Source organism: Borostomias antarcticus (genome assembly GCF_949987555.1).
Source record: "Borostomias antarcticus genome assembly, contig: scaffold_86, whole genome shotgun sequence".
In the NCBI taxonomy this organism is placed as follows: domain Eukaryota; kingdom Metazoa; phylum Chordata; class Actinopteri; order Stomiiformes; family Stomiidae; genus Borostomias; species Borostomias antarcticus.
This window is the reverse complement of record NW_028176652.1, coordinates 473,635-617,813: the sequence shown is the minus strand read 5'-3', so window position 1 is coordinate 617,813 and position 144,179 is coordinate 473,635.

Sequence of the window (144,179 nt, the reverse complement as noted above, 5' to 3'; positions counted from 1 at the left end):
CTTCACTGGTGAAGGCAGGTGGATAGCCCAGTGCGGCCTATACTGTCCATGACCAGCTCTGACCCAAGGGGGCGGAGTCTCACCACCATGCCACTACCACGCCACGGACCTTACAACACAGCCTCTGAGGTGGCAAGAGACACATGGTCTTCACTGGTGAAGACAGGTCGGCACGGCCTACACTGGCCATTACCGGCTCTGACCCGAGGGGGCGGAGTCTCTTCACCACACCACTGAACATGCCACGGACAACACAACTCAGACCGGGTTAGAGACACATGGTCTTCACGGGTGGGTGCATGGAGATTGCCAAGAGGTCACTGTACTGTCCCCGACATGTTGTGACCCAAGGAGGGGGAGTCTCGCCACCACGCCACTATCTACACCACAGACCCCACAACTCGGCCCCTGAGTGAACTAGAGACACACGGCCTTCACTAAGGAGATTACCCGGAGGTCAATGCACTGCCCCTGACCAACGGTGACCAAGGCGGCGGAGTCTTTCCACCACGCCACTATCCACGCCATGGACCACAGAACTCAGCCCATGTGAGCTAGAGACACACGGCCTTCACCATCTGGTGCATAGAGATTGCCCAGAGATCACTGTACTGTCACCGACAGGCTTCCAAGCTCTTAAGCTATTCATTCCATCATTTATTCCATCTTTCAGCTTTGACAGTATTACTCTATTGCTCATCTTTCAAGTTCAAGGCTCAGTTCAAGGCTTAAACTACTCAGGTTGAAAAGTTTAAAAGTATTTAAGTTCTTAGCTTCTTTAGGTTATGCAGTTCCAATTCTGCCAGTTTCACATTTCAGCTAAGCTTCCAGGTTTTCCAGACTACAAGCTTTTTAGCAATATATTCCATCATTTATTCCATGTTCCAGCTTTGACAGTATTACAGTTTATCTTCCAGCTTTTTTAGCAATGTATTTAAGCTTTTAGCTTATTTAGGCAATGCAATTCAGCCTCCAATTCTGCCAGTTTCACATTTCAGCTTCCAGGTTTTTCAGCTTCCAATCTTTTAAGCAATACATTCCATCATTACAGTGTAACAGTTTATCTTCCAGCTTTTGTAGCAATGTATTTAAGTTCTTAGCTTCTTTATGTAATGCACTTCAGCTTCCAATTCTGCCAGTTTCACAGTTCAGCTAAGCTTCAAGGTTTTTCAGCTTCCAGGCTTTTCAGCTTCCAGGATTTTCAACCATTCAGGTGTGATGCATTTGACATTTCAGATTTCTCACATTCAAGCATTTTCAGCAATGCTTGTGCTATTCCATTCAGCTGCTCAGCATTCACACGCATTTTCTGCAGGAAATGCAATTTTCTAGTATTAGAATTGATACCTCTCTTTTTTTCTTCCGTACATACTTTGGCTCTCCTCAACTCCCTCATACTTTGAGCTACAGAAACCATTCACATATCATAATGTTTGTATTTTTATGGACACGATGGGACTTCTTTCAGATTTTTTATATATTTTATACTTTTTAAAATATTCAGCTTTTTCAATATTTTTTTTACAATGGAAGTCTATGGCTGGACCTTGAAATTCTCTTCAGCTTTGAAACCTATCTCCTCCTTCATTTTTTGTGCTAGAAACCTCCTTCGAAGTTTAAAATATTCAGGACCTTTAGCTGAGTAAACGATCTATTCAGATTTTTTAAATTCTTAATAGTTTTTATGTAATTTAAGTTTGTTTTGGACCCTTTTTAACATTGAAGTGGATGTGTGGAATGTTCAGTTTCTAGAGTGTAGCAGCTCATATTTTGAAAACATCTACACGTTTTGTAAACTGCTGTCGCTCCTACAGTTTTAACAGCTCATACACATATTCTACATTAAAACGTTCACACAACTGTGCTGATTCGTACAATCTAAGTCTCTAAGCCGTGTGACTTATAGTTTTCGCTCTATGACGTTTCGTTCGGCAACTGCGCTCTTCATTGAAACGTATTGGCCCACACTCTGACTTTTGAGCTGCTCATTTTGCATTTTTACACTTTTTCTAACTCGTCGCCATGCCTACAGTTTTTAACCTACACGGACAATTATACATAGAAATGTTCAGCAAGTTCTCAGGATTCCCACGGTGTCAATAGCTAAGCTGCAGCCTTTATACTTTTTGAGAGAGAGCTGTCTGAAGCCGGCATGCCTTTCCATTGAAGTGAATGAGAGGAAGCTCAGTGTCAGTTAAGATTTGAATTTGGGGACACGCGCAGGCTCTCTGTACAGGCACCCTTTTATGACTACTGTGGTAGCATTCATATTCCTTCCTTCCATCCTTCCTTCCTTCCTTCCTTCCTTCCTTCCTTCCATCCTTCCTTCCTTTCTTCCATCCATCCATCCATCCATCCTTCCTTCCTTCCTTCCTTCCTTATATTCAAAGAAATATTTAGAATGACAATCTTTTTCAGGCTGCAAACTCATATTAATGTATTTTCTCCTCTTTCAGCTATTGAACTCAATAAAACTATGAGTTATGATGAGTGGTCTAATCTATTTTTGAGTGTAGTACTAGCAGTACTTATAACAAACACCTACTGCTTTTCACTGCTACTGCTTCTAACCTCAACTTAAATACAACACCACCATGCCACTATCCACGCCACCGTCCTCACATCTCAGACCCTGAGTTGGCTAAAGATGCAGTTTTCACGGTTGGGTGCATGTGGGTGGCCCGGGGAGCAGTACACTGTCCTCGACCGGCTCTGACCCTAGGGGGCGGAGTTTCGCCACCACGCCTCTATCCACGCCACAGACACCACAACTAAGACCCTGAGTGAGCTACAGACACACGGTCTTCACTGGTGGGTGCATGGAGATGGCCCGGATGTCAGGGCACTGCCCCCGACCTACTCTGACTGGAGGGGGCGGAGTCTCACCATCATGCCACTATCCACGCCACGGACCACACAACACAGCCTCTGAGGTGGCTAGAGACACACGGTCTTCACTGGTGAAGGCAGGTGGGTAACCCGGTGCGGCCTACACTGTCCACGACCGGCTCTGACCCGAGGGGTCGGAGTCTCGTCACCACGCCACTGAACATGCTATGGACACCATAACTCAATCCTTGAGTGGGCCGGAGACACACGGTCTTCATTGGTGAAGGCAGGTGGGTAGCCCGGTGTGACCTACACTGTTCACTACTGGCTCTGACCCAAGGGGGCGGAGTCTCGCCACCACGCCTCAGACCCCACAACTAAGCCCCTGAGTGAGCTAGAGACACACGGTCTTCACCAGTGGATGCAAGGACACTGCCCAGAGGTCATTGCACTGCCCCCGACCAGCTCTGACCCAAGGGGGCGGAGTCTTTTCACCACGCCACTATCCACGCCATGGACCACAGAACTCAGCCCATATGGTCTAGAGACACACGCTCTTCACCGTCTGGTACATAGAGATTGCCCAGAGATCACTGTACTGTCCCCGACAGGCTTCCAAGCTTTTAAGCCATACATTCCATCATTCATTCCATCTTTCAGCTTTGACAGTATTACTCTATTGCTCATCTTTCAAGCTAAAGATTCAGTTCAAGGTTTAAACTACTCAGGTTGAAAAGTTTAAAAGTATTTAAGTTCTTAGCTTCTTTAGGTAATGCAGTTCCAATTCTGCCAGTTTCACATTTCAGCTAAGCTTCCAGGTGTTCCAGCTTCCAAGCTTTTTTAGCAATACATTCCATCATTTATTTATTCCATATTTATCCATCAGCTTCCAATTCTGCCAGTTTCACAGTTCAGCTAAGCTTCAGGGTTTTTCAGCTTCCAGGCTTTTCAGCTTCCAGGATTTTCAACCATTCAGGTGTGATGCATTTGACATTTCAGATTTTTTCACATTCATGCATTTTCAGCAATGCTTTTGCTATTCCGTTTAGCTGCTCAGCATTCACACGCATTTTCTGCAGGAAATGCAATTTTCTAGTATTAGAATTGACACCTCTCTTTTTTCCTTCCGTACATACTTTGGCTCTCCTTAACTCCCTCATACTTTGAGCTACAGAAACCATTCAAATATCAAAATGTTTGTCTTTTTATGGACACGATGGGACTTCTTTCCGATTTTCAATATCTTTCATACTTTTTAAAATATTCAGCTTTTTCAATATTTTTTTTACAATGGAAGTCTATGGGCGGACCTTGAAATCCTCTTCAGCTTTGAAACCTATCTCCTCCTTCATTTTTTGTGCTAGAAACCTCCTTCGAAGTTTAAAATGTTCAGGACCTTTAGCTGAGTAAACGATCTATTCAGATTTTTAAAATTCCTTATAGTTTTTATGTAATTTAAGTTTCATTTTGACCTTTTTTAACATTGAAGTGGATGTGTGGAATGTTCAGTTTATAGAGTGTGGCAGCCTGTTTTTTGAAAACATCTACACCTTTTGTAAACTGCTGTCGCTCCTACAGTTTTAACAGCTCATACACATTTTGTACATGAAAATGTTCACACAACTGTGCTGATTCGTACAATGTAAGTATCTAAGCCGTGTGACTCATAGTTTTCGCTGTATGACGATTTGTTCGGCAACTGCGCTCTCCATTGAAACGTATGGGCCCACACTGTAACTTTTGAGCTGCTAATTTTGCATGTTTACCCTTTTTCTAACTCGTCGCCATGCCTACAGTTTTTAAGCTACACGGACATATCATAGCCTTAAATATTCAACATTTTCTCAGGATTCCTACGGTGTCAATATCTAGGCTGTGACCTTTATACTTTTTATGAGAGAGCTGTCTGAAGCCGGCATGCCTTTCCATTGAAGTGAATGAGAGGATGCTCACAGTGTCAGTTGGGATTTGAATTTGGGGACATGCACGCTCTCTGTACTGGCACCCTTTAATGACTACTGTAGTAGCATTCATATTCCTTCATTCCATCCTTCCTTCCTTCCTTCCCTTCCTCCCTCCTTCCTTCCTTCCTTCCCTCCTTCTCTCCTTCCTTCATTCCTTCCGTCCTTCCTACCTTCCTTATATTCAAATAAACATTCAGAATGACACTCTTTTTCAGGCTGTAAACTCATATTAATACCTTTTCTACTCTTTTAGCTATTGCACTAAATAAAACTATGAGTTATGATGAGTGGTTAAATCAATTTTCAGTGTAGTACTATAGTAGCTGCACTTATAACAAACACACTGCTTCTCACTGCAACTGCTTCTCACTTCAACTTCCATACAAAACCTCCACAGCTACTGCTCAGCCACGGAGGGGGCTATAGACACGGTCTCCAATGACGGGTGCATGGGGATGGCCTGGCGGTCACTGACCTGCTCCTGACTGGCTCTGACCCAAGGGGATGGAGTCCCACCATCACGCCATTATCCACGCCACGGTCCCCACATCTCAGCCCCTGAGTTGGCTAAAGACACAGTTTTCACAGTTGCATGTATGTGGGTGGCCTGGAGAATGTGGGTGGCCCAGAGAGCAGTACACTGTCCTTGACCGGCTCTGACCCCAGGGGGCGGAGTCTCACCATCACGCCACTATCCACGCCACGGACCTCACAACACTGCCTCTGAGGTGGCTAGAGACACACGGTCTTCACTGGCGAATGCAGGTGGGTAGACCGGTGCGGCCTACACTGTCCACAACCGGCTCTGACCCGAGGGGGCGGAGTCTCGTCACCACGCCACTGAACATGCTATGGACACCATAACTCAATCCTTGAGGAGACACACGGTCTTCATTGGTGAAGGCAGGTGGGTAGCCCGGTGTGACCTACACTGTTCACTACTGGCTCTGACCCAAGGGGGCGGAGTCTTGCCACCACGCCTCAGACCCCACAACTAAGCCCCTGAGTGAGCTAGAGACACACGGTCTTCACCAGTGGATGCAAGGACACTGCCCAGAGGTCATTGCACTGCCCCCGACCAGCTCTGACCCAAGGGGGCGGAGTCTTTTCACCACGCCACTATCCACGCCATGGACCACAGAACTCAGCCCATATGGTCTAGAGACACACGCTCTTCACCGTCTGGTACATAGAGATTGCCCAGTGGTCACTGTACTGTCCCGACAGGCTTCCAAGCTTTTAAGCCATACATTCCATCATTCATTCCATCTTTCAGCTTTGACAGTATTACTCTATTGCTCATCTTTCAAGCTAAAGGCTCAGTTCAAGGCTTAAACTACTCAGGTTGAAAAGTTTAAAAGTATTTAAGTTCTTAGCTTCATTAGGTAATGCAGTTCCAATTCTGCCAGTTTCACATTTCAGCTAAGCTTACAGGTTTTCCAGCCTACAAGCTTTTTTATCAATACATTCCATCATTTATTCCATGTTTCAGCTTTGACAGTATTACAGTTTATCTTCCAGCTTTTGTAGCAATGTATTTAAGCTTTTAGCTTATTTAGGCAATGCAGTTCAGATTCCAACTCTCCCAGTTTCATATTTCAGCTAAGCTTCCAGGTTCTTCAGCTTCCAATCTTTTTAGCTATACATTCCATCATTACAGTGTATCTTCCAGCTTTTGTAGCAATGTATTTAAGTTCTTAGCTGCTTTATGTAATGCACTTCAGCTTCCAATTCTGCCAGTTTCACAGTTCAAATGAGCTTCAAGGTTTTTCAGCTTCCAGGCTTTTTAGCTTTCAGGATTTTCAGCCGTTCAGGTGTGATGCATTTGACATTTCAGATTTTTCATATTCATGCATTTTCAGCAATGCTTTTGCTATTCCGTTCAGCTGCTCAGCATTCACACGCATTTTCTGCAGGAAATGCAATTTTCTAGTTATTATTATTATTCTCCCCGCTTTTTTGAACCTTAACTAGTTCTTCATACTTTGTCCTAGAAACTTCATTCAAACTTTAAAATGTTCATGACGTTCAGCTCTTAAACGGATCCATTCAGATTTTTGATATTTTTTATAGTTTTTAAGAAATTTAACTTTTAAAACATTTTTTTGTCCTATTGAAACTGCTTGAAATGCTTTTGGAATGTTCAGAAATTTTATGTTTTTAGAGTGGTGGCAGCAGTTGCTTTGAAAATATTCACACATTTTGTAAACTGCTGGCACTCCTACAGTTTTGAAAGCTCACACACATATTATACATCAAAATGTTCACACAACTGTGCTGATTCGTACAATGTAAGTATCTAAGCCGTATGACTTATAGTTTTCGCTGTATGACGATTTGTTCGGCAACTGCGCTCCTCATTGAAACGTATGGCAACACACTCTAGCTTTTGAGCTGCTAATTTTGCATTTTTACTCTTTTTCTAACTTGTCGCAATGCCTACAGTTTTTAAGCTACACGGACATATAATAGCCTAAAATGTTCAGCATTTTCTCAGGATTCATACGGTGTCAAAATCTAGGCTGTGACCTTTATACTTTTTGAGAGAGAGCTGTCTGAAGCCAACATGCCTTTCCATTGAAGTGAATGAGAGGATGCTCAGTGTCAGTTGGGATTTGAATTTGGGGACACGTGCATGCTCTCTGTACAGGCACCCTTTATTGACTACTGTGGTAGCATTCATATTCATTCCTTCCTTCCTTCCTTCCTTCTTTCCTTCCTTCCATCCTTCCATCCTTCCATCCATTCCTTCTTGCTTTCTTTCCTTCCTTCCTTCCTTCCTTCCATCCTTCCTTCCCTTCCTTCTTTCTTTCTTTCCTTCCTTCCTTCCTTCCTTCCTTCCCTTCCTTCTTTCTTTCCTTCCTTCCATCCTTCCATCCTTCCTTCCTTCCTTCCTTCCTTCCATCCTTCCCTTCCTTCCATCCTTCCTTCTTTCCTTCCTTCCATCCTTCCTTCCATCCTTCCTTCCTTCCATCCTTCCCTTCCTTCCATCATTCCTTCCTTCTTTCTTTCCTTCCTTCCTTCCATCCTTCCTTCCTTCCTTCCATCCATCCATCCATCCATCCATCCATCCATCCTTCCTTCCTTCCCTTCCTTCCATCCTTCTTTCTTTCCTTCCTTCCATCCTTCCTTCCTCCTTTCTTTCCTTCCTTCCTCCTTTCTTTCCTTCCTTCCATCCATCCTTCCATCCATCCTTCCTTCCTTCCCTTACTTCCATCTTTCCTTCTTTCTTTCTTTCCTTCCTTCCTTCCTTCCTTCCTTCCTTCCTTTCTTTCCTTCCTTCCATCCTTCCTTCCATCCTTCCTTCCTTCCTTCCCTTCCTTCCTTCTTTCTTTCCTTCCTTCCTTCCTTCCATCCTTCCTTCCCTTCCTTCTTTCCTTCCTTCCTTCCTTCCTTCCATCCTTCCTTCCATCCTTCCCTTCCTTCTTTCCTTCCTTCCTTCCATCCTTTCTTCCATCCTTCCTTCCATCCTTCCCTTCCATCCTTCCTTCCTTCCTTCCATCCTTCCATCCTTCCATCCTTCCTTCCATCCATCCTTCCCTTCCTTCCATCCTTCTTTCTTTCCTTCCTTCTATCCTTCCTTCCTCCTTTCTTTCCTTCCTCCTTTCTTTCCTTCCTTCCATCCATCCTTCCATCCATCCATCCTTCCTTCCTTCCTTCCTTCCTTCCTTCCTTCCCTTCCTTCTTTCTTTCTTCCTTTCCTTCGATCCTTCATTCCTTTCCTTTCCTTCCTTCCATCCTTCCTTCCCTTACTTCCATCCTTCCTTCTTTCTTTCTTTCCTTCCTTCCTTCCTTCCTTCCTTCCTTCCTTCCTTCCTTCCTTCCATCCTTCCTTCCTTCCTTCCTTTCCTTCCTTCCTTCCTTCCTTCCTTCCTTCCTTCCTTCCTTCCTTCCATCCTTACTTCCTTCCCTTCCTTCCTTCCTTCCTTCTTTCTTTCTTTCTTTCTTTCCTTCCTTCCATCCTTCCATCCTTCCTTCCTTCCTTTCCTTCCTTCCTTCCATCTCTCCTTCCTTCCATCCTTCCTTTCCTTCCTTCCTTCCTTCCTTCCTTCTTTCCATCCTTCCATCCTTCCTTCCTTCCATCCTTCCTTCCATTCCTTCCTTTCTTCTTGCTTTCTTTCTTTCTTTACTTGCTTTCCTTCCTTCCATCCTTCCCTTCCTTCTTTCTTTCTTTCCTTTCTTTCCTTCCTTCCATCCTTCCATCCTTCCTTCCTTCCTTTCCTTCCTTCCTTCCTTCCATCTTTCCTTCCTTCCATCCTTCCTTTCCTTCCTTCCTTCCTTCCTTCCTTCTTTCCATCCTTCCATCCTTCCTTCCTTCCATCCTTCCTTCCATTCCTTCCTTTCTTCTTGCTTTCTTTCTTTCTTTACTTGCTTTCCTTCCTTCCATCCTTCCCTTCCTTCTTTCTTTCTTTCCTTCCTTCCTTCCCTTCCTTCCTTCCTTCCTTCCTTCCTTCCATCGTTCCTTCCTTCCATCCCTTCCTTCCATCCTTCTTTCCTTCCATCCTTCCTTCCATCCTTCCTTGCTTCTTTCTTTCCTTCCTTCCATCCTTCCTTCCATCCATCCTTCCCTTCCTTCCATCCTTCTTTCTTTCCTTCCTTCCTTCCATCCTTCCTCCCTCCTTTCTTTCCTTCCTTCCTCCTTTCTTTCCTCCCTCCTTTCCTTTCCTTTCCCAGTTGACTGAAATTGCAAACTTTGAACAGGCATAGCTCATGCCCCGTTCAACGTAGAGTCATGACACTTTGCACACATATGTCTCTTCTCACGATGAACAAATTTGCCTCAAGAACCTATAATTTCCGGTTATGTAAATTATCTGCTATTTTGCATTTTTTGGAAAACGCTTAAAATCTATCTCCTCCTAGAAAGTTTCACCGATTCACATCACGCTCGGTAAACAGAATCTAGGGAGCAATATCTAAAGTTCCATCTTGGCACATTTTGGAAAAGTTGAATGAAACAGAAACTATGAGCCAATGAAGATTGCAGAGGGCGTGTCTTTGCATGGCTTTTCACGTAAAGGGGTATATTTTCTAAAGGGTTGTACAGAACACCACACATATTTTCAAGGATGTCCGCACATATAAACCGAGGCTAGCCCTGCATTATGGGCTCGATCAAACCCAATGGGGGCGCTAGAGAGCTCATTTCCCATTTAGGCCTAACCGCCAGGTCGATTTTTCTGAAACTTTGTACACTCGTACCAGAGCATATGTTGAGGTATCATGTGAAATAGGAAGCAGATTGGCAACAGGGTGGCGCTATAACAAGCCAAAATGCTTAAAAGTGGCTAAAACGGAATCGATTGCTGTGGCGCCCCCTGTGGCCAAATGGGTTTTGTAATGGTTGTATGGGTAGGTCATCTCATGTTCTACAACTTACTCATTGGACTCTTAATTACCAGATTTAAATTTGATGTCGATATAAGCATTTTAGTGAAAAGCCAGCCATCACTCTCTCAAAGACATATGACAGGCATATCTCATGCCCCGTTTGACATAGTCATGCGACTTTGCCGACATATGTGGGTCCTCACGATGAACAAATTTGCCTCAAGAACCTATAACATCCGGTTATGGAAATTATCCGCTATTTTGCAAATTTTGAAAAATGCTTAAGATCTATCTCCTCCTAGAAAGTTTGACTGATTCACATGACGCTCGGTACACAGAATGTCGGGAGCAATATCTAAAGTTCCATCTCGAGACATTTTGGAAAAGTTGAAAAAAAAAGAAATTATGAGCCAATGAAGTTTGCAGAGGATGTGGCTTTTTACATAAAGTGGTATAATTTCTGAAGGGTTGTACAGAACACCACAAATTATTGCAAGCATGTCCTCACATATACCCTGGGGCTATCCATGCATTATTTGCCCGATCAACTCAAATGGGGGCGCTAGAGAGCTAATTTCTTGTTAAGGCCTAACTGCTTCGCCGATTTTTCTGAAAATTGGTCGAGTGGTGTCAGAGTACATCCTTAGGTAATTTAAGAAATATGAAGGAAATTGGCCACAGGGTGGCTCTATAAAAAGCCAAAATGCTTAAAAGTGGCTACGCAATCGATTGCTGTAGCACCCCCCATGGCCGGATGGGGTTCATATTGCTTGTATGGGTAGGTGATGGTATGCTCTACAATTTAGTAATTTGACACAAAATCATCAGATTAAGTTTTGATGTCGATATAAGCACTTTTGTGAAAAGCCAGTCATCACGCTTTCAAAGGCAGATGACAGGTATACTGTATCTCATGCCTCGTTTGACCTAGAGCCATGAAACTTTGGCCACATATGTCACTCCTCTGAATGAACAGATGTCCCTCAAGAACCTATAACACGCAGTTATGGAAATTATCCGCTATTTTGCATTTTTGAAAAAACGCTTAAAATCTATCTCCTCCTAGAAACTTTCACAAATTCACATCATGCTGGGTAGACAGAATCTAGGGACTAATATCTAAATTTCCATCTCAGCAAAAGTTGGAAAAGTTGAATTTAACAGCAACTATGAGCTAATGAAGATTGCCAAGTGCGTGACTTTTCACATAAATGCGTATCACTTCGGAAGAGTTGTACAGAACACCAGGAAATTTAAAAGGCATCTCCACACATAGAACCAGAGGTGAACCCTGTTTATTGGCCTGATCAACCCAAATGGGGGCGCTAGGGAGCTAATTTCCTGTTAAGGCTTACCCGCCAAGACGATTTTTCAGAAACTTGGTACAGTGGTACCAGAGCACGCCTAATGTCCACTGTAGAAGGATGAAGCAAATTGGCCACAGGGTAGTGCTATAACAAGCCTAAATGCTTAAAAGTGGCTAAAACACAACCAATTGCTGTGGCACCACCCAAGGCAAAATGGGGTTCATCTTTCTTGTATGAATAGATCATGCGATGCTCTACACCCTACCCATTGGACAGGAAATCACCAAATTCAGTTTTTCTGTTGATATAAGCATTTTTGTGCCAACACTCCCATTGTATTTTCAATTTTCATGGACATTTTCAATAACCACATTTCAAATGTGGCTATGGTGTGTTTTGGTGTTGCCTATTAGGTGTTGCCACAGGATGTTAATATGCTTATCATCCAAACCATGGGTAAGTTGCTGTCAGCAACCCTTTTGTGTTGCCTCTGGGTATGAAATGCGCTATACAAATAAAGCTTTGATTGATTGATTGAGCAATTTTTTAAAGACCACAGTTTGTGGTTATTCATTGCATGGAGGAGATGGAGAGGGCTGGCTGAGACGGCTAGTGAATGTTAGGATGGTTGAGGAGGGAGGGCCAGTTGACCAAAGAGTAAAGAGTGCAGTGATGTTTTAAATGATGCATTTGTGGCAAACTGGATGGGAGAGTGATAAAGTATCAAGATTGGAAAGTGTACTTTTGCATGCAGACCTGCCTTTCGTGTCACTGTAATAGTAAATCAAAATGATTGAATTTGTGGTTGTTTATAAACTGTACTTGGCATAATCTTCTCATGAAACATTGTTCAGACCCATCTATGGTGTTGTCCTGTATTCTGCAGACTTACAGTACCTGTGTGCATCTAGCTGATGTTGGGCATCTCTCTTTATGGTTCTGGTGGTGAAGAGTTAAATAAGTCATGCAAATCATTTGTTTCATCTTCAAAGATACACATTTTATTATGGTAATTTGCATAGTAATATAGACATCCAACAGTTGTGTGTGATTTAAAAATAAATAAATTAATGTACAATTTAAATAAACACAATAATCATAACCGTTATGAGGGCCAAAAGAAAATGCGGTTTGGAAAAGCAAACACATTCAATTTAAAAGACACTGCTCGTTTGATATGTTTATTCACCTATTGACATTTGTTTCTTTACCAGCATGAATCTTAGTCATGAACTGGTTTAAATAAACAATCTGACCTTTACTGCTGTTCTTAGTGTTTTACACTGTAATCTCACCCAAGGCATAATCTCTTCCACTCCACGTTCTACAATTTACAACATGTACTGTGTATATGTGTCTGTCACCACCCAGGCATTGTGTGAGAATGCTGTTGTCTCTTTGTCTCAGAGAGTGCATATGTGTGATATCCTTTCCTAAATAGCATGGGGAGAGGTCTGCCAAGACCTTCTCAATCATGGCAGTCTTGAAGGCAGAATTGTCTTACTTGTCTGAAAATGTCCTTCAGTTTGTCAAGAATGGGGAGGATTTGCGTTTCAATGAAACTCTTGTCGGAAAACACACATACCACACTACAATCATTGTGTCCATAGAGTCCTGACACATCTTAATGTCATCATGTGACACTCCAGTCTGAGAAGAGAATCAGAAGTACAACATGCACACATGCTTTGTTTCAGAATCAGGCAAATTCAATTTTCATGAAATTATGACTTATTTTACATCAATTTATACCTCTGTCCATTGAAGTCTTCAGTCATTGGTCTATGAAACCTGCATGGATTGCAGGGTATTGTTTGATGAAATGTTCGACCATTAGGAAGAGGCTGTTCAATCTTCTTCAGACAGCTAAGAGCCTAACGTCATCATGTGACACTCCAGTCTGAGAAGAGAATCAGAAGTACAACATGCATGCATGCTTTGACTCAGAATCAGGCTAATTAAAATTTCATTATGACTTATTTTACATAAATGTATACCTTTCTCTGTCCATTGAAGTCTTCAGTCGTCCATTGAAGCTGCCTGGATTGCAGGGTATTGTTTGAGGAAATGCTTCATCTTCTTCATACATCCAAGATCAGGCTATGTTCTGGAAGCCCTTTAAGAAAACAAACAAAAAACATTGCAAAGAAACTTTTGATTGATTTCGATGACTCCAGTACATCATAGTAGTAATAATATGGAAGTATTGTGGTGGATAATTATAATAATAATATAAAATATGATAATAAAAATAGGAACATTACAAACATTGCATGAATGTTTTTAAGTGAATTACCCAGAACTGTTTCTTTTTCAGGACAGGCATGGCAAGGCTTGCTTTCTCCCACCCCAGCAGTACAGTCCTCTCTGCCATCCTAGTACTGCTGTCAAAAGGTGCAGAGTCCACAGGAGGTGTCACAGTTCTTCTTGGTTGTTGGGATAGGGGGGGGCTGCTCTCAGATTACTTTGTTGCCTCAGGGCCAGGTGTTCCCCCTGTTAAACCCCTAGCAGGTGTAGTGGTGGACATTGTCCACTGGTCTTTTGCAGCATCAGGGCCAGGTGTTCCCCCTGTTAAACCCTCAGATGCGGCAGCAGGCTGTCTTTTGCAGTCCTCTCATCTATTGCTGCTATGGGTTGGGGAGTTCAGCCTGCTAGACACGTAGATGTTGCAGATGGTTCTTGCTCTGTCCTCTGGTTGATCGGTATACTGGGCAGTTATTTCTGGGATTTAGTACCCAGCATTAGTATCCATCTGTCTGTGGAGAGTGGTGAAGCCACCAGATCATGTATGGCCCAATGTAGGCATGACTCCCAGTGGCTGAGCTCTGTAAACTATTTCTGTTTGGGTAGCAGTGCAATACATTTCTCACTATTCTTCCATCCCAGAAGTGCTACCAAAGCCTGACACCCCCCACCCCAACACTACCGTACCCTCTCAGCCCTCTCCCACCCCAACACAGCTTTCTGCTCTTAGCCCTCTCCCACTCCAACACTGCTTTCCGCTCTTAGCCCTCTCCCACCCCAACAGTGCCGTACCCTCTCAGCCCTCTCCCACCCCAACACTGCCGTACCCTCTCAGCCCTCTCCCACCCCAACACAGCCGTACCCTCTCAGCCCTCTCCCACCCCAACACTGACGTACCCTCACAGCCCTCTCCCACCCCAACACTGCCGTACCCTCTCAGCCCTCTCCCACCCCAACACTGCCGTACCCTCTCAGCCCTCTCCCACCCCAACACTGCCGTACCCTCTCAGCCCTCTCCCACCCCAACACTGCCGTACCCTCTCAGCCCTCTCCCACCCCAACACTGCCGTACCCTTTCAGCCCTCTCCGACACCAACACTGCCGTACCCTCTCAGCCCTCTCCCACCCCAACACTACCGTACCCTCTCAGGCCTCACCGCAGTAGTGTTCCTCTCCCACCGCAGTAGTGTTCCTCTCCCACCCCAGCAGTGTTCCTCTCCCACCCCGGCAGTGTTCCTCTCCCACCCTGGCAGTGTTCCTCTCCCACCCCGGCAGTGTTCCTCTCCCACCCCAGCAGTGTTCCTCTCCCACCCCAGCAGTGTTCCTCTCCCACCCCAGCAGTCTCTCACACCCCAGCAGTGTTCCTCTCCCACACCAGCAGTGCTGATGTTGCATTCCAGTTGTATCAGAGCTCCAGAATTGGCACCTGGGATGACGTCATATCCCAGTTACATTTCTGATACAACTGGAGTGCAGGATGGGATTAGGTGCTTTCTCACTGGGAATTTCAACCTGGGGTAACTCCAGGTTGAACAGACTTTCATTTCTTACTCAAAACCCAGGGCAAAAATGTATGACTGCAAATCATACATCTAAGATCAGGATATGTTCTGGAAGCCCTTTAAGAAAACAAACAAAAACATTGCAAAGAAACTTTTGATTGATTTCGATGACTCCAGTACATCATAGTAGTAATAATATGGAAGTATTGTGGTGGATAATTAAAATAATTCTATAAAATATGATAAAAAAATAGGAACATTACAAACATTGCATGAATGTTTTTAAGTGAATTACCCAGAACTGTTTCTTTTTCAGGACAGGCATGGCAAGGCTTGCTTTCTCCCACCCCAGCAGTACAGTCCTCTCTGCCATCCTAGTACTGCTGTCAAAAGGTGCAGAGTCCACAGGAGGTGTCACAGTTCTTCTTGGTTGTTGGGATAGGGGGGGGCTGCTCTCAGATTACTTTGTTGCCTCAGGGCCAGGTGTTCCCCCTGTTAAACCCCTAGCAGGTGTAGTGGTGGACATTGTCCACTGGTCTTTTGCAGCATCAGGGCCAGGTGTTCCCCCTGTTAAACCCTCAGATGCGGCAGCAGGCTGTCTTTTGCAGTCCTCTCATCTATTGCTGCTATGGGTTGGGGAGTTCAGCCTGCTAGACACGTAGATGTTGCAGATGGTTCTTGCTCTGTCCTCTGGTTGATCGGTATACTGGGCAGTTATTTCTGGGATTTAGTACCCAGCATTAGTATCCATCTGTCTGTGGAGAGTGGTGAAGCCACCAGATCATGTATGGCCCAATGTAGGCATGACTCCCAGTGGCTGAGCTCTGTAAACTATTTCTGTTTGGGTAGCAGTGCAATACATTTCTCACTATTCTTCCATCCCAGAAGTGCTACCAAAGCCTGACACCCCCCACCCCAACACTGCCGTACCCTCTCAGCCCTCTCCCACCCCAACACTGCCGTACCCTCTCAGACCTCTCCCACCCCAACACTGACGTACCCTCACAGCCCTCTCCCACCCCAACACTGACGTACCCTCTCAGCCCTCTCCCACCCCAACACTGACGTACCCTCACAGCCCTCTCCCACCCCAACACTGCCGTACCCTCTCAGCCCTCTCCCACCCCAACACTGCCATACCCTCTCAGCCCTCTCCCACCCCAACACTGCCGTACCCTCTCAGTCCTCACCGCAGTAGTGTTCCTCTCCCACCCCAGCAGTGTTACTCTCACACCCCAGCAGTGTTCCTCTCCCACACCAGCAGTCTCTCCCACCCCAGCAGTGTTCCTCTCCCACCCCAGCAGTCTCTCACACCTCAGCAGTGTTCCTCTCCCACACCAGCAGTGCTGATGCTGCATTCCAGTTGTATCAGAGCTCCAGAATTGGCACCTGGGATGACGTCATATCCCAGTTACATTTCTGATACAACTGGAGTGCAGGATGGGATTAGGTGCTTTCTCACTGGGAATTTCAACCTGGGGTAACTCCAGGTTGAACAGACTTTCATTTCTTACTCAAAACCCAGGGCAAAAATGTATGACTGCAAAACATACAAAATGAGTAAAATATTGTATAATGGGCAAACACATTTCTAAAACATCGGTGGGAGAGGGGACAAAAGTACCGGGGTGGGAGAGGGCCCTACTGCAGTCCTGGGGTTGGAGAGGGCCCTACTGCAGTCCTGGGGTGGGAGAGGGCCCTACAGCACTGCCGGGGTGGGAGAGGGACCTACTGCAGTTCTGGGGTGGGAGAGGGCCCTACTGCATTGCTGGGGTGGGAGAGGGCCCTACTGCACTGCTGGGGTGGGAGAGGGCCCTACAGCACTGCTGGGGTGGGAGAGGGCCCTACAGCACTGCTGGGGTGGGAGAGGGCCCTACTGCACTGCTGGGGTGGGAGAGGGCCCTACAGCACTGCTGGGGTGGGAGAGGGCCCTACAGCACTGCTGGGGTGGGAGAGGGCCCTACAGCACTGCTGGGGTGGGAGAGGGCCCTACTGCACTGCTGGGGTGGGAGAGGGCCCTACTGCACTGCTGGGGTGGGAGTGTGAACTTGAAGTTTGCCCTGGGTTGACTCAGCCCATTACCAGTGAGAAAGCACCTTTTGTTAGTTTCCCGCAGGGGGCCGTCCAAAATACCCCCCCCCTGCTTCCCCCTCCCCCCTAAATAGTGGACGAACGTTATTGACAGTGATAGAATAATATTTCAATGAAACAAGTGTTAAGCAATATTGCAATGAAAAATATTAAGCAATAATTCTATAAAATGTGTCTATTATACAACAATTATCTGAATATCTTTATAGCAACTCAACTCAAACTATTGAAATACTAATAGCGTCATGGAAACTGTAGTAGGTTGGTAACACATGGACAGTCACATTATCAACATCTTTAATATATACATGATCAATCAAGGTACCTTTCTCTGTTGTTGCATTTTGTACACATTGTAGGTAGTTATGTTGTTGCATCAGATTTGCAATGGTAGATGATGTCAATATATCTTCATTGAAATCTCCCATAATAACTTTACCTCCAGCATATTTATCGAAAGCATGAATTAGTTTCACCAAGTTTTGACGGAAGAGATCTATTGAATATGAATTTGGTCTGTATAAAACAGCAACTGTCAGATTAACCTGTGGAACCTCAAACATCAAACACTCTAAATTACAGATTTCTGGAATCCAGGCATTGATTGTGTGATCAAGGCTACAATACATTCCAACTCCACCTCTTGCTTGTTGTTTTAATTTTGCTAGCACTGGATGGCTATTATCATAACAATTTGATCTTGGATTGTGTTGAAATTTGAAACCTGACAAATGTGGCTCATTGTATGAATCTTCAGATGTTAGCCATGTTTCTGTTAAACAAATGCAATCAGCATTCATAAAGAATGTATGTGCTTGTACATCTTTAAAATGTGCTTTTAGACTCTGGACATTGTGTAAAACCATTGTAAATGAAGTGGTTTTGTTGGGGTTCTGATAGTGCACAATAAACTCTGGCATGCTTTTAATTGCCTCATCAATTTTCTCATTGCAATATATGACTGAATCCTTAAAATCTTCAATAATAAGACCACTGAGTGTTCTCACACGACTTAGTGCCACATATGCTTGCCCTGCTGCAAATATTCTTTTTAATGAAACAACAGCATTGTCAACGGTCAAACCTTGTACTTTGTGAACTGTGCATGCCCATGCTAATTTCAAAGGAAATTGCCGTCTTACTCCACCACTATTTGTCACGTTATCTTCTTGTGGTTCAATAATTGTTTTATTTTCAGATATATTTTTTGGTGTCTTTGACCTCTGATTTTTGCCAACTTTTGGATCATCAAACAAAACATGAACCTCAGAGGGAAATGAACTTTCAGATGAAGACATTATATGGACAACAGTTCCAAATGCACCATTCACAAGACCATCTGAAACATCTATATTCTTCTTTAACATAACCCTTGCACCTTTTCCAATGCTCACAGATTGTGATAAACAAGAGTTAAAGACTTTCTTATGATGACCTGTTTTTTTCTCCATCCTTCCAGTCTTTGGGTTTCTTTCATAATCCTCTGCCTCTATAGTAATGGCATCTGGGCATTTTTCATGCAGCATTTTTATATTGTACCTGTCAACCTCATTATTGGTAGCAAATATGTGAATTGCGTTGGACTGCTCTCCAGTTTCACGTTGTTTTATCAAATTGACATCTATTTCATTTAGGGGTTCATTCTTTTTACGTATTCTTAATTGATTCAGCAATTCAGCAAATCTTTCATTTTTTTGTCTGACAATCTGTGTTAATTTTGCAACCTTGAAGTTATCGTTCCACAAATTCACTCCTTTTGCATCTGCATATAAAGCTGTACCTTTCACAGGTGGTAGCTGATAAAAATCACCGACTGCAAGTATGCTTACTTTTCCAAAGAGTGAATAGTCACCAGTCTGTTTGATTTGTCTCAATCTGCCATGTATGTAAGACAGAAGCCGATGGTCAACCATGGATATTTCATCAATAATTAATATTTGTAGATCACCCAGTTTTGCACGTAGAGCATTTATTTTCTCTTCTCCAAGAGGTACATAAGGTAATGTTACATTAGCACCAATGGAAAAAGTGTTGTGTATTGTTGACGCACCAATATTATATGCAGCGACACCAGTTGGAGCTGTTAAAAGAACTGTGATGTTGTCAGGATTTCCAGAAGTTTGCGACAACAATCTGCTTGATTCATAATGTATCGCTTTCAGCAAGTGTGTCTTCCCTGTTCCTGCACCTCCAGTGATGAAACAATTGAATGGCTCAGGACTTTCCCCACGTATTTTCTGTAAACACCAGTTGCGTATTTCATAAAAGATACTTGATTGCTCCTTATTTAAAGATCTCATTAGCTGTAATGCATCTTCTCTACACAGTAGGGCATTTTGAGCTTCAGTGGTGCAAAGCTTTTGTGCATTTGAGGTCAGGTCAGGGATGTTTCTATCATCATCATTGTCATTGTCATCATGAACTTGTTTTTTCCTTAGGTCAACACATTCTAACCGTTCATTTTCAGATTCAGGACAGAGTTGGGCCCAAGCATCTTCCAAATCACCATTCTGCTCCAAGAGCTCTTGAGCTTCATCAATTTTGGAACTTTCTTTTTCATAAAGGGACCTGTTTGTGTCAACGATGGATTTCACTGTTTGTAAAACATTATCAGCATTTGTCACAGCACCAAGTTTGTAAAAGTCTTCAAATGACTCAAAACCTGAAGGTTTTAATTGATGGTCTTGATAATATGGCAAGAACAGTTGTAACAGTGAATGATGGTATTTTTCAGAATCTTTAGTGGGTGAAAATCTTGGATACCTCACAACTGCACCTTGTGTTCGTGTACGTCTTTTCACATATCCCATATTTTGTTTCAGTTGAAATGTTTCAGATTGTGATGTGGAAACCTCTGATTTTGACAGCACCCTATATTCTGAAACAAATGTAGCTAGGCATACATGTTCAAATTCTTCTGTTTGGGGTCGGTTTTTATATCTGTCTGTTAGACTAATCATCCATAAACCCGAGTCATCATCTGTGTCCTGCAAGGACATGTTCTTGAGTACATTCAAAGGTTTTGACATTCTAACAGTATCCACAACAGGAATAAACTGAACTTTGCGAGAGCATTCCTTCAAGTGCATGTTTGTTACTCTATATACAGCCTCTTGTGCACTAACTTCTCTATTGTGAAGATAAGCAGCACCAATTCTTTGGAATGCTTGTTTAGCATCAAGGTTTCCATTGAGGCTTTCCTTCTGTGTGCGATCAAGTAGCAATCCCATTTGGCGCTCAGCTTTTGAGATGTAAGAGATTATGTACACAACGCATGAATATGCATCTACAACAAATTGAATATCCATATTAGCATTCCAGCCTCGTAACAAATCTTTGTTGTATTGATTTACCCAGGTACTATTTGGCGATCGTTTCAAAACAACACCTGTTTTCTTAGCAACTCTGTTGTATGCTAATTCAAAGATTTCTTGATTAATACCTATCGATTGAAATAAATCATCTGTTGAATCAAATGTAGCCTCAGGATTCGATACTGTTTTTTTCACCATCTCGAGAATTTTTATTGCAGTATCTCTTTTCAAGTCCTCTTGAACTGTCTTCCATGCTAAATGATACATTTCTGGATTAATGCCAGCTGCTTGAAGTCTGTCATCTATTGAATCAAACTTAGCATCTACCGGTAAACTTGATTCTGCTTGGCGTACCATTTCAAGAATGTTATGTGCGTCCTCTATGGTCAAAATAAATTCCTCTTTATCATTGTGTGTATTATGACAGTCGTCTACGCCATACAGCTTCATCTTTAGGTCCTCCATTGAATGACTTTTCTGTTCTAGAGATTTTGCTCGGCTAATGAATGTTTGACAAGAAACTGGCCTAGGAAAATTGAATCGACAAACTGTTTTATTTTTTCTGCATGTCTTTGAGTGTCTGCTGCTGTGCTTTTGAACACTATTCACGATCTCGTGCAGCTCTTCATCATCTGTTGATGGCATCTCACATGTTACATACTGGTCCACAAATTCAACAACATCTGCATCTGTATTTTTATCGATTTGTGGTGCATCTTTGACCCAGAATAGACAATGGCAATGAGGACTTCCCCTCTGTTGAAACTCCACACGGTAGAAATAATCAATTACCTGTCCAATAGGTGCTGCTGCAGATAATATTACTTCTTTTAGAAAGCAATGCCATCGGTGATCAAACATCCTTGCAGCTGTCACTGGGTTCTGTTTAAGTATTCTACTTTTTCCTGCCCAATCAAGTTCTTCAACATCAACCTGTTTTCCTTCTTGGTGTAGTAGGGTGCTAAGCATTTCAGGCCATCTCATATCTGCTGCTGAAAATGAGCAAAACCATGTAGGGATACCCAGCTGTCTTATCATAGCAAACAGGTCTTTTTGTGCACATTGCCAGAATGCTGGACTGCCACGAATCTGTCTTAGATACTTGTACCCTTCATCGAAGTGTAATATTTTCCTTAATGACTCTGGATCTGTTAACATGTCAGCTGTGATGGGCCTGGTATTTTTTCTCTCTACTCCTTTTCTCATAGCTATAGAAACACTAGAAACAACCTGTTGAACTTCGGATATATATTGAGCATAAAATATGAAATCTGTATTCTTTGCAAACCTGCCATCCGCATTTAATAGTCTGTTATTGAGGTATCTTGCAAGTGTAATTTTCTCCTCTCTTTCATCATGAAAAGTAGGACTTCCTTTTGGATACAGAACTGGAAAACATTTAGCCTCATTTGTTTTATCCATTAATAGTCTAACAGGGCTGTTTCCTTCTGCAGGGGCCACACACATTATACTGTCAAAATGCTGGTCTGCTATGTCTTGTGCTAAATCAACCGGTTGAAGGCATGAATCAAGGTAGAGTCCAGGCTGTTGCTCAGTGTATGTAAGATCTTCATCATTGTCTTCCATTTCATCATCATTGTTTGTATTATCCTCATGTGCTTCATCATCATTGTCATCGTCATTTCTGACTGATTGATCATTCTGTTCAGTAACAACCTCATCAATCTCATTGGTTTGAATTAAAGGGTTTGTCCACTCTGTATTGATCTGTATGTCAGCATAGTACGGATTATGACTAATCAAGTATTCCAAAGCATTTCTTACGTGATCTGTATGAACATATTGATAATCATAATGACCTTTATATGTCAGCTTCCTTTTTAGTTTAATTCGTATCATCATGTCATCACACTCATTTCTTGGGAGAACATTGCTGACATCAGCTAAGTTGGCAGGTACACACACAACAGGTCCATGTACACCGTTTTGCGCTCCTTTAGGCAATGCAACCACTTTCATAAATGGAATATGTTGAGCTATCAGGTGTTGTTCCAAAACATTAAGAGATTTCAGTTCTGGTGGTACTTCTTCCAGATGTAGATTGTTTGCAACACTCTCTTGAGGCATTTTGCCTGATAGCACTTTTCGATGGCATGTGTGACAAATCCACAGTTTAGAAAATGATCCCTTTGACATTTCACAATCACGTAAGCACTTCCTATCACAGTCATGCAAATATTTCAATGTAATGCACTTTTCTGCTAATGAAGCAATATCTTTACCCTTGTTCTCATAAAAATATTTCTTACATTCAATAACCTGCTTTCTGAAAAGTTGACGATGACAAACACAGCAAGCAAATCCAGGGCCTACACAGACTTGTTTTTTGAAATATTCAATTGCAAAATCAATGTCATTTTGTTTTAGTTTCTTTTCTGCATATCTGTCCTGGCTGTACTGACGAACGTCTGCTTGGAACTCAGGATCGGTCAAGTATTTCTCCTTGCTGTACTGACGAACGTCTGCTTGGAACTCTGGATCGGTCAAGTATTTCTCCTTGCTGTACTGACGAACGTCTGCTTGGAACTCTGGATTGGTCGAGTATTTCTCCTTGCTGTACTGACGGACGTCTGCTTGGAACTCTGGATCGGTCAAGTATTTCTCCTTACTGTACTGACGGACGTCTGCTTGGAACTCTGGATCGGTCAAGTATTTCTCCTTACTGTACTGACGGACGTCTGCTTGGAACTCTGGATCGGTCAAGTATTTCTCCTTACTGTACTGACGGACGTCTGCTTGGAACTCTGGATCGGTCAAGTATTTCTCCTTACTGTACTGACGGACGTCTGCTTGGAACTCTGGATTGGTCGAGTATTTCTCCTTACTGTACTGACGGACGTCTGCTTGGAACTCTGGATCGGTCGAGTATTTCTCCTTACTGTACTGACGGACGTCTGCTTGGAACTCTGGATTGGTCGAGTATTTCTCCTTACTGTACTGACGGACGTCTGCTTGGAACTCTGGTTTTGTAGCATACTTCACCTTGCTGGATTCACATTTGTCTGCTCGTAGATTTTCATTGGTAGCGTATTTCACCTTGCTGGACTCACATTTGTCTGCTCGTAGATTTTCATTGGTAGCGTATTTCACCTTGCTGGACTCACATTTGTCTGCTCGTAGATTTTCATTGGTAGTGTATTTCATCTTCATGGATGCAACTTTGTTTCCACTATAGACTTTGTTATTGTGATATTTATCCCTCTCCTTCTCAGCTTTAAACCTTTTAGAAATGTCTTTAGTTACACTGTGTGACCTTTTTCTCAATGTCATTGTGCTTAGGCCTATCTGTTTTGCTGTAACTTTACACATTCCTGCACAACAAATTTCATGATCTCTTCCCTTGACACATGTTACAACCTCATAATGGTTTCCATTTGTATTATTCAGATAGATTGCATTACTTGTCAGAGTGAATGTCTGAACATCAGTAGGTATATGATAACTAGGGAAGCCATTCCATCGGTCACCATTAAATGTCATAATGCCTGTTTGGAACAAGTTGGCGGCGGCAAATATTTCAAGTTCTGTAGCCCAGTTTCCTGAATACTGCATTCTTGATGTGGTCAAGTATTGCTCCATTGATGCATAACCTTCTCTCAAATACTGCTGAAATACTGACGGGTTCTGACTGACATGGTGAAATATAGCACGGCGAATTTTCACATGTTTGTTTTCATTACCACAGATTGCAAAAGACAATGCTCTGAAGAAGCAGTTCCCATCACCTTTGATTTGCTTTGTCTCACAAGGATGGCCCATTGGTGCAAACTCTTTACTTGGTTCAGTAACATTGACACATTCATTTGTGATGTTTAATTGAGAGCACAATAGATCCTGATCCACTGATGTGAGGGGTGCAAAAGTCAGTTCTGATCTTACAATATCAGTAAGTATGACATCATCTGTTATTTCACAAATGTCACTGCCATGTCCTGTGTTCATTTCTATAACCATATCAGAATGCTTTTCAAATGTGTTGCATTGATGAGTTGTTGACCACGTATTCGTATGTGAAGTTTCTGTACACTCCTCAGCCTGTGTGCAACTGGTCACGTCATCTCTCTTTCTCTTAACTCTGGTATTTCTGGTGTGCACTCCTTTGTTATTTTTACCATGCAAAGCTGTCTTTCCTGGTAATTCTGCTCTGTTCCGACATGGATAAAGTGTCCCTGTACGGTTTGATCGCGGAACATTAACATCGGCAACACAAGCATCATTGCTGAAGGACGTTTTCATGTCATTACCCGTCATACGGTCACCTCTTAGCACTGCACTATAAAGTGGCCGTTTATCGTTACGGGCACCTGTACTGGTAGATGGTTCAATTGGCATGACACTGTTAGAAGCATTACATGGCAAACATTTACCTTTCAACATGCTACTGCAGGATGGTTGAATTGTGCCGGCAGATCGTTCACGTTGCGCTGTACCATCAATCACTGCAACTTGATTATCTTGATCATGACAAGTCAACATTGCGCCGCCACTTGAATGGAAATGTTTCTCATGCATTTGCCGTTTTCTACCACCGTCTGTAGATACAGTTTTAACAGGTGTTGCATGTCGTCTGCCTCGTAGCACTTCACTGTACAGAGGGTACTCATTTTCCGTATACAAATCATTACATGCATCGTAACTATGTGACTGACTGTTGGATGTACTGGACTTATCAGTTTGACTGTGTTGCTCACCACTTACAAGATTCTCTTGTTCTCGGCCCATGTTCAATACTTTGACTCCAGTAATCTCAAAACACTTCTCCCATTCGGTCTTAGCACTAGCAGTCAGTTGGTACAGGAGTTCTCTAATATGTTTATAAACACTGTACCAATTGGAGTGATGAATGACTACAGCTCTATTACTGTGTGAATCAAACAGCCCTTTGCTATTGCGTGAATGAGGATCAAATACACTGAAATAGTTACCTTGTTTAATAACGACACATGTGGATGTCCTCATAGTTACAAAACAAGCATCGTAGTCAGTCAAGGCTCTCTGAAGGGCTAGGTCTAAAGGCATTTGTATGTCCTGCATTTCAAGAGGAGCTTCTTCATTCATGTCGGTGTTACCAACATAACTTTGACCATAATCGACTGCAAAAATGGTCCCTTTCATTGTGTAGGACTGTGGGAGATCATGAACTAACAGGTACACATTAGAACCACGGACATTACCGGCACTCCTCACCGTGCTGTAGAGCGTATTGCCTTCATTCAATACATCATTGATATTTTCACTAGACCACGTTAGGATACTTTTATTTACATTCATCATAACTGCCACTAAACTGTTTGCAACACATTGCTGGTCTGAATTGATTCCAAATTTCTTATGCCCTTGAGAAAATGAACCAAATACACAAGATGTGCGAGGTACAGTTGGCGTACAATCACTATGATCTGTTGCAGTTGGAATGGCCGGATGACGTATGTCCTGGAGGTCTCTCTCAGGGACTGGAACAGCGATGGACAACTTGTTTTCCATTTCAGAGGCACATACCTGCTGGTTCAACTGACAATCACGATTATTTGTATCACTGCTGTCAGACATGATCACAGGCACAGACAGACATGGAACAGACATGTTCAAAGGCAGGGAGCCACTTTGGTTCAAAGGCTTGGGGCCACTCTCAGAAAGACTCGGATGCTCAGAAAGACTCGGATACTCGGAAAGACTCGGATACTCGGAAGACCCAGGAACACTGCGGACATTGGGTCCACAGTGTGATGTTTCTGAGTTTTTTTTATGAGGACTCGGAAAACCCTCAGCCGAGTCACGTATCTCTACGCGCCTCTTAGTGGCAACCTGGGACTTCTTACTTCGTTTCGGCATCTGGAAAGAAAGAGCAATGTGCATTAGTTATCTCCATCAAGTTCATCCCCTCAGTATCAACAGTATTAGTTTGCCGTCATGACCCCTCTACACTAAAATGCCCTGCCTATTAACATGAAACTCAAAACATTTTTCTTACTAAAACAGCAACCAAAACACTTTACTTTGTCCTCAAACTGGATTTCAATATACCCTAATTGTTTTATTTCTTCAATGTATTATGTATTCATCTTGTTGTATATTCTGTTTGCTTTTGTTCTATCTACAACAAGCTACTGTGCAACTGTTCGGATAAGTGCTAAATAACAAAACATACTTATTGAAAATAATACTACAACAATGCTCCCTTTCCCTGGTATGGTCACACAACCATGATTGTCAATTATGTGAACCCTTTGATCAACCTTTTACCTAGACAATTCAGAGAGGAACATTTGGGGAATTACATTAAACATTGACGAAAAGAGGATGATGAAACTGGCACTCTATCAGGTTCAGGTTCAGGGTTCAGGTAGATTTATTGTCCCAATTGGGAAACTTGATTTGCAGACAGGATAAACATCAACACTTAAGACAGTACAATACAAAAATGTGAATAAAAAAACAATGGACACAAGCGGATCACTGTACAGTGTGTCACAGTTCCATGTGTTTGTTTAGCAGGTTTATTGCATGGGGGATAAGGTTTATTGCACTTAGGTCCCGGTACTCTCTGTCTCTGGCCGGAGGGGAGAGTCTCAAACTCACAGTGAAGGAGATAACCAGTACAGGCTTATATAGACCTGGCTTAACGAAGGACCTGTCGGTCGTAAATGTCCTTCAAAGGGGTCTGTGGTACGCCCATCACCTTTCCAGCCACCTTCACAATGTGGCTAAGAAGATTATTTTTCTCTCTTCTATAAAGCCCTATACAAAACCAGCGGTACATTTGATTTTTACAAAACTATCATTATTGGTGAACACATGAATTTCCAAAGTGTATTCACAAATAATGAAAAAGCCTACATTACATTAAGGAACTCTAACATGGCAGAAATCCTGATTCATGACAGGCTGTGAAAACATTATTAGCTTCACATTGCAGGGACTCAATGCTCTTCAGTCCACAGAAAATGGCCTAAGATGCATTTTCTCAATCACTGATTTTACAAACTGTCAAAGATTTTAGGATTTTTCCCCATAGAATCCTGTGGACACCATTAATTAGTCAAACATGTACAGTGGATTTGTATATTCTAACCTGATATTGATAACCATCACAGTGCTAGGATTCTGTCACTGACCTCTATCCATCTCTCTCTCCAATGCATTTACCCAACCTCTGCTTTAACAAACTGTCAAATATGTTGTGGTCCCCCCCCCAACCCCACCATCCTGGGGACACAAATTAGTTAACTAGAACACAAAGTGTACATAGGAATGGTCTATTCTCACCTGATATAGATACCCATCACCGGATCAGAACAGACACATGGAAGACAGGAAAAAAACAGAAACAATCACAAGATAGGTCATTCTAATGAATGCACTTTACATGTTACATTAAAGCCTGTATACTGACATCACCTCAGCACTCTATACTGATGATTCACACAGCTAGCCATGAACATCTGAAGTACCTGAAGTTAATCACTTCAATCATTTGTATATGTTTCAGATGGGGGGCTTGTATCTAATGAGTGGCACATTTAAAGGCCTCATTGAATGAGCTTACGAGCAACTACAGGTACAACCAACTGTACATGTGGCTTCTAATTACATCATTTGTGTTAGTAGACCCTCCCATGTGTCTCCTCCTGCCTCTCATCCCCGTCCCTCCATGCATCAGCCCAGTGCACAATGACAGCCACCCACTGCACACCACCATAATGAAGCAGAGGAGTCTGTTCAGTGGCAGGCTGCTGTACCGTTGGACAGACTCAGGAGGTCCTTCATCCCCAGAGCCATCAGGCTCTGTAACTCCTCACAAGGGGGACGGACGGAAGTGGAGTACAAGGACTAATGCTCTGCCCCGCCTCCTGCTCTCTATGCTCCCCCTCTCTCTTTCCCTCGTTCTGTGTCCTGCTCTTCCCTTCATTTATTACCGTAACCGTTAAACTTGCATGACTCACCTGTCTGCACAGCTCACCTATTGTCTTCGCTACAGTACATTATATTTATATAGGGTGCATATATAGGGTGCATCTATTGTATAGAGGTCAATTATTCTTATTTTCTTTGTTATATGACTGTACTTTGTTTTATATGCTACTGGGTGCTACATGTCCTTCAGGATTAATAAAGTATCATCTATCTATCTATCTATCTAGTGCAGGGGTGGCCAACACGCGGCTTGCGAGCCGCATGCGGCTCTTTGCCCGTCAATGTGCGGCTCCCCCATCCATTGATTAAAAAAAAAGTTGACTTGCAGCTCTTCCATCCTTTCATTAAAAAAAAATAATTAATTCCATAAGAACGTTTCTCTCTCTCTCCCTCTTTCTAGTTTCGCTGTGCATTTCTTCCCGCCCATTTTAGTTTATTGCAGATTTGTCATAAAATCATATGATTCGTTTCGCTAGGTCGCGAGGAAGTCGCGTGACAACCACTTCAAACCAATCATATAGGTAGCAAATCACCTTGGTAACAAAATAATTGTAAACAAAATAATTTGCTTTGCGTGGGTCATTCTCTTTTACGACAAAAGCTAACGTAGCCTAGGCTACTGTACACAACCAAAGAATGTCTGGAAAGAAATGCGCAGCGAAACAAAATATGAAGACGAACACAGGACATTTTTTACCCGAGTGGGAGAGTCATTTTTTCTTCATAGAACATAATGGTAAGGCATTCAGCCTGATATGCCAGACATCATTGAGACATTTCAAAGCCTCTAATCTCCAGCCCAGTCCAACCTAACCCAGCCTAGCCTAGCCTAACCTAACCCAGCCCAACCCAGCCCAGCCCAGCCTAACCCAGCCCAGCCTAACCCAGTCCAGCCTAACCCAGTCCAGACTAACCCAGCCCAGTCCAGCCTAACCCAGCCCAGCCCAGCCCAGCCTAACCTAGTCCAGTCCAGCCCAGCCTAACCCAGCCCAGCACAACCCAACCCAGTCCAAATATATTATGTCAAAAAATATCTTGTTGTATGTATTAATTTTAAATAAATTAACTTTAAATGTTTAACTTTAAATTGACAATAACGTTTTTCTTCTTATTTTAGACTGGGGTTTTAAGTACTTATGAAGGGTGCAGTGACTGAAAAAAAGGTTGAGAAACGCTGGTATATATGCTGTGGCTCTGGGTGGTACCACAGTAATTTTTGTGGCTCTTAGTCTCTGACTGGTCGGTCACCCCTGATCTAATGCACTTACCCAAACTCAGCTTTAACAAACTGTCAAACATTTTGGGGTTTACCCCCTAAAGTGTATTCACAAATAATGAAAAAGCCTAGCTGATGTCACAACAATGTCAAACTATCCATTAGTGCCCAACTCAGCCTTTCCAAGAAGAGATTGTACCAATAGATTCAACTCTGTTCAATCAGGAAGTAGAACACAGAGGTTTTAAATGTCAATAGGTAGCTACATAGATCTATCTACATTAAGGAACTCTAACATGGCTGAAATCCTGATTCATGACAGGCTGTGAAAACACTATTAGCTTGACACTGCAGGGACTTGATGCTCTTCAGTCCACAGAAAATGGCCTAAGATGCATTTTCTCAATCACTGATTTTCCAAACTGTCAAAGATTTTAGGATTTCTCTAAATGTTTAAAAAAATAAAATTAAAAAAAAGTACAGTGGATTTGTATATTCTCACCTGATATTGATAACCATCACCGGATCAGAAGACACACATGGAAGACAAAAATAGAGTGATTACCATCATTAAATAACAAGGTAGGCAGGCTTAGATATAAACTTAAGACAGGGTTAAATATAAACTTAAGACATGTAGGAAGACAAAAATAACAAAATTGTTTGATCACCTTGGATGGTACCAATTTTAGAACAAAACATTGCTCCTGGACTATATTAGAGCCCTATGAAATCCGTTTTATTTTTTCACCACCTCCCAGTTATAAACGAACGCACCAATACTTCAGGGTTGAAACATATAACCAAGAAAAAAGTACAACACGGCCCAGTAAACTATAGGCTACTCCAGTTAATGAGCTCTAGTGTAATACAACCATGAGCTAGCTAGCTAGCTATCCCAGATCCCACAATGTCCGTTAGCTCTGAAGAGGATTAGCTAACGTCCGAATAGCTGAGATTAACTAGCTAGCTCATCTTTGATGCATCTTTGATGCACACACAGCCTACACGACAAAACCTGGCCACGTGTCTGAAGCATGCGCTTAACTGAACTACTAATGCAACTTTACTAGGTCTAGCTAGCGAGCTAACGTTAGCTCGCGAGCTAACGTTAGCTCGCGAGCTAATGCTAGCTAGCGAGCTAACGTTAGCTCGCGAGCTAATGCTAGCTAGCGACCTAACGTTAGCTCGCGAGCTAATGCTAGCTAGCGAGCTAACGTTAGCTCGCGAGCTAATGCTAGCTAGCGAGCTAACGTTAGCTCGCGAGCTAATGCTAGCTAGCGAGCTAACGTTAGCTCGCGAGCTAATGCTAGCTAGCGAGCTAACGTTAGCTCGCGAGCTAATGCTAGCTAGCGAGCTAGCTAGACCTAGTAAAGTTGCATTAGTTCAGTTAAGCGCATGCTTCAGACACGTGGCTTTAGCTCGCTAGCCAACGTTAGCTCGCTAGCTAACGCAAATACTGTTTGGTAAAATACATTGTTAATGCACAAATTAACTTGTTTATAGACCATTTAACCAAACAGTTAACCAATGATAGCCTACATATAGCTAGGACTCATTTATAGCCCATAGCAGAGAAATCCGGCTGCCGCAGCCGGACACACTCACCTCAGCTGGATAAGTGAATGTCTTGAGGTTTCCCACGATGTATTGCGGACAGGGTTGCCAGATTGGTGAGATGTTTTCCAGCCCAATGAGTGCTCAAAATCCGCCCAATGTGATAAAAAACCGCCCAAATATTATAGTATATAACATATAGCAGTGCATGCTAAGAAAAATGCCTTTCAGTTGAAATACTGAAAATAATAATAACTCGTGGTAAACTGCAACACACGCCTACACATGTCACACACAGCCTACGACAGAGAGAAAGATGTGTAATCCCATCAAATAGTCAAAGAAATGATAATGCAGGCAACAAATTATAATAACACATGAGAAGCATGGCTATATCATGAATACAGTGGCGATTTTAGCATGGCATTTCTGGAGGGGCAGTTTTATATTATGTCACCATCACAAGAACTAAAGGTAGCCAATTAGTCTACGGTAGGTACATCAGAGCAGAGGCTACAACACACAAAGATAACGACACATTAACACACGCAGAGTAGGCTAATTAGACCCATAAGAGAGCGCATGCCCGGTCCAGGGTTCTGAAAGTGACAAGTGTTGAGCTGCCCCAGTAAACCCAGCTTCATGGCACAGTTCAGATGGGACGCAGAGCTTTCATGCTTCGCTGTTCTTTCTGACAGATGTTTAATGTCTTTGAATCCAGACGATGCCCAAACAGAGTCTCCACCAAAAAAGAATACAAGGGAAACCGAACAGCGCACTTTTCGAGGTGCTAGCAGTTAGCCACTTCTTTTTCTCAAACCATTCCTGTTTGAAGGTACGGGTTACCTTATCTCCAGCCTGAAGCAGCACCAATTCTTCTGTTCGTGTGGCCCTAAACGTTTTATTTCCAGTTTCTCTTCAAGTTTCAATGTACTAAACCACACATTCAACAAATAATCTACACTATTCATTGTTGCACCTGAAAACACTTTTAATTTCTACAAAACTTTAGCTAGCAGCATTGGCTAACGTAGATCGACATCGACAATGACCCAGTAGTTCAACTTTGATCAACGTTGTTTTATTATTCCCTGGCTAAACCTGTTGCCAGGTAGATTTCGTAGGGGAAGAGACTTTTCTGCCCCTCCACCCAATAAAATCTGCGTGATATTTTTTCACATTACTCCCGACCACGCTCACATTGTCGCTATAGCAACAGTAGGGGAGAACGCTTCGGTGCCCCTCTGCTGAGTCAGAGCAGTCTGTGACACACTCATACAAAGGGAATTACTGCAAAACAGCACTCTACATAGTGTCAGTCAGGTTTATTATATTTATACATGCTATTTTCACCACTGAATCACTATTTTGTATTAATTATAAATTAGATTTTTCCGAAACACAGTTGTAGGCTAAGATGCATCTTGCACAACAGCGCCACCTGGTGGGGCACTGCCCCACCTGCCCCTAATGTAAAATCACCACTGCATGAATAGAGGACAAGATGACACGCTAGATAACAAGCTTTAGTGGTGACAAGAAACCGCTAGAGAATGTGACAAGTGGACTAGGCTACACAACTTCCAATGGTAGGCCTATATAACCACCTGTATAACCACCCATGAATACCCTGCCTGCTCGCCTACAATAACCGAGTCAGGAGTGTGACACTCAGGCAGGCAAGCAGGCAGAGACACAAGTAATGCATCACTCAATGATGCGACATCCAGAAACACCTGCTGTAAAGTATTAAATAAATCAATCGATTTTCGATTGTCGAAGGCATTCGCTCGCTACAGCCAATCGAATTTGCCGTCCATGCCGCCAAACAGGAAGTGTGGTCATATCTCAGTAACATTTTGATGTATCATTACCACATTAGGCACACTCATTGGGGACGGTCCCATGACCCCCGTCACCAAGTCTATGTCAACACCTCAAAGTCTCTAGCGCCACCAACCTCTCAAAGTTGGAAGTACGTATATTCTGAACCATACGCCCGATTTTCAACACTGCTGTAGAGCTTCGAATGCGGCTATGACGTGTTTCACTTGTTGTCTTTGATGCGCTGGTCGCATGTCCTGCTTGGCCCCGTTATTGCTGCTTGCAGCTATATTTAGGGGCCAAGCCCCGTAGGGGCGAAGACCCTATTGTAATTGGTAGTGTTATTATTATTATTAGGGGCCAAGCCCCGTAGGGGCGAAGACCCTATTGTAATTGGTAGTGTTATTATTATTCTTTTTCCGCCATGGGAGCCTATGCCAGGCCCTATAGCCGATTGGTAACTTTTTACGAAAACTTGGCACGATGGTAGAGGCTTATGGCCCGAAGCCATGGAGCAAGTCTCACATTGATTGGCCAAAAGGGGGCGCTATAGCAGCCGACTGAAGTTCCGAACTTTGAACAGGCATATCTCAGGCCCCGTTTGACCTACAGACATGACACTTTGCACACATATGTCTCTCCTCACGATGAACAAATTTGCCTCAAAGACCCATAACTTCCGGTTATATAGATTTTCCGCCATTTTGAATTTTTTGAAAAACGCTTAAAATCTATCTCCTCCTAGAGACTTTGACCAATCTGCATGATACTGGGTACACACAATCTAAGGACCGATATCTATAATTCCATCTCGGCAAAAGTAGAAAAAGTTACATTTAACAGCAACTATGAGCCAATGAAAATGGCATGGGGCGTGGCTTTTCACATAAAGGGGTATACTTTCTTAAGGGTTGTGCAGAACACCACGCCACTTGGTAGACATCTGTGCAGATATAACCTGAGGCGGCCACTGCATTATTGGCCGAATCAAACCAAATGGGGGCGCTAGAGAGCTCATTTTCAGTTTAGGCCTAACCGCCATGCAGAGCTTTCCGAACCACGGTCCAGTGGTACCAGGGTATGTCTAATGGTCACTCGAGAAAGAAGAGCCTGATTGGCCACAGGGTGGCGCTATAACAAGCCAAAATACATAAAAGGGGCTAAAATGCTAACTTTGAAAGGTCATATCTCATGCCCCGTTGGAGCTAGAGTCATGACGCTTTGGAGGCATATATGTCTCATCAGGTTGAATAAATTTGCCTCAAAGAGCCATAACTTCAGATTATGTTAATTTGCAACAATTTTGCAATTGTAGAAAAACACTTAAAATCTATCTCCTCCTAGAAAGTTTTGTCAATCTACATGAAGCACAGTAGGTAGAATCTAGCAATTAATATCTAAAGTTCCATCTCGGCATAATTTAGAAAACTTGATGAAAAGAGCCACTATGAGCAATTGAATATTGCAGAGGGTGTGGCTTTTCACAAAAAGGCATATTACTTCTGATGGAATAGATGGAACACCACAAAACTTTGTGTTCATATCAACAATGTCAGCCTGAGGCAAAGCCTCCATTACTGGCCAGATCAAACTGAATGGGGGCGCTAGAGAGCTCATTTCCTGTTAAGGCCTAACCGCTTGGATGGTATTTCCTAAAACAGATATAGTAGTACCAGAGCATATCTTGAGGTAACTCAAGAAATATGAAGCAGTTAGGCCAAAGGGTGGCGCTATAACAAGCCAAAATTCTTAAAAGTGGCTTAAACGCAATTGATTGCTGTAGCGCCCCCCGTGGCTAAATGGGGTTCATAATGCTTGTATGGGTAGCGGATGGCATGCTCTACAACTTACTAATTGGGCACAACACTGTCAGATTACATTTTGATGTTTATATAAGCATTGTTGTGCAAAGGGACCCCCATTGCACTTTCATTGTATTTTCATTGCTAGAATTAAACCAATGTGCCGTCTCTTCTTATATGAAGAATGTGCTTGTTTAACTGAAATAATCAAGATCACTACAATTGAATGTATATGGACTCCACGTCAGTTTGACAGTTGTCATTCAGGTCAATTGGATGGAAATGTAGACCTTAAATTACATAGCCTACTTACACCAAATGTATGGGTAGGAGAGGGGCATTCTTCTGAAAACTGTGAGGTTAAGAGAGAAACAAGAATTGTGAGTGTTGTTCACAGATTGCTGAATTGTCAAGCTATCCTTGCAGTGATACTTGATGGTAAAGGTGGGTCTCCCAGGCAGATGGAAGGCCTGGACAATGACCAGGTGGGATGTTGACATGCAGAGAAATAGTCACATGCATAGCTCAAATGTGGCTATGGCAGATGTTAGCCATGTTTCTGTTATACAAATGCAATCAGCGTTCATAAAGAATTGATGTGTGTGTACATCTTTGAAGTCTGCTTTAAGACTGGATATTGTATAGAGCCATTGTAAATTAACTGGCTTTTGTAGGAGTCAGTGTGTGAGAGGCATTTAGTGTAAAATGTGACATAGGTAGAGAGGTGATAGTTGGAGAAGGGTGCAAATGAGATTAAACTAGGGAATGTTATGACAGGTTTGATGGGAAGGTTAGTTGTCCAAAGAGTAACGAGTGCAGTATGTGTATTGTATGTGGCATGGGTGACAAACTGGATGGTAGAGTGGTAAAGAGTATCAAGTTTGGAAAGTGTACTTTTTGCAGTATATAGCTTACACACTTCAACCAGGGAGAGGGTTTTAGCCTTTAATCTAAACACTTCATCCTGGGAGAGGACAGTAGCCCACAGACTACATAGCCTACTTACACCAAGTGTAGGGGGGGCATTCTTCTGGAAACTGTGAGGTGTAGAGAGAAACAAAAGTTGTGAGTGTTCTTCATAGGTAGCTGAATTATCAAGAAATCCCCGCACTGAGACTTGATGGTAAAGGTGGGCCTTCCAGGCAGATGGAAGGCCTGGAGAATGATCATGTGGCATGTAGACATGCAGAGAAAAAGGTTCTAAAACATATGTACCAAAATAGAATGAATGTAATGAGATTCTAAAAAGGACCTGACTCTCACTTGACGCTGTCAGATGAATTGAATGTGAATGCAATTGTATAATGATGATGATGATCATGGTGATGATGATACTGTTGCATGAATTTGACCTGATTCACCTGGTCAGGCGACATAGATGCTCACATGCATAGCTCCAATGTAGCTATGGCGTGTTTTGCTCGTTGGCTTTGATGCGTTCATTGTGCTTGGCCCCGTTATTGCTGCTTGCAGCTATATTTAGGGGCCAAGCCCGAAAGGGCGAAGCCCCTATTGTTATTGGTAGTTTTCCTATTATTATTCTGCAATGGAAGTCTATGGGAAGCCCTATAGCCGATTGGTAACTTTTTACGAAACTTTGCACGATGGTAGAGGCTTATAGCCCGAAGCCATGGAGCAAGTCTCACATCGATTGGCCAAAAGGGGGCGCTATAGCAGCCGACTGAAGTTGCGAACTTTGAACAGGCATATCTCAGGCCCCGTTTGACCTACAGACATGACACTTTGCACACATATGTCTCTCCTCATGATGAACAAATTTGCCTCAAGGACCTATAACTTCCGGTTATATAGATTTTCCGCCATTTTGAATTTTTTGAAAAACGCTAAAAATCTATCTCCTCCTAGAGACTTTGACCAATCTGCATGATACTGGGTACACACAATCTAAGGACCGATATCTATAATTCCATCTCGGCAAAAGTAGAAAAAGTTACATTTAACAGCAACTATGAGCCAATGAAAATGGCATGGGGCGTGGCTTTTCACATAAAGTGGTATACTTTCTTAAGGATTGTGCAGAACACCATGCCACTTGGTAGACATCTGTGCAGATATAACCTGAGGCGGCCACTGTATTATTGGCCGAATCAAACCAAATGGGGGCGCTAGAGAGCTCATTTTCAGTTTAGGCCTAACCGCCATGCAGAGCTTTCCGAACCACAGTACAGTGGTACCAGTGTATGTCTAATTGTCACTGGAGAAAGAAGAGCCTGATTGGCCACAGGGTGGTGCTATAACAAGACAAAATACATAAAAGGGGATAAAATGCAAACTTTGAATGGTCATATGTCATGCCCCGTTGGAGCTAGAGTCAGGACGCTTTGGAGGCATATATGGCTCATCAGGGTAAACAAATTTGCCTCAAGTAGCCATAACTTCGGATTATGTTAATTTGCAACAATCTTGCATTTTTTTAAAAACACTTGAAATCTATCTCCTCCTAGGAAGTTTTGTCAATCTACATGAAGCACAGTATATAGAATCTAACAATGAATATCTAAAGTTCCATCTCGGCATAATTTAGAAAACATAATGAAAATAGCCACTGTGAGCAATTGAATATTGCAGAGGGTGTGGCTTTTCACAAAAAGGCATAATACTTCTGAAGGAATGCATGGAACACCACAAAAACGTTGTGTTCATATCAACAATGTCAGCCAGAGGCAAAGCCTCCAATACTGGGCAGATTAAACTGAATGGGGGCGCTAGAGAGCAAATTTCCTGTTCAGGCCTAACCGCTTGGATGGTATTTCCGAAAACAGATATAGTAGTACCAGACCATATCTTGAGGTAACTGAAGAAATATGAAGCAGTTAGGCCAAAGGGTGGCGCTATAACGAGCCGAAATTCTTAAAAGTGGCTTAAATGCAATTGATTGCTGTAGCGCCCCCCGTGGCTAAATGGGGTTCATAATGCTTGTATGCGTAGCTGATGGCATGCTCTACAACTTACTAATCGGGCACAACACTGTCAAATTACATTTTAAGGTTTATATAAGCATTGTTGTGCAAAGGGACCCCCATTGCACTTTCATTGTATTTTCATTGCTAGAATTAAACCAATGTGTCGTCTCTTCTTATATGAAGAATGTGCTTGTTTAACTGAAATAATCAAGATCACTACAATTGAATGCATATGGACTCCACTTTAGTTTGACAGTAGTCATTCAGGTCAATTGGATGGAAATGTAGACCTTAAATTACATAGCCTACTTACACCAAATGTATGGGTAGGAGAGGGGCATTCTTCTGAAAACTGTGGTTAAGAGAGAAACAAGAATTGTGAGTGTTGATCACAGATTGCTGAATTGTCAAGCTATCCCTGCAGTGATACTTGATGGTAAAGGTGGGTCTTCCAGGCAGATGGAAGGCCTGGAGAATGACCAGGTGGGATGTAGACATGCAGAGAAATAGGTCCTAAAAATATGTCCCAAAATAGAATAAATGTGTTGAGATGCTTAAAAGGACCTGACACTCACTTCACATCATCAGATGAATTAACTGTGAGTGTGGTTGTATGATGATGCTGTTGCATGAATTTAACCTGATGTACCTAGTCAGGCGACAAAGACAGTCACATGCATAGCTCAAATGTGGCTATGGCAGATGTTAGCCATGTTTCTGTTACACAAATGCTATCAGCGTTCGTAAAGAATTGATGTGTGTACATCTTTAAAGTGTGCTTTAAGACTCTGGATATTGTTCAGAGCCATAACTGTGAGTGTGGTTGTATGATGATGCTGTTGCATGAATTTAACCTGATGTACCTAGTCAGGCGACAAAGACAGTCACATGCATAGCTCAAATGTGGCTATGGCAGATGTTAGCCATGTTTCTGTTACACAAATGCTATCAGCGTTCGTAAAGAATTGATGTGTGTACATCTTTAAAGTGTGCTTTAAGACTCTGGATATTGTTTAGAGCCATTATAAATGAACTGGCTTTTGTGGGAGTCTGTGTGAGAGAGGCATTTAGTGTAACGTGACATAGTTAGAGAGGTGATAGTTGGAGAAGGGTGCAAATGAGAATAAACTAGGGAATGTTATGACAGGTTTGATGGGAAGGTTAGTTGTCCAAACAGATAGGAGTGCAGTGTTGTGTATTGTATGTGTCATGTGTGACAAACTGGATGGTAGAGTGGTAAAGAGTGTCACGTTTGGAAAGTGTACCTTTTGCACTCTATAGCTTACACACTTCAACCAGGGAGAGGGTTGTAGCCTTTAGCCTAAACACTTCATCCTTGGAGAGCGCAGTAGCCCACAGACTACATAGCCTACTTACACCAAGTGTAGGGGGGGAATTCTTCTGGAAACTGTGAGGTGTAGAGAGAAACAAAAGTTGTGAGTGTTCTTCATAGATAGCTGAATTATCAAGAAGTCCCCGCATTGAGACTTGATGGTGGAGGTGGGCCTTCCAGGCAGATGGAAGGCCTGGAGAATGATCATGTGGCATGTAGACATGCAGAGAAATAGTTCCTAAAACATATTTACCAAAATAGAATAAATGTAATGAGATTCTAAAAAGGACCTGACTCTCACTTGACGCTGTCAGATGGATTGAATGTGAATGCAGTTGTATAATGATGATGATGATGATGATCATGGTGATGATGATACTGTTGCATGAATTTGACCTGATTCACCTGGTCAGGCGACATAGATGCTCACATGCATAGCTCCAATGTAGCTATGGCGTGTTTTCCTCATTGGCTTTGATGCGTTAGTTGCGCTTGGCCCCGTTATTGCTGCTTGCAGCTATATTTAGGGGCCAAGCCCCGAAGGGGCGAAGACCCTATTGTAATTGGTAGTTTTATTATTATTATTTTTTCTGCCATGGAAGTCTATGGCAGGCCCTATAGCCGATTGGTAACTTTTTACGAAACTTAGCATGATGGTAGAGGCTTAGGGCCTGAAGCCATGGAGCAAGTCGCACATTGATTGGCCAAAAGGGGGTGCTATAGCAGCCGACTGAAGTTGCGAACTTTGAACAGGCATATCTCAGGCCCTGTTTGACCTACAGACATGACACTTTGCACACATATGTCTCACCTCATGATGAACAAATTTGCCTCAAGGACCCATAACTTCCGGTTATATAGATTTTCCGCCATTTTGAATTTTTTGAAAAACGCTTAAAATCTATCTCCTCCTAGAGACTTTGACCAATCTACATGATACCCGGTCCACACAATCTAGGGACCGATATCTAAAATTCCATCTTGGCAAAAGTTGAAAAAGTTAAATTTAACAGCAACTATGAGCCAATCAAAATGGCATGGGGCGTGGTTTTTCACATAAAGGGGTATACTTTCTTAAGGGTTGGGCAGAACACCACGCCACTTGGTAGACATCTGTGCAAATATAACCTGAGGCGGCCACTGCATTATTGGCCCAATCAAACCAAATGGGGGCGCTAGAGAGCTCATTTTCAGTTTAGGCCTAACCGCCATGCAGAGCTTTCCGAACCACGGTACAGTGGTACCAGGGTATGTCTAATGGTCACTGGAGAAAGAAGAGCCTGATTGGCCACAGGGTGGCGCTATAACAAGACAAAATACATAAAAGGGGCTAAAATGCAAATTTGAATGGTCATATGTCATGCCCCCTTGGAGCTAGAGTCATGAAGCTTTGGAAGCATATATGTCTCATCAGCTGTAACAAATTTGCCTCAAGGAGCCATAACTTTAGATTATGTTAATTTGCAACAATTTTGCATTTTTTGAAAAGCACTTGAAATCTATCTCCTCCTAGGAAGTTTTGTCAATCTACATGAAGCACAGTATATAGAATCTAGCAATGAATATCTAAAGTTCCATCTCGGCATAATTTAGAAAACTTGATGAAAATAGCCACTGTGAGCAATTGAATATTGCAGAGGGTGTGGCTTTTCACAAAAAGGCATATAACTTCTGAAGGAATGCATGGAACACCACAAAACGTTGTGTTCATATCAACAATGTCAGCCCGAGGCAAAGCCTCCATTACTGGCCAGAATAAACTGAATGGGGGCGCTAGAGAGCTCATTTCCTGTTTAGGCCTAACCGCTTGGATGGTATTTCCGAAAACAGATATAGTAGTACCAGAGCATATATTGAGGTAACTGAAGAAATATGAAGCAGTTAGGCCAAAGGGTGGTGCTATAACGAGCCAACATTCTTAAAAGTGGCTTAAACGCAATTGATTGCTGTAGCGCCCCCCGTGGGTAGATGGGGTTCATATTGCTTGTTTGGGTAGTTCATGGCATGCTCTACAACTTACTAATTGGGCACAACACTGTCAGACTACATTTTTGATGTCCAAACAGTAACGAGTGCAGTGGTGTGTATTGTATGTGTCATGTGTGACAAACTGGCTGGTAGAGTGGTAAAGAGTGTCACGTTTGGAAAGTGTACCTTTTGCATTCTATAGCTTACACACTTCAACCAGGGAGAGGGTTGTAGCCTTTAGCCTAAACACTTCATCCTTGGAGAGCGCAGTAGCCCACAGACTACATAGCCTACTTACACCAAGTTTAGGGGGGGCATTCTTCTGGAAACTGTGAGGTGTAGAGAGAAACAAAAGTTGTGAGTGTTCTTCATAGGTAGCTGAATAATCAAGAAATCCCCGCACTGAGACTTGATGGTAAAGGTGGGCCTTCCAGGCAGATGGAAGGCCTGGAGAATGATCATGTGGCATGTAGACATGCAGAGAAATAGGTCCTAAAACATATGTACCAAAATCCAATAAATGTAATGATATTCTAAAAAGGACCTGACTCTCACTTGATGCTGTCAGATGAATTGAATGTGAATGCAGTTGTATAATGATGATGATGATCATGGTGATGGTCAGGCGACATAGATGCTCACATGCATAGCTTCAATGTAGCTATGGCGTGTTTTCCTCGTTGGCTTTGATGCGTTAGTTGCGCTTGGCCCCGTTATTGCTGCTTGCAGCTATATTTATTATTATTATTCTTTTTCCGCCATGGGAGCCTATGCCAGGCCCTATAGCCGATTGGTAACTTTTTACGACACTTTGCAAGTTGGTAGAGGCTTATGGCCCGAAGCCATGGAGCAAGTCTCAAATTGATTGGCCAAAAGGGGGCGCTATAGCAGCCGACTGAAGTTGCGAACTTTGAACAGGCATATCTCAGGCCCCGTTTGACCTACAGACATGACACTTTGCACACATATGTCTCTCCTCATGATGAACAAATTTGCCTCAAGGACCCATAACTTCCGGTTATATAGATTTTCCGCCATCTTGAATTTTTTGAAAAACGCTTAAAATCTATCTCCTCCTAGAGACTTTGACCAATCTGCATGAAATCCTTTACACACAATCTAGGGAACGATATCTAAAATTCCATCTTGGCAAAAGTTTAAAAAGTTACATTTAGCAGCAACTATGAGCCAATGAAAATGGCATAGGGCGTGGCTTTTCACATAAAGTGGTATACTTTCTTAAGGGTTGTGCAGAACACCACGCCACTTGGTAGACATCTGTGCAGATATAACCTGAGGCGGCCACTGCATTATTGGCCCAATTAAACCAAATGGGGGCGATAGAGAGCTCATTTTTAGTTTAGGCCTAACCGCCATGCAGAGCTTTCCGAACCACGGTACAGTGGTACCAGGGTATGTCTCATGGTCACTGGAGAAAGAAGAGCCTGATTGGCCACAGGGTGGCGCTATAACAAGACAAAATACATAAAAGGGGATAAAATGCAAACTTTGAATGGTCATATGTCATGCCCCGTTGGAGCTAGAGTCATGAAGCTTTGGAGGCATATATGTCTCATCAGGTTGAACAAATTTGCCTCAAGGAGCCATAACTTCAGATTATGTTAATTTGCAACAATTTTGCATTTTTTGAAAAACACTTCAAATCTATCTTCTCCTAGGAAGTTTTGTCAATCTACATGAAGCACAGTAGATAGAATCTAGCAATGAATATCTAAAGTTCCATCTCGGCATAATTTAGAAAACTTGATGAAAATAGCCACTGTGAGCAATTGAATATTGCAGAGGGTGTGGCTTTTCACAAAAAGACCTATAACTTCTGAAGAAATGCATGGAACACCACAAAACCTTGTGTTCATATTAACAATGTCAGCCCGAGGCAAAGCCTCCATTACTGGCCAGATTAAACTGAATGGGGGCGCTAGAGAGCTCATTTCCTGTTCAGGCCTAACCGCTTGGATGGTATTTCCGAAAACAGATATAGTAGTACCAGAGCATATCTTGAGGTAACTGAAGAAATATGAAGCAGTTAGGCCAAAGTGTGGCGCTATAACCAGCCAAAATTCTTAAAAGTGGCTTAAACGCAATTGATTGCTGTAGCGCCCCCCGTGACTAAATGGGGTTCATAATGCTTGTATGGGTAGCCGATGGCATGCTCTACAAATTACTAATTGGGCACAACACTGTCAGATTACATTTTGATGTTTATATAAGCATTGTTGTGCAAAGGGACCCCCATTGCACTTTCATTGTATTTTCATTGCTAGAATTAAACCAATGTGTCGTCTCTTCTTATATGAAGAATGTGCTTGTTCAACTGAAATAATCAAGATCACTACAATTGAATGCATATGGACTCCACGTTAGTTTGACAGTAGTCATTCAGGTCAATTGGATGGAAATGTAGACCTTAAATTACATAGCCTACTTACACCAAATGTATGGGTAGGAGAGGGGCATTCTTCTGAAAACTGTGAGGTTAAGAAAGAAACAAGAATTGTGAGTGTTGTTCACAGATTGCTGAATTGTCAAGCTATCCTTGCAGTGATACTTGATGGTAAAGGTGGGACTCCCAGGCAGATGTAAGGCCTGGACAATGACCAGGTGGGATGTTGACATGCAGAGAAATAGTCACATGCATAGCTCAAATGTGGCTATGGCAGATGTTAGCCATGTTTCTGTTACACAAATGCAATCAGCGTTCATAAAGAATTGATGTGTGTGTACATCTTTAAAGTCTGCTTTAAGACTGGATATTGTGTAGAGCCATTGTAAATGAACTGGCTTTTGTAGGAGTCAGTGTGTGAGAGGCATTTAGTGTAACATGTGACATAGGTAGAGAGGTGATAGTTGGAGAAGGGTCCAAATGAGATTAAACTAGGGAATGTTATGACAGGTTTGATGGGAAGGTTAGTTGTCCAAAGAGTAACGAGTGCAGTGGTGTGTATTGTATGTGGCATGGGTGACAAACTGGATGGTAGAGTGGTAAAGAGTATCAAGTGTGGATAGTGTACCTTTTGCAGTATATAGCTTACACACTTCAACCAGGGAGAGGGTTTTAGCCTTCAATCTAAACACTTCATCCTGGGAGAGGACAGTAGCCCACAGACTACATAGCCTACTTACACCAAGTGTAGGGGGGGCATTCTTCTGGAAACTGTGAGGTGTAGAGAGAAACAAAAGTTGTGAGTATTCTTCATAGGTAGCTGAATTATCAAGAAATCCCCGCACTGAGACTTGATGGTAAAGGTGGGCCTTCCAGGCAGCTGGAAGGCCTGGAGAACGATCATGTGGCATGTAGACATGCAGAGAAATAGGTTCTAAAACATATGTACCAAAATAGAATGAATGTAATGAGATTCTACAAAGGACCTGACTCTCACTTGACGCTGTCAGATGAATTGAATGTGAATGCAGTTGTATAATGATGATGATGATGATGATGATCATGGTGATGATGATACTGTTGCATGAATTTGACCTGATTCGCCTGGTCAGGCGACATAGATGCTCACATGCATAGCTCCAATGTAGCTATGGCGTGTTTTGCTCGTTGGCTTTGATGCGTTCATTGTGCTTGGCCCCGTTATTGCTGCTTGCAGCTATATTTAGGGGCCAAGCCCCGAAGGGGGCGAAGCCCCTATTGTAATTGATGGTATTATTATTATTTATCTGCCATGGAAGTCTATGGCAGGCCCTATAACCAACTGGTCGCTTTTTACGAAAATCGGCAGAGTCGTAGAGGCTTAGGCCCTGAAGCCATGGAGCAAGTCTCACATGGATTGGCCAAAAGGTGGCGCTATAGCAGCCGACTGAAGTTGCGAACTTTGAACAGGCATATCTCAGGCCCCGTTTGACCTACAGACATGACAATTTGCACACATATGTCTATCCTCATGACGAACAAATTTGCCTCAAGGACCCATGACTTCCGGTTATATAGATTTTCCGCCATTTTGAATTTTTTGAAAAACGCTTAAAATCTATCTCCTCCTAGAGACTTTGACCAATCTGCATGATACTGGGTACACACAATCTAAGGACCGATATCTATAATTCCATCTCGGCAAAAGTTGAAAAAGTTAAATTTAACAGCAACTATGAGCCAATGAAAATGGCATGGGGCGTGGCTTTTCACATAAAGGGGTATACTTTCTTAAGGGTTGTGCAGAACACCACGCCACTTGGTACACATCTGTGCAGATATAACCTGAGGCGGCCACTGCATTATTGGCCGAATCAAACCAAATGGGGGCGCTAGAGAGCTCATTTTCAGTTTAGGCCTAACCGCCATGCAGAGCTTTCCGACCCACGGTACAGTGGTACCAGGGTATGTCTAATGGTCACTTGAGAAAGAAGAGCCTGATTGGCCACAGGGTTGCGCTATAACAAGCCAAAATACATAAAAGGGGCTAAAATGCTAACTTTGAAAGGTCATATCTCATGCCCCGTTGGAGCTAGAGTCATGACACTTTGGAGGCATATATGTCTCATCAGGTTGAACAAATTTGCCTCAAAGAGCCATAACTTCAGATTATGTTAATTTGCAACAATTTTGCAATTTTAGAAAAACACTTCAAATCTATCTCCTCCTAGAAAGTTTTGTCAATCTACATGAAGCACAGTAGGTAGAATCTAGCAATGAATATCTAAAGTTCCATCTCGGCATAATTTAGAAAACTTGATGAAAAGAGCCACTATGAGCAATTGAATATTGCAGAGGGTGTGGCTTTTCACAAAAAGGCATAAAACTTCTGATGGAATAGATGGAACACCACAAAACTTTGTGTTCATATCAACAATGTCAGCCTGAGGCAAAGCCTCCATTACTGGCCAGATCAAACTGAATGGGGGCACTAGAGAGCTCATTTCCTGTTAAGGCCTAACCGCTTGGATGGTATTTCCTAAAACAGATATAGTAGTACCAGAGCATATCTTGAGGTAACTCAAGAAATATGAAGCAGTTAGGCCAAAGGGTGGCGCTATAACAAGCCAAAATTCTTAAAAGTGGCTTAAACGCAATTGATTGCTGTAGCGCCCCCCGTGGCTAAATGGGGTTCATAATGCTTGTATGGGTAGCGGATGGCATGCTCTACAACTTACTAATTGGGCACAACACTGTCAGATTACATTTTGATGTTTATATAAGCATTGTTGTGCAAAGGGACCCCCATTGCACTTTCATTGTATTTTCATTGCTAGAATTAAACCAATGTGCCGTCTCTTCTTATATGAAGAATGTGCTTGTTTAACTGAAATAATCAAGATCACTACAATTGAATGGACTCCACTTTAGTTTGACAGTAGTCATTCAGGTCAATTGGATGGAAAAGTAGACCTTAAATTACATAGCCTACTTACACCAAATGTATGGGTAGGAGAGGGGCATTCTTCTGAAAACTGTGAGGTTAAGAGAGAAACAAGAATTGTGAGTGTTGTTCACAGATTGCTGAATTGTCAAGCTATCCTTGCAGTGATACTTGATGGTAAAGGTGGGTCTCCCAGGCAGATGGAAGGCCTGGACAATGACCAGCTGGGATGTCGACATGCAGAGAAATAGGTCCTAAAAATATGTCCCAAAATAGAAGAAATGTGTTGAGATGCTTAAAAGGACCTGACACTCACTTGACATCATCAGATGAATTAACTGTGATTGTGGTTGTATGATGATGCTGTTGCATGAATTTAACCTGATGCACCTTGTCAGGTGACAACGACAGTCACATGCATAGCTCAAATGTGGCTATGGCAGATGCCAGCCATGTTTCTGTTACACAAATGCTATCAGCGTTCATAAAGAATTGATGTGTGTTTACATCTTTAAAGTGTGCTTTAAGACTCTGGATATTGTGTAGAGCCATTATAAATGAACTGGCTTTTATGGGAGTCTGTGTGAGAGAGGCATTTAGTGTAACATGTGACATAGTTGTATAATGATGATGATGATCATGGTGATGATGATACTGTTGCATGAATTTGACCTGATTCACCTGGTCAGGCGACATAGATGCTCCAAGCCTAGCTCAAATGTGGCTATGGCAGATGTTAGCCATGTTTCTGTTACACAAATGCAATCAGCGTTCATAAAGAATTGATGTGTGTGTACATCTTTAAAGTGTGCTTTAAGACAATGGATATTGTGTAGAGCCATTATAAATGAACTGGCTTTTGTGGGAGTCTGTGTGAGAGAGGCATTTAGTGTAACATGTGACATAGGTAGAGAGGTGATAGTTGGAGAAGGGTGCAAATGAGAATAAACTAGGGAATGTTATGACAGGTTTGATGGGAAGGTTAGTTGTCCAAACAGTAACGAGTGCAGTGGTGTGTATTGTATGTGTCGTGTGTGACAAACTGGATGGTAGAGTGGTAAAGAGTGTCACGTTTGGAAAGTGTACCTTTTGCAGTATATAGCTTACACACTTCAACCAGGGAGAGGGTTGTAGCCTTTAGTCTAAACACTTCATCCTGGGAGAGCGCAGTAGCCCACAGACTACATAGCCTACTTACACCAAGTGTAGGGGGGGCACTCTTCTGGAAACTGTGAGGTGTAGAGAGAAACAAAAGTTGTGAGTGTTCTTCATAAATAGCTGAATTATCAAGAAATCCCCGCACTGAGACTTGATGGTAAAGGTGGGCCTTCCAGGCAGATGGAAGGCCTGGAGAATGATCATGTGGCATGTAGACATGCGGAGAAATAGGCCCTAAAACATATGTACCAAAATAAAATAAATGTAATGAGATTCTAAAAAGGACCTGACTCTCACTTGATGCTGTCAGATGAATTGAATGTGAATGCAGTTGTATAACGATGATGATGATGATGATCATGGTGATGATGATACTGTTGCATGAATTTGACCTGATTCACCTGGTCAGGCGACATAGATGCTCACATGCATAGCTCCAATGTAGCTATGGCGTGTTTTCCTCATTGGCTTTGATGCGTTAGTTGCGCTTGTAAAGCTTGTATTTGAAAAGCTAATCATTTGAAATGACTCTAAAACCTAAACCGACTGGTCGCTTTTTACGAAAATTTGCATAGTAGTAGAGGGTCATGCCAAGATGCCCTGGACCGGAATATACATGGATCGGCCAAAGGGGGGCGCCATAGCAATCGATTGAATTTGAAAACTTTGAACAGGCATATCTCATGCCCCGTTTGACCTACAGTGGTGACACTTCGCACACACATTCCTCTCCTCACAAGGAACAAATGCACCCCGGGGTTGCATTACTTCCGGTTATGTAAATTTTTGGCTATTTAGCATTTTTTGAAAAGCGCTTAAAATCTATCTCCTCCTAGAAAGTTTCACCGATTCAGATGGCACTCGGTACAAAGAATCTAGGGACCAATATCTAAAGTTCCATCTCGGCACATTTTGGAAAAGTTGAATAAAACAGAAACTATGAGCCAATGAACATTGCAGAGGGTGTGGCTTTTCAAATAAAGGGTTATCATTATTGAAGGCTTGTAAAGAATAACACAAAAACGTATAGACATGTCCCTATATACATCCAGAGGTTTGCTTTGCATTATTGGCCCGATCAATTCAAAGGGGGGCGCTAGAGAGCTTATTTCCCGTTAAGGCATGACCACTATGCTGATTTTTCCGAAACCGGGTCCAGTGGCAGCAGAGCACTCCTAATGGCCACTGGAGAAACATGAAGCAAATCGGCCACAGGGTGGCGCTATAACAAGCCAAAATTCTTAACAGTTGCTAAAACGCAATCTATTGCTGTAGCTCCCCCTGTGGTCAGATGGAGTTCATCCTGCTTGTATGGGTAGACCATGTCCTGCTCTACAACTCCCTCATTGGATGCAAAATTGTCAGATTATTTTTGATGTCAATATAAGCATTTTTGTACAACAACACCCCCATTGCGCTTTCATCGTATTTTCATAGATATCAATGGCTAGTGCTAGCTCAATGGTAGCTCAATGTGGCTATGGTTTGTTTCGCTTGTTGGCTTTGATGCTTAATGGCTTGGCCCCGTTCATTGCTGCTTGCAGCTATATTTAGGGGCCAAGCCCGAAAGGGCGAAGCCCCTATTGTAATTGTTAGTGTTATTATTATTATTATTATTCATCTGCCATGGGAGTCTATGGCAGGCCCTATAGCCGATTGGTAACTTTTTACGACACTTTGCAAGATGGTAGAGGCTTATGGCCCGAAGCCATGGAGCAAGTCTCAAATTGATTGGCCAAAAGGGGGCGCTATAGCAGCCGACTGAAGTGGCGAACTTTGAACAGGCATATCTCAGGCCCCGTTTGAGCTACAGACATGACACTTTGCACACATATGTCTCTCCTCATGATGAACAAATTTGCCTCAAGGACCCATAACTTCCGGTTATATAGATTTTCCGCCATCTTGAATTTTTTGAAAAATGCTTAAAATCTATCTCCTCCTAGAGACTTTGACCAATCTGCATGAAATCCTTTACACCCAATCTAGGGACCATTATCTAAAATTCCATCTCAGCAAAAGTTTAAAAAGTTAAATTTAACAGCAACTATGAGCCAATGAAAATGGCATAGGGCGTGGCTTTTCACATAAAGTGGTATACTTTCTTAAGGGTTGTGCAGAACACCACGCCACTTGGTAGACATCTGTGCAGATATAACCTGAGGCGGCCACTGCATTATTGGCCCAATCAAACCAAATGGGGGCGCTAGAGAGCTCATTTTCAGTTTAGGCCTAACCGCCATGCAGAGCTTTCCGAACCATGGTACAGTGGTACCAGGGTATGTCTAATGGTCACTGGAGAAAGAAGAGCCTGATTGGCCACAGGGTGGCGCTATTACAAGCCAAAATACATAAAAGGGGATAAAATGCAAACTTTGAATTGTCATATGTCATGCCCCGTTGGAGCTAGAGTCAGGACGCTTTGGAGGCATATATGTCTCATCAGGGTAAACAAATTTGCCTCAAGGAGCCATAACTTCGGATTATGTTAATTTGCAACAATTTTGCATTTTTTTAAAAACACTTGAAATCTATCTCCTCCTAGGAAGTTTTGTCAATCTACATGAAGCACAGTATATAGAATCTAGCAATGAATATCTAAAGTTCCATCTCGGCATAATTTAGAAAACATAATGAAAATAGCCACTGTGAGCAATTGAATATTGCAGAGGGTGTGGCTTTTCACAAAAAGGCAGATAACTTCTGAAGGAATGCATGGAACACCACAAAACGTTGTGTTCATATCAACAATGTCAACCCAAGGCAAAGCCTCCATTACTGGCAAGATTAAACTGAATGGGGGCGCTAGAGAGCTAATTTCCTGTTCAGGCCTAACCGCTTGGATGTTATTTCCGAAAAAAGATATAGTAGTACCAGAGCATATCTTGAGGTAACTGAAGAAATATGAAGCAGTTAGGCCAAAGGGTGGCGCTATAACGAGCCAAAATTCTTAAAAGTGGTTTAAACGCAATTGATTGCTGTAGCGCCCCCCGTGGCTAAATGGGGTTCATAATGCCTGAATGGGTAGCTGATGGCATGCTCTACAATTTACTAATTGGGCACAACACTGTCAGGTGACATTTTGAGGTTTATATAAGCATTGTTGTGCAAAGGTACCCCCATTGCACTTTCATTGTATTTTCATTGCTAGAATTAAACCAATGTGTCATCTCTTCTTATATGAAGAATGTGCTTGTTTAACTGAAATAATCAAGATCACTACAATTGAATGCATATGGACTCCACTTTAGTTTGACAGTAGTCATTCAGGTCAATTGGATGGAAATGTAGACCTTAAATTACATAGCCTACTTACACCTAATGTATGGGTAGGAGAGGGGCATTCTTCTGAAAACTGTGAGGTTAAGAGAGAAACTAGAATTGTGAGTGTTGTTCACAGATTGCTGAATTGTCAAGCTATCCTTGCAGTGATACTTGATGGTTAAGGTGGGTCTCCCAGGCAGATGGAAGGCCTGGACAATGACCAGGTGGGATGTTGACATGCAGAGAAATAGTCACATGCATAGCTCAAATGTGGCTATGGCAGATGTTAGCCATGTTTCTGTTACACAAATGCAATCAGCGTTCATAAAGAATTGATGTGTGTGTACATCTTTAAAGTCTGCTTTAAGACTGGATATTGTGTAGAGCCATTGTAAATGAACTGGCTTTTGTAGGAGTCAGTGTGTGAGAGGCATTTAGTGTAAAATGTGACATAGGTGATAGTTGGAGAAGGGTGCAAATGAGATTAAACTAGGGAATGTTATGACAGGTTTGATGGGAAGGTTAGTTGTCCAAAGAGTAACGAGTGCAGTGGTGTGTATTGTATGTGGCATGGGTGACAAACTGGATGGTAGAGTGGTAAATAGTATCAAGTTTGGATAGTGTACCTTTTGCAGTATATAGCTTGCACACTTCAACCAGGGAGAGGGTTTTAGCCTTTAATCTAAACACTTCATCCTGGGAGAGGACAGTAGCCCACAGACTACATAGCCTACTTACACCAAGTGTAGGGGGGGGCATTCTTCTGGAAACGGTGAGGTGTAGAGAGAAACAAAAGTTGTGAGTGTTCTTCATAGGTAGCTGAATTATCAAGAAATCCCCGCACTGAGACTTGATGGTAAAGGTGGGCCTTCCAGGCAGATGGAAGGCCTGGAGAATGATCATGTGGCATGTAGACATGCAGAGAAATGGGTTCTAAAACATATGTACCAAAATAGAATGAATGTAATGAGATTCTAAAAAGGACCTGACTCTCACTTGACGCCTTCAGATGAATTGAATGTGAATGCAGTTGTATAATGATGGTGATGATGATCATGGTGATGATGATACTGTTGCATGAATTTGACCTGATTCACCTGGTCAGGCGACAAAGATGCTCACATGCATAGCTCCAATGTAGCTATGGCGTGTTTTGCTCGTTGGCTTTGATGCGTTCATTGTGCTTGGCCCCGTTATTGCTGCTTGCAGCTATATTTAGGGGCCAAGCCCCGAAGGGGGCGAAGCCCCTATTGTAATTGATGGTATTATTATTATTATTATTATTATTATTATTATTATTTATCTGCCATGGAAGTCTATGGCAGGCCCTATAACCGACTGGTCGCTTTTTACGAAACTCGGCAGAGTCATAGAGGCTTAGGCCCCGCAGCAGTGAAGCAAGTCTCACATGGATTGGCCAAAAGGGGGCGCTATAGCAGCCGACTGAAGTTGCGAACTTTGAACAGGCATATCTCAGGCCCCGTTTGACCTACAGACATGACACTTCTCATACATATGTCTCTCCTCATGATGAACAAATTTGCCTCAAGGACCCATAACTTCCGGTTATATAGATTTTCCGCCATTTTGAATTTTTTGAAAAACGCTTAAAATCTATCTCCTCCTAGAGACTTTGACCAATCTGCATGATACTGGGTACACACAGTCTAAGGACCGATATCTATAATTCCATCTCGGCAAAAGTTGAAAAAGTTAAATTTAACAGCAACTATGAGCCAATGAAAATGGCATGGGGCGTGGCTTTTCACATAAAGGGGTATACTTTCTTAAGGGTTGTGCAGAACACCACGCCACTTGGTACACATCTGTGCAGATATAACCTGAGGCGGCCACTGCATTATTGGCCGAATCAAACCAAATGGGGGCGCTAGAGAGCTCATTTTCAGTTTAGGCCTAACCGCCATGCAGAGCTTTCCGAACCACGGTACGGTGGTACCAGGGTATGTCTAATGGTCACTCGAGAAAGAAGAGCCTGATTGGCCACAGGGTGGCGCTATTACAAGCCAAAATACATAAAAGGGGATAAAATGCAAACTTTGAATGGTCATATGTCATGCCCCGTTGGAGCTAGAGTCAGGACGCTTTGGAGGCATATATGTCTCATCAGGGTAAACAAATTTGCCTCAAGGAGTTATAACTTCGGATTATGTTAATTTGCAACAATTTTGCATTTTTTGAAAAACACTTGAAATCTATCTCCTCCTAGGAAGTTTTGTCAATCTACATGAAGCACAGTATATAGAATCTAACAATGAATATCTAAAGTTCCATCTCGGCATAATTTAGAAAACATAATGAAAATAGCCACTGTGAGCAATTGAATATTGCAGAGGGTGTGGCTTTTCACAAAAAGGCATATCACTTCTGAAGGAATGCATGGAACAACACAAAATGTTGTGTTCATATCAACAATGTCAGCCAGAGGCAAAGCCTCCAATACTGGGCAGATTAAACTGAATGGGGGCGCTAGAGAGCAAATTTCCTGTTCAGGCCTAACCGCTTGGATGGTATTTCCGAAAACAGATATAGTAGTACCAGACCATATCTTGAGGTAACTGAAGAAATATGAAGCAGTTAGGCCAAAGGGTGGCGCTATAACGAGCCGAAATTCTTAAAAGTGGCTTAAACGCAATTGATTGCTGTAGCGCCCCCCGTGGCTAAATGGGGTTCATAATGCTTGTATGCGTAGCTGATGGCATGCTCTACAACTTACTAATTGGGCACAACACTGTCAAATTACATTTTGAGGTTTATATAAGCATTGTTGTGCAAAGGGACCCCCATTGCACTTTCATTGTATTTTCATTGCTAGAATTAAACCAATGTGTCGTCTCTTCTTATATGAAGAATGTGCTTGTTTAACTGAAATAATCAAGATCACTACAATTGAATGCATATGGACTCCACTTTAGTTTGACAGTAGTCATTCAGGTCAATTGGATGGAAATGTAGACCTTAAATTACATAGCCTACTTACACCAAATGTATGGGTAGGAGAGGGGCATTCTTCTGAAAACTGTGGTTAAGAGAGAAACAAGAATTGTGAGTGTTGATCACAGATTGCTGAATTGTCAAGCTATCCCTGCAGTGATACTTGATGGTAAAGGTGGGTCTTCCAGGCAGATGGAAGGCCTGGAGAATGACCAGGTGGGATGTAGACATGCAGAGAAATAGGTCCTAAAAATATGTCCCCATATAGAATAAATGTGTTGAGATGCTTAAAAGGACCTGACACTCACTTCACATCATCAGATGAATTAACTGTGAGTGTGGTTGTATGATGATGCTGTTGCATGAATTTAACCTGATGTACCTAGTCAGGCGACAAAGACAGTCACATGCATAGCTCAAATGTGGCTATGGCAGATGTTAGCCATGTTTCTGTTACACAAATGCTATCAGCGTTTGTAAAGAATTGATGTGTGTACATCTTTAAAGTGTGCTTTAAGACTCTGGATATTGTTTAGAGCCATTATAAATGAACTGGCTTTTGTGGGAGTCTGTGTGAGAGAGGCATTTAGTGTAACGTGACATAGTTAGAGAGGTGATAGTTGGAGAAGGGTGTAAATGAGAATAAACTAGGGAATGTTATGAAAGGTTTGATGGGAAGGTTAGTTGTCCAAACAGATAGGAGTGCAGTGTTGTGTATTGTATGTGTCATGTGTGACAAACTGGATGGTAGAGTGGTAAAGAGTGTCACGTTTGGAAAGTGTACCTTTTGCACTCTATAGCTTACACACTTCAACCAGGGAGAGGGTTGTAGCCTTTAGCCTAAACACTTCATCCTTGGAGAGCGCAGTAGCCCACAGACTACATAGCCTACTTACACAAAGTGTAGGGGGGGAATTCTTCTGGAAACTGTGAGGTGTAGAGAGAAACAAAAGTTGTGAGTGTTCTTCACAGATAGCTGAATTATCAAACAAACTACACACTGAGACTTGATGGAAAAGGTGGGTCTTTCAGGCAGATGGAAGGCCTGGAGAATGACCATGTGGCCTGTAGACATGTAGAGAAATAGGTCCTACAAGATATGTCCCAAAATATAATTAATGTAATGCGATGCTTAAAAGGACCTGACATTCGTTTGACGCCTTCAGATGAATTGAATGTGATTGCAGTTGTATGATGATGATGATGATCATGGTGATGATGATCATGGTGATGATGATACTGTTGCATGAATTAGACCTGATTCATCTGGTCAGGCGACATTGATCCTCACATGCATAGCTCCAATGTAGCTATGGTGTGTTTTGCTCATTGGCTTTGATGCGTTAGTTGTGCTTGGCCCCGTTATTGCTGCTTGCAGCTATATTAAAGCTTGTATTTGAAAAGCTAATAATTTGAAATGACTTTAAAACCTAAACCGACTGGTCGCTTTTTACGACAATTTGCATAGTAGTAGAGGGTCATGCCAAGATGGCCTGGACCGGAATATACATGGATCGGCCAAAGGGGGGCGCCATAGCAATCGATTGAATTTGAAAACTTTGAACAGGCATATCTCATGCCCCGTTTGACCTACAGTGGTGACACGTTGCACACATATTCCTCTCCTCACAATGAACAAATGCACCCCGGGTTTGCATTACTTCCGGTTATGTAGATTTTTGGCTATTTAGCATTTTTTGAAAAGCGCTTAAAATCTATCTCCTCCTAGAAAGTTTCACCGATTCAGATGGCACTCAGTACAAAGAATCTAGGGACCAATATCTAAAGTTCCATCTCGGCACATTTTGGAAAAGTTGAATAAAACAGAAACTATGAGCCAATGAACATTGCAGAGGGTGTGGCTTTTCAAATAAAGGGTTATCATTATTTAAGGCTTGTAAAGAATAACACAAAAACGTATAGACATGTCCCTATATACATCCAGAGGTTTGCTTTGCATTATTGGCCCGATCAATTCAAAGGGGGGCGCTAGAGAGCTCATTTCCGGTTAAGGCATGACCACTATGCTGATTTTTCCGAAACCGGGTCCAGTGGCAGCAGAGCACTCCTAATGGCCACTGGAGAAAGATGAAGCAAATCGGCCAGAGGGCGGCGCTATAACAAGCCAAAATTCTTAACAGTTGCTAAAACGCAATCTATTGCTGTAGCGCCCCCTGTGGTCAGATGGAGTTCATCCTGCTTGTATGGGTAGACCATGTCCTGCTCTACAACTCCCTCATTGGATGCGAAATTGTCAGATTAAATTTTGATGTCAATATAAGCATTTTTGTACAACAACACCCCCATTGCGCTTTCATCGTATTTTCATAGATATAATTGAATGCATATGGACTCCACTTTAGTTTGACAGTAGTCATTCAGGTCAATTGGATGGAAATGTAGACCTTCAATAACATAGCCTACTTACACCAAATGTATGGGTAGGAGAGGGGCATTCTTCTGAAAACTGTGAGGTAGAGGTAGAGAAACAAGAATTGTGAGTGTTGTTCACAGATTGCTGAATTGTCAAGCTATCCCTGCAGTGAGACCTGATGGTAAAGGTGGGTCTCCCAGGCAGATGGAAGGCCTGGAGAATGGCCATGTGGGATGTCGACATGCAGAGAAATAGGTCCTAAAAATATGTCCCAAAATAGAAGAAATGTGTTGAGATGCTTAAAAGGACCTGACACTCACTTGATATCATCAGATTAATAAACTGTGAATGTGGTTGTATGATGATGCTGTTGCATGAATTTAACCTGATGTACCTTGTCAGGTGACAAAGACAGTCACATGCATAGCTCAAATGTGGCTATGGCAGATGCCAGCCATGTTTCTGTTACACAAATGCTATCAGCGTTCATAACGAATTGATGTGTGTGTACATCTTTAAAGTGTGCTTTAAGACTCTGGATATTGTGTAGAGCCATTATAAATGAACTGTGACTTTGTGGGAGTCTGTGTGAGAGAGGCATTTAGTGTAACATTTGACATAGTTGTATAATGATGATGATGATCATGGTGATGATGATACTGTTGCATGAATTTGACCTGATTCACCTGGTCAGGCGACATAGATGCTCACATGCATAGCTCCAATGTAGCTATGCCGTGTTTTCCTCGTTGGCTTTGATGCGTTCGTTGCGCTTGGCCCCGTTATTGCTGCTTGCAGCTATATTTAGGGGCCAAGCCCCGAAGGGGCGAAGACCCTATTGTTATTGGTAGTGTTATTATTATTCTTTTTCCGCCATGGGAGCCTATGCCAGGCCCTATAGCCGATTGGTAACTTTTTACGAAACTTTGCAAGATGGTAGAGGCTTATGGCCCAAAGCCATGGAGCAAGTCTCACATTGATTGGCCAAAAGGGGGCGCTATAGCAGCCGACTGAAGTTGCGAACTTTGAACAGGCATATCTCAGGCCCCATTTAACCTACAGACATGACACTTTGCACACATATGTCTCTCCTCATGATGAACAAATTTGCCTCAAGGACCCATAACTTCCGGTTATATAGATTTTCCGCCATTTTGAATTTTTTGAAAAATGCTTAAAATCTATCTTCTCCTAGAGACTTTGACCAATCTGCATGAAATCCGTTACACACAATCTAGGGAACGATATCTAAAATTCCATCTCGGCAAAAGTTTAAAAAGTTAAATTTAACAGCAACTATGAGCCAATGAAAATGGCATGGGGCGTGGCTTTTCACATAAAGTGGTATACTTTCTTAAGGGTTGTGCAGAACACCACGCCACTTGGTAGACATCTGTGCAGATATAACCTGAGGCGGACACTGCATTATTGGCCCAATCAAACCAAATGGGGGCGCTAAAGAGCTCATTTTCAGTTTAGGCCTAACCGCCATGCAGAGCTTTCCGAACCACGGTACAGTGTTACCAGGGTATGTCTAATGGTCACTGGAGAAAGAAGAGCCTGATTGGCCACAGGGTGGCGCTACTACAAGACAAAATACATAAAAGGGGCTAAATTGCAAACTTTGAATGGTCATATGTCATGCCCCGTTGGAGCTAGAGTCATGAAGCTTTGGAGGCATATATGTCTCATCAGCTTGAACAAATTTGCCTCAAGGAGCCATAACTTCAGATTATGTTAATTTGCAACAATTTTGCATTTTTTGAAAAACACTTCAAATCTATCTCCTCCTAGGAAGTTTTGTCAATCTACATGAAGCACAGTATATAGAATCTAGCAATGAATATCTAAAGTTCCATCTCGGCATAATTTAGACAACTTGATGAAAATAGCCACTGTGAGCAATTGAATATTGCAGAGGGTGTGGCTTTTCACAAAAAGGCATATAACGTCTGAAGGAATGCATGGAAAACCACAAAACTTTGTGTTCTTATCAACAATGTCAGCCCGAGGCAAAGCCTCCATTACTGGCCAGATTAAACTGAATGGGGGCGCTAGAGAGCTCATTTCCTGTTTAGGCCTAACCGCTTGGATGGTATTTCCGAAAACAGATATAGTAGTACCAGAGCATATCTTGAGGTAACTGAAGAAATATGAAGCAGTTAGGCCAAAGGGTGGCGCTATAACGAGCCAAAATTATTTAAAGTGGCTTAAACACAATTGATTGCTGTAGCGCCCCCCGTGGCTAAATGGGGTTCATAATGCTTGTATGGGTAGCTGATGGTATGCTCTACAATTTACTAATTGGGCACAACACTGTCAGATTACATTTTGATGTTTATATAAGCATTGTTGTGCAAAGGGACCCCCATTGCACTTTCATTGTATTTTCATTGCTAGAATTAAACCAATGTGTCGTCTCTTCTTATATGAAGAATGTGCTTGTTTAACTGAAATAATCAAGATCACTACAATTGAATGCATATGGACTCCACTTTAGTTTGACAGTTGTCATTCAGGTCAATTGGATGGAAATGTAGACATTAAATTACATAGACTACTTACACCAAATGTATCGGTAGGAGAGGGGCATTCTTCTGAAACAAGAATTGTGAGTGTTGTTCACAGATTGCTGAAATGTCAAGCTATCCCTGCAGTGAGACCTGATGGTAAAGGTGGGTCTCCCAGGCAGATGGAAGGCCTGGAGAATGGCCATGTGGGATGTCGACATGCAGAGAAATAGGTCCTAAAAATATGTCCCAAAATAGAAGAAATGTGTTGAGATGCTTAAAAGGACCTGACACTCACTTGACATCATCAGATGAATTAACTGTGATTGTGGTTGTATGATGATGCTGTTGCATGAATTTAACCTAATGTACCTAGTCAGGTGACAAAGACAGTCACATGCATAGCTCAAATGTGGCTATGGCAGATGCTAGCCATGTTTCTGTCACACAAATGCTATCAGCGTTCATAAAGAATTGCAGGTGTGTACATCTTTAAAGTGTGCTTTAAGACTCTGGATATTGTGTAGAGCCATTATAAATGAACTGGCTTTTGTGGGAGTCTGTGTGAGAGAGGCATTTAGTGTAACATGTGACATAGGTAGAGAGGTGATAGTTGGAGAAGGGTGCAAATGAGAATAAACTAGGGAATGTTATGACAGGTTTGATGGGAAGGTTAGTTGTCCAAACAGTAACGAGTGCAGTGGTGTGTATTGTATGTGTCATGTGTGACAAACTGGATGGTAGAGTGGTTAAGAGTGTCACGTTTGGAAAGTGTACCTTTTGCATTCTATAGCTTACACACTTCAACCAGGGAGAGGGTTGTAGCCTTTTGTCTAAACACTTCATCCTGGGAGAGCGCAGTAGCCCACAGACTACATAGACTACTTACACCAAGTGTAGGGGGGGCATTCTTCTGGAAACTGTGAGGTGTAGAGAGAAACAAAAGTTGTGAGTGTTCTTCATAAATAGCTGAATTATCAAGAAATCCCCGCACTGAGACTTGATAGTAAAGGTGGGCCTTCCAGGCAGATGGAAGGCCTGGAGAATGATCATGTGGCATGTAGACATGCAGAGAAATAGGTCCTAAAACATATGTACCAAAATAGAATAAATGTAATGAGATTCTAAAAAGGACCCGACTCTCACTTGACGCTGTCAGATGAATTGAATGTGAATGCAGTTGTATAATGATGATGATGATGATCATGGTGATGATGATACTGTTGCATGAATTTGACCTGATTCACCTGGTCAGGCGACATAAATGCTCACATGCATAGCTCCAATGTAGCTATGGTGTGTTTTGCTCATTGGCTTTGATGCGTTAGTTGCGCTTGGCCCCGTTATTGCTGCTTGCAGCTATATTTATTAGGGGCCAAGCCCGAAAGGGCGAAGCCCCTATTGTAATTGTTAGTGTTATTATTATTATTATTATTCATCTGCCATGGGAGTCTATGGCAGGCCCTATAGCCGATTGGTAACTTTTTACGACACTTTGCAAGATGGTAGAGGCTTATGGCCCGAAGCCATGGAGCAAGTCTCAAATTGATTGGCCAAAAGGGGGCGCTATAGCAGCCGACTGAAGTTGCGAACTTTGAACAGGCATATCTCAGGCCCCGTTTGACCTACAGACATGACACTTCTCACACATATGTCTCTCCTCATGATGAACAAATTTGCCTCAAGGACCCATAACTTCCGGTTATATAGATTTTCCGCCATTTTGATTTTTTTGAAAAACGCTTAAAATCTATCTCCTCCTAGAGACTTTGACCAATCTGTATGACATTCGGTACACACAATCTAGGGAACAATATCTAAAATTCCATCTCGGCAAAAGTTGAAAAAGTTAAATTTAACAGCAACTATGAGCCAATGAAAATGACATAGGGCGTGGCTTTTCACATAAAGTGGTATACTTTCTTAAGGGTTGTGCAGAACACCATGCCACTTTGTAGACATCTGTGCAGATATAACCTGAGGCGGCCACTGCATTATTGGCCCAATAAAACCAAATGGGGGCGCTAGAGAGCTCATTTTCATTTTAGGCCTAACCGCCATGCAGAGTTTTCCGAAAAACAGTACAGTGGTACCACGGTATGTCTAATGGTGACTGGAGAAAGAAGAGCCTGATTGGCCACATGGTGGTGCTATAATAAGCCAAAATACATAAAAGGGGCTAAAATGCAAACTTTGAACAATCATATCTCATGCACCGTTGGAGCTAGATTCTTGGAAGCTTTGGAGGCATATATGTCTCATCAGGTTGAACAAATTTGCCTCAAGGAGCCATGACTTCAGATTATGTTAATTTGCAACAAATAAGCATTTTTGGAAAAACACTTGAAATCTATCTCTTCCTAGGAAGTTTTGTCAATCTACATAAAGCACAGTTTATAGAATCTAGCAATGAATATCTAAAGTTCCATCTCGGCATAATTTAGAAAACTTGATGAAAGTAGCCACTGTGAGCAATTGAATATTGCAGAGGGTGTGGCTTTTCACAAAAAGGCATGTAACTTCTGAAGGAATGCATGGAACATCACAAAACGTTGTGGTCATATCAACAATGTCAGCCCAAGGCTAAGCCTCCATTACTGGCCAGAATAAACTGAATGGGGGCGCTAGAGAGCTCATTTCCTGTTGAGGCCTAACCGCTTGGATGGTATTTCCGAAAACAGATATAGTAGTACCAGAGCATATATTGAGGTAACTGAAGAAATATGAAGCAGTTAGGCCAAAGGGTAACGCTATAACGAGCCAAAATTCTTAAAAGTGGCTAAAACGCAATTGATTGCTGTAGCGCCCCCCGTGGCTACATGGGGTTCATAATGCTTGTATGGGTAGCTGATGGCATGCTCTACAAATTACTAATTGGGCACAACACTGTCAGATTACATTTTGATGTTTATATAAGCATTGTCGTGCAAAGGGACCCCCATTGCACTTTCATTGTATTTTCATTGCTAGAATTAAACCAATGTGTCGTCTCTTCTTATATGAAGAATGTGCTTGTTTAACTGAAATAATCAAGATCACTACAATTGAATGCATATGGACTCCACGTTAGTTTGACAGTAGTCATTCAGGTCAATTGGATGGAAATGTAGACCTTAAATTACATAGCCTACTTACACCAAATGTATGGGTAGGAGAGGGGCATTCTTCTGAAAACTGTGAGGTTAAGAGAGAAACAAGAATTGTGAGTGTTGTTCACAGATTGTTGAATTGTCAAGCTATCCTTGCAGTGATACTTGATGGTAAAGGTGGGACTCCCAGGCAGATGTAAGGCCTGGACAATGACCAGGTGGGAGGTTGACATGCAGAGAAATAGTCACATGCATAGCTCAAATGTGGCTATGGCAGATGTTAGCCATGTTTCTGTTACACAAATGCAATCAGCGTTCATAAAGAACTGATGTGTGTGTACATCTTTAAAGTCTGCTTTAAGACTGGATATTGTGTAGAGCCATTGTAAATGAACTGGCTTTTGTAGGAGTCAGTGTGTGAGAGGCATTTAGTGTAACATGTGACATAGGTAGAGAGGTGATAGTTGGAGAAGGGTCCAAATGAGATTAAACTAGGGAATGTTATGACAGGTTTGATGGGAAGGTTAGTTGTCCAAAGAGTAACGAGTGCAGTGGTGTGTATTGTATGTGGCATGGGTGACAAACTGGATGGTAGAGTGGTAAAGAGTATCAAGTTTGGATAGTGTACCTTTTGCAGTATATAGCTTACACACTTCAACCAGGGAGAGGGTTTTAGCCTTCAATCTAAACACTTCATCCTGGGAGAGGACAGTAGCCCACAGACTACATAGCCTACTTACACCAAGTGTAGGGGGGCCATTGTTCTGGAAACTGTGAGGTGTAGAGAGAAACAAAAGTTGTGAGTGTTCTTCATAGGTAGCTGAATTATCAAGAAATCCCCGCACTGAGACTTGATGGTAAAGGTGGGCCTTCCAGGCTGATGGAAGGCCTGGAGAACGATCATGTGGCATGTAGACATGCAGAGAAATAGGTTCTAAAACATATGTACCAAAATAGAATGAATGTAATGAGATTCTAAAAATGACCTGACTCTCACTTGACGCTGTCAGATGAATTGAATGTGAATGCAGTTGTATAATGATGATGATGATGATGATGATGATGATCATGGTGATGATGATACTGTTGCATGAATTTCACCTGATTCGCCTGGTCAGGCGACATAGATGCTCACATGCATAGCTCCAATGTAGCTATGGCGTGTTTTGCTCGTTGGCTTTGATGCGTTCATTGTGCTTGGCCCCGTTATTGCTGCTTGCAGCTATATTTATTATTATTATTATTCCGCCATGGGAGTCTATGCAAGGCCCTATAACCGACTGGTCGCTTTTTACGAAAAATAGGCAGAGTCATAGAGGCTTAGGCCCCGCAGCAGTGGAGCAAGTCTCACATTGATTGGCCAAAAGGGGGCGCTATAGCAGCCGACTGAAGTTCCGAACTTTGAACAGGCATATCTCAGGCCCCGTTTGACCTACAGACATGACACTTTGCACACATATGTCTCTCCTCACGATGAACAAATTTGCCTCAAGGACCCATAACTTCCGGTTATATAGATTTTCCGCCATTTTGAATTTTTTGAAAAACGCTTAAAATCTATCTCCTCCTAGAGACTTTGACCAATCTGCATGATACTGGGTACACACAATCTAAGGACCGATATCTATAATTCCATCTCGGCAAAAGTAGAAAAAGTTACATTTAACAGCAACTATGAGCCAATGAAAATGGCATGGGGCGTGGCTTTTCACATAAAGGGGTATACTTTCTTAAGGGTTGTGCAGAACACCACGCCACTTGGTAGACATCTGTGCAGATATAACCTGAGGCGGCCACTGCATTATTGGCCGAATCAAACCAAATGGGGGCGCTAGAGAGCTCATTTTCAGTTAAGGCCTAACCGCCATGCAGAGCTTTCCGAACCACGGTACAGTGGTACCAGGGTATGTCTAATGGTCACTCGAGAAAGAAGAGCCTGATTGGCCACAGGGTGGCGCTATAACAAGCCAAAATACATAAAAGGGGCTAAAATGCTAACTTTGAAAGGTCATATCTCATGCCCCGTTGGAGCTAGAGTCATGACGCTTTGGAGGCATATATGTCTCATCAGGTTGAACAAATTTGCCTCAAAGAGCCATAACTTCAGATTATGTTAATTTGCAACAATTTTGCAATTGTAGAAAAACACTTAAAATCTATCTCCTCCTAGAAAGTTTTGTCAATCTACATGAAGCACAGTAGGTAGAATCTAGCAATGAATATCTAAAGTTCCATCTCGGCATAATTTAGAAAACTTGATGAAAAGAGCCACTATGAGCAATTGAATATTGCAGAGGGTGTGGCTTTTCACAAAAAGGCATATTACTTCTGATGGAATGGATGGAACACCACAAAACTTTGTGTTCATATCAACAATGTCAGCCTGAGGCAAAGCCTCCATTACTGGCCAGATCAAACTGAATGGGGGTGCTAGAGAGCTCATTTCCTGTTAAGGCCTAACCGCTTGGATGGTATTTCCTAAAACAGATATAGTAGTACCAGAGCATATCTTGAGGTAACTCAAGAAATATGAAGCAGTTAGGCCAAAGGGTGGCGCTATAACAAGCCAAAATTCTTAAAAGTGGCTTAAACGCAATTGATTGCTGTAGCGCCCCCCGTGGCTAAATGGGGTTCATAATGCTTGTATGGGTAGCGGATGGCATGCTCTACAACTTACTAATCGGGCACAACACTGTCAGATTACATTTTGATGTTTATATAAGCATTTTTGTGCAAAGGGACCCCCATTGCACTTTCATTGTATTTTCATTGCTAGAATTAAACCAATGTGCCGTCTCTTCTTATATGAAGAATGTGCTTGTTTAACTGAAATAATCAAGATCACTACAATTGAATGTATATGGACTCCACGTTAGTTTGACAGTTGTCATTCAGGTCAATTGGATGGAAATGTAGACCTTAAATTACATAGCCTACTTACACCAAATGTATGGGTAGGAGAGGGGCATTCTTCTGAAAACTGTGAGGTTAAGAGAGAAACAAGAATTGTGAGTGTTGTTCACAGATTGCTGAATTGTCAAGCTATCCTTGCAGTGATACTTGATGGTAAAGGTGGGTCTCCCAGGCAGATGGAAGGCCTGGACAATGACCAGGTGGGATGTTGACATGCAGAGAAATAGTCACATGCATAGCTCAAATGTGGCTATGGCAGATGTTAGCCATGTTTCTGTTACACAAATGCAATCAGCGTTCATAAAGAATTGATGTGTGTGTACATCTTTGAAGTCTGCTTTAAGACTGGATATTGTATAGAGCCATTGTAAATTAACTGGCTTTTGTAGGAGCCAGTGTGTGAGAGGCATTTAGTGTAAAATGTGACATAGGTAGAGAGGTGATAGTTAAAGAAGGGTGCAAATGAGATTAAACTAGGGAATGTTATGACAGGTTTGATGGGAAGGTTAGTTGTCCAAAGAGTAACGAGTGCAGTATGTGTATTGTATGTGGCATGGGTGACAAACTGGATGGTAGAGTGGTAAAGAGTATCAAGTTTGGAAAGTGTACTTTTTGCAGTATATAGCTTACACACTTCAACCAGGGAGAGGGTTTTAGCCTTTAATCTAAACACTTCATCCTGGGAGAGGACAGTAGCCCACAGACTACATAGCCTACTTACACCAAGTGTAGGGGGGGCATTCTTCTGGAAACTGTGAGGTGTAGAGAGAAACAAAAGTTGTGAGTGTTCTTCATAGGTAGCTGAATTATCAAGAAATCCCCGCACTGAGACTTGATGGTAAAGGTTGGCCTTCCAGGCAGATGGAAGGCCTGGAGAATGATCATGTGGCATGTAGACATGCAGAGAAAAAGGTTCTAAAACATATGTACCAAAATAGAATGAATGTAATGAGATTCTAAAAAGGACCTGACTCTCACTTGATGCTGTCAGATGAATTGAATGTGAATGCAATTGTATAATGATGATGATGATCATGGTGATGATGATACTGTTGCATGAATTTGACCTGATTCACCTGGTCAGGCGACATAGATGCTCACATGCATAGCTCCAATGTAGCTATGGCGTGTTTTGCTCGTTGGCTTTGATGCGTTCATTGTGCTTGGCCCCGTTATTGCTGCTTGCAGCTATATTTAGGGGCCAAGCACCGAAGGTGCGAAGCCCTATTGTTATTGTTAGTGTTATTATTATTCATCTGCCATGGAAGTCTATGGCAGGCCCTATAGCCGATTGGTAACTTTTTACGAAACTTTGCATGATGGTAGAGGCTTATAGCCTGAAGCCATGGAGCAAGTCTCACATCGATTGGCCAAAAGGGGGCGCTATAGCAGCCGACTGAAGTTGCGAACTTTGAACAGGCATATATCAGGCCCCGTTTGACCTACAGACATGACAATTTGCACACATATGTCTCTCCTCATGACGAACAAATTTGCCTCAAGGACCCATAACTTCCGGTTATATAGATTTTCCGCCATTTTGAATTTTTTGAAAAACGCTTAAAATCTATCTCCTCCTAGAGACTTTGACCAATCTGCATGACATCCGGTACACACAATCTATGGAACAATATCTAAAATTCCATCTCGGCAAAAGTTGAAAAAGTTAAATATAACAGCAACTATGAGCCAATGAAATTTGCAGAGGGCGTGGCTTTTCACATAAAGGGGTATCATTTCTTAAGGGTTGTGCAGAACACCATGCCACTTTGTAGACATCTCTGCAGATATAACCTGAGGCGGCCACTGCATTATTGGCCCAATAAAACCAAATGGGGGCGCTAGAGAGCTCATTTTCATTTTAGGCCTAACCGCCTTGCAGAGTTTTCCGAAAAACAGTACAGTGGTACCACGGTATGTCTAATGGTGACTGGAGAAAGAAGAGCCTGATTGGCCACATGGTGGTGCTATAACAAGCCAAAATACATAAAAGGGGCTAAAATGCAAACTTTGAACGGTCATATCTCATGCCCCGTTGGAGCTAGATTCTTGGAAGCTTTGGAGGCATATATGTCTCATCAGGTTGAACAAATTTGCCTCAAAGAGCCATGACTTCAGATTATGTTAATTTGCAACAAATAAGCATTTTTGGAAAAACACTTGAAATCTATCTCTTCCTAGGAAGTTTTGTCAATCTACATAAAGCACAGTTTATAGAATCTAGCAATGAATATCTAAAGTTCCATCTCAGCATAATTTAGAAAACTTGATGAAAGTAGCCACTGTGAGTAATTGAATATTGCAGAGGGTGTGGCTTTTCACAAAAAGGCATATAACTTCTGAAGGAATGCATGGAACATCACAAAACGTTGTGGTCATATCAACAATGTCAGCCCAAGGCAAAGCCTCCGTTACTGGCCAGAATAAACTGAATGGGGGCGCTAGAGAGCTCATTTCCTGTTGAGGCCTAACCACTTGGATGGTATTTCCAAAAACAGATATAGTAGTACCAGAGCATATCTTGAGGTAACTGAAGAAATATGAAGCAGTTAGGCCAAAGGGTGGCGCTATAACAAGCCGAAATTCTTAAAAGTGGCTTAAATGCAATTGATTGCTGTAGCGCCCCCCGTGGCTAAATGGGGTTCATAATGCTTGTATGCGTAGCTGATGGCATGCTCTACAACTTACTAATTGGGCACAACACTGTCAGATTACATTTTGATGTTTATATAAGCATTGTTGTGCAAAGGGACCCCCATTGCACTTTCATTGTATTTTCATTGCTAGAATTAAACCAATGTGTCGTCTCTTCTTATATGAAGAATGTGCTTGTTTAACTGAAATATTCAAGATCACTACAATTGAATGCATATGGACTCCACTTTAGTTTGACAGTAGTCATTCAGGTCAATTGGATGGAAATGTAGACCTTAAATTACATAGCCTACTTACACCAAATGTATGGGTTGGAGAGGGGCATTCTTCTGAAAACTGTGAGGTTAAGAGAGAAACAAGAATTGTGAGTGTTGTTCACAGATTGCTGAATTGTCAAGCTGTCCTTGCAGTGATACTTGATGGTAAAGGTGGGTCTCCCAGGCAGATGGAAGGCCTGGACAATGACCAGGTGGGATGTTGACATGCAGATAAATAGTCACATGCATAGCTCAAATGTGGCTATGGCAGATGTTAGCCATGTTTCTGTTACACAAATGCAATCAGCGTTCATAAAGAATTGATGTGTGTGTACATCTTTAAAGTCTGCTTTAAGACTGGATATTGTGTAGAGCCATTGTAAATGAACTGGCTTTTGTAGGAGTCAGTGTGTGAGAAACATTTAGTGTTAAATGTGACATAGGTAAGAGGTAATAGTTGGAGAAGGGTGCAAATGAGATTAAACTAGGGAATGTTATGACAGGTTTGATGGGAAGGTTAGTTGTCCAAAGAGTAACGAGTGCAGTGGTGTGTATTGTATGTGGCATGGGTGACAAACTGGATGGTAGAGTGGTAAAGAGTATCAAGTTTGGATAGTGTACCTTTTGCAGTATATAGCTTCACACTTCAACCAGGGAGAGGGTTTTAGCCTTTAATCTAAACACTTCATCCTGGGAGAGGACAGTAGCCCACAGACTACATAGCCTACTTACACCAAGTGTAGGGGGGGCATTCTTCTGGAAACTGTGAGGTGTAGAGAGAAACAAAAGTTGTGAGTGTTCTTCATAGGTAGCTGAATTATCAAGAAATCCCCGCACTGAGACTTGATGGTAAAGGTGGGCCTTCCAGGCAGATGGAAGGCCTGGAGAACGATCATGTGGCATGTAGACATGCAGAGAAATAGGTTCTAAAACATATGTACCAAAATAGAATGAATGTAATGACATTCTAAAAATGACCTGACTCTCACTTGACGCTGTCAGATGAATTAAATGTGAATGCAGTTGTATAATGATGATGATGATGATCATGGTGATCATGGTGATGATGATACTGTTGCATGAATTTGACCTGATTCTCCTGTCAGGCGACATAGATGCTCACATGCATAGCTCCAATGTAGCTATGGCGTGTTTTCCTCGTTGGCTTTGATGCGTTCATTGTGCTTGGCCCCGTTATTGCTGCTTGCAGCTATATTTAGGGGCCAAGCCCCGTAGGGGCGAAGACCCTATTGTAATTGGTAGTGTTATTATTATTATTATTATTATTATTCTTTTTCCGCCATGGGAGCCTATGCCAGGCCCTATAGCCGATTGGTAACTTTTTACGACACTTTGCAAGATGGTAGAGGCTTATGGCCCGAAGCCATGGAGCAAGTCTCAAATTGATTGGCCAAAAGGGGGCGCTATAGCAGCCGACTGAAGTTGCGAACTTTGAACAGGCATATCTCAGGCCCCGTTTGACCGACAGACATGACACTTTGCACACATATGTCTCTCCTCATGATGAACAAATTTGCCTCAAGGACCCATAACTTCCGGTTATATAGATTTTCCGCCATCTTGAATTTTTTGAAAAACGCTTAAAATCTATCTCCTCCTAGAGACTTTGACCAATCTGCATGATACTGGGTACACACAATCTAAGGACCGATATCTATAATTCCATCTCGGCAAAAGTAGAAAAAGTTACATTTAACAGCAACTATGAGCCAATGAAAATGGCATGGGGCGTGGCTTTTCACATAAAGGGGTATACTTTCTTAAGAGTTGTGCAGAACACCACGCCACTTGGTAGACATCTGTGCAGATATAACCTGAGGCGGCCACTGCATTATTGGCCGAATCAAACCAAATGGGGGCGCTAGAGAGCTCATTTTCAGTTTAGGCCTAACCGCCATGCAGAGCTTTCCGAACCACGGTACAGTGGTACCAGGGTATGTCTAATGGTCACTCGAGAAAGAAGAGCCTGATTGGCCACAGGGTGGCGCTATAACAAGCCAAAATACATAAAAGGGGCTAAAATGCTAACTTTGAAAGGTCATATCTCATGCCCCGTTGGAGCTAGAGTCATGACGCTTTGGAGGCATATATGTCTCATCAGGTTGAACAAATTTGCCTCAAAGAGCCATAACTTCAGATTATGTTAATTTGCAACAATTTTGCAATTTTAGAAAAACACTTAAAATCTATCTCCTCCTAGAAAGTTTTGTCAATCTACATGAAGCACAGTAGGTAGAATCTAGCAATGAATATCTAAAGTTCCATCTCAGCATAATTTAGAAAACTTGATGAAAAGAGCCACTATGAGCAATTGAATATTGCAGAGGGTGTGGCTTTTCACAAAAAGGCATATCACTTCTGATGGAATAGATGGAACACCACAAAACTTTGTGTTCATATCAACAATGTCAGCCTGAGGCAAAGCCTCCATTACTGGCAAGATCAAACTGAATGGGGGCGCTAGAGAGCTCATTTCCTGTTAAGGCCTAACCGCTTGGATGGTATTTCCTAAAACAGATATAGTAGTACCAGAGCATATCTTGAGGTAACTCAAGAAATATGAAGCAGTTAGGCAAAAGGGTGGCGCTATAACAAGCAAAAATTCTTAAAAGTGGCTTAAACGCAATTGATTGCTGTAGCGCCCCCCGTGGCTAAATGGGGTTCATAATGCTTGTATGGGTAGCGGATGGCATGCTCTACAACTTACTAATTGGGCACAACACTGTCAGATTACATTTTGATGTTTATATAAGCATTGTTGTGCAAAGGGACCCCCATTGCACTTTCATTGTATTTTTATTGCTAGAATTAAACCAATGTGCCGTCTCTTCTTATATGAAGAATGTGCTTGTTTAACTGAAATAATCAAGATCACTACAATTGAATGTATATGGACTCCACGTTAGTTTGACAGTTGTCATTCAGGTCAATTGGATGGAAATGTAGACCTTAAATTACATAGCCTACTTACACCAAATGTATGGGTAGGAGAGGGGCATTCTTCTGAAAACTGTGAGGTTAAGAGAGAAACAAGAATTGTGAGTGTTGTTCACAGATTGCTGAATTGTCAAGCTATCCTTGCAGTGATACTTGATGGTAAAGGTGGGTCTCCCAGGCAGATGGAAGGCCTGGACAATGACCAGGTGGGATGTTGACATGCAGAGAAATAGTCACATGCATAGCTCAAATGTGGCTATGGCAGATGTTAGCCATGTTTCTGTTACACAAATGCAATCTGCGTTCATAAAGAATTGATGTGTGTGTACATCTTTGAAGTCTGCTTTAAGACTGGATATTGTATAGAGCCATTGTAAATTAACTGGCTTTTGTAGGAGTCAGTGTGTGAGAGGCATTTAGTGTAAAATGTGACATAGGTAGAGAGGTGATAGTTGGAGAAGGGTGCAAATGAGAATAAACTAGGGAATGTTATGACAGGTTTGATGGGAAGGTTAGTTGTCCAAAGAGTAACGAGTGCAGTATGTGTATTGTATGTGGAATGGGTGACAAACTGGATGGTAGAGTGGTAAAGAGTATCAAGTTTGGAAAGTGTACTTTTTGCAGTATATAGCTTACACACTTCAACCAGGGAGAGGGTTTTAGCCTTTAATCTAAACACTTCATCCTGGGAGAGGACAGTAGCCCACAGACTACATAGCCTACTTACACCAAGTGTAGGGGGGGCATTCTTCTGGAAACTGTGAGGTGTAGAGAGAAACAAAAGTTGTGAGTGTTCTTCATAGGTAGCTGAATTATCAAGAAATCCCCGCACTGAGACTTGATGGTAAAGGTGGGCCTTCCAGGCAGATGGAAGGCCTGGAGAATGATCATGTGGCATGTAGACATGCAGAGAAAAAGGTTCTAAAACATATGTACCAAAATAGAATGAATGTAATGAGATTCTAAAAAGGACCTGACTCTCACTTGACGCTGTCAGATGAATTGAATGTGAATGCAATTGTATAATGATGATGATGATCATGGTGATGATGATACTGTTGCATGAATTTGACCTGATTCACCTGGTCAGGCGACATAGATGCTCACATGCATAGCTCCAATGTAGCTATGGCGTGTTTTGCTCGTTGGCTTTGATGCGTTCATTGTGCTTGGCCCCGTTATTGCTGCTTGCAGCTATATTTATTATTATTATTCTTCCGCCATGGGAGTCAATGGCAGCCTATAGAACGGAGTGGTAACTTTTTACCAAAATTTGCATGATGGTAGAGGATGATGTGCTGAGTCCATGGAGCACGACCCAGATCGATTAGCCAATAGGGGGCGCTATAGCAGCCGACTGAAGTTGCGAAATTTGAACAGGCATATCTCAGGCCCCGTTTGACCTACAGACATGACACTTTGCACACATATGTCTCTCCTCATGATGAACAAATTTGCCTCAAGGACCCATAACTTCCGGTTATATAGATTTTCCGCCATCTTGAATTTTTTGAAAAACGCTTAAAATCTATCTCCTCCTAGAAAGTTTCACCGATTCACATCACGCTCGGTAGACAGAATCTAGGGAGCAATATCTAAAGTTCCATCTTGGCACATTTTGGAAAAGTTGAATGAAACAGAAACTATGAGCCAATGAAGATTGCAGAGGGCGTGGCTTTGCATGGCTTTTCACATAAAGGAGTATATTTTCTGAAGGGTTGTACAGAACACCACACATATTTTCAAGGATGTCCGCACATATAAACTGAAGCTAGCCCTGCATTATGGGCTCGATCAAACCCAATGGGGGCGCTAGAGAGCTCATTTCCCGTTTAGGCCTAACCGCGAGGCCGATTTTTCTGAAACTTTTTACACTTGTACCAGAGCATATGTTGAGGTATCTTGTGAAATAGGAAGCAGATTGGCCACAGGGTGGCGCTATAACAAGCCAAAATGCTTAAAAGTGGCTAAAACGGAATCGATTGCTGTGGCGCCCCCTGTGGACAAATGGGTTTTGTAATGGTTGTATGGGTAGATCATCTCATGTTCTACAACTTACTTATTGGACTCTTAATTACCAGATGTAAATTTGATGTTGATATAAGCATTTTAGTGAAAAGCCAGCCATCACTCTCTCAAAGACATATGACAGGCATATCTCATGCCCCGTTTGACATAGAGTCATGCGACTTTGCCGACATATGTGTGTCCTCACGATGAACAAATTTGCCTCAAGAACCTATAACATCCGGTTATGGAAATTATCCGCTATTTTGCAAATTTTGAAAAATGCTTAAAATCTATCTCCTCCTAGAAAGTTTGACCGATTCACATGCCGCTTGGTACACACAATGTCAGGAGCAATATCTAAAGTTCCATCTCGAGACATTTTGGAAAAGTTGCAAAAAAAAGAAATGATGAGCCAATGAAGTTTGCAGAGGGCGTGGCTTTTTACATAAAGTGGTATAATTTCTGAAGGGTTGTACAGAACACCACAAATTATTGCAAGCACGTCCTCACATATACCCTGGGGCTATCCATGCATTATTGGCCCGATCAACTCAAATGGGGGCGCTAGAGAGCTAATTTCCTGTTCAGGCCTAACCGCTTGGATGGTATTTCCAAAAACAGATATAGTAGTACCAGAGCATATCTTGAGGTAACTGAAGAAATATGAAGCAGTTAGGCCAAAGGGTGGCGCTATAACAAGCCAAAATTCTTAAAAGTGGCTTAAATGCAATTGATTGCTGTAGCGCCCCCCGTGGCTAAATGGGGTTCATAATGCTTGTATGCGTAGCTGATGGCATGCTCTACAACTTACTAATTGGGCACAACACTGTCAGATTACATTTTGATATTTATATAAGCATTGTTGTGCAAAGGGGACCCCTTGCACTTTCATTGTATTTTCATTGCTAGAATTAAACCAATGTGTCGTCTCTTCTTATATGAAGAATGTGCTTGTTTAACTGAAATAATCAAGATCACTCCAATTGAATGCATATGGACTCCACTTTAGTTTGACAGTAGTCATTCAGGTCAATTGGATGGAAATGTAGACCTTCAATTACATAGCCTACTTACACCAAATGTATGGGTAGGAGAGGGGCATTCTTCTGAAAACTGTGAGGTTAAGAGAGAAACAAGAATTGTGAGTGTTGTTCACAGATTGCTGAATTGTCAATCTATCCCTGCAGTGAGACCTGATGGTAAAGGTGGGTCTCCCAGGCAGATGGAAGGCCTGGAGAATGGCCATGTGGGATGTCGACATGCAGAGAAATAGGTCCTAAAAATATGTCCCAAAATAGAAGAAATGTGTTGAGATGCTTAAAAGGACCTGACACTCACTTGACATCATCAGATTAATAAACTGTGAATGTGGTTGTATGATGATGCTGTTGCATGAATTTAACCTGATGTACCTTGTCAGGTGACAACGACAGTCACATGCATAGCTCAAATGTGGCTATGGCAGATGCCAGCCATGTTTCTGTTACACAAATGCTATCAGCGTTCATAAAGAATTGATGTGTGTGTACATCTTTAAAGTGTGCTTTAAGACTCTGGATATTGTGTAGAGCCATTATAAATGAACTGTGACTTTGTGGGAGTCTGTGTGAGAGAGGCATTTAGTGTAACATTTGACATAGTTGTATAATGATGATGATGATCATGGTGATGATGATACTGTTGCATGAATTTGACCTGATTCACCTGGTCAGGCGACATAGATGCTCACATGCATAGCTCCAATGTAGCTATGGCGTGCTTTCCTCGTTGGCTTTGATGCGTTCGTTGCGCTTGGCCCCGTTATTGCTGCTTGCAGCTATATTTATTAGGGGCCAAGCCCCGAAGGGGGCGAAGCCCCTATTGTAATTGATGGTATTATTATTATTATTATTATTATTGATCTGCCATGGAAGTCTATGGCAGGCCCTATAACCGACTGGTCAGTTTTTACGAAACTCAGCAGAGTCATAGAGGCTTAGGCCCCGCAGCAGTGGAGCAAGTCTCACATCGATTGGCCAAAAGGGGGCGCTATAGCAAGCGTTTGAAATGGCGAACTTTGACCAGGCATATCTCAGGCCCCGTTTGACCTACAGACATGACACTTTGCACACATATGTCTCTCCTCATGATGAACAAATTTGCCTCAAGGACTTATAACTTCCGGTTATATAGATTTTCCGCCATTTTGAATTTTTAGAAAAACGCTTAAAATCTATCTTCTCCTAGAGACTTTGACCAATCTGCATGACATCCGGTAGACACAATCTAGGGAACAATATCTAAAATTCCATCTCGGCAAAAGTTGAAAAAGTTAAATATAACAGCAACTATGAGCCAATGAAATGTGCAGAGGGCGTGGCTTTTCACATAAAGGGGTATCATTTCTTAAGGGTTGTGCAGAACACCATGCCACTTTGTAGACATCTCTGCAGATATAACCTGAGGCGGCCACTGCATTATTGGCCCAATAAAACCAAATGGGGGCGCTAGAGAGCTCATTTTCATTTTAGGCCTAACCGCCATGCAGAGTTTTCCGAAAAACAGTACAGTGGTACCACGGTATGTCTAATGGTGACTGGAGAAAGAAGAGCCTGATTGGCCACATGGTGGTGCTATAATAAGCCAAAATACATAAAAGGGGCTAAAATGCAAACTTTGAACGGTCATATCTCATGCCCCGTTGGAGCTAGATTATTGGAAGCTTTAAAGGCATATATGTCTCATCAGGTTGAACAAATTTGCCTCAAGGAGCCAGAACTGCAAATTATGTTAATTTGCAACAATTGTGCATTTTTTGAAAAACACTTAAAATCTATCTCCTCCTAGGAAGTTTTGTCAATCTACATGAAGCACAGTATATATAATTAAGCAATGAATATCTAAAGTTCCATCTCAGCATAATTTAGAAAACTTGATGAAAAGAGCCAATATGAGCAATTGAATATTGCAGAGGGTGTGGCTTTTCACAAAAAGGCATACAACTTCTGAAGGAATGCATGGAACACCACAAAACGTAGTGTTCATATCACCAATGTCAGCCTGAGGCAAAGCCTCCATTACTGGCCAGAATAAACTGAATGGGGGCGCTAGAGAGCTCATTTCCTGTTCAGGCCTAACCGCTTGGATGGTATTTCCGAAAACAGATATAGTAGTACCAGAGCATATCTTGAGGTAACTGAAGAAATATGAAGCAGTTAGGCCAAAGGGTGGCGCTATAACGAGCCAAAATTATTTAAAATGGCTTAAACGCAATTGATTGCTGTAGCGCCCCCCGTGGCTAAATGGGGTTCATAATGCTTGTATGGGTAGCTGATGGCATGCTCTACAATTTACTAATTGGGCACAACACTGTCAGATTACATTTTGATGTTTATATAAGCATTGTTGTGCAAAGGGACCCCCATTGCACTTTCATTGTATTGTCATTGCTAGAATTAAACCAATGTGTTGTCTCTTCTTATATGAAGAATGTGCTTGTTTAACTGATATAATCAAGATCACTTCAATTGAATGCATATGGACTCCACTTTAGTTTGACAGTAGTCATTCAGGTCAATTGGATGGACATTACCTTACTTTAACTGTGAGACTTCTTAAACATTACAGACATGTCATTAGTAGCCTTGTAGGCTAGGTTTACTGCAACATGTTAAGAGCAAATCTTAGGTAATTGACACAATTCCAATCTCCCAGAAACACTATTATCAGCTATATTATATATAACATACTTCACAGGAAAAGGGAGAGTAGCCAATTAGACTACAGAATTATACCCAGGGAGAGGGTAGATTATTGATTGTTTTTGAATCTTCTAGATGCTGTAGGGTAGTTCCATTCTTCCCATTTCATCCAGGGAGAGGGTAGTAACTTTTAGCCTAGGGAGAGTGGAGTAGTCTATACCATTCACATTTCATCTAGGGAAAGGGAATGGTCTATAGCATACATGCTTCATCCAGGGACATCGCAGTACACCTTAGATTACATAGCCTACTTACACCAAATGTAAGGGGGGGAGAGAGGCATTCTTATGAAAACTGTGAGGTTAAGAGAGAAACAAGAATTGTGAGTGTTGTTCACAGATTACTGAATTGTCAAGCTATCCCTGCAGTAATACTTGATTGTTAAAGTCCCAGTTAACCAAAATCCGAGATTTGCTTGAAAACACATTCTATGTGTTAGTGATGCATTGCTGATAACATGTAAAAATGGGATGAACCATGTGTAGTACTGAATTGTGAAGTTAGACCAGTTTTGTGTTTTTGATCAGTTTTGATTTCCGGATTTTCTGGGCGGGCTTAAAACGGGTACCGGATGACGTAGAGCGGCGTTCTTAGCATATCCCCGCCCTAACACTATATAAAGCTAGAACGGATTTGAATCTCCGGTTTTCCTGCTCAATCTTGAGTCTAGAATTAGCTAGTTTTAACCAACAGTCTAGAATTAGCTAGTTTTTCTTAGTTAGCAATGCCTATGCATAAAACTAAACGAATATGCATCCTTCCTGGATGCCAGCAGGAATGGGATGATAAGGTCTCCTTCTTTCACTCCCGAGTAAAGCTGAAATGAGAAGCAAATGGTTAGCATTTTTGAAGAGCCATGGTGTTACAGAGTCTGTCACCGCTAGCGCCCGCCTCTGCAGCAAACATTTCACTCCCGAAAGCTTCTGCAATTATAATATGAGGCTTTTGGGTTTCACGGACTCACGACTGGTCCTGGTGAATTCGCGGAGCCAACCATCTCCCTCCCCGGCCTCCATTCTCCTCCTCTCGCATCAACCTTTGGTGCCGACACCGCTGCCTTGTGTGCTTATAGCTTATTAACGTTATAACGTTAGCTAGGTAACGTAAGCAATAGGAAAATACACTGCTACGTTAATCTACAAAACGTGTCTTGACATTTATTTGGTAATGTCAGCTATGATGAATTATATGTAATCTTAGGAGGAATTATAGCTAACATTATCTATGTAGATTGTTGCAGATGGGAGTGTGTATACAGCCTTAGTCTAGCTAACATAGCTAGCAGCACCGACCAGGCGACCACCCACCACATAACGTTACGGATGATATATTATGACTATAAGCGTTAACTATACAGAAACTGCCTGCCATATTTGTGGCACCTGATGTGCGTATGGGTTCACCGGTAATGGTTCAGTATATTTCTCCAGCGGGAGACCGGGAGGTGGGAGCGAGGGGGATGGTTAGGTAGACCAGCTGCAGCTGGAGAAAGACGCACCCTCTCCCAGTGAAGCGGTGCTCGGCGGCTACTGGCTGAACATCCCAGTTATGTTGGATATGAGAGGGAAAGTTGAAGCCGAGTGCTCGTTATTCTCACACATAACATTGCCAACGAGAGTGGATGAGTCTGTCCCGATTATCAACTCCGGTAGTGTACGCTTCTTCGCGCTATCAGCGCTGTTCAAGCCAGTGACTAAAAGGTACATTTTAAACAACTTTTTCCATTGATCCCAAGGGACGACAGGATCGCCTGGGAGGGATAGGAATGGGTCCGGAGGTGGCAGGGAGAAAATAGGGACAGACTCATACATTCCTCGTTGCCTGTTTTTGTATTTTGCATCTAAGGGCAGTAACACTGGCGCGTTGGTATAGAGTAGCTACAGTTTTACCTGTGTTGTTTGTCAGGGGGTAGGTTAGGAGGAAGCATCTGTTCGTTTGACTCATTAGACAAGTGTAATTTCAACTCCTCTCTGTTTTCACAAAGCTGTGCCTTCCTACCACAAAAGAGACGGCGTGCCAGTGTGACTATGCAGACCAGAGAACGGTACTATTTGACAGGTTCTTCCCTCCACACCCCCTCCCCACGCAATTGGGTGTGGCTTCGGTGCCTTCAGCAGACACGCCCCCACAGTCTCAGACCAGAGAATGCTGCTGATTTTTAACCGATTTTGAAGCCTTATTTTATATACTTAGCGACATTTTTAATCACTCAGATTTGGCTGGGTGGTTAATGACATGTTTTCATGTGGTGTGTGAAGCTCATAACAAAAATTTGAACTGGGTTAACCTGGACTTTAAGGTGGGTCTCCCAGGCAGATGGAAGGCCGGGAGAATGACCATGTGGGATGTAGACATGCAGAGAAATAGGTCGTAGATATATGTCCCAAAATAGAAGAAATGTATTAAGATGCTTAAAAGGACCTGACAATCACTTGACATCATCAGATGAATGAAATATGATTGTGGTTGTATGATGATGATGTTGCATGAATTTAACCTGATGTACCTAGTCAGGCAACACAGACAGTCACATGCATAGCTCAAATGTGGCCATGGCAGATGTAAGCCATGTTTCTGTTACACAAATGCAATCAGCGTTCATAAAGAATTGATGTGTGTGTACATCTTTAAAGTGTGCTTTAAGACTCTGGATATTGTGTAGAGGCATTGTAAATGAACTGACTTTTGTTGGAGTCAGTGTGTGAGAGGCATTTAGTGTCACATGTGACATAGGTAGAGAAGTGATAGTTGGAGAAGGGTGCAAAAGAGATTAAACTAGGGAATGTTATGACGGGTATGAAGGTTAGTTGTCCAAAGAGTAACGAGTGCAGAGGTGTGTACTGTATGTGTCATGTGTGACAAACTGGATGGTAGAGTGGTAAAGAGTATCAAGTTTGGAAAGTGTACCTTTTGCAGTATATAGCTTACACACTTCAACCAGGGAGAAGGTTTTAGCCTTTAATCTAAACACTTCATCCTGGGAGAGCACAGTAGCCCACAGACTACATAGCCTACTTACACCAAGTGCAGGGGGGGCATTCTTCTAAGAACTGTGAGGTTTAGAGAGAAACAAGAGTTGTGAGTGTTGTTCACAGATAGCTGAATTATCAAGCAATCCACACACTGAGACTTGATGGAAAAGGTGGGTCTTCCAGGCAGATGGAAGGCCTGGAGAATGACCATGTGGCCTGTAGACATGTAGAGAAATAGGTCCTAAAAGATATGTCCCAAAATAGAGTTAATGTAATGCGATGCTTAAAAGGACCTGACACTCGTTTGACGCCTTCAGATGAATTGAATGTGATTGCAGTTGTATGATGATGATTATGGTGATGATGATGCTGTTGCATGAATTTAACCTGATTCACCTGGTCAGGCGACATAGATGCTCACATGCATAGCTCCAATGTAGCTATGGCGTGTTTTCCTCGTTGGCTTTGATGCGTTAGTTGCGCTTGGCCCCGTTATTGCTGCTTGCAGCTATATTTATTATTATTATTATTGATCTGCCATGGAAGTCTATGGCAGGCCCTATAACCGACTGGTCGCTTTTTACGAAAACTCGGCAGAGTCATAGAGGCTTAGGCCCCGCAGCAGTGGAGCAAGTCTCACATCGATTGGCCAAAAGGGGGCGCTATAGCAAGCGTTTGAAATGGCGAACTTTGAACAGGCATATCTCAGGCCCCGTTTGACCTACAGACATGACACTTTGCACACATATGTCTCTCCTCATGATGAACAAATTTGCCTCAAGGACTTATAACTTCCGGTTATATAGATTTTCCGCGATTTTGAATTTTTGGAAAAACGCTTAAAATCTATCTCGTCCTAGAGACTTTGACCAATCTGCATGGAATCCGGTACACACAATCTAGGGAACGATATCTAAAATATCATCTCAGCAAAAGTTTAAAAAGGTAAATTTAACAGCAACTATGAGCCAATGAAAATGGCATGGGGCGTGGCTTTTCACATAAAGTGGTATACTTTCTTAAGGGTTGTGCAGAACACTACGCCACTTAGTAGACATCTCTGCAGAGATAAACTTAGGTGGCCACTGCATTATTGGCCCAATCAAACCAAATGGGGGCGCTAGAGAGCTCATTTTCAGTTTAGGCCTAACCGCCATGCAGAGCTTTCCGAAACACGGTACAGTGGTACCAGGGTAGGTCTAATGGTCACTGGAGAAAGAAGAGCCTGATTGGCCACAGGGTGGCGCTATAACAAGACAAAATACATAAAAGGGGATAAAATGCAAACTTTGAATGGTCATATGTCATGCCCCGTTGGAGCTAGAGTCATGAAGCTTTGGAGGGATTTATGTCTCATCAGCTTGAACAAATTTGCCTCAAGGAGCCATAACTTCAGATTAAGTTAATTTGCAACAATCTTGCATTTTTTGAAAAACACTTAAAATCTATCTCCTCATAGGAAGTTTTGTCAATCTACATGAAGCACAGTATATATAATCTAGCAATGAATATCTAAAGTTCCATCTCGGCATAATTAAGAAAACTTGATGAAAATAGCCACTGTGAGCAATTGAATATTGCAGAGGGTGTGGCTTTTCACAAAAAGGCATATAACTTCTGAAGGAATGCATGGAACACCACAAAACCTTTTGTTCATATCAACAATGTCAGCCCGAGGCAAAGACTCCGTTACTGGCCAGAATAAACTGTATGGGGGCGCTAGAGAGCTCATTTCCTGTTTAGGCCTAACCGCTTGGATGGTATTTCCGAAAACAGATATAGTAGTACCAGAGCATATCTTGAGGTAACTGAAGAAATATGAAGCAGTTAGGCCAAAGGGTGGCGCTATAACCAACCAAAATTCTTAAAAGTGGCTTAAACGCAATTGATTGCTGTAGCGCCCCCCGTGGCTAAATGGGGTTCATAATGCTTGTATGGGTAGCTGATGACATGCTCTACAACTTACTAATTGGGCACAACACTGTCAGATTACATTTTGATGTTTATATAAGCATTGTTGTGCAAAGGGACCACCATTGCACTTTCATTGTATTTTCATTGCTAGAATTAAACCAATGTGTCGTCTCTTCTTATGTGAAGAATGTGCTTGTTTAACTGAAATAATCAAGATCACTACAATTGAAAGCATATGGACTCCACTTTAGTTTGACAGTAGTCATTCAGGTCAATTGGATGGACATTACCTTACTTTAACTGTGAGACTTCTTAAACATTACAGACATGTCATTAGTAGCCTTGTAGGCTAGATTTACTGCAACATGTTAAGAGCAAATCTAAGGTAATTGACAGAATTCCAATCCCCCAGAAACACTATTATCAGCTATATTATATATAACATAATTAACAGGAAAAGGGAGAGTAGCCAATTAGACTACAGAATTATACCCAGGGAGAGGGTAGATTATTGATTGTTTTTGAATCTTCTAGATGCTGTAGGGTAGTTCCATTCTTCCCATTTCATCCCGGGAGAGGGTAGTAACTATTAGCCTAGGGAGAGTGGAGTAGTCTATACCATACACATTTCATCTAGGGAAAGGGAATGGTCTATAGCATACATGCTTCATCCAGGGACATCGCAGTAGACCTTAGATTACATAGCCTACTTACACCAAATGTATGGGTGGGAGAGGGGCATTCTTCTGAAAACTGTGAGGTTAAGAGAGAAACAAGAATTGTGATTGTTCTTCACAGATTACTGAATTGTCAAGCTATCCCTGCAGTAATACTTGATTGTTAAGGTGGGTCTCCCAGGCAGATGGAAGGCCGGGAGAATGACCATGTGGGATGTAGACATGCAGAGAAATAGGTCCTAGAAATATGTCCCAAAATAGAAGAAATGTACTAAGATGCTTAAAAGTACCTGACACTCACTTGACATCATCAGCTGAATTAACTGTGATTGTGGTTGTATGATGATGTTGCATGAATTTATCCTGAAGTACCTAGTCAGGCGACAAAGACAGTCACATGCATAGCTCAAATGTGGCTATGGTAGATGCTAGCCATGTTTCTGTTACACAAATGCTATCAGCGTTCATAAAGAATTGATGTGTGTGTACATCTTTAAAGTGTGCTTTAATACTGGATATTGTGTAGAGCCATTATAAATGAACTGGCTTTTGTGGGAGTCTGTGTGAGAGAGGCATTTAGTGTAACATGTGACATAGGTAGAGAGGTGATAGTTGGAGAAGGGTGCAAATGAGAATAAACTAGGGAATGTTATGACAGGTTTGATGGGAAGATTAGTTGTCCAAACAGTAAGGAGTGCAGTGTTGTGTATTGTATGTGTCATGTGTGACAAACTGGATGGTAGAGTGGTAAAGAGTGTCACGTTTGGAAAGTGTACCTTTTGCACTCTATAGCTTTCACACTTCAACCAGGGAGAGGGTTGTAGCCTTTAGCCTAAACACGTCATCCTTGGAGAGCGCAGTAGCCCACAGACTACATAGCCTACTTACACCAAGTGTAGGGGGGGCATTCTTCTGGAAACTGTGAGGTGTAGAGAGATACAAGAGTTGTGTGTTCTTCATAGATAGCTGAATTATCAAGAAATCCCCGCACTGAGACTTGATGGTAAAGGTGGGCCTTCCAGGCAGATGGAAGGCCTGGAGAATGATCATGTGGCATGTAGACATGCAGAGAAATAGGTCCTAAAACATATGTACCAAAATAGAATAAATGTAATGAGATTCTAAAAAGGACCTGACTCTCACTTGACGCTGTCAGATGAATTGAATGTGAATGCAGTTGTATAATGATGATGATGATGATGATCATGGTGATGATGATACTGTTGCATGAATTTGACCTGATTCACCTGGTCAGGCGACATAGATGCTCACATGCATAGCTCCAATGTAGCAATGGCGTGTTTTCCTCATTGGCTTTGATGCGTTAGTTGCGCTTGGCCCCGTTCATTGCTGCTTGCAGCTATATTTAGGGGCCAAGCCCCAAAGGGGCGAAGACCCTATTGTTATTGGTAGTATTATTATTATTATTATTCCGCCATGGGTGTCTATGCAAGGCCCTATAACCGACTGGTCGCTTTTTATGAAAATCGGCAGAGTCATAGAGGCTTAGGCCCCGCAGCAGTGGAGCAAGTCTCACATCGATTGGCCAAAAGGGGGCGCTATAGCAGCCGACTGAAGTTGCGAACTTTGAACAGGCATATCTCAGGCCCCGTTTGACCTACAGACATGTACATTTGCACACATATGTCTCTCCTCATGACGAACAAATTTGCCTCAAGGACCCATAACTTCCGGTTATATAGATTTTCCGCCATTTTGAATTTTTGGAAAAACGCTTAAAATCTATCTCCTCCTAGAGACTTTGACCAATCTGCATGATACTGGGTACACACAATCTAAGGACCGATATCTATAATTCCATCTCGGCAAAAGTTGAAAAAGTTAAATATAACAGCAACTATGAGCCAATGAAAATGGCATGGGGCGTGGCTTTTCACATAAAGTGGTATACTTTCTTAAGGATTGTGCAGAACACCATGCCACTTGGTAGACATCTGTGCAGATATAACCTGAGGCGGCCACTGTATTATTGGCCGAATCAAACCAAATGGGGGCGCTAGAGAGCTCATTTTCAGTTTAGGCCTAACCGCCATGCAGAGCTTTCCGAACCACAGTACAGTGGTACCAGTGTATGTCTAATGGTCACTGGAGAAAGAAGAGCCTGATTGGCCACAGGGTGGTGCTATAACAAGACAAAATACATAAAAGGGGATAAAATGCAAACTTTGAATGGTCATATGTCATGCCCCGTTGGAGCTAGAGTCAGGACGCTTTGGAGGCATATATGGCTCATCAGGGTAAACAAATTTGCCTCAAGGAGCCATAACTTCGGATTATGTTAATTTGCAACAATTTTGCATTTTTTGAAAAACACTTTAAATCTATCTCCTCCTAGGAAGTTTTGTCAATCTACATGAAGCACAGTATATAGAATCTAACAATGAATATCTAAAGTTCCATCTCGGCATAATTTAGAAAACATAATGAAAATAGCCACTGTGAGCAATTGAATATTGCAGAGGGTGTGGCTTTTCACAAAAAGGCATAATACTTCTGAAGGAATGCATGGAACACCACAAAACGTTGTGTTCATATCAACAATGTCAGCCAGAGGCAAAGCCTCCAATACTGGGCAGATTAAACTGAATGGGGGCGCTAGAGAGCAAATTTCCTGTTCAGGCCTAACCGCTTGGATGGTATTTCCGAAAACAGATATAGTAGTACCAGACCATATCTTGAGGTAACTGAAGAAATATGAAGCAGTTAGGCCAAAGGGTGGCGCTATAACGAGCCGAAATTCTTAAAAGTGGCTTAAATGCAATTGATTGCTGTAGCGCCCCCCGTGGCTAAATGGGGTTCATAATGCTTGTATGCGTAGCTGATGGCATGCTCTACAACTTACTAATCGGGCACAACACTGTCAAATTACATTTTGAGGTTTATATAAGCATTGTTGTGCAAAGGGACCCCCATTGCACTTTCATTGTATTTTCATTGCTAGAATTAAACCAATGTGTCGTCTCTTCTTATATGAAGAATGTGCTTGTTTAACTGAAATAATCAAGATCACTACAATTTAATGCATATGGACTCCACTTTAGTTTGACAGTAGTCATTCAGGTCAATTGGATCGAAATGTAGACCTTAAATTACATAGCCTACTTACACCAAATGTATGGGTAGGAGAGGGGCATTCTTCTGAAAACTGTGGTTAAGAGAGAAACAAGAATTGTGAGTGTTGATCACAGATTGCTGAATTGTCAAGCTATCCCTGCAGTGATACTTGATGGTAAAGGTGGGTCTTCCAGGCAGATGGAAGGCCTGGAGAATGACCAGGTGGGATGTAGACATGCAGAGAAATAGGTCCTAAAAATATGTCCCAAAATAGAATAAATGTGTTGAGATGCTTAAAAGGACCTGACACTCACTTCACATCATCAGATGAATTAACTGTGAGTGTGGTTGTATGATGATGCTGTTGCATGAATTTAACCTGATGTACCTAGTCAGGCGACAAAGACAGTCACATGCATAGCTCAAATGTGGCTATGGCAGATGTTAGCCATGTTTCTGTTACACAAATGCTATCAGCGTTCGTAAAGAATTGATGTGTGTACATCTTTAAAGTGTGCTTTAAGACTCTGGATATTGTTTAGAGCCATTATAAATGAACTGGCTTTTGTGGGAGTCTGTGTGAGAGAGGCATTTAGTGTAACATGTGACATAGTTAGAGAGGTGATAGTTGGAGAAGGGTGCAAATGAGAATAAACTAGGGAATGTTATGACAGGTTTGATGGGAAGGTTAGTTGTCCAAACAGATAGGAGTGCAGTGTTGTGTATTGTATGTGTCATGTGTGACAAAATGGATGGTAGAGTGGTAAAGAGTGTCACGTTTGGAAAGTGTACCTTTTGCACTCTATAGCTTACACACTTCAACCAGGGAGAGGGTTGTAGCCTTTAGCCTAAACACTTCATCCTTGGAGAGCGCAGTAGCCCACAGACTACATAGCCTACTTACACCAAGTGTAGGGGGGGAATTCTTCTGGAAACTGTGAGGTGTAGAGAGAAACAAAAGTTGTGAGTGTTCTTCATAGATAGCTGAATTATCAAGAAGTCCCCGCATTGAGACTTGATGGTGGAGGTGGGCCTTCCAGGCAGATGGAAGGCCTGGAGAATGATCATGTGGCATGTAGACATGCAGAGAAATAGTTCCTAAAACATATTTACCAAAATAGAATAAATGTAATGAGATTCTAAAAAGGACCTGACTCTCACTTGACGCTGTCAGATGAATTGAATGTGAATGCAGTTGTATAATGATGATGATGATGATGATCATGGTGATGATGATACTGTTGCATGAATTTGACCTGATTCACCTGGTCAGGCGACATAGATGCTCACATGCATAGCTCCAATGTAGCTATGGCGTGTTTTCCTCATTGGCTTTGATGCGTTAGTTGCGCTTGGCCCCGTTATTGCTGCTTGCAGCTATATTTAGGGGCCAAGCCCCGAAGGGGGCGAAGCCCCTATTGTAATTGATGGTATTATTATTATTTATCTGCCATGGGAGTCTATGGCAGGCCCTATAACCGACTGGTCGCTTTTTACAAAAAGCGGCAGAGTCGTAGAGGCTTAGGCCCTGAAGCCATGGAGCAAGTCTCACATGGATTGGCCAAAAGGTGGCGCTATAGCAGCCGACTGAAGTTGCGAACTTTGAACAGGCATATCTCAGGCCCCGTTTGACCTACAGACATGACAATTTGCACACATATGTCTATCCTCATGACGAACAAATTTGCCTCAAGGACCCATAACTTCCGGTTATATAGATTTTCCGCCATTTTGAATTTTTTGAAAAACGCTTAAAATCTATCTCCTCCTAGAGACTTTGACCAATCTGCATGATACTGGGTATACACAATCTAAGGACCGATATCTATAATTCCATTTCGGCAAAAGTTTAAAAAGTTAAATCTAACAGCAACTATGAGCCAATGAAAATGGCATGGGGCGTGGCTTTTCACATGAAGTGGTATACTTTCTTAAGGGTTGTGCAGAACACCACGCCACTTGGTAGACATCTGTGCAGATATAACCTGAGGCGGCCACTGCATTATTGGCCCAATCAAACCAAATGGGGGCGCTAGAGAGCTCATTTTCAGTTTAGGCCTAACCGCCATGCAGAGCTTTCCGAACCACGGTACAGTGTTATCAGGGTATGTCTAATGGTCACTGGAGAAAGAAGAGCCTGATTGGCCACAGGGTGGCGCTACTACAAGACAAAATACATAAAAGGGGCTAAATTGCAAACTTTGAATGGTCATATGTCATGCCCCGTTGGAGCTAGAGTCATGAAGCTTTGGAGGCATATATGTCTCATCAGCTGTAACAAATTTGCCTCAAGGAGCCAGAACTGCAAATTATGTTAATTTGCAACAATTGTGCATTTTTTGAAAAACACTTAAAATCTATCTCCTCCTAGGAAGTTTTGTCAATCTACATGAAGCACAGTATATATAATTTAGCAATGAATATCTAAAGTTCCATCTCAGCATAATTTAGAAAACTTGATGAAAAGAGCCAATATGAGCAATTGAATATTGCAGAGGGTGTGGCTTTTCACAAAAAGGCATACAACTTCTGAAGGAATGCATGGAACAACACAAAACTTTGTGTTCATATCACCAATGTCAGCCCCGAGGCAAAGCCTCCATTACTGGCCAGAATAAACTGAATGGGGGCGCTAGAGAGCTCATTTCCTGTTCAGGCCTAACCGCTTGGATGGTATTTCCGAAAACAGATATAGTAGTACCAGAGCATATCTTGAGGTAACTGAAGAAATATGAAGCAGTTAGGCCAAAGGGTGGCGCTATAACAAGCCAAAATTATTTAAAATGGCTTAAACGCAATTGATTGCTGTAGCGCCCCCCGTGGCTAAATGGGGTTCATAATGCTTGTATGGGTAGCTGATGGCATGCTCTACAATTTACTTATTGGGCACAACACTGTCAGATTACATTTTGATGTTTATATAAGCATTGTTGTGCAAAGGGACCCCCATTGCACTTTCATTGTATTGTCATTGCTAGAATTAAACCAATGTGTTGTCTCTTCTTATATGAAGAATGTGCTTGTTTAACTGATATAATCAAGATCACTACAATTGAATGCATATGGACTCCACTTTAGTTTGACAGTAGTCATTCAGGTCAATTGGATGGACATTACCTTACTTTAACTGTGAGACTTCTTAAACATTACAGACATGTCATTAGTAGCCTTGTAGGCTAGGTTTACTGCAACATGTTAAGAGCAAATCTTAGGTAATTGACACAATTCCAATCTCCCAGAAACACTATTATCAGCTATATTATATATAACATACTTCACAGGAAAAGGGAGAGTAGCCAATTAGACTACAGAATTATACCCAGGGAGAGGGTAGATTATTGATTGTTTTTGAATCTTCTAGATGCTGTAGGGTAGTTCCATTCTTCCCATTTCATCCAGGGAGAGGGTAGTAACTTTTAGCCTAGGGAGAGTGGAGTAGTCTATACCATTCACATTTCATCTAGGGAAAGGGAATGGTCTATAGCATACATGCTTCATCCAGGGACATCGCAGTAGACCTTAGATTACATAGCCTACTTACACCAAATGTAAGGGGGGGAGAGAGGCATTCTTATGAAAACTGTGAGGTTAAGAGAGAAACAAGAATTGTGAGTGTTGTTCACAGATTATTGAATTGTCAAGCTATCCCTGCAGTAATACTTGATTGTTAAGGTGGGTCTCCCAGGCAGATGGAAGGCCGGGAGAATGACCATGTGGGATGTAGACATGCAGAGAAATAGGTCGTAGATATATGTCCCAAAATAGAAGAAATGTATTAAGATGCTTAAAAGGACCTGACAATCACTTGACATCATCAGATGAATGAAATATGATTGTGGTTGTATGATGATGATGTTGCATGAATTTAACCTGATGTACCTAGTCAGGCAACACAGACAGTCACATGCATAGCTCAAATGTGGCTATGGCAGATGTAAGCCATGTTTCTGTTACACAAATGCAATCAGCGTTCATAAAGAATTGATGTGTGTGTACATCTTTAAAGTGTGCTTTAAGACTCTGGATATTGTGTAGAGGCATTGTAAATGAACTGACTTTTGTTGGAGTCAGTGTGTGAGAGGCATTTAGTGTCACATGTGACATAGTTAGAGAAGTGATAGTTGGAGAAGGGTGCAAATGAGATTAAACTAGGGAATGTTATGACGGGTATGAAGGTTAGTTGTCCAAAGAGTAACGAGTGCAGAGGTGTGTACTGTATGTGTCATGTGTGACAAACTGGATGGTAGAGTGGTAAAGAGTGTCAAGTTTGGAAAGTGTACCTTTTGCAGTATATAGCTTACCCACTTAAACCAGGGAGAGGGTTTTAGCCTTTAATCTAAACACTTAATCCTGGGAGAGCACAGTAGCCCACGGACTACATAGCCTTCTTACACCAAGTGTAGGGGGGGCATTCTTCTAAGAACTGTGAGGTTTAGAGAGAAACAAGAGTTGTGAGTGTTGTTCACAGATAGCTGAATTATCAAACAAACTACACACTGAGACTTGATGGAAAAGGTGGGTCTTTCAGGCAGATGGAAGGCCTGGAGAATGACCATGTGGCCTGTAGACATGTAGAGAAATAGGTCCTAAAAGATATGTCCCAAAATAGAATTAATGTAATGCGATGCTTAAAAGGACCTGACATTCGTTTGACGCCTTCAGATGAATTGAATGTGATTGCAGTTGTATGATGATGATGATGATCATGGTGATGATGATCATGGTGATGAAGATACTGTTGCATGAATTAGACCTGATTCATCTGGTCAGGCGACATTGATGCTCACATGCATAGCTCCAATGTAGCTATGGTGTGTTTTGCTCATTGGCTTTGATGCGTTCGTTGTGCTTGGCCCCGTTATTGCTGCTTGCAGCTATATTTAGGGGCCAAGCCCGAAAGGGCGAAGCCCCTATTGTAATTGTTAGTGTTATTATTATTATTATTATTCATCTGCCATGGGAGTCTATGGCAGGCCCTATAGCCGATTGGTAACTTTTTACGACACTTTGCAAGATGGTAGAGGCTTATGGCCCGAAGCCATGGAGCAAGTCTCAAATTGATTGGCCAAAAGGGGGCGCTATAGCAGCCGACTGAAGTTGCGAACTTTGAACAGGCATATCTCAGGCCCCGTTTGACCTACAGACATGACACTTCTCACACATATGTCTCTCCTCATGATGAACAAATTTGCCTCAAGGACCCATAACTTCCGGTTATATAGATTTTCCGCCATTTTGATTTTTTTGAAAAACGCTTAAAATCTATCTCCTCCTAGAGACTTTGACCAATCTGTATGACATTCGGTACACACAATCTAGGGAACAATATCTAAAATTCCATCTCGGCAAAAGTTGAAAAAGTTAAATTTAACAGCAACTATGAGCCAATGAAAATGACATAGGGCGTGGCTTTTCACATAAAGTGGTATACTTTCTTAAGGGTTGTGCAGAACACCATGCCACTTTGTAGACATCTGTGCAGATATAACCTGAGGCGGCCACTGCATTATTGGCCCAATAAAACCAAATGGGGGCGCTAGAGAGCTCATTTTCATTTTAGGCCTAACCGCCATGCAGAGTTTTCCGAAAAACAGTACAGTGGTACCACGGTATGTCTAATGGTGACTGGAGAAAGAAGAGCCTGATTGGCCACATGGTGGTGCTATAATAAGCCAAAATACATAAAAGGGGCTAAAATGCAAACTTTGAACAATCATATCTCATGCACCGTTGGAGCTAGATTCTTGGAAGCTTTGGAGGCATATATGTCTCATCAGGTTGAACAAATTTGCCTCAAGGAGCCATGACTTCAGATTATGTTAATTTGCAACAAATAAGCATTTTTGGAAAAACACTTGAAATCTATCTCTTCCTAGGAAGTTTTGTCAATCTACATAAAGCACAGTTTATAGAATCTAGCAATGAATATCTAAAGTTCCATCTCGGCATAATTTAGAAAACTTGATGAAAGTAGCCACTGTGAGCAATTGAATATTGCAGAGGGTGTGGCTTTTCACAAAAAGGCATGTAACTTCTGAAGGAATGCATGGAACATCACAAAACGTTGTGGTCATATCAACAATGTCAGCCCAAGGCTAAGCCTCCATTACTGGCCAGAATAAACTGAATGGGGGCGCTAGAGAGCTCATTTCCTGTTGAGGCCTAACCGCTTGGATGGTATTTCCGAAAACAGATATAGTAGTACCAGAGCATATATTGAGGTAACTGAAGAAATATGAAGCAGTTAGGCCAAAGGGTAACGCTATAACGAGCCAAAATTCTTAAAAGTGGCTAAAACGCAATTGATTGCTGTAGCGCCCCCCGTGGCTACATGGGGTTCATAATGCTTGTATGGGTAGCTGATGGCATGCTCTACAAATTACTAATTGGGCACAACACTGTCAGATTACATTTTGATGTTTATATAAGCATTGTCGTGCAAAGGGACCCCCATTGCACTTTCATTGTATTTTCATTGCTAGAATTAAACCAATGTGTCGTCTCTTCTTATATGAAGAATGTGCTTGTTTAACTGAAATAATCAAGATCACTACAATTGAATGCATATGGACTCCACGTTAGTTTGACAGTAGTCATTCAGGTCAATTGGATGGAAATGTAGACCTTAAATTACATAGCCTACTTACACCAAATGTATGGGTAGGAGAGGGGCATTCTTCTGAAAACTGTGAGGTTAAGAGAGAAACAAGAATTGTGAGTGTTGTTCACAGATTGTTGAATTGTCAAGCTATCCTTGCAGTGATACTTGATGGTAAAGGTGGGACTCCCAGGCAGATGTAAGGCCTGGACAATGACCAGGTGGGAGGTTGACATGCAGAGAAATAGTCACATGCATAGCTCAAATGTGGCTATGGCAGATGTTAGCCATGTTTCTGTTACACAAATGCAATCAGCGTTCATAAAGAACTGATGTGTGTGTACATCTTTAAAGTCTGCTTTAAGACTGGATATTGTGTAGAGCCATTGTAAATGAACTGGCTTTTGTAGGAGTCAGTGTGTGAGAGGCATTTAGTGTAACATGTGACATAGGTAGAGAGGTGATAGTTGGAGAAGGGTCCAAATGAGATTAAACTAGGGAATGTTATGACAGGTTTGATGGGAAGGTTAGTTGTCCAAAGAGTAACGAGTGCAGTGGTGTGTATTGTATGTGGCATGGGTGACAAACTGGATGGTAGAGTGGTAAAGAGTATCAAGTTTGGATAGTGTACCTTTTGCAGTATATAGCTTACACACTTCAACCAGGGAGAGGGTTTTAGCCTTCAATCTAAACACTTCATCCTGGGAGAGGACAGTAGCCCACAGACTACATAGCCTACTTACACCAAGTGTAGGGGGGCCATTGTTCTGGAAACTGTGAGGTGTAGAGAGAAACAAAAGTTGTGAGTGTTCTTCATAGGTAGCTGAATTATCAAGAAATCCCCGCACTGAGACTTGATGGTAAAGGTGGGCCTTCCAGGCTGATGGAAGGCCTGGAGAACGATCATGTGGCATGTAGACATGCAGAGAAATAGGTTCTAAAACATATGTACCAAAATAGAATGAATGTAATGAGATTCTAAAAATGACCTGACTCTCACTTGACGCTGTCAGATGAATTGAATGTGAATGCAGTTGTATAATGATGATGATGATGATGATGATGATGATCATGGTGATGATGATACTGTTGCATGAATTTCACCTGATTCGCCTGGTCAGGCGACATAGATGCTCACATGCATAGCTCCAATGTAGCTATGGCGTGTTTTGCTCGTTGGCTTTGATGCGTTCATTGTGCTTGGCCCCGTTATTGCTGCTTGCAGCTATATTTATTATTATTATTGATCTGCCATGGAAGTCTATGGCAGGCCCTATAACCGACTGGTCGCTTTTTACGAAAACTCGGCAGAGTCATAGAGGCTTAGGCCCCGCAGCAGTGGAGCAAGTCTCACATCGATTGGCCAAAAGGGGGCGCTATAGCAAGCGTTTGAAATGGCGAACTTTGAACAGGCATATCTCAGGCCCCGTTTGACCTACAGACATGACACTTTGCACACATATGTCTCTCCTCATGATGAACAAATTTGCCTCAAGGACTTATAACTTCCGGTTATATAGATTTTCCGCCATTTTGAATTTTTGGAAAAACGCTTAAAATCTATCTTGTCCTAGAGACATTGACCAATCTGCATGGAATCCGGTACACACAATCTAGGGAACGATATCTAAAATATCATCTCAGCAAAAGTTTAAAAAGGTAAATTTAACAGCAACTATGAGCCAATGAAAATGGCATGGGGCGTGGCTTTTCACATAAAGTGGTATACTTTCTTAAGGGTTGTGCAGAACACTACACCACTTAGTAGACATCTCTGCAGAGATAACCTTAGGTGGCCACTGCATTATTGGCCCAATCAAACCAAATGGGGGCGCTAGAGAGCTCATTTTCAGTTTAGGCCTAACCGCCATGCAGAGCTTTCCGAAACACGGTACAGTGGTACCAGGGTAGGTCTAATGGTCACTGGAGAAAGAAGAGCCTGATTGGCCACAGGGTGGCGCTATAACAACACAAAATACATAAAAGGGGATAAAATGCAAACTTTGAATGGTCATATGTCATGCCCCGTTGGAGCTAGAGTCATGAAGCTTTGGAGCGATTTATGTCTCATCAGCTTGAACAAATTTGCCTCAAGGAGCCATAACTTCAGATTATGTTAATTTGCAACAATCTTGCATTTTTTGAAAAACACTTAAAATCTATCTCCTCATAGGAAGTTTTGTCAATCTACATGAAGCACAGTATATATAATCTAGCAATGAATATCTAAAGTTCCATCTCGGCATAATTAAGAAAACTTGATGAAAATAGCCACTGTGAGCAATTGAATATTGCAGAGGGTGTGGCTTTTCACAAAAAGGCATATAACTTCTGAAGGAATGCATGGAACACCACAAAACCTTTTGTTCATATCAACAATGTCAGCCCGAGGCAAAGCCTCCGTTACTGGCCAGAATAAACTGTATGGGGGCGCTAGAGAGCTCATTTCCTGTTCAGGCCTAACCGCTTGGATGGTATTTCCGAAAACAGATATAGTAGTACCAGAGCATATCTTGAGGTAACTCAAGAAATATGAAGCAGTTAGGCCAAAGGGTGGCGCTATAACGAGCCCAAATTCTTAAAAGTGGCTTAAACGCAATTGATTGCTGTAGCGCCCCCCGTGGCTAAATGGGGTTCATAATGCTTGTATGGGTAGCTGATGGCATGCTCTACAACTAAGTAATTGGGCACAACACTGTCAGATTACATTTTGATGTTTATATAAGCATTGTTGTGCAAAGGGACCCCCATTGCACTTTCATTGTATTTTCATTGCTAGAATTAAACCAATGTGTCGTCTCTTCTTATGTGAAGAATGTGCTTGTTTAACTGAAATAATCAAGATCACTACAATTGAATGCATATGGACTCCACTTTAGTTTGACAGTAGTCATTCAGGTCAATTGGATGGACATTACCTTACTTTAACTGTGAGACTTCTTAAACATTACAGACATGTCATTAGTAGCCTTGTAGGCTAGATTTACTGCAACATGTTAAGAGCAAATCTAAGGTAATTGACAGAATTCCAATCTCCCAGAAACACTATTATCAGCTATATTATATATAACATAATTAACAGGAAAAGGGAGAGTAGCCAATTAGACTACAGAATTATACCCAGGGAGAGGGTAGATTATTGATTGTTTTTGAATCTTCTAGATGCTGTAGGGTAGTTCCATTCTTCCCATTTCATCCCGGGAGAGGGTAGTAACTATTAGCCTAGGGAGAGTGGAGTAGTCTATACCATACACATTTCATCTAGGGAAAGGGAATGGTCTATAGCATACATGCTTCATCCAGGGACATCGCAGTAGACCTTAGATTACATAGCCTACTTACACCAAATGTATGGGTGGGAGAGGGGCATTCTTCTGAAAACTGTGAGGTTAAGAGAGAAACAAGAATTGTGATTGTTCTTCACAGATTACTGAATTGTCAAGCTATCCCTGCAGTAATACTTGATTGTTAAGGTGGGTCTCCCAGGCAGATGGAAGGCCGGGAGAATGACCATGTGGGATGTAGACATGCAGAGAAATAGGTCCTAGAAATATGTCCCAAAATAGAAGAAATGTACTAAGATGCTTAAAAGGACCTGACACTCACTTGACATCATCAGCTGAATTAACTGTGATTGTGGTTGTATGATGATGATGTTGCATGAATTTATCCTGATGTACCTAGTCAGGCGACAAAGACAGTCACATGCATAGCTCAAATGTGGCTATGGTTGATGCTAGCCATGTTTCTGTTACACAAATGCTATCAGCGTTCATAAAGAATTGATGTGTGTACATCTTTAAAGTGTGCTTTAATACTGGATATTGTGTAGAGCCATTATAAATGAACTGGCTTTTGTGGGAGTCTGTGTGAGAGAGGCATTTAGTGTAACATGTGACATAGGTAGAGAGGTGATAGTTGGAGAAGGGTGCAAATGAGAATAAACTAGGGAATGTTATGACAGGTTTGATGGGAAGATTAGTTGTCCAAACAGTAAGGAGTGCAGTGTTGTGTATTGTATGTGTCATGTGTGACAAACTGGATGGTAGAGTGGTAAAGAGTGTCACGTTTGGAAAGTGTACCTTTTGCACTCTATAGCTTTCACACTTCAACCAGGGAGAGGGTTGTAGCCTTTAGCCTAAACACTTCATCCTTGGAGAGCGCAGTAGCCCACAGACTACATAGCCTACTTACACCAAGTGTAGGGGGGGCATTCTTCTGGAAACTGTGAGGTGTAGATAGATACAAGAGTTGTGTGTTCTTCATAGATAGCTGAATCATCAAGAAATCCCCGCACTGAGACTTGATGGTAAAGGTGGGCCTTCCAGGCAGATGGAAGGCCTGGAGAATGATCATGTGGCATGTAGACATGCAGAGAAATAGGTCCTAAAACATATGTACCAAAATAGAATAAATGTAATGAGATTCTAAAAAGGACCTGACTCTCACTTGACGCTGTCAGATGAATTGAATGTGAATGCAGTTGTATAATGATGATGATGATGATGATCATGGTGATGATGATACTGTTGCATGAATTTGACCTGATTCACCTGGTCAGGCGACATAGATGCTCACATGCATAGCTCCAATGTAGCAATGGCGTGTTTTCCTCATTGGCTTTGATGCGTTAGTTGCGCTTGGCCCCGTTCATTGCTGCTTGCAGCTATATTTAGGGGCCAAGCCCCGAAGGGGCGAAGACCCTATTGTAATTGGTAGTTTTATTATTATTATTTTTTCTGCCATGGAAGTCTATGGCAGGCCCTATAGCCGATTGGTAACTTTTTACGAAACTTTGCATGATGGTAGAGGCTTAGGGCCTGAAGCCATGGAGCAAGTCGCACATTGATTGGCCAAAAGGGGGCGCTATAGCAGCCGACTGAAGTTGCAAACTTTGAACAGGCATATCTCAGGCCCCGTTTGACCTACAGACATGACACTTCTCACACATATGTCTCTCCTCATGATGAACAAATTTGCCTCAAGGACCCATAACTTCCGGTTATATAGAATTTCCGCCATTTTGAATTTTTTGAAAAACGCTTAAAATCTATCTCCTCCTAGAGACTTTGACCAATCTGCATGATACTGGGTACACACAGTCTAAGGACCGATATCTATAATTCCATCTCGGCAAAAGTTGAAAAAGTTAAATTTAACAGCAACTATGAGCCAATGAAAATGGCATGGGGCGTGGCTTTTCACATAAAGGGGTATACTTTCTTAAGGGTTGTGCAGAACACCACGCCACTTGGTACACATCTGTGCAGATATAACCTGAGGCGGCCACTGCATTATTGGCCGAATCAAACCAAATGGGGGCGCTAGAGAGCTCATTTTCAGTTTAGGCCTAACCGCCATGCAGAGCTTTCCGAACCACGGTACGGTGGTACCAGGGTATGTCTAATGGTCACTCGAGAAAGAAGAGCCTGATTCGCCACAGGGTGGCGCTATTACAAGCCAAAATACATAAAAGGGGATAAAATGCAAACTTTGAATGGTCATATGTCATGCCCCGTTGGAGCTAGAGTCAGGACGCTTTGGAGGCATATATGTCTCATCAGGGTAAACAAATTTGCCTCAAGGAGTTATAACTTCGGATTATGTTAATTTGCAACAATTTTGCATTTTTTGAAAAACACTTCAAATCTATCTCCTCCAAGGAAGTTTTGTCAATCTACATGAAGCACAGTAGATAGAATCTAGCAATGAATATCTAAAGTTCCATTTCGACATAATTTAGAAAACTTAATGAAAAGAGCCACTATGAGCAATTGAATATTGCAGAGGGTGTGTCTTTTCACAAAAAGGCATATTACTTCTGAAGGAATGCATGGAACACCACAAAACCTTGTGTTCATATCAACAATGTCAGCCCGAGGCAAAGCCTCTGTTACTGGCCAGAATAAACTGTATGGGGGCGCTAGAGAGCTCATTTCCTGTTCAGGCCTAACCGCTTGGATGGTGTTTCTGAAAACAGATATCGTAGTACCAGAGTATATCTTGAGGTAACTGAAGAAATATGAAGCAGTTAGGCCAAAGGGTGGCGCTATAACGAGTCAAAATTCTTAAAAGTGGCTTAAACGCAATTGATTGCTGTAGCGCCCCCCGTGGCTAAATGGGGTTCATAATGCTTGTATACGTAGCTGATGGCATGCTCTACAATTTACTAATGGGGCGCAACACTGTCAGATTACATTTTGATGTTTATATAAGCATTGTTGTGCAAAGGGACCCCAATTGCACTTTCATTGTATTTTCATTGCTAGAATTAAACCAATGTGTCCTCTCTTCTTATATGAAGAATGTGCTTGTTTAACTGAAATAATCAAGATCACTACAATTGAATGCATATGGACTCCACTTTAGTTTGACAGTAGTCATTCAGGTCAATTGGATGGAAATGTAGACCTTAAATTACATAGCCTACTTACACCAAATGTATGGGTAGGAGAGGGGCATTCTTTTGAAAACTGTGAGGTTAAGAGAGAAACAAGAATTTTGAGTGTTGTTCACAGATTGCTGAATTGTCAAGCTATCCCTGCAGTGATACTTGATGTTAAAGGTGGGTCTCCCAGGCAGATGGAAGGCCTGGACAATGACCAGGTGGGATGTCGACATGCAGAGAAATAGTTCCTAAAAACATGTCCCAAAATAGAAGAAATGTGTTGAGATGCTTAAAAGGACCTGACACTCACTTGACATCATCAGATGAATTAACTGTGATTGTGGTTGTATGATGATGCTGTTGCATGAATTTAACCTGATGCACCTTGTCAGGTGACAACGACAGTCACATGCATAGCTCAAATGTGGCTATGGCAGATGCCAGCCATGTTTCTGTTACACAAATGCTATCAGCGTTCATAAAGAATTGATGTGTGTTTACATCTTTAAAGTGTGCTTTAAGACTCTGGATATTGTGTAGAGCCATTATAAATGAACTGGCTTTTGTGGGAGTCTGTGTGAGAGAGGCATTTAGTGTAACATGTGACATAGTTGTATAATGATGATGATGATCATGGTGATGATGATACTGTTGCATGAATTTGACCTGATTCACCTGGTCAGGCGACATAGATGCTCACATGCATAGCTCCAATGTAGCTATGGCGTGTTTTGCCCGTTGGCTTTGATGCGTTTGTTGCGCTTGGCCCCGTTATTGCTGCTTGCAGCTATTTAGGGGCCAAGCCCCAAAGGGGCGAAGACCCTATTGTTATTGTAAGTATTATTAGGGGCCAAGCCCCGAAGGGGGCGAAGCCCTATTGTAATTGATGGTATTATTATTATTATTATTATTTATCTGCCATGGAAGTCTATGGCAGGCCCTATAACCGACTGGTCGCTTTTTACGAAAATCGGCAGAGTCATAGAGGCTTAGGCCCCGCAGCAGTGGAGCAAGTCTCACATCGATTGGCCAAAAGGGGGCGCTATAGCAGCCGACTGAAGTTGCGAACTTTGAACAGGCATATCTCAGGCCCCGTTTGACCTACAGACATGACGATTTGCACACATATGTCTCTCCTCATGACGAACAAATTTGCCTCAAGGACCCATAACTTCCGGTTATATAGATTTTCCGCCATTTTGAATTTTTTGAAAAACGCTTAAAATCTATCTCCTCCTAGAGACTTTGACCAATCTGCATGACATCCGGTACACACAATCTATGGAACAATATCTAAAATTCCATCTTGGCAAAAGTTGAAAAAGTTAAATATAACAGCAACTATGAGCCAATGAAATTTGCAGAGAGCGTGGCTTTTCACATAAAGGGGTATCATTTCTTAAGGGTTGTGCAGAACACCATGCCACTTTGTAGACATCTCTGCAGATATAACCTGAGGCGGCCACTGCATTATTGGCCCAAAATAACCAAATGGGGGCGCTAGAGAGCTCATTTTCATTTTAGGCCTAACCGCCATGCAGAGTTTTCCGAAAAACAGTACAGTGGTACCACGGTATGTCTAATGGTGACTGGAGAAAGAAGAGCCTGATTGGCCACATGGTGGTGCTATAACAAGCCAAAATACATAAAAGGGGCTAAAATGCAAACTTTGAACGGTCATATCTCATGCCCCGTTGGAGCTAGATTCTTGGATGCTTTGGAGGCATATATGTCTCATCAGGTTGAACAAATTTGCCTCAAAGAGCCATGACTTCAGATTATGTTAATTTGCAACAAATAAGCATTTTTGGAAAAACACTTGAAATCTATCTCCTCCTAGGAAGTTTTGTCAATCTACATGAGGCACAGGATATAGAATCTAGCAATGAATATCTAAAGTTCCATCTCGGCATAATTTAGAAAACGTGATGAAAATAGCCACTGTGAGCAACTGAATATTGCAGAGGGTGTGGCTTTTCACAAAAAGGCACATAACTTCTGATGGAATGCATGGAATACCACAAAACGTTGTGTTCATGTCAACAATGTCAGCCCAAGGCAAAGCCTCCATCACTGGCCAGAATAAACTGAATGGGGGCGCTAGAGAGCTCATTTCCTGTTTAGGCCTAACCGCTTGGATGGTATTTCCGAAAACAGATATAGTAGTACCAGAGCATATCTTGAGGTAACTGCAGAAATATGAAGCAGTTAGGCCAAAGGGTGGCGCTATAACAAGCCAAAATTCTTAAAAGTGGCTTAAACGCAATTGATTGCTGTAGCGCCCCCCGTGGCTAAATGGGGTTCATAATGCTTGTATGGGTAGCTGATGGCATGCTCTACAACTAACTAGTTGGGCACAACACTGTCAGATTACATTTTGATGTTTATATAAGCATTGTTGTGCAAAGGGAATCCCATTGCACTTTCATTGTATTTTCATTGCTAGAATTAAAGCAGTGTCGTTTCTTCTTCTATGAAGAATGTGCTTGTTTAACTGAAATCATAAAAATCACTACAATTGAATGCATATAGACTCCACTTTAGTTTGACAGTAGTCATTCAGGTCAATTGGATGGACATTACCTTACTTTAACTGTGAGACTTCTTAAACATTACAGACATGTCATTAGTAGCCTTGTAGGCTAGGTTTACTGCAACACGTTAAGAGCAAATCTTAGGTAATTGACACAATTCCAATCTCCCAGAAACACTATTATCAGCTATTTTATATATAACATACTTCACAGGAAAAGGGAGAGTAGGCAATAGACTACAGAATTATACCCAGGGAGAGGGTAGATTATTGATTGTTTTTGAATCTTCTAGATGCTGTAGGGTAGTTCCATTCTTCCCATTTCATCCCGGGAGAGGGTAGTAACTATTAGCCTAGGGAGAGTGGAGTAGTCTTTACCATACACATTTCATCTAGGGAAAGGGAATGGTCTATAGCATACATGCTTCATCCAGGGACATCGCAGTAGACCTTAGATTACATAGCCTACTTACACCAAATGTATGGGTGGGAGAGGGGCATTCTTCTGAAAACTGTGAGGTTAAGAGAGAAACAAGAATTGTGATTGTTGTTCATAGATTACTGAATTGTCAAGCTATCCCTGCAGTAATACTTGATTGTTAAGGTGGGTCTCCCAGGCAGATGGAAGGCCGGGAGAATGACCATGTGGGATGTACACATGCAGAGAAATAGGTCCTAAAAATGTGTCCCAAAATAGAAGAAATGTACTAAGATGCTTAAAAGGACCTGACACTCACTTGACATCATCAGATGAATTAAATGTGATTGTGGTTGTATGATGATGATGTTGCATGAATTTAACCTGATGTACCTAGTCAGGCAACACAGACAGTCACATGCATAGCTCAAATGTGGCTATGGCATGCTCTACAACTAACTAGTTGGGCACAACACTGTCAGATTACATTTTGATGTTTATATAAGCATTGTTGTGCAAAGGGAATCCCATTGCACTTTCATTGTATTTTCATTGCTAGAATTAAAGCAGTGTCGTTTCTTCTTCTATGAAGAATGTGCTTGTTTAACTGAAATCATAAAAATCACTACAATTGAATGCATATAGACTCCACTTTAGTTTGACAGTAGTCATTCAGGTCAATTGGATGGACATTACCTTACTTTAACTGTGAGACTTCTTAAACATTACAGACATGTCATTAGTAGCCTTGTAGGCTAGGTTTACTGCAACACGTTAAGAGCAAATCTTAGGTAATTGACACAATTCCAATCTCCCAGAAACACTATTATCAGCTATTTTATATATAACATACTTCACAGGAAAAGGGAGAGTAGGCAATAGACTACAGAATTATACCCAGGGAGAGGGTAGATTATTGATTGTTTTTGAATCTTCTAGATGCTGTAGGGTAGTTCCATTCTTCCCATTTCATCCCGGGAGAGGGTAGTAACTATTAGCCTAGGGAGAGTGGAGTAGTCTTTACCATACACATTTCATCTAGGGAAAGGGAATGGTCTATAGCATACATGCTTCATCCAGGGACATCGCAGTAGACCTTAGATTACATAGCCTACTTACACCAAATGTATGGGTGGGAGAGGGGCATTCTTCTGAAAACTGTGAGGTTAAGAGAGAAACAAGAATTGTGATTGTTGTTCATAGATTACTGAATTGTCAAGCTATCCCTGCAGTAATACTTGATTGTTAAGGTGGGTCTCCCAGGCAGATGGAAGGCCGGGAGAATGACCATGTGGGATGTACACATGCAGAGAAATAGGTCCTAAAAATGTGTCCCAAAATAGAAGAAATGTACTAAGATGCTTAAAAGGACCTGACACTCACTTGACATCATCAGATGAATTAAATGTGATTGTGGTTGTATGATGATGATGTTGCATGAATTTAACCTGATGTACCTAGTCAGGCAACACAGACAGTCACATGCATAGCTCAAATGTGGCTATGGCAGATGTTAGCCATGTTTCTGTTACACAAATGCAATCAGCATTCATAAAGAATTGATGTGTGTGTACATCTTTAAAGTGTGCTTCAAGACTCTGGATATTGTGTAGAGCCATTGTAAATGAACTGGCTTTTGTGGGAGTCAGTGTGTGAGAGGCATTTAGTGTAAAAAGTGACATAGGTAGAGAGGTGATAGTTGGAGAATGGTGCAAATGAGATTAAACTAGGGAATGTTATGACAGGTATGAAGGTTAGTTGTCCAAAGAGTAACAAGTGCAGTGGTGTGTATTGTATGTGGCATGGGTGACAAACTGGATGGTAGAGTGGTAAAGAGTATCAAGTTTGGAAAGTGTACCTTTTGCAGTATATAGCTTACACACTTCAACCAGGGAGAGGGTTTTAGCCTTTAATCTAAACACTTCATCCTGGGAGAGCATAGTAGCCCACACACTACATAGCCTACTTACACCAAGTGAAGGGGGGGGGCATTCTTCTGAGAACTGTGAGGTTTAGAGAGAAACAAGAGTTGTGAGTTGTTCACAGATAGATGAATTATCAAGCAATCCCCACACTGAGACTTGATGCTAAAGGTGGGTCTCCCAGGCAGAGGGAAGGCCTGGAGAATGATCATGTGGCATGTAGACATGCAGAGAAATAGGTCCTAAAATATGTCCCAAAATAGAATAAATGTAATGAGATTCAAAAAAGGACCCGACTCTGCCTTGACGCTGTCAGATTAATTGATTGTGAATGCAGTTGTATAATGATGATGATGATGATCATGGTGATGATGATACTGTTGCATGCATTTGACCTGATTCACCTGGTCAGGCGACATAGATGCTCACATGCATAGCTCCAATGTAGCTATGGCGTGTTTTCCTCGTTGGCTTTGATGCGTTAGTTGCGCTTGGCCCCGTTATTGCTGCTTGCAGCTATATTTAGGGGCCAAGCCCCGTAGGGGCGAAGACCCTATTGTAATTGGTAGTGTTATTATTATTATTATTATTATTATTATTCTTTTTCCGCCATGGGAGCCTATGCCAGGCCCTATAGCCGATTGGTAACTTTTTACGACACTTTGCAAGATGGTAGAGGCTTATGGCCCGAAGCCATGGAGCAAGTCTCAAATTGATTGGCCAAAAGGGGGCGCTATAGCAGCCCACTGAAGTTGCGAACTTTGAACAGGCATATCTCAGGCCTTGTTTGACCTACAGACATGACACTTTGCACACATATGTCTCTCCTCATGATGAACAAATTTGCCTCAAGGACCCATAACTTCCGGTTATATAGATTTTCCGCCATCTTGAATTTTTTGAAAAACGCTTAAAATCTATCTCCTCCTAGAGACTTTGACCAATCTGCATGAAATCCTTTACACACAATCTAGGGAACGATATCTAAAATTCCATCTTGGCAAAAGTTTAAAAAGTTACATTTAGCAGCAACTATGAGCCAATGAAAATGGCATAGGGCGTGGCTTTTCACATAAAGTTGTATACTTTCTTAAGGGTTGTGCAGAACACCACGCCACTTTGTAGACATCTGTGCAGATATAACCTGAGGCGGCCACTGCATTATTGGCCCAATTAAACCAAATGGGGGCGCTAGAGAGCTCATTTTTAGTTTAGGCCTAACCGCCATGCAGAGCTTTCCGAACCACGGTACAGTGGTACCAGGGTATGTCTCATGGTCACTGGAGAAAGAAGAGCCTGATTGGCCACAGGGTGGCGCTATAACAAGACAAAATACATAAAAGGGGATAAAATGCAAACTTTGAATGGTCATATGTCATGCCCCGTTGGAGCTAGAGTCATGAAGCTTTGGAGGCATATATGTCTCATCAGGTTGAACAAATTTGCCTCAAGGAGCCATAACTTCAGATTATGTTAATTTGCAACAATTTTGCATTTTTTGAAAAACACTTGAAATCTATCTTCTCCTAGGAAGTTTTGTCAATCTACATGAAGCACAGTAGATAGAATCTAGCAATGAATATCTAAAGTTCCATCTCGGCATAATTTAGAAAACTTGATGAAAATAGCCACTGTGAGCAATTGAATATTGCAGAGGGTGTGGCTTTTCACAAAAAGGCCTATAACTTCTGAAGGAATGCATGGAACACCACAAAACCTTGTGTTCATATCAACAATGTCAGCCCGAGGCAAAGCCTCCATTACTGGCCAGATTAAACTGAATGGGGGCGCTAGAGAGCTCATTTCCTGTTCAGGCCTAACCGCTTGGATGGTATTTCCGAAAACAGATTTAGTAGTACCAGAGCATATCTTGAGGTAACTGAAGAAATATGAAGCAGTTAGGCCAAAGTGTGGCGCTATAACCAGCCAAAATTCTTAAAAGTGGCTTAAACGCAATTGATTGCTGTAGCGCCCCCCGTGACTAAATGGGGTTCATAATGCTTGTATGGGTAGCTGATGGCATGCTCTACAAATTACTAATTGGGCACAACACTGTCAGATTACATTTTGATGTTTATATAAGCATTGTTGTGCAAAGGGACCCCCATTGCACTTTCATTGTATTTTCATTGCTAGAATTAAACCAATGTGTCGTCTCTTCTTATATGAAGAATGTGCTTGTTTAACTGAAATAATCAAGATCACTACAATTGAATGCATATGGACTCCACGTTAGTTTGACAGTAGTCATTCAGGTCAATTGGATGGAAATGTAGACCTTAAATTACATAGCCTACTTACACCAAATGTATGGGTAGGAGAGGGGCATTCTTCTGAAAACTGTGAGGTTAAGAAAGAAACAAGAATTGTGAGTGTTGTTCACAGATTGCTGAATTGTCAAGCTGTCCTTGCAGTGATACTTGATGGTAAAGGTGGGACTCCCAGGCAGATGTAAGGCCTGGACAATGACCAGGTGGGATGTTGACATGCAGAGAAATAGTCACATGCATAGCTCAAATGTGGCTATGGCAGATGTTAGCCATGTTTCTGTTACACAAATGCAATCAGCGTTCATAAAGAATTGATGTGTGTGTACATCTTTAAAGTCTGCTTTAAGACTGGATATTGTGTAGAGCCATTGTAAATTAACTGGCTTTTGTAGGAGTCAGTGTGTGAGAGGCATTTAGTGTAACATGTGACATAGGTAGAGAGGTGATAGTTGGAGAAGGGTCCAAATGAGATTAAACTAGGGAATGTTATGACAGGTTTGATGGGAAGGTTAGTTGTCCAAAAAGTAACGAGTGCAGTGGTGTGTATTGTATGTGGCATGGGTGACAAACTGGATGGTAGAGTGGTAAAGAGTATCAAGTGTGGATAGTGTACCTTTTGCAGTATATAGCTTACACACTTCAACCAGGGAGAGGGTTTTAGCCTTCAATCTAAACACTTCATCCTGGGAGAGGACAGTAGCCCACAGACTACATAGCCTACTTACACCAAGTGTAGGGGGGCATTCTTCTGGAAACTGTGAGGTGTAGAGAGAAACAAAAGTTGTGAGTGTTCTTCATAGGTAGCTGAATTATCAAGAAATCCCCGCACTGAGACTTGATGGTAAAGGTGGGCCTTCCAGGCAGCTGGAAGGCCTGGAGAACGATCATGTGGCATGTAGACATGCAGAGAAATAGGTTCTAAAACATATGTATTAAAATAGAATGAATGTAATGAGATTCTACAAAGGACCTGACTCTCACTTGACGCTGTCAGATGAATTGAATGTGAATGCAGTTGTAAAATGATGATGATGATTATGATGATGATCATGGTGATGATGATACTGTTGCATGAATTTGACCTGATTCACCTGGTCAGGCGACATAGATGCTCACATGCATAGCTCCAATGTAGCTATGGCGTGTTTTGCTCGTTGGCTTTGATGCGTTCATTGTGCTTGGCCCCGTTATTGCTGCTTGCAGCTATATTAAAGCTTGTAATTGAAAAGCTAATCATTTGAAATGACTTTAAAACCTAAACCGACTGGTCGCTTTTTACGAAAATGTGCATAGTAGTAGAGGGTCATGCCAAGATGCCCTGGACCGGAATATACATGGATCGGCCAAAGGGGGGCGCCATAGCAATCGATTGAATTTGAAAACTTTGAACAGGCATATCTCATGCCCCGTTTGACCTACAGTGGTGACACTTCGCACACACATTCCTCTCCTCACAAGGAACAAATGCACCCGGGGGTTGCATTACTTCCGGTTATGTAAATTTTTGGCTATTTAGCATTTTTTGAAAAGCGCTTAAAATCTATCTCCTCCTAGAAAGTTTCACCGATTCAGATGGCACTCAGTACAAAGAATCTAGGGACCAATATCTAAAGTTCCATCTTGGCACATTTTGGAAAAGTTGAATAAAACAGAAACTATGAGCCAATGAACATTGCAGAGGGTGTGGCTTTTCAAATAAAGGGTTATCATTATTGAAGGCTTGTAAAGAATAACACAAAAACGTATAGACATGTCCCTATATACATCCAGAGGTTTGCTTTGCATTATTGGCCCGATCAATTCAAAGGGGGGCGCTAGAGAGCTCATTTCCCGTTAAGGCATGACCACTATGCTGATTTTTCCGAAACCGGGTCCAGTGGCAGCAGAGCACTCCTAATGGCCACTGGAGAAAGATGAAGCAAATCGGCCACAGGGTAGCGCTATAACAAGCCAAAATTCTTAACAGTTGCTAAAACGCAATCTATTGCTGTAGCGCCCCCTGTGGTCAGATGGAGTTCATCCTGCTTGTATGGGTAGACCATGTCCTGCTCTACAACTCCCTCATTGGATGCGAAATTGTCAGATTATTTTTGATGTCAATATAAGCATTTTTGTACAACAACACCCCCATTGCGCTTTCATCGTATTTTCATAGATATCAATGGCTAGTGCTAGCTCAATGGTAGCTCAATGTGGCTATGGTTTGTTTCGCTTGTTGGCTTTGATGCTTAATGGCTTGGCCCCGTTCATTGCTGCTTGCAGCTATATTTAGGGCCCGAGCACTGGCGGTGCGAGGCCCTATTGAAACTCGAAGGATTATTATTATTCTCCTTATTCTCCTTCTTCTCCTTCTTCTTCCGAAACAAATGCCTTTTTGGCGGCCTAAACATCAATGAAAACGGATGAAACTTTGCAGATACATCAGTCCCGGTGAAAATCGGATATATCATTGGTGACGGAAATGGGCGTGGCAAAACGGCTCAAGAGCGCCCCCTGGAAAGTTTAAAATGGCGAGCCCCACCTTTCAGTTTGATGTAGGCGAACGAAATTCGGAGGGCATATGTATTTCATCGAGACACACTAAAATGTCTCTTGAAACTATACCCAACATGCAACAGGAAGTCCGCCATTTTGCTCTTAATGTGCCATTTTGTCCTTGTTTTGACCATTTCCATGCCTCGTACTTCGACGAACTCCTCCTACAGATTTCATCCGATCAACTTCATATCGGGTCAGCTTCATCTTAAGACCTTTGTGATCAAAAGTTATCAAAAAAATTGAGTTTTCACCAAACACCCTTGCCGTGGCGCCCCGCCAAAGTTTGACATTTCGCCATAAAACACGAAGTCCTCATAACTCCTCCATACATTATCCAATTTGTCCGATATATCTCACACTTCATGACGGTTCTGTCCTGAACACATCTATGTGTCAGTATTGCATCATACTTATAGCGCCACCTATTGGTGAAACAGGAAGTCCTCATAACTCCTCCATACATTATCCGATTTGTCCGATATATCTCACGCTTCATGACGGTTCTGTCCTGAACACATCTATGTGTCAGTATTGCGTCATACTTATAGCGCCACCTATTGGTGAAACAGGAAGTCCTCATAACTCCTCCATACATTATCCGATTTGTCTGATATATCTCACGCTTCATGACGGTTCTGTCCTGAACACATCTATGTGTCAGTATTGCGTCATACTTATAGCGCCACCTATTGGTGAAACAGGAAGTCCTCATAACTCCTCCATACATTATCCGATTTGTCCGATTTATCTCACGCTTCATGACGGTTCTGTCCTGAACACATCTATGTGTCAGTATTGCGTCATACTTATAGCGCCACCTATTGGTGAAACAGGAAGTCCTCATAACTCCTGCATACATTATCCGATTTGCACCAAATTGCTGACGCTTCATGAAGGTCACCTTCTGAACACATCTATGCGTCGGTATTGAGTTACACTTACAGCGCCACCTACTGGTGAAACAGGAAGTACTCATAACTCCTACATACATTATCCGATTTACTCCAAATTGCTCACGCTTGATGAAGGTCGCATCTTGAACACATCTGTAGGTCAGTATTGCGTCATACCTACAGCGCCACCTACTGCTTACAGGAAGTCCTCATAACTCCTACATACTTTGTCCGATTTACACAACATTTCTCACGCTTCATCAAGGTACCGTCCTGAACACATCCATGCGTCGGTATTGAGTCACGCTTAGAGCGCCACCTACTGGTGACAGGAAGTTTCTGTCAGTACTGGACACCGAAATAGCACACCCTTTAACGGCGCCACACCCCGACACGCGTGGGGTGCGAGGGCCCGCTCACTGCTGCTCGCAGCCCTAGTTATTATTATTTCTTCTTCTTCTTCTGTCATTGGAGTCTATGGCAGCCCATAGAACCGTATGGTAAAAAGTTGTGAAAATTGGCACACTCATTCATGACAGTCCCCTGAGTCTTGTGACCAAGACCCATGTCCATTGCTCGAACCCTCTAGCGCCAGCAACGTGTCAAAGTTGGAGGTGCGTTTGTGCACGCAACTTTTGACCTGTAAGCCCGATTTTCAAAAACGAGGTACCGTTGGATTCCTTGGCTCAAGCTGAGTTCAACGCACCCTATGACATCATTTTCCGCCAAATTGGATTTCCCGCCATTTTGGATTTAGTGAAAAACACTTAAAATGTATCTCCTCCTAGGAATTTCGACCAATCTGCACGAAACTCGGTAGGCACATTCTCTAGACCGATGTCCACAAAAGTTATCCAGGGATTTTTGATTCTCGAAAGCGTTCGCCCGCTATAGCCAATCGAATTTGGCGTCCAAGCCGCCAAACAGGAAGTGTGGTCATATCTCAGCAAATTGTTAATGTATTAAAGCCACATTTGGCACACTCATCGGGGACAGTCCCATGAACTCTGGCAGCAAGTGGCATTGCGACAGGTCAAACCCTCTAGCGCCACCACCATGTCAAAGTTGGAAGTGCGTGAATGCACACAACTTTTGACCTGTGTAACCGATTTTAAAAAATGAGGTACCGTTGGAATCCCTCGCTCATGCCGAGTTCATCGCATCCTATGATGTCATTTTCCACCAATTGGATTTCCCGCCATTTTTTATTTTGTGTAAAACACTTAAAATGTATCTTCTCCTAAGGATTTTCACCAATCTACATGAAACTGGCTGTACACATTCTTTAGACCAATGTCCACAAAACTCCTAGAGGGATTTTCGATTGTCGAAGGTGTTCGCTCGCTACAGCCAATCGAATTTGGCGTCCAAGCCGCCAAACAGGAAGTGTGGTCAAATCTCAGTAAGGTTTTGATGTATCATAACCACATTAGGCACACTCATCGTGGACGGTCCCGAGACCCCTGTCACCAAGTCTATGTCGACACCTCAAAGTCTCTAGCGCCACCAACCTGTCAAAGTTGGAAGTGCGTATATTCTGAACCGTACGCCAGATTTTCAAAACTGCGGTAGCGATTTGAATAGACTCCTATGACGTGTTTCGCTTGTTGTCTTTGATGCGCTGGTCGCATGTCCTGCTTGGCCCCCACATTGCTGCTTGCAGCTATATTTATTGGGGGCCAAGCAGCGAAGCGCTAAGCGCTGGCACCCATTGTTCTTGTACCTTTTCTTATTATTGGGGGCCAAGCAGCGAAGCTGCGTAGGCCACCACTAAGTTTCTACCTTTTCTTATTTATTTATTATTATTATTATTATTATTCCTCTGCCATTGTAGTCTATGGCAGCCCATATAAGCTTATGGTAGAAAGTTATGAAAATTGGCACACTCATTTGGGACAGTGCCCTGACCCTCCTCACCAAGCCTCATGTCCACACCTCACCCTCTCTAGCGCCACCAACGTGTCAAAGTTGGAGGTGCATTTATGCATGCAGCTTTTCTTCAGCAAGTCCAATTTTAAAACTTCAGGTGTCCTTCAATTCCTTGGCTCAAGCCGGATTCAACGCACTCTATGACGTCATTGTGGCCATCTTGGCTTCTCCGCCATTTTGAATGATGTGCAAAACCCTTAAAATGTATCTCCTCCTAGGAACTTTCACCAATTTGCAAAATAATCGGTGGATGTCATCTATACACCAATGTCTACAAAGAATGTACAGGGATTTTTGATTATCCATTGCGTTCGCTCGTGACAGCCAATCAAAATTGGCAGAAAAGCTGCAAAACAGGAACTGGGGTCATATCTCAGTAATGTTTTAATCTATCAAAACCACATTTGGCACACTCATTCGGGACATACCCATGACATCTGTCACCAAGCCTCATGTTGACATCTTGTGCACTCTAGCGCCACCAGCGTGTCAAAGTTGGAGTTGCGTTTATGCCAGTAACTTTTGAGCTGTATGTCCAATCTTCAAAATTATGGTAGCAATGGATTCCCTGGCTCATGCTGAGTTCAAAACACCCCGTGGTTTCATTATTACTTCATTTGTTTGATTGCAGAATGAAAGGAACACTTTTTGTCTTCTGCACAATTTCACCAGTTTCAGAGTGGTGAAAGGCGCATTTTGGAAAAAGTCACACATTTTCTAAACTGCCATCCCTCTTCCAATTCTCACAGCTCATACACATTTTACATATCAAAACGTTCACACGACTCTTGGGATTAATAAAATCAAAAAAGCTAAGCTCTTCGATGTATATTTTTCACTCTGTGACAGTTCGAATAATGACTCCCCCCCCTCCATTGAAATCAATGGAGCCACGCTCTAGAAAATCTCTCTTCGCTCTAGAATCTCTAACTGTTTCTAACTCTTCACCTCTCCTACACGTCTGAAGACCGAAGGACATTTTATACATGGAAATGTTCGCGTGATTGTCTGGATTCTGAAGAAGTAAATAGTTGAGCTATGCTATGTATACTTTTCGCTGTGTGCCAATTTAAACAACGACACCCCCCCCTCTCACTCTACCGAGAGGAAGCAACCCTACCAGGTGATATTAATTAAGTGCTCGGGACTCAGACACACGGGGTTAGGGAAGGCTCACATGCCTTGTGGACTAGGGTGGTTCACCTTCGCAACAGCCTGCGTAGCACAGTGGTTAGCGTGTCGGCCTTGCAAGCAGCAGGTACAGAGATCGAATCCCGTTCAACCATATGTCTGACTTCCGAAAATCTCGGGCCCATCCTTGACCCTTGTCAAACATGTCACCACGTCAGTCTAGCTGATTCCTTGTCTGCTTGCAGTTAAACAGCTTGGCCCCCACATTCCTGCTTGCAGGTATATTTATTATTATTATTTATTCTTCTGCCATTGGAGTCTATGGCAGCCCATAGAACCGTATGGTAAAAAGTTGGGAAAATTGGCACACTCATTCATGACAGTCCCCAAAGTCTTCTCACCAAGACCCATGTCCACAGCTTGAACGCTCTAGCGCCACCAACCTGTCAAAGTTGGAGGTGCATTTGTGCATGCAACTTTTGACCTGTAAGCCTGATTTTCAAAAACGAGGAAGCGTTGGATTCCTTCGCTCAAGCCAAGTTCAACGCACCCTATGACATCATTTTCCACCATATTGGATTTCCCGCCATATTGGATTTAGTGTAAAACACTCAAAATGTATCTCCTCCTAGGTTTTTTCACCAATCTGCACCACACGCAGTATGCACAATCTATAGACCGATGTCCACAAAAGTCTTACAGGGATCTTTGATTGTCCATTGCGTTCCCTCGTGACAGCCAATCAAAATTGGCCGAAAAGCTGCAAAACAGGAACTGGGGTCATATCTCAGTAATGTTTTAATCTATCAAAACCACATTTGGCATACTCATCCGGAACACACCCATGACATCTGTCACCAAGCCTTATGTTGACATCTCGTGCACTCTAGCGCCACCAGCATGTCAAAGTTGGAGTTGTGTTTATGCCTGTAACTTTTGAACTGTATGTCCAATCTTCAAAATTATGGTAGCAATGGATTCCCTGGCTCATGCTGAGTTCAAAACACCCCACGGTTTTATTATTACTTCATTGTTTTGATCGCAGAATGAAAGGAACACTTTTTGTCTTCTGCACAATTTCACCAGTTTCAGAGTGGATTCTAAACTGCCATCCCTCTTCTAATTCTCACAGCTCATACACATTTTATATATCTAAACGTTCACACGACTCTTGGGATTCATAAAATCAAAAAAGCTAAGCTCTTCGATGTATATTTTTCACTCTGTGACAGTTCGAATATTGACCCCCCCCCCTCCATTGAAATCAATGGAGCCACACTCTAGAAAATCTCTCTTCGCTCTAGAATCTCTAACTGTTTCTAACTCTTCACCTCTCCTACACTTCTGAAGACCGAAGGACATTTTATACATGGAAATGTTCACGCGATTGTCTGGATTCTGAAGAAGTAAATAGTTGAGCTATGCTGTGTATACTTTTCGCTGTGTGCCAATTTAAACAACGACCCCCCCCCCTCTCACTCTACCGAGAGGAAGCAACCCTACCAGGTGACATTAATTAAGTGCTCAGGACTCACTCTACCAAGAGGAAGCAGAAGCTGACATTATCCACTCAAATCTGCGACGCACTTTGTAAGATCCGTTGTGGCATAGCGGGTAGCGCGTCAGTCTCGCAAGCAGCGAGTTCAGGGTTCGATTCCCGTTCATCCAAAGTGCATTCTTATAATTATTGTAATATGCTGCTGTGGAAGTCAATGGCAGACAACAGAATCATTGTAGGTCGCTCCTGCCAGTTAAAAGTTGTGAAATTTGGCTCACAGACCAGGGACTCGTGTGCCTATTGTTTAGAGTAAGTAATATGTGTGTATTACAAATGTTTGCCATGTGGGGGAGGCATCTTACAGTACGGTACATCATATTCATGGGTTTTGTTGTAGAGACGATTATCCAGACAAGCACATACAGTAGAGACAATCACATAGACAAGCTCATACAGTAAAGATAATCACATAGACAATTGCATACAGTAGAGAAAATCAGACGGAAGCACATACAGTAGACAATCACAGACATACAGTACAGCAGAGAACATAACATACAATAGACACAATTACATAGACACAAGCACATACAGTACAGACAATCACATATAGTACAATAATGCGCTCCTCTTGTGTAAAATGCAGCAGACGGAACTTGGTTGCGTATTGTTTGCCATGTTCATGGCCGTGTACAAATAGTCAAAGTGGGTAAAGGAAATGCAGTGAGTGGGTGTAGACTTCTGTGGAGTAGGGGAAGGTTTTGAAGATTCAATGGAGTCTAGTTTGTCTGAATGGGAAGGTACAAGTGAAGAAGTGAAGAACACTGGCCAGACTCCTGTTTACCTTCATTGCTATCAGAAGGTAGGCCGTCTTTCGCTGGTGCAGCAAGAAATTCCACTCTAGGCTCCCATTTTGTAGTGTTCACTGACAACAACATTCTCGCAAACTTACAGGAGGTGAACCTGAGAAGCTTGGAGCAACAGTGGGCAGCCAGACTCTACAACTACCACTTCAACATCAAGTTCCAGCCTGACAAAACCAATGTTAATGCTGATGCCCTATCTCGTGTACCTGTGGATGGAGGAGAGGATGGTGAAGAGGAGGAGATCCTGGCCCTGAAGACTTTTCTCACCGGGGTGGAAAACCCATGCCCAGAAATGCTTAACTCTCCTGTCCAAGTTGACCTAGAAGAAGTGCAGCTGGGCCGAACCCCCTGGAGAATGGAAGGACGCCCAGCAAAAAAGATGACATGATTCGCCACATGCTGTTATCCTTGCAGACAGGGAAACCGCCCAGTGCAACAGAAAGGATCGCCCTGCAACGTGACACTCGGCAGATCCTCAAGGAGAGATAGAGGCTGACTCTGAGGGAGGGAGTCTTGCATCAGTGTGTGAGGGACCCCAACACCGCAAACTCCATCTTTCAGCTGGTCCTCCCTACAGCCTTGAAAGAGAAGGTGTGGCAGAATTTCCACGAACGGGCTGGCCACACGGGTGTGGGAAAGACTTTAGCTCTCATCCGCTGCCCACGAGTGTTGAGTATTAGACCAGCCTACTTTTCTTGTTTTATTGAGCTGAATGATTTTCCTAGTTTGCAGTGGTTGAAGTTTACAGTGGTTATAACGTTTGCTGTGTTTACCAAGTCTGCAGTGTAGTTGCAGTCTGACAAACATATCTCTAAAGCCTTCAAAACATCAGTCGTATTTGCTTCATCTTTTGCGTGGTCAGCTTGGCCCCCACAACGCTGCTTGCAGCTTTAATTAGGGGCCAAGCCCCGAAGGGGCGAAGACCCTATTGTAATTGATGGTATTATTGGGGGCCAAGCAGCGCAGCTGCGCAGGCACCCATTAAGTTTGTACCGTTTCTCTTTCTTTCTTTATTATTATTCCTCTGCCATTGTAGTCTATGGCAGCCCATAGAAGCTTATGGTAGAAAGTTATGAAAAATGGCACACTCATTCGGGACAGTGCCCTGACCCTCCTCACCAAGTCTCATGTCCACACCTCACCCTCTCTAGCGCCACCAACGTGTCAAAGTTGGAGGTGCATTTATGCATGCAGCTTTTCTTCAGCAAGTCCAATTTTCAAACTTCAGGTGTCCTTCAATTCCTTGGCTCAAGCCGGATTCAACGCACTCTATGACGTCATTGTGGCCATCTTGGCTTCTCCGCCATTTTGAATGATGTGCAAAACCCTTAAAATGTATCTCCTCCTAGGAACTTTCACCAATTTGCATGAACATCGGTGGATGTCATCTATACACCAATGTCTACAAAGGATGTACAGGGATTTTTGATTATCCATTGTGTTCGCATGTGACAGCCAATCAAAATTGGCAGAAAAGCTGCAAAACAGGAACTGTGGTCATATCTCATTAATCTTTTAATCTATCAAAACCACATTTGGCACACTCATTCGGGACATACCCATGACATCTGTCACCAAGCCTCATGTTGACATCTCGTGCACTCTAGCGCCACCAGCATGTCAAAGTTGGAGTTGCGTTTATGCCAGTAACTTTTGAACTGTATGTCTAATCTTCAAAATTATGGTAGCAATGGATTCCCTGGCTCATGCCGAGTTCAAAACACCCCATGGTTTCATTATTACTTCATTTGTTTGATTGCAGAATGAAAGGAACACTTTTTGTCTTCTGCACAATTTCACCAGTGTCAGAGTGCTGAAAGGCGCATTTTGGAAAAAGTCACACATTTTCTAAACTGCCATCCCTCTTCCAATTCTCACAGCTCATACACATTTTATATATCAAAACGTTCACACGACTCTTGGGATTCATAAAATCAAAAAAGCTAAGCTCTTCGATGTATATTTTTCACTCTGTGACAGTTCGAATAATGACCCCCCCCCCTCCATTGAAATCAATGGAGCCACGCTCTAGAAAATCTCTCTTCGCTCTAGAATCTCTAACTGTTTCTAACTCTTCACCTCTCCTACACTTCTGAAGACCGAAGGACATTTTGTACATGGAAATGTTCGCGTGATTGTCTGGATTCTGAAGAAGTAAATAGTTGAGCTATGCTATGTATACTTTTCGCTGTGTGCCAATTTAAACAAAGACACCCCCCCCTCTCACTCTACCGAGAGGAAGCAACCCTACCAGGTGACATTAATTAAGTGCTCAGGACTAACTCTACCAAGAGGAAGCAGAAGCTGACATTATCCACTCAAATCTGCCACGCACTTTGTAAGATCCGTCGTGGCATAGCGGGTAGCGCGTCAGTCTCGCAAGCAGCGAGTTCAGGGTTCGATTCCCGTTCATCCAAAGTGCATTCTTATAATTATTGTAATTATGCTGCTGTGGAAGTCAATGGCAGACAACAGAATCATTGTCGGTCGCTCCTGCCAGTTAAAAGTTGTGAAATTTGGCTCACAGACCAGGGACTCGTGTGCCTATTGTTTAGAGTAAGTAATATGTGTGTATTACAAATGTTTGCCATGTGGGGGAGGCATCTTACAGTACGGTACATCATATTCATGGGTTTTGTTGTAGAGACGATTATCCAGACAAGCACATACAGTAGAGACAATCACATAGACAAGCTCATACAGTAAAGATAATCACATAGACAATTGCATACAGTAGAGAAAATCAGACGGAAGCACATACAGTAGACAATCACAGACATACAGTACAGCAGAGAACATAACATACAATAGACACAATTACATAGACACAAGCACATACAGTACAGACAATCACATATAGTACAATAATGCGCTCCTCTTGTGTAAAATGCAGCAGACGGAACTTGGTTGCGTATTGTTTGCCATGTTCATGGCCGTGTACAAATAGTCAAAGTGGGTAAAGGAAATGCAGTGAGTGGGTCTAGACTTCTGTGGAGTAGGGGAAGGTTTTGAAGATTCAATGGAGTCTAGTTTGTCTGAATGGGAAGGTACAAGTGAAGAAGTGAAGAACACTGGCCAGACTCCTGTTTACCTTCATTGCTATCAGAAGGTAGGCCGTCTTTCGCTGGTGCAGCAAGAAATTCCACTCTAGGCTCCCATTTTGTAGTGTTCACTGACAACAACATTCTCGCAAACTTACAGGAGGTGAACCTGAGAAGCTTGGAGCAACAGTGGGCAGCCAGACTCTACAACTACCACTTCAACATCAAGTTCCAGCCTGACAAAACCAATGTTAATGCTGATGCCCTATCTCGTGTACCTGTGGATGGAGGAGAGGATGGTGAAGAGGAGGAGATCCTGGCCCTGAAGACTTTTCTCACCGGGGTGGAAAACCCATGCCCAGAAATGCTTAACTCTCCTGTCCAAGTTGACCTAGAAGAAGTGCAGCTGGGCCGAACCCCCTGGAGAATGGAAGGACGCCCAGCAAAAAAGATGACATGATTCGCCACATGCTGTTATCCTTGCAGACAGGGAAACCGCCCAGTGCAACAGAAAGGATCGCCCTGCAACGTGACACTCGGCAGATCCTCAAGGAGAGATAGAGGCTGACTCTGAGGGAGGGAGTCTTGCATCAGTGTGTGAGGGACCCCAACACCGCAAACTCCATCTTTCAGCTGGTCCTCCCTACAGCCTTGAAAGAGAAGTTGTGGCAGAATTTCCACGAACGGGCTGGCCACACGGGTGTGGGAAAGACTTTAGCTCTCATCCGCTGCCCACGAGTGTTGAGTATTAGACCAGCCTACTTTTCTTGTTTTATTGAGCTGAATGATTTTCATAGTTTGCAGTGGTTGAAGTTTACAGTGGTTATAACGTTTGCTGTGTTTACCAAGTCTGCAGTGTAGTTGCAGTCCGACAAACATATCTCTAAAGCCTTCAAAACATCAGTCGTATTTGCTTCATCTTTTGCGTGGTCAGCTTGGCCCCCACAACGCTGCTTGCAGCTTTAATTAGGTGGGCTAGCTTGCAAAAGCTAGCCCAACTTGTAATATTCCCACTATTTCTTTATTATTATTATTCTCCCCGTTTTTTGTCACCTTTATAACTTCTTCATACTTTGTGCTAGAAACTTCATTCAAATTTTAAAATGTTCACGATGTTTAGCTCTTTAACGGATGTATTCAGATTTTTGATATTTTTTATAGTTTTTTAGTAATTTAACTTTTAATAGTCATTTTTGTGCCATTGAAACTGCTGGTGGAATGTTCAGTATCATTATGCTTTTAGAGTGGTGGCAGCTGTTGCTTTGAAAATATTTACACATTTTGTAAACTGCTGGCACTCCTACAGTTTTGAAAGCTCACACACATATTATACATAAAAACTTTCACACAACTGTGCTGATTCGTACAATGTAAGTCTCTAAGCCGTGTGACTTATAGTTTTCGCTCTATGACGATTCGTTCGGCAACTGCGCTCTTCATTGAAACGTATTGGCCCACACTCTGACTTTTGAGCTGCTCATTTTGCATTTTTACACGTTTTCTAACTCGTCGCCATGCCTACAGTTTTTAAGCTACACGGACAGTTATACATACAAATGTTCAGCAAGTTCTCAGGATTCCTACGATGTCAATAGCTAAGCTGTAGCCTTTATACTTTTTGAGAGAGAGCTGTCTGAATCCGGCATGCCTTTCCATTGAAGTGAATGAGAGGATGCTCAGTGTCAGTTGAGATTTGAATTTGGGGACACACGCAGGCTCTCTGTACAGGCACCCTTTTATGACTACTGTGGTAGCATTCATATTCCTTCCTTCCATCCTTCCTTCCTTCCTTCCTTCCTTCCATCCTTCCTTTCTTCCATCCATCCTTCCTTCCTTCTTTCCTTCCTTCCTTCCTTCCTTCCTTTCTTCCATCCATCCATCCTTCCTTCCTTATTTCCTTCCTTCCTTCTTTCCTTCCTTCTTTCCTTCCTGCCTTCCTTCCTTCCTTCCCTTCCTTCCTTCCTTCCTTCCTTCCTTCCTTCCTTCCTTCCTTCCTTCCTTCCTTATATTCAAAGAAATATTTAGAATGACACTCTTTTTCAGGCTGCAAACTCATATTAATATCTTTTCTCCTCTTTCAGCTATTGAACTCAATAAAACTATGAGTTATGATGAGTGGTCTAATCTATTTTTGAGTGTAGTACTAGCAGTACTTATAACAAACACCTATTGCTTTTCACTGCTACTTCTTCTAACCTCGACTTCCATACAACACCTCTACAGCTACTGCTCTGCCCCGGAGTGGGCTATAGACACATGGTCTCCAATGAGGGGTGCATGGGGATGGCCTGGCAATCACTGACCTGCCTCCCACAACCTCTGACCTGAGGGGGCGGAGTCTCGCCACCACGCCACTATCCACGCCACCGTCCCCACATCTCAGCCCCTGAGTTGGCTAAAGACGCAGTTTTCACGGTTGGGTGCATGTGGGTGGTCCGGGGAGCAGTACACTGTACTAGACCGGCTCTGACCCGAGGTGGCGGAGTCTCGTCACAACGCCATTATCCACTCCACTGTCCCCACATCTCAGCCCCTGAGTGAGCTACAGACACACGGTCTTCACTGTGGGTGCATGGAGATTGCCCGGATGTCAGTGCACTGCTCCCGACCTGCTCTGACTGGAGGGGGCGGAGTCTCGTCATCACGCCACTATCCACGCCACGGACCTCACAACACAGCCTCTGAGGTGGCTAGAGACACACAGTCTTCACTGGTGAAGGCAGGTGGGTAGCCCGGCATGGCCTACACTGTCCACGACCGGCTCTGACCCAAGGGGGTGGAGTCTCACCCCCACGCCACTATCCACGCCACGGCCCCACAACTCAGCCCCTGAGTGGGCTAGAGACACATGGTCTTCACCGGTGCGGGTGGATAGGTGGCCCGGAGAGGGGTACACTGTCCTCGACCAGCTCTGACCTGAGGGGGCGGAGTCTCACCACCACGCCACTATCTACGCCACGGGCCCCACAACTCAACCCCCGAGTGGGTTAGAGACACAGTCTTCATTGGTGGATGCATGGAAATTGCCCAGAGGTCACTGTACTGTCCCCGACTAGCTGTGACCCAAGGGGGCGGGGCCTAACCAGCACGCCACTATCCACGCCACGGGCCCCACAACTCAGCCCCTGAGTGGGCAAGAGACACACGATCTTCACCGGATGAGTCAGGTAGGTGGCCCGGAGAGGGGTACACTGTCCCTGACTGGCTCTGACCTGAGGGGGCGGAGTCTCACCCCCACGCCACTATCCACGCCACGGCCCCACAACTCAGCCCCTGAGTGGGCTAGAGACACATGGTCTTCACCGGTGCGAGCGGGTAGGTGGCCCAGATAGGGGTACACTGTCCTCGACCAGCTCTGACCTGAGGGGGCGGAGTCTCACCACCACGCCACAATCTACACCACGGGCCCCACAACTCAGCCCCTGAGTGGGCTAGAGACACATGGTCTTCACCGGTGCGGGCGGGTAGGTGGTCCGGAGAGGGGTACACTGTCCTCGACCAGCTCTGACCTGAGGGGGCGGAGTCTCACCACCATGCCACTGTCCACACCACAGACCCCACAACTCAGCCCCTGATTGGGCTAGAGACGCACGGTCTTCGCCGGTGGGTGCATGGAGATTGCCTGATCCGTAGTAGTTCTAGCAGTAGCTGTTACATACAGCTGCAGCAGCTAGCCCACCTCACATTTTCTCCAGGAAATGTACTTTCTAGTTATTAGGTGGGCTAGCTTGCAGAAGCTAGCCCAACTTGTGATATTCCCACTATTTCTTTATTATTATTATTATTCTTATTCTCCCCGTTTTTTGTCACCTTTATAACTTCTTCATACTTTGTGCTAGAAACTTCATTCAAATTTTAAAATGTTCACGATATTTAGCTCTTTAACGGATGTATTCAGATTTTTGATATTTTTTATAGTTTTTTAGTAATTTAACTTTTAATAGTAATTTTTGTGCCATTGAAACTGCTGGTGGAATGTTCAGTATCATTATGCTTTTAGAGTGGTGGCAGCTGTTGCTTTGAAAATATTTGCACATTTTGTAAACTGCTGGCACTCCTACAGTTTTGAAAGCTCACACACATATTATACATCAAAACTTTCACACAACTGTGCTGATTCGTACAATGTAAGTATCTAAGCTGTGTGACTTATACTTTTCGCTGTATGATGATTTGTTCGGCAACTGCGCTCCCCATTTAAACGTATGGCGCTGCACTCTAGCTTTTGAGCTGCTTATTTTGAATTTTTACTCTTTTTCTAACTTGTTGCTATGCCTACAGTTTTAACAGCTCATACACATATTATATATCGAAACGTTCCCATAACTGTGCTGATTCGTACAATGTAAGTTTCTAAGCCGTGTGACTTATAGTTTTCACTGTATGACGATTTGTTCGGCAACTGCGCTCCCAATTGAGACATATGGTGCCGCACTAACTTTTGAGCTGCTAATTTTGCATGTTAACCCTTTTTCTAACTTGTCGCCATGCCTACAGTATTCTGGTCCCTGTGGCTAAATTGCATGGTTTGGGCGCCACCTACTGGTGGATGTTATTATCTATCTGAACTTCCGGTCAGTCAGTGGAGTCTCCGTTTTTGACAGAGAAACAGAGTTGGAGAATTTCATGTGTTCTTTCTCTTCTTGATTTCGCCCTTGATTTGGACCAGTCTGTAAGTAGCAACAGGATATTTATTTGTCTATTGCTTGGATTGTTGTGATAAGATGTCAGTTTTGTTTGTTTTAGTATGTTATAGCCACTCTAGCTGTTGTTTATGCTAGCAATGCAACGTTACTAGCTAGCTGTTAACCCTAGCCCTGCCGTTAGCTACCTGTATTGTGTAGAGATTATTATTGATATTAAGTGTTGTGTCTTGGTAGTTTGGTGGTTCATTTGGTGTGTATCTTGTCACATGGAACATTTAATTAGGATGCATTCATGTCATGTAATTATCAGTTGCATTGTCTCATGCGTTTTCATGTATATTCATATGGTTGTTTGTTGTCTCATTCTTATGTTGCAGTTTCACAAAAAGGCTTCAGTAAAGGCACCTATACTGTCACTGCTGTCTCAGGTGTTTATTGGAGTATGTTTAGTTCTCTGTCTGAGCTGTGTAGGCTACTATTACACATGGTCAGGGCAGAAGATACAGTGTTTAATCTATACAGACATATTATACATAGAAATGTTCTGCAAGTTCTCAGGATTCCTATGGTGTCAATATATAAGCTGTAACATTCATAGTTTTCTCATGCAGGCACGCAGCCAGCTTGGGACACACACACACGCGCGCACAGAGACACACACACACTGAATGACACCCCAGGCACCACTGTTGACTCCTTCCACTTCCTGGGCTCCACCATCTCCCAGGACCTCAAGTGGGAGCCGAACATCAGCTCCCTCACCAAAAAAAGCACAGCAGAGGATGTATTTCCTGAGGTAGCTGAAGAAATTCAACATGCCAAATGCAATGATACTACTCCAAAAAACCACAGTAGTGGTAAAGGAGGGACTAATTGGTTACAACATATTTACACAAAAATAATCAAATTAAATTACAAGGAGGCCATCAATTACACCGCCACTTTCGGTTACGACCACCCGGCAGGGAACATTGGTCAGTCCATTGGGAAATGTTTGTTCCCAGAGAGGTCCCTTGATTGTGAGGGTGGAGTCATCCACCAGAAGCACCTCCTTTCTCCACTTTGGAGCGCCATCACCCCCAATATCTCCACCTCCCTATCGACTCTGTGCTGATGCTGTTGAAAGCAAACATTTTGGTTTCAGTCAGGATTTTTGCACACACATTTGATGTTAATTACAGTTTTAATATAAAGATCATGCTGACGCCATCAAGTTCGTAAAAGAACTCCAGCACAGAAGAGAGAGGAACAGAAAATCCGTGGGGGATAGGCAGCACACTGGATTCTGCTGGAAGACGTTTTGGACAGCCTGCAGGAAAAAGAACATAAATGGTGAAATAGTGGCATCGGCGTTTCTCATTGATGCACACTTGACCGGGGTGTAAAATAAAGCACTAAAGCCTATAGAGTCAACCATACTGCCAAATAAAAAGTGTTACCTATAAGCGCCACCAGAAATGTTTGCGTTATTATTATGCAATATACAAGTTTAAATTGCTTGTGCCACATCATTAAATGAGTTCACTCTCCCCATTACCATTTAAACTTATGCTCAGATCTCTCCACGGAATGTTGCATAGCATGTCAATTTCGATAGACTGTTGATGGCAAAGTGTGCACTTACACAACGTCTCTCAACTACGCTATATTCCAAAAGGCATTGTGCAAGTGCATTTTTCATATCTTCAAAATATCTCTTACCTTCACCATGACGTATCTCTGATGTCCATGTAGCCAGGCCAGAGCTGAACTGTGGCAGCTCTTGGAAGTAGCTGTAAGGGGCTGGGTTGGTGAGGAAGCAGGCAGGCGGCACAGCTACCAGTTCTGGAAGGACAGAGGAAAAAGTGTTACAGTACGACCATAACAAGCAAGCGAACTCTGATGAGTAGGCTAAATTGGCTAAGGACTTGCCACAATCATGTAGAGTATGGGAAGATCTGGTGACGAATGAAGGTAAGACCAGGATTCTTGCAGCAGTGGAGATTGGATTGAAGTCACCTGCGCCGCTACGTCACTGATGAATGGGTATTAAGGTGATGTGCTGGACCTGCTCTGATGTGCTGGGGTGCTTCCCACTGAGCAAAGACACGTCTAAAAGACGTCTTTTCCGGACGTCCAAACACATCCAATTAGGAGCCAGAATGAACGTTTTTTTGGACGTTCAGATATTGAACCCGTTCTGCACGTCCACAGACGTCTTAGAGGGGTCCAAGCCAGACGTTTGAATATTGAGGGGTCCAGCAGACGTACAAACGGGGTTCTGGACCGACGGACGTTATTAAGACATGATCTGAACGTCTCCCTGACGTTGTGTGTTTGCTGGGTTTGGGCTGGTATCCGTTGAGGTAGGCAGGGAGTAGGCTAATTTGAAATGTCTTACTGGAACTTGAAATGTCCTGTCCATCTTGTCCTCCAAGAGCCCTGTTCACAACCCCACCTTGCCATGACACTGTTACCATGGTACTAGAACTGAGCAGTTTAAAACACTGTAAAGGTAGAACTTAAGAACACTGATGGTAGGACTAAGTACAATTGAGTGGATTACTAATGTATTAACACAGGTACTATGGTAAAGGTAGAACTGATCAGTTTAAATCACTGTAGTGGTTGAACTTATTAGTTTAACAACACTGAAGGTAGAACTATAGTGTATAACCACAGGTACTATGGTAAAGGTAGAACTGATCAGTTTAAATAACTGTAAAGGTAAAAGAACTATGTACAACTGAATGAGGTAAAAGAACTATATACAACTGAATAGATTATACAAATTTAACAGAACAGATTACTATCACGCGAGGCGCTGTGACCCCCAGCGTCCGTACCGCCGTCCGGGCAAAGGGTAAAAGGTGGGGGTGGGGCAGGAGGGCAGGCGCTGTGACCCCCAGCGTCCGTACCGCCGTCCGGGCAAAGGGTAAAAGGTGGGGGTGGGGCAGGAGGGCAGGCGCTGTGACCCCCAGCGTCCGTACCGCCGTCCGGGCAAAGGGTAAAAGGTGGGGGTGGGGCAGGAGGGCAGGCGCTGTGACCCCCAGCGTCCGTACCGCCGTCCGGTCAAAGGGTAAAAGGTGGGGGTGGGGCAGGAGGGCAGGCGCTGTGACCCCCAGCGTCCGTACCGCCGTCCGGGCAAAGGGTAAAAGGTGGGGGTGGGGCAGGAGGGCAGGCGCTGTGACCCCCAGCGTCCGTACCGCCGTCCGGGCAAAGGGTAAAAGGTGGGGGTGGGGCAGGAGGGCAGGCGCTGTGACCCCCAGCGTCCGTACCGCCGTCCGGGCAAAGGGTAAAAGGTGGGGGTGGGGCAGGAGGGCAGGCGCTGTGACCCCCAGCGTCCGTACCGCCGTCCGGGCAAAGGGTAAAAGGTGGGGGTGGGGCAGGAGGGCAGGCGCTGTGACCCCCAGCGTCCGTACCGCCGTCCGGGCAAAGGGTAAAAGGTGGGGGTGGGGCAGGAGGGCAGGCGCTGTGACCCCCAGCGTCCGTACCACCCTCCGGGCAAAGGGTAGGGTGGGGGTGGGGCACACAAAAAATATAACAAAAACAATAAAATAAATAAATTAAATCACAAATAGGCCATCGACCACCCCACCACTTTCCTCAACCCGCACCCGGCAAGGGACTTTGGGCAGTCCATCCGGGAAGCACTGCTGCCACACAGGTCCCGCGATGGTGAGGACGGAGTCGTCCACCAGGAGGACCTCCTTCTCTCCCCCTTCGAGGGGCATCACTCCCCAAATTTCCACCTCCCTCTGCAGAGTCTGCTGATGCTGTCGAAAGCAAACATTTTGTTTTCAGTCAGGATTTTTGCACACACATTTAATGCATAGACAGCCTTTTTAAATGGAGAGAAGGCTCATAGAAATAAATAACAAACAATTAGCTAGACAACGTAACTGGGCCTTTATATTGGGACTTTGCATTGTCTCAATGAGGGAGTTTATTATGATTATTATTATTACTTATACCTCTCATGGACAAAAGCGTCTGCTAAATGACTAATGTAATGATACCTCTCATCACGTTAACTTGGCTTCGCCAGCCTGATCACTTACAAATCGGGTCTGGTGAGGCCAGGCTATGAGGCTGTTCCTATCTGAGGAAGAAATAGTGAAATAATGTACTATAGCCAATTAGTTACCTCCACTGTGGTGAACTGCGTGGAGCTCAGCACCAGCCCAAACTGCTCTGTGTTTCTCCCCTTTAAGTGGGAGATGGTCACCCTCGCGCCCGTCGTCAGCTTAGCTGACAGGTTGGCCTCCCTCCAAAGGGCAACCCTCACCTGGGCCCCGTCCTGCAAAAAACAAAGCCTTCAAATGAGTGATCAAAAACATAAACCGAACCATATTGAAATGCATACCCTTAAACCCTTCCGTCATTTCCCTCAACCAAATATTAAAAGTTAAATCAATCACTAAGCTTTGGCATGTAAAAAAAAAAGTATAAGCCTAGACTAGCCTACATTTAATGAAAGTAAGTATGGTAAAATAATGATCTACCTGGCTGAGGGTGAGGTTCCTCACAGGGTATTTCCCACTCTGCCCAGTGTGAGTCCGCACCGCTTCCATCTAAATGTGATGTGACATTGAGAAGTATTGGCACTACAAAGTTGACCATGGAGTTATGTTTAATTTATGAATTAATGTTGTTGTATGGCTCAATTACTGTGTGAACTTACGGAGCTTATCGCTCCTTCAATGGACACCAGGCCTTGGGGGTTGGTGATGCCCCTAAGTGCTGTTAATGGAGACCTGGGTGTTAGGAGCTCCATACAGCTCTCCTCCAGCTCCTTGGAGACCTCCAGCGGGGCGGTGCTGTAGAAGGCGGTCTCCTTCCAGATCTGGATACCCGGTTTGGCCCCAAACTTGGCCATGCGGTAGCCCCGGATCACATATGTGCCACCTGCCTTTGAAATGAATTGAATTGAGACCTTTATTTAGACATCGAAGACAGTTTAGAGCAAGCTGATCTTTTTTTAATAATCATCCTCATCATCCTCCTCCTCCTCCTCCTCATCATCATCATCGTCGGGTCGTCCACAGACGGGCCTCGCATCTTTGTCTTCAGTTATCCCGGTCCTCCATACACCTAGCGATGTCATTGGTGGTCTCCACTTCCGCAATAGAACAACATAGAATAACAAATTGAAACCCCAAAATACCTTTACTTTATGGGCTGCCTCCTCAAACACCACAAATGAGGTGGCGCTCTCCCCATCTGAGGCTGCCACCAGCACATTGCGGCTGAGGGCGATAGGCGTGGCATCGTCCTCGGAGATTGCCCAGCTGGTCACCCGAGGCATTTCCCTCATCCCCACGACCTTGAGGACAATCGGGCGCCTGTCAGTCCCACCGGTCCCAGAGAAAAGTTTCTGTAAAGCCATTCTGAAAATACATATTAAAATTAAATTAAAAATCTTAATATAGAAAACTCATTTGGACAAGGTGTTCAGCAGTTACAAGGTTGTATTTATTGTAAGTTGCAAGAGTGCTTTTAAGATTGTGGAACACAATGATCGTGTCATGCGCACACCTGTCTATTCGTTCAGCACATTGGACAGCGCCGGCCTTGCGACATGTCTCGCGGCATGCCCGCGAAATATTAAATTAAACTGGAAAGTACACCTAATGATGGCATAGCGCGAGACATGGTGTTGGTTAATGAATGGCAGTTTGGCTGACAAGCTTGGTAATTTTTGCTAGCTATTAACGGAATTTGTTCCTCTCAAATAATTATAATTTAAGGTTGACATTGTCCGTAATTGCATTGATTTATTAAAAAGACTACTGGCAACATTGGACGAATGTTTCGTGTAGCCTATACCAAATAAGATTGGATGGTAGGCTAGCTAACAAACATTCCTGTCAGTTAGGCAGCTAACTAACAGACTACAGCTTACTATAGTCTAGGTCTAACCTTAGTAGGCCTAATATACCTATTTATCTAACTGACAGTAGGCTATTATAATATAACTTAGCCTATAGCTAAACATAACATATTAGTTCTAGTTTGGCTAATTTAACAAGCCAAAATTAAACTTTACCTCACGTCAGTGTAGTTAGTCAAACTGACATTTATTAACAGTCTTTTAACTTGCCAATACCACTAATACCACTTTCCATAGGTAAAGTAACTTGTTAATTCTGTACAATAAGTAGTCTAACAGTGGTTTGTTAAAAATAATCAAATAATAATTCAAAACTTAATTAGTGAGTTACCCACCTCTTCTCGAAGATCAGTTGGAGTGATGTCAGATGTCTTGCTCAGGAGTCATATATATAGCCTAGTGTCGCGCGCATTAATGTATATGCGCTATACCATGTAGCCTACAGTAATGCTACAGTATAGTTAACGGGCACTAAGGTAAAGGAATTTGTGAAATATTTATGAAATTATTATTATCAACATGTATATGTAGTTTACATTGGTTTGTTTTGATTAATAAACCAGATGGAGTCTAATGGGGGAAAAAGTCCAGCGGAAATCTTGTCACTTCTATGCATTGTGTAGAAAGCTAGTTCCCATAAATGCAGAGACCCGGCCTCTGAGTTTATGGGAACTAGCCTTTAACGTCCTTCTACACCATACATCCATATTCTACACCGACTGTAGCTGGTAGCTAGCTGTATCTCATCTAGACACGATCTCTGAAGCATATGAGGTAGCTGAAACATCAATTGAGCCTGGCCATTTACTTTCGAGACATTCATGGACAAATAATGGATCGTTCGTGACTGAAGGTGAGATGTTTTATTGTCATGCGTTATGCGGGCTATACTTCATAAGTTGTCTTCAAAAGCTTGACAGCCGAACGGATGGGGCTTAGTATAGTTCGCTAGCTATCGTTAGCCAAGCTAATCTAAGTTAACTAAAACCATGCATAGCCTAGCTAGCCAACTGTGGAGCTGAATATCCAACCACGATGTTGGCCTACTGCACGTAGCTAGTTTACAGTATGAGTAAAGCGGTGATAATCTAGCTGTAATAACTAATGTAGCGTACAAAGCAAGCTACATAACGTTACATTAGCATTTTTCTCCGCATGGGTGTCATATGAACAAAAGAGCAGTCCAGTAATGATGTTGATCATATCATAGGTGAGTAGCCTACAAGCTGCAACAAAAGGTCGTTGATACAACACGCCCATATCATGCCCTCAAACGAACGGCCCAACTCATATTTTAAGACACACACCAATATTGAACGTACAATACATATGTGTTAATAAAGCTTGATCACTTAGAAGTTGAGACCCACCATCCCAGATTGTTCTGAAATTGCAGTTAGACACAGATGTAACAATATTTCTTGCAACATTTAAAAAGCAATTTGAGATCTGAGAAATTAAGATAATTGATGGCACCAAACTGAACATTTGTTTTATTCAGAAATGTTTGTAATTTCATACAATTTGGAACAATTCCTCCCTCCTCATCTCATATCCTATTTATACAGTATGATGGCATGAATTTAATTGTATCTCAGCTCTCCTCTGGATGATGCCGGCAGCTCCATGCCCCTCTACCTGTCCCCTGGGCAGGACAGCAAGCCCCACCTACCACCCACCTGGAACACAACCTGGCTGTCAGTAACCACGCCTTCCAGCTCAGTGAGTCCGTCTACAAGACCCTCATGATGAGGTCAGAACCTCCCACAGCCAATCAGAGACACTGGTCTTACAATGTCGTCTGTCTTTTCCAATCTGTTCTCATAACTGAACCCATGAGTATCAGCATGATGAGGACAGACAGATGAAGATTACTGTTAGCTATGATGCACCTCTCCTTCCTTGTCTGACCAGTACCTCTGTTTTCTCTCCCCCTTCTCAGGTGAGGGTGAACACCACGCCTCTCTCCATTGAAAGAGGTGACAGCAAGATGTCCCATAAGCCCATGTACCTGAGGTGTGCCAACCAGGGAGAAACACCATCCAGATGACTCACGGCCAACACCGCCACACTATAGTATATATATATATATATGAGATTAAGAATTAAGAAATATTAAGATGGAAAGAGTGAATCTCGAGGTGGAGAAGTAGGCTAGCCTACGAAAATAAGTTATTTATTTCAGTATTCCTAAAAACGGGAAGCTAGTCTAATAATTCAACAATAGCGTAGGCCTACTTGAAAATGGAATAAAAAATGTAGGCCTAGCCTACTTGGTTCTACGCGTCACCCACAGCCTACATGAAACAATAAAATGCATAGTGCAAGTGCATAGCCTACCGTCTGCGGGACTGTAAACGCAAAATCAAGCAGCTGACAAAGCCATTCCGCGATCTGTATACATTTAGGCTATATTTTTATATAGGCTATCTATCTATTTATCTATATTTTAAGAACCTCTCAAGAGTGATCACTATTCGTCCACTGAGATTATTTTTTAATTCTGACGATGAAGTTCCATATGCGATTTTATCATCCAATGCCATTTTCCAAGTGAATTTATCAGTCAGCAGGCAGTACTTAATTCTATAATCTGGAAGCTAACCTGCCCCGAAACAGGTTAGCTTGGCAGCATGAGTTACCATGGCGATATAGCACGGTGAAAGTGATCAACAATCATGATACGGATAAACCAGGCCTGAACCTGAAGTTATCGCGCTAACACCATAATCTAGCTTCGTAGTACAGGGCCCTGATCTGCATGTCTGACTCCGTGCCTCTCTCTTCATCACAGTAAGACAACGTTATTAGAGGGTCTGGAAGTGGACCAATACATGCTACATGCTGGGGATTCTCATCTACATCCAGAAGTGTCTGTGTTAGTGTGTGTCTGTCTGTGTGCGTTTGTGTGGTGTATTTAAAAAAAGTTTTTATCTCACACCTCTCTCCCTCCCTCCAGTCTGGACTATGAGGAGATCTCCATAGACCCAGTGTGTGACTGGAGGCCGGTACCGGTCAAACTGGGCCTGCACATAAAGGAGGAAGCGGACAGGCCGGTCCTGAAGCGCTGCCGTATTGTCAGCCCCAGTCATCGCTCCTGCCCAACGTCATGGAGATGATTGCGGCCCTGGGGTGTGTGTGTGTGTGTGTGTGTGTGTGTGTGTGTGTGTGTGTGTGTGTGTGTGTGTGTGTGTGCACATTAAAGTTACAAACCTATGAGACTGTTTGAGTTGAAGTGTCTTTGGCATTATTCAGATTCAAGATTTCTTTGTCTTATGTAATGTACTGTACAGTTACAGTGAAATGTTGCTGTACACAGCTGTGATAGTGTAACTTGTAATAACTGACTATGTCCTCTGTAGTACAGTTGTTGATTTTGACACTCTTGTTTTAGACTTGACTGCACTTGTTTTATCTGATTTGTTAATAGTGTAACGCTGTGTCTAATTATGGGTAGTGGGTTTAGTTAGGTTTGTTGTGGGGGGAGTGTCCACTAGGGGGGGGTGGTGGTTTAGAGGGGGGGGAGAGGGTGAGCGCGTGAGACGCGAGGGAGTTTTTGGTTTTGGCTGGAGCCGAGGGAAGCAGAGGACGGAGGAGATAGTTTTTGGGGAGCGAGGGATAGAATAAAGCCATGTGACTTTTTGATGGAATCACAAGGCAAGGATCCTATCCTATGTCTGAATCCATCCATGGTTTGCAATAGTCAATATCGCCTGTGCATAGGCCATTGTACCATATAGGTGCCATTGTACCAGCCACTTCCATTGTACCAGTTAAAATGATTACTATGTAATGTGCACCACGAAGACGGAGGACATACACAGACAAAATATCCAAGTCAGTACTGCTACACAGTTCTATATGTCTGATCTATGAACAGGAATTGTTTTGACACGCGATTACTGTGGCACACGTGACCAGCTTCACGGCCTACAGGGAGTCGCGCGTGCGTCCTGTTGTCAAGCTGTTATCAGTCTAGCCTGGCAACGGACGAGGTGAGGTGGTACAGTAGCTAAAAGAACGATTGTATCAAGTAAATGCCAATATATCTCCATATATTATAATTACATCTTGTAAATGTTGCTAAACCAACGTAAACAAAGTTAACTATAAACTGAATCTGCCAAAGTAAAGTTTTGCCAACGTTAGCCGCTAGCTAAGGTTAGCTAGCGCTTGCAACAAGTGCTAATTGCTTTAGCCGGTGGCATAAACGGCTATATGCAACGACATCTGTCTGGTTAACTTTCTATGTGATGTTGACAGCTAGTGTATGGTCGTTTTATTAGTTAGCCAACGTTAGCTACCAGTATGCTATGTCTGACAGTAAAGCATGGTACATCTGTTTGGTAGTAAGGTTAGCTGGTTGGCTTGGGAAACAATGTTACCTAGCTAGCCAACTTGGCTTTATAACGTAACCGGCCAACAATGGCTGTCTCGGTGTTAAGGACCGCTGCTTTGTGGTATTTTGTGATAAGGGAATCAACCCCTGGATTCTTTGTATTGCATTTACACTGTCAGTCTGCACTGTCCCGTCGTCTTTATCAGCGTATGCCATTACCCTAGTCAAATGTCTAGTGTGTGTACATAGCGAAGAATAAACTGATCTTTGATAAGAGGCTGTCAGGCGCCAGTACGCCTGCAAATACGCGGATAGAGACTCGGAGACCAGAATACTTTCATATGATAGTTTTATTAACTAAGTAAAACAACTTGACACTGTATACCCAATAATGGATGCATTTCAATGAATGTGTCCTTACTTGCTCTCTTTCTCTTTTATTCACAGATTTGACAGTGATTCAGGTAAGTCACACAACAGGACTGTATGGCTGTCTCAGTTTGCCACAATCATGTTAAATTGGTGTTTTGACTGCATCTAGTAGTTATGTTGCAGATTGGGGATTATACACTAATTAAAACATACTTAGGAATGTTATTTTCAATTTCTGCCAAGGATACACCAAATACTTTCAAAATTCTACACACTGCACTTTCCATGAAAGTTATACCTATGTAGCAAATGTGTTCTGATCAGCCTATTGTCTCCAACCCTATATTAATACAAACTCTCTCCCCTCCCTCCCTGGCATACTACTGCCGTGATTCCTGTTGGTTCATCCTGCTGGCTTATCAGACACTCTCTCTGACATACTGCTGGTCATCCGAGCTACCCTCAACGGTAATTTGTGTGCACAAAGTGCTGAAGTGTTTTGACCAATTAACACATTTTATTTAAAAAAAAAAAAATATATATATATATATATATATACACCTTTGTCCCCCGCTCGATTGTTCATAGCCTTATTTTGACAAATACATGATCAAATGTTAAGTGAATGTGAGCTATCACAAGGAGACTTATATTATTTTTCTTCTTTCAGGTAAAACTGCTGCTGGGAAAGCCAGACTCTCTCAAATCCCACCCCCCTCAACCCTGCTGTCCACATTTTGGCCTCTATCTTTTCTCTCTGAATACTCTGCCTGTTTTTCACCCTATTGAAAAGTATGTCCCATCTTCCCCTACCCCCCTTTTAAAGAACGTCCCATCCCCCGCCTTGATTGTGCGATCCCCTTGTTGATAACGCCTTGATTGTGCGGACCCTTGTTGAGAAGCCTCGGTTGTGCCACCTACTACTTTTTTCGAGAAAAGGCCTTGAATGTGCCCTACACCTTGTTGAGAAAAGGCCTTGAATGTGCCCTACACCTTGTTGAGAAAAGGCCTTGAATGTGCCATACACCTTGTTGAGAAAGCCTTGATTGTGCCATACACCTTGTTGAGAAAAGGCCTTGAATGTGCCATACACCTTGTTGAGAAAGCCTTGATTGTGCCATACACCTTGTTGAGAAAGCCTTGATTGTGCTATACTGTACCTACCTTGTTGAGAAAGCCTTGATTGTGCTATACCTGCCTTGTTGAGAAAGCCTTGTGCTATACCTACCTGTACACCCTTTTTCACTTCCAAACGATCAGTTGTCTATAATACAGTATATTATCATCAAAACATCATATTTAATCTGTTCAAGCTGTTTTGACAATTAAAAGATAGTCTACATCAAGGTTGTGTTCATTTTCTGATTTCCTCGTGACCATGGTGAAGAAGGGTAAGAAATCTCAGGCTGCAAAAGAGCGCTGGAGGAAGCTGGATCAATCCGACTGTGGAACATCAGCAGAGAAGGTTGAGTCTCATGGTCCAGTGAGAAGCAGAGAGGTAAATCTGTCAGAGCTGTCTTATGCTGGCTGTGTACAACAGGGAGGTCAGTCTGATGTTACATGTGAGCAAGCGTCCCGTAGCCAGGCGTCCTTGAGGTATGGTGAGTTCTCTCGGAACAAGCAGTGTACTTGCAACTCCCTCACGTTTCTTGCATTCCTTGAAGAGAATCCAGAACTCACAAGTGCAGACCTTGACCTTGTATTAGATAAGGGTGATGTTATGTATACACGTGTTAGGAATGAGACAAACAATGTTCACATACATTTGGCTAGTGATGAGCTCCCAGAGAGAGTTGCTGCACGTAGGCAAGAGTACAGTGTGGAGAAATTACTTTCCAAGTATGGCGAATTTAGAGCACCTGTACCTGAAGGCGCAGACGACTACCTGAACCTGGGAGAAAGACTTCAGTGTTTGACATCAGATGTGAACAACGCATTGCTGATAATGGGTGGATCATGCATCGCTGTATTTAGGGACAAGGCAGGAAGGTATGGTTTCTTTGATCCACACTCAAGAAGTCCTGGGGGTTTACCTATACTATCCCACCGCATGCAAAGTGCCGGCACTGCCTTAATGCTTACTTTCACCCATTTGAGTGATATGATTAGGAGGCTTGTCCAATGCCGTAACATGTTAGAAACACCCCCTACATGTCAATATGAACTGACTCCCATGCTATTTCACAGTGATGACGTGCCCAACATGGATCACAGTATTCACACAGATGCTACTGGTGTAACACCTATAGGCGAGCAGGAGGTTCAGATAAACTCCGATGTCACACAAGCTGAGCATGACATGTCAGGTCCATCAAAATTAACTTCCCTCACACATGATGCTACTCACAATAAACCAACCTCAAACTTGAGTACCCCACACATGCTCTCGGCTCTCACCGACTCTTCTGTAAATGAAAATATGATGCAGGTAATCTCCTGTAACATTATGGTGGAACGTCCTATACCAGAAATGCCAAACCTAAGCAAGCAACATTTTCCAGATGTGTCAAAATTGACTGTTCAGCAACAGAAAAAGTTAAAGAGGAGGGCATTGCGCTTGGAAAAAATAAAAGAAACTGCAAAGGATCACTATGTCAGAAAGGTAGACAAAGTCAGACGAAGTGAAGTTAAAAAGATGAAAAAAAGAGAGAAGTATGCAAACAATACAGCTCTCAGAGAACAGAAAAAGTCATACATAACCAGTCGTTACAGTCAAGATGATGACTATAGACGGAAGCAAAAGTCATATATAACCAGTCGTTACAGTCAAGATGATGACTATAGACAGAAGAAAAAGTCATATATAACCAGTCGTTACAGTCAAGATGATGACTATAGGGGGAAACAAAAGTCATATATAACCAGTCGTTACAGTCAAGATGATGACTATAGGGGGAAACAAAAGTCATATATAACCAGTCGTTACAGTCAAGATGATGACTATAGGGGGAAACAAAAGTCATATATAACCAGTCGATACCGTCAAGATTCTGACTTCCAGTTAAGACAAAAGTCTTACATCACAGACCGTTATGCAAACGAGGCTGCATTCAGACTGAAACAGAAACAAATTATGAAGCAACAAATGCAAAACAAGTACATAAATGACACAGATTTCAGAATGCGTCACAGGCAGCACTGTGCTTCTAACCTTCACAAAAGATATCACAGTGAAGCAGCATTTAGGATCCTTCATAACATGCGATCTGCAATGAAAATAAAAAGAAAATATCAAAGGATGAATATGCAACAGACCTGTACATTAACCCCTCAGATTGATAACTCTTTGATTGAAAAAGCTATAGCTGTTTTTCAGACACAAATAAAACACGGACCCACATATGTCTGCACAGTCTGTCATAAAGCATCATTTCCAAATCAAGTACGATCCTGCATCAGGTCAAATTACACAAAAAATCCTAATGTGGTTGCAGCTTGCCTGACAGGAAGTTATGTTCATGTTTGTAATGAGGAATGCAGAGGTGTACAAGAGTGTCAAGTACCCAGTGAGAGAAAGAAAGAGTGGATTTGTTTCACTTGTCATGATCATCTCAAGGCAGGAAGCATGCCCTCCCTAGCTGTGGCAAATAAACTGGAGTTATCACCGATTCCTGCTGAACTCTGTGACCTGAACATACTTGAGAGACACGTCATAGCCAGACACATTCCGTTTGCTAAAATCATCACCCTTCCCAAAGGACAACAGAGAGCGATACATGGCGCTGTGGTGTGTGTACCTTCAGAGGTGAAAGCGACTGTGAATATATTACCCAGACCCGATAGCGAATCTCAGCTCATGAAAGTTAAGTTGAAAAGACGCATGAACTACAAAGGCCATTACCAGTTCCAGACACTAAACATGAGGAAAGTGCTAACAGCCTTATCAAAGTTGAAAGAGATCCATTCTGAGTATAAGGACATATCTATCAGAGATGAAGCCTCCTCTAATGACCAAACTGTTGACAGTATAGCACAGGAACTGATGGATTTTGATAACTGTGACGACAGTGAAGTGACAGAGGCGCAAGATAGTGTTGTAGAGCAGCAGCAAAACAGTGATATGCCACAGCCTGACGTTAGTGATGCAGTTGACAACTTTGACCAAAGGGATCTAATGGAAATGGACAGCTGGGAGGAACATGTAATTGTGGAGGCAAATCTGTCAGATCAACCCAGCACTGAAATGTTGCCCTCTGATGAAAATGTGACCGCAGATAATCAGACACCTGACTCAGAACAGGATGTAGATGAGCAGAGACCCGGTGTTGCCCTGGATACGTGCCTTCAGCCAGCTGACATAGCACATGAGATGTTAACCTACAGTGACAGTGTTTATTGTATCGCTCCTGCTGAGGGAAACAGACCAGTCAGCTTTTTTAAAGTTCCTAAATTGGAGGCTATGGCTTTCCCCGTTCAGTTCCCCACTGGAAAGAACACCTTAGATGAGGTCAACAGAATGAGGAAGTTATCACCAAGCGGATATTTCAAGGCGAGGCTGTTCTGTGTCGACAATCGTTTTGCTATGGACACAAATTACATATTTTTTGCACAGTTTGTCACAGAAATGCATATGGCCACCTCCAGTATGTCCATACAGCTCAGAAAAGGCAAGCCCACGACCAGAGATGGACGCAGAATAAGCACTAGATTGCTGCAGGACAAACGTGAGGTTCAGAGGCTGGTGGAGAACAAAGATGTAACCAGATTTATGGCACCACTGAGAGGGACTCCAGCCTACTGGGAGAAAACACTAAGGGATTTGTTTTCCATGCTCAGACAACTGGGAACACCAACTTTTTTCCTTACGTTCAGCGCAGCAGAAATGAGATGGCCTGAAGTGATAACAGCAATAAAGGCACAACAGGGTCAACAGGTAGACTTTTCAGAGTTAGACTGGGCCACAAAATGTGAAATACTGCGAAGTAACCCCGTCACCTGCATGCGCATGTTTGAGAAGAGAGTTGACGCGCTGATGAGAGATTTGCTCATGTCACCTGCACAGCCCATCGGTGAAGTGATAGACTTCTTCATTCGTGTGGAATATCAAGCACGTGGATCTCCTCACATCCATCTTTTGGTTTGGTGCCAGAACACACCTGTATTTGAGGAAGACCCTGATCAGAAAGTGTGTGACTTTGTTGACAAGTACATAACATGCAAACTGCCCGACCAAAATGCAGACCCTGAACTATATAAAATTGTGACAGAGTTACAGACTCATAGCAAAAACCATTCAAAGTCATGCAAGAAAGGCAACAAACACTGCAGATTTGGATTTCCCAAACCGCCTGTGAGGAAAACAATGGTAACTAGACCTATGCCACCACAGGTCAGTGAAGCCAATGAACAACCAGGGTTGACTCCAGAGAGAGCTAAAGCAAAACTGAAACCTGTGTGGGACCTGCTTAACGACCCCAAAGCTACTTTTGAAAACACCCCACAGCTACTCGCCCAATGCAACTTAAGCTATGAGGAATATGTAGACAATGTGGAGTCACTCACCAACGCCAGCGTGATTGTCATGAAGCGTGATCCAAAAGACTGTTGGGTGAACGGATATAATCCCCACTTGCTGAGGGCTTGGAATGCCAACATGGATATCCAATTCATACTGAATCCTTACTGTTGCATTATGTACATGCTGTCCTATATTTCAAAAGCAGAGCACGAGATGAGCGACTATCTCAAGACAGTAATGAAAGATACTAGTCAAGCCAACACATCTGATCGGGAACAAATGAAACAGATCATGCAGGCCTACTCAAAAAACAGAGAGGTTAGCGCTCAGGAGGCTGTTGCCCGCACATGTAGTTTGAAACTGAAATCCTGTTCACGCAGCGTTTTATACATACCCACAGATGACGACGCACTGAGAATGAGCCTTCCTGTTAAATACCTGGAGAACAAATCGCCAGACTCTGAGGATGTTTGGATGTCAGGGTTACCAGACAAATACAAAGCCAGGCCCACACAACTGAATTTGAAACAATGTGCATGGCAGACTTTGCATCAACCTACAGAGTAGTCTATGGGAGACACAGGAACAGTAAAAATGTAATTCGACTTAATAATGACAAAGGATTCATTCAAAAGCGCTCAAAGGGGAAACCTGCCATCATCAGATATGCCCGTTTTTCACAGCAAAAAAACTCAGAGAAGTTTTATGGCACGTTGCTGAAACTCTACCTGCCCTACCGCTCAGATGCACAGCTGAAGTGTCATGGATTCCAGTCGTATGAATCATTTTATGCCGGTGCTTCTGTGCAACTCCCGGGAACACAGTATACTGAGCGGGTGTGTGTAATTGTCAACAGAAACAGGTCTGTGTATGATAAACACAACACTGCCATTGAGAAAGCCATCGAGGACTTTCAACAACAAGGACCCATTGAGGATGCATGGACAACGCTGGCACCTGAAACAGAGTTGGTCAGACTGGAGTGCATTTCAGAACGTGAAGAAGTAAACCCTGACGAACACAACGAACAAGATGATGTCCCTGAATACACGGCTTCCAGAGTGGAAAGAGGAGGTACTGCACCCTTAATTGAGGGACCACAGATAAGCCCTGCAGTTGTGCGCAAGATGTACCAAAGCCTAAATCAGACCCAAGCATCCATCTTCTACACGGTCAGAGACTGGTGCATGAAACGCGTGTATGGTGAGACTCCCGGACAGTTCTTCTACTTTGTCACCGGTGGCGCTGGTACTGGCAAATCACATCTTATTAAGTGCATCTATACAGAGGCCACAAAGATACTGTGCAAACTCCCCCGTGTCTGTGAGGAAAGTGACATGTCAATGCCCACTGTTCTATTGTCTGCATTCACCGGCACTGCTGCCTTCAACATATCAGGCAAAACGCTTCATTCTATCCTCAAACTTCCCAGAAGCCTTAAGCCTCCATATCAAGGACTCGGAAACACTTTAGATGAAGTGAGGGCAACGCTGTCAAATGCTGAGATACTCGTCATCGATGAAGTATCAATGGTCTCCAAACCCCTCTTTGCCTATGTGAACTGGAGGCTGCAACAGATAAAAGGAAGCAAGAAACCTTTTGGTGGTATGTCAGTTCTAGCTGTCGGAGACTTCTATCAACTGCCACCGCTTGGGAACGCTAAACCTCTGTGTGTGTTTGAGGAGCACATGCTTGATTTTTGGCAAGACCATTTCCAAATGATCACGCTCACAGAGATCATGCGACAGAGAGAGGACATTGCCTTTGCTGAGCTGCTAAACAGGATCAGAGTGAAACAGAAAGGAGAGGCCTTATCTGAAGCAGACAGATCTTTGCTGGTCCAGGCTGTGAGTGACCCAGTGAGTTTGCCTATTGAAGTGCTGCATATATTCGCTACCAACAAAGAGGTGGACAAGCACAACACAAACACAATGTCTGTCCTCCATTCGGATTTTGTCAATGTTGATGCAGATGATTACAAGAAGGATCCTCGCACAGGACGGATGGAGAGAGTTAGTGTACCGTTTGTAGGGCGCAAAGGAGATCTAGCAGACAGATTGCAAGCGGCAGAGGGTGCTCGTGTGATGCTCACCAAAAACATTGATGTGGAGGACGGACTGGTAAATGGCTCCTTTGGCAATGTCGCCAGAATAGTTACCCACGTTCAGGATGGCAGGACGGTTGTACACATGCTGGGACTTCAGCTTGACAATGTGAGTGCAGGACAGAGACACCGAAACAAGATACCCAACGGGCCTGACAATGTTGTGTACATTGAGAGAGTAGAGGAGTCCTTGAGCAGAAAAGGAGTTGTTAGGCGCCAATTCCCCATGAAACTGGCCTTCGCATGCACTACTCACAAGGTCCAAGGCATGACAACAGTGTCCGCAGTGGTTTCATTGAAGAGAGTTTTTGAGCCGGGGATGGCGTATGTGGCACTGAGTAGAACTACCTCACTTCATGGATTGCACATCACCGACTTTGATGAAAAGAAAATATATGCTAATCCTGAAATCACCACGTCCCTGAGAGACATGAGGAAAGTCACATTAGACAATGCAATGCCGCTCTTCAGAAATGCTCAGACCGTAAGCATGACTCCCACACTTACAGTTATTCATCACAACACGGAGGGACTGTTGTCACATATTGATGATATCAAGACTCATCACGAGTTGCGCCTTGCAGATATTTTGTGTTTCACAGAGACCCACCTGTCAGGCTCCCTGGTTGCAGATAATCTCCAGTTGGAAGGCTACAGCATGTTTAAACGCAACAGGCATGTGTCATACACAAACAACCCTCATCTAGCACAAAGAAGCGGTGGTGGAGTGGCCATATATGTGAGAAACAACCTTCAGGTACGACCCATGCAGTACTTTCAGAACGTGACAGACCTAGAGTTTTTCGTTGTCAAGGTCGAAGCCCCAGTGAATGCATTGATTGCTGCCATTTACAGACCTCCGCTCTACAGTCTTGCACAATTTCTACCAAACCTGTGCAACCTCCTGGACTCATTGGAGATACTAGATCACCATCCCAGCATCATCTGTGGAGACTTCAACGAGGATCTGATGCCCAACAACAAGAGCAAGCCCATCTTTGCGCTCTTTCAGTCACGAGGATACACACAACTGATCAGAACCGCCACCACTGAGAAAAACACCCTCCTCGATCACATTTTCATCTCTCGACCACAGCACTGTCTCCAATCTGGTGTACTTCAGACCTACTACAGCTATCACAACCCTGTGTACTGCGTATTAACCTCCCACATGGCGTAAGTATTACTGCATGAAAGGCTAGTTTCCTCTCTTGAATTGAACTGGTTGAGTAGGTGAAGATACGATGTAATTAGTGCAGTACCGGTCGCGGGGATCCCTACAATCAAAAATAAAGATTCTATTACAAATATATCTGGATATGCATTTACATGATTAGAATTACTATAATAACAACACAAGAAATATTACTAAATTAATATCAGATACTGTAAGATATGGTACAAAGTAAGAATGTAACCTAGCTCAGCAATATGTAGCTCAGAAAACAGAAGCTAAGTAAGTAGCTAATTCAGGTAACTAGCAGTAACTAAATTCCACATATACAGTGCTGCTACCAATACAAAGAATCACAGTGTACAGACATTAACATGGTGAATGATATACTCACATATTGCATTAACGCACAACTTGTGAAACAACGAAGGTCCATCGTCAGCTGTCGGCAAACATACTGAGACCAGCTTGAACTAGACGAAACATAACAAACGACATCTAACTCAAAGGTGTACGTCTCCCCCTAGCGGCTAAAAGAGAATACTCCACATATCACTTAACTTAACAAAACCCAACTTATGAAGCAAGACCTTTTTGAAGCTAAATTATTCAAGCAAACATTTGTGGAACCTTTTTGTATTACAGCATAGTTTAGATTAAATAATTTAAGTATTATATTAAAGATTTTACCTGTAGATTAAAGTTTAGATAAGTAGTGTAAGAAAGTATAGATTGAAAGAGCATAGTTTGACAGAGCAAAAGTTTAATTTACCATAAATGTACAATACTCTCAATGTAACCAAAGTAGGTGGGTCCTCCGTTGCAGCAGGCCTCACCACCTGGCCTGCTGCCCCAGCCTGGCAGAGAGTGAAGGAGTTAGAGGCTGGGAGGGTGGGAGGGACGGACGGAGGATCCCACCTCACAGCAGAGAGGGTGACTTTGAAAGAGGGGGTCCAGGCACCCACCTCAGCACAGAGGGGGGCTGCCAAGCCTGTCCCCAACTGCCATGCAAGGTGGAACTGTCCCCAGCCCAGGACAAGTCCCAGTCTGTACCTGCAGCCCTCAGGCGATCAAGAAGTTGTTTCAAGGTATGGTGTCAAAATAGAAAATGGTGTTTTATAACATCACATTTTTGTATGTTCTTAGTTGTTGTCCTTGGGATGCACTCTGAAATAATGTGTCTTGCTGCAGGTGGAGTTCATTGATGAGAGCGGACCAGAGGTCGATGCCCAGGTGGAACACAGAGAGAGTGTTGGTGTCTAAGAGGCGCCCTACCTCCATCAGGGCAGCCTGCATCCTCAAGCCTTCCCCAGAGCCCCCCGCAGAGAAGGCCCCTGCAAGAGCCCCCTGTAAAAGGATCCACAACACCACTGCGCTTCTGCCTACCAGCCAGCCTCTTCTACTGCTCTCCTGCTGCAGATTACCACACCAGGACCCCATGCTGCCCCTCCTCAATCATGGACTCTTGTGACTTGATTCTTGATATATGAACATTGACAAAACAACGAGATTGGAAGCAAAAGGTTACAACACCCCTGCTGCACCTCCTTATATGAACTTGACAAAACATTTAAAACCAACAGTATAATCAGTCTCTGATGCCTAATCAGTTCCTGTATAAGGCGAGTATGGAAGGCTGGTTAGCCAATGACGGGTAAGATCCCACATTCAAACTTTTGGGACAACCTAAGGCAGGCACAGTCACGATTACTCAGCCTCAGGATAACCTAAAGCAGCATCACAATTACTCTAGACTGGTGAGACTATCCTGATATCACAAGCTTCCAATCCACAACCAATCAGTAAAATGTGTTAAATAAAGCCTGAATTATAAAGCCTGTGGCATTGAACTGTGAACCTGACCTTGTGTAGTGTGTGCTGGGGATTGCAATAACTGATGTCTGCTGCTATTTATCGATGGTAACAAAAGGAGTGACATTAAGAAATCAGAACTTAAATGTAGGCTACATATTCTTGAGCTAGCTGTGACTGCTAAAAAGATGTTGGTGGCTTCAAAAATCTATTCAATATCCTGTTTTAGACATCATAGTTCTTAAATTAACTTGGGCTTATCAGCACCTTCATTAGCCTATGAATTCTAACCCTACTTGTACTGTAACACTAGTTGAAATTTATAATCCTTCTACTTACCAGTAGTACTAACTGTGGTAGGCTATTTATAGTAGTTTATAATAGTTTTTTAATATTTAGTTATATTTATTATTATTGGTAGTGCTAACAGTTATATTTGTAGTTATAATAGTAATAGCAATAGAGTTTATAGTAGTTATATTTACAATAGTTAGTAGTTATAATAGAACTGGCAGTAGATGTTACAAACCCTAACTCTAACAATAAGATTACTGTTAACCCTAATACTACTGTTAACCCTTACACCACTGCAGTGATGATCTGTTAATGTAGGCTAATCCTCTCAACAGGCATCCTTTATATAACAGTAGTATTGTAGCACTCACCTCAACTTCCATACCAACACCACAACTACTGTCCTTCCTTATATTCAAATACTTATTCATAATGGGATTCAGGCTGTAAACTAATATCGATACCTTTTATACCTATTTGAGCTATTGAGCTTATTAAAACTGTACACGTCATGAGTAGACTAGTAGGCCATTTGTAGTAGTTTATAGTAGTTAAAAATATATATATTTATAGTTATATTTAGTAGTATTGGTAGTGCTAACAGTTATTGTAGTTATATTTACAATAGTTAGTAGTTTATAGTACTGGCAGTAGTTGTTACAACCAGATTCAGCAACTAGCCCACCTCACATTTTCTCCAGGAAATGTACTTTCTAGTTATTATTATTCTCCCCGTTTTTTGTCACCTTTATAACTTCTTCATACTTTGTGCTAGAAACTTCATTCAAACTTTAAAATGTTCACGATGTTTAGCTCTTTAACGGATGTATTCAGATTTTTGATATTTTTTATAGTTTTTTAGTAATTTAACTTTTAATAGTCATTTTTGTGCCATTGAAACTGCTGGTGGAATGTTCAGTATCATTATGTTTTTAGAGTGGTGGCAGCTATTGCTTTGAAAATATTTACACATTTTGTAAACTGCTGGCACTCCTACAGTTTTGAAAGCTCACACACGTATTATACATCAAAACTTTCACACAACTGTGCTGATTCGTACAATATAGGTATCTAAGCTGTGTGACTTATAGTTTTCA